Source organism: Mytilus edulis, chromosome 1 (genome assembly GCF_963676685.1).
Source record: "Mytilus edulis chromosome 1, xbMytEdul2.2, whole genome shotgun sequence".
In the NCBI taxonomy this organism is placed as follows: domain Eukaryota; kingdom Metazoa; phylum Mollusca; class Bivalvia; order Mytilida; family Mytilidae; genus Mytilus; species Mytilus edulis.
This window is the reverse complement of record NC_092344.1, coordinates 124439468-124583646: the sequence shown is the minus strand read 5'-3', so window position 1 is coordinate 124583646 and position 144179 is coordinate 124439468. Positions and strand designations below refer to the sequence as shown.

The 144179-nt window shown below is 32.8% G+C and overlaps 7 protein-coding genes across 15 annotated transcripts in view; 3 read left to right on the top strand and 4 right to left on the bottom strand.

Annotated features, from left to right (window-relative positions):
* LOC139518866 (probable proline--tRNA ligase, mitochondrial) overlaps nt 1–16425 on the top strand; it is a 126295-nt gene extending 109870 nt beyond the window's left edge. For 3 of the 5 annotated variants that reach the window (XM_071310517.1, XM_071310523.1, XM_071310532.1), the window contains exons 12-14: nt 13402–13537; nt 15080–15259; nt 16294–16425. In XM_071310517.1, the coding sequence (XP_071166618.1) occupies nt 13402–13537; nt 15080–15259; nt 16294–16404 (427 nt within the window). In that variant the 3' untranslated portion in view covers nt 16405–16425. Of the gene's footprint in view, nt 1–1068; nt 1142–2910; nt 3019–3841; nt 3936–4952; nt 4985–5515; nt 5584–6659; nt 6740–13401; nt 13538–15079; nt 15260–16293 lie in introns of all 5 variants that reach the window. The other 2 variants (XM_071310543.1, XM_071310551.1) reach the window with 1 other exon arrangement.
* Nucleotides 16426–35295: 18870 nt separating this feature from the next.
* Nucleotides 35296–38931, bottom strand: LOC139505500 (uncharacterized). The gene is made up of 2 exons (XM_071295053.1): nt 38570–38931; nt 35296–37419 (listed from the first exon to the last, which is right to left on the bottom strand). Exon 2 carries the CDS (start codon nt 37414–37416, stop codon nt 35692–35694), a length of 1725 nt encoding a protein of 574 aa, XP_071151154.1. The 5' UTR covers nt 37417–37419; nt 38570–38931; the 3' UTR covers nt 35296–35691.
* Nucleotides 38932–50938: 12007 nt separating this feature from the next.
* Nucleotides 50939–53799, bottom strand: LOC139505486 (uncharacterized). 2 transcript variants are annotated; one of them, XR_011659759.1, is made up of 3 exons: nt 52188–52328; nt 51706–51773; nt 50939–51324 (listed from the first exon to the last, which is right to left on the bottom strand). XR_011659759.1 is itself a non-coding variant. In XM_071295042.1 (3 exons), exon 1 carries the CDS (start codon nt 53615–53617, stop codon nt 52631–52633), a length of 987 nt encoding a protein of 328 aa, XP_071151143.1. In that variant the 5' UTR covers nt 53618–53799; the 3' UTR covers nt 50939–51324; nt 51706–51773; nt 52556–52630. The 2 variants fall into 2 exon arrangements, 1 of the variants encoding a protein (XP_071151143.1); XM_071295042.1 differs by lacking the exon at nt 52188–52328 and adding an exon at nt 52556–53799.
* A 15365-nt stretch (nt 53800–69164) lies between these two features.
* Nucleotides 69165–76841, top strand: LOC139505466 (uncharacterized). 2 transcript variants are annotated; one of them, XM_071295036.1, is made up of 5 exons: nt 69173–69329; nt 69578–69742; nt 74464–74559; nt 76089–76178; nt 76464–76841. In XM_071295036.1, the coding sequence occupies exons 2-4, from the start codon at nt 69667–69669 to the stop codon at nt 76166–76168; spliced, it is 252 nt and encodes an 83-aa protein (XP_071151137.1). In that variant the 5' UTR covers nt 69173–69329; nt 69578–69666; the 3' UTR covers nt 76169–76178; nt 76464–76841. The 2 variants fall into 2 exon arrangements, 1 of the variants encoding a protein (XP_071151137.1); XR_011659755.1 differs by lacking the exon at nt 74464–74559 and having other exon boundaries at nt 69165–69329.
* Nucleotides 76842–81365: 4524 nt separating this feature from the next.
* On the bottom strand, nt 81366–97476 carry LOC139518785 (2-iminobutanoate/2-iminopropanoate deaminase-like). 3 transcript variants are annotated; one of them, XM_071310344.1, is made up of 6 exons: nt 97316–97476; nt 93126–93231; nt 89222–89276; nt 88978–89046; nt 83496–83551; nt 81366–81464 (listed from the first exon to the last, which is right to left on the bottom strand). In XM_071310344.1, exons 1-6 carry the CDS (start codon nt 97378–97380, stop codon nt 81393–81395), a joined length of 423 nt encoding a protein of 140 aa, XP_071166445.1. In that variant the 5' UTR covers nt 97381–97476; the 3' UTR covers nt 81366–81392. The 3 variants fall into 3 exon arrangements, with proteins under 3 accessions (XP_071166445.1, XP_071166454.1, XP_071166460.1); XM_071310353.1 differs by lacking the exons at nt 93126–93231; nt 97316–97476 and adding an exon at nt 92911–93051; XM_071310359.1 differs by lacking the exons at nt 93126–93231; nt 97316–97476 and adding an exon at nt 92835–92894.
* Nucleotides 97477–97631: 155 nt separating this feature from the next.
* On the top strand, nt 97632–141558 carry LOC139518738 (ribonucleases P/MRP protein subunit POP1-like). The gene is made up of 8 exons (XM_071310281.1): nt 97632–97777; nt 105672–105735; nt 106224–106408; nt 107526–107762; nt 113795–113882; nt 136659–137252; nt 139495–139647; nt 140572–141558. Exons 1-8 carry the CDS (start codon nt 97775–97777, stop codon nt 141555–141557), a joined length of 2310 nt encoding a protein of 769 aa, XP_071166382.1. The 5' UTR covers nt 97632–97774; the 3' UTR covers nt 141558.
* On the bottom strand, nt 122518–134304 carry LOC139518759 (protein wech-like). Its single transcript, XM_071310316.1, has 2 exons — nt 134150–134304; nt 122518–124246 (listed from the first exon to the last, which is right to left on the bottom strand). The coding sequence occupies exon 2, from the start codon at nt 124241–124243 to the stop codon at nt 122570–122572; it is 1674 nt and encodes a 557-aa protein (XP_071166417.1). The 5' UTR covers nt 124244–124246; nt 134150–134304; the 3' UTR covers nt 122518–122569.
* Nucleotides 141559–144179: the final 2621 nt, after the last annotated feature.

Genomic DNA, 144179 nt, shown 5'->3' with positions numbered 1-144179 from the left:
GTTGGGTTGCTGCCCCTGAATTGGCAATTTCAAGGAAATTTGCTGTTTTTGGTTATTATTTTGAATATTATTATAGATAGAGATAAACTGTAAACAGCAATAATGTTCAGCAAAGTAAGATCTACAAATAAGTTAACATGACCGAAATGGTCAGTTGATCCCTTTAGGAGTTATTGCCCTTTATAGTCAATTTTTAACAATTTTTTGTAAATCTTGGTTATCTTTTACAAAAATCTTCTCCTCTGATACTACATGGCCAAATTAAACCAAACTTGGCCACCATCATCATTTGGGTATCTAGTTTTAAAAATGTGTGGCGTGACCTGGTCAACTAACCATGATGGTTAGTTTACATAGGGGTAAAATTCAGTTTTTGGCTTATAACTCAAAAACCAACAATTTAAAGCAAATCTGACATGAAATAAAATTGTTTTTAAGTAAAAATATATCTGCCCTGAAATTTTCAGATGAATCATACAACCTGTTATTGGGTTGCTGCCCCTGAACTGGTAATTTTAAGGAAATTTTGCTGTTTTCCGTTATTATCTTGAATATTATTATAGATAGAGATAAACTTTAAAATACAATAAATGTTTGCAAAGTAAGATCTATAAATAAGTCAACATGACCGAAATTGTCAGTTGACCCCTTTAAGAGTTATTGCCCTTTATAGTCAAGTTTTAACCATTTTTTCGTAAATCTTAGAAATCTTTTACAAAATCTTCTCTGAAACTACTGGGCCAAGTTTATAAATTATAGATAGAGATAATTGTAAGCAGCTAGAATGTTCAGTAAAGTAAGATGAACAAACACATCACCATCACCAAAACACAATTTTGTCATGAATCCATCTACGTCCTTTGTTTAATATTCACAAAAACCAAGGTGAGCGACACAGGCTCTTTAGAGCCTCTAGTTCTTTAATCATTTAAAACCATCCAAACCCTCATGGTTCTTATAACTTAAAAGCTGAAGATTTAAGGAAGATTTTAAACCAAATATCATGTGATATCAGTTTTGTGTAGACTAGTATTATAAAAGTTATGATGTATAAACTACTCTTTACAGATATCGAGAAAGTTTAGAGATGAGATGCATCCTAGGCATGGACTTTTAAGGAGTAGAGAATTTGAAATGAAAGGTAATATTTCACCATAAAACATGCTTACAATACTAAATTGTTTTATTTTTTGTTTGTTTTTACAGCTGATATTTGACGTGAATACTATTCAACATAAGCTTGTATTGGGTTAAATCTAAGAAATAATCATCTAAAATAGATAAAATATTTAGAGGTTGATATACATAAATGTCTAACTTCAGCATGTTCATAAACTACTTGAATGTAGCAGATGTACTCTTTCATAATTATTCTAAGGGGAGATCACTCACTTTGAAGTTTTGTAATGGATACATTTAAATGTAGAGAAAAAGTTGATTAAATCTGTTCATGAATATCTGTATCAGGTTAATTTGTTTACTTATGGGAATTTACCATGAAGGTATGACCACATTTATTTGAAATTTGAGTGCCTTCATTATCATGTGAACTTTTTTTCTAAATCTATGATTTTGAACCAGATTTATGGTACTCTAAACACTAACGATTTGTTTGTTGTCCTATTAATTGATATATAAACTTGTTTTCTCTGTCTTGAATGAGTACACCTAGGGATTTACCACTTTTGTACATGACACTTTAATGACAGTGCCAAATGATTAAACAGATATATGTTCTATGTCACACAGCATAAGTAGGGATGACAACAGTACTTGAGTACTCAAGTACTACTCGGTAGTACTGAGTATTGAATACCAAAATGATACTCAACTAAACAAATTCTGTTAGAATGTGGCCTTCACAAAGGAAAAAAAGATATTAACATTGCCTCCTTGGATATCAAATCAAGTCAAACTCGAAATATCAAAATAGGCCGTTAGTTTACTCTTTTGAATTGTTACATTGATTGTCATATCAGGGCCTTTTATACCTGACTATGTGGTATGGGCTTTGTTCAATGTTGAAGGCCATACAGTGACCTATTGTTGTTAATGTTGGTGTCATTTCGGTCTCTTGTGGATAGTTGTCTAATTGGCAATCACACCACATCTTTTTTTATATTCAAATGTTTGCATTTAATTATCATTTAAAACTTTTTTGAAAAGAGGTAAGCTACAAACAAGAACACCTTTCGAAGGGTTACACTTTCAGCGAATCCTGTCTCAGTAATTTAATCACCTGTGTACTGCCACAGCAAACATTTTTATAAGCAGGACAGCTGGACAGTAAGTTACTAAGTAAATAAGAACAATTTCGTTGCACCCTTTTTTTACCCTTAAAAATTGGTTGAAGACATCAGTAAGTTCTTATCATCATCCTTTGTTGATCATTACATGTGTTTACACCGATACTGTTGTTTGAGTAATATGGATGTTTAGTAATTAATTGATTTGATTATTGCCAGTGTACAATGTTAGTGCATGCCGTGAATTAACTATTGATTATGGCATAAATTCCCAGGACTCTTTTCTAGTCCAAGATAATGATGTTGATGGTCTTACTTCCATAGCACAACCACCAACAATGCATGAAATATGTTCTATGTGGCATTTCTATTTTGTAGATGTTTTTCTGAGCAAGTTCTAAAGTATTGCTCATAAATCTTCCGAATACTTGATTAATATGACTTCAGGAAGTTGACATACCTTGCATTAAGTACTTATGAAAATGATATCACTATAAACTGAATGTGCTGACTTGTCATGTTGAAGTTTGACAAGCCATTGTCAGACTTAGTACCAGTAAGTACCCGTAATTTGGAGATAAAATATATTTTAAATAAACATGTAGGAATAATGTATCTTGAGTGTAGGTTTTTGTGTTCTACACCATTTATTGTCTATTTATAGATTTGTACACCTTTGACACAACAGAGGAGAATGCTAAAAAAACATATGAAGAAGTTTGTCAAGTTTATGAAAATATTTTCAACAGACTTGGACTACAATTCAAAAAAGGTAAATATCATTAGAGAGACATCAACTGTAAAACTGTGCATCTGGTGAAGTAAAATTGGTGCTTTTGGATTAATTAAGGCTGAAGTTTGGTGAAATTAAGGTAATGAGACAGCAACTAAAAATATTAAAGTAAAAGTGCACATCTTAAGTTCACAAGTTCACAATTTGGTTTTCATATTGATATTAGGAGACACCAAATAATAGTCTTGTTATTCTTAGTGTTTATTAAAACTTTTGTACCTGATAAGATAAAACTAGAGGCTATCAAGAGCCTGTGACGCTCACTATGTGCATATTCAATATAGGACACATTCCAACATTGTAGAGGAGAATAGATAGTTATCAAAGGTACCAGGATTATAATTTAGTACGCCAGACGCGCGTTTTGTCTACATAAGACTCATCAGTGACGCTCATATCAAAATATTTAAAAGCGAAACTATTACAAAGTTGAAGAGCATTGAAGATCCAAAATTCCAAAAAGTTGTGCCAAATACGGCTAAGGTAATTATAAAAAAACTCTTGTTTTGTAGATATTGTAATGCTGATCATTTGGTTTGTTTAGTTTCTCTCTTTCTTATGTAGTTTTTGCTCAAAACACAATAGAGGATAAAAAAAAACTTTATAAGGCCAATCACTCCAATAAAGAGTAAGAGTCTGGCTCTGCTAACAGTATTTGCAGAATTTGACTTGTTAGTTGAAATTGCCTTGCTGATCATATAAACTATTTAAACAGTTTATTCATTTATCATAACTTTTATTATATCAGGCAAAAGGAAAAGTAATGATAAAAATTGTGAGTATATATATTTTATTTTTGTAGTAATTGGTGCAACAGGTAATATTGGCGGGAAACTTTCACATGAATTTCTCCTGCAATCAGACATTGGAGAAGACACTATTAAAGTCTGTACTAGGTCAGTATAAGTTGGTTCCTTGGTCATTTATAATAGAGAATTAAGGGGAGGATACTCTGTAATATTAATGTTTACATTTACAAACTGGGAAGGGAAACCCTGTAGTTTCAATTAGAATTAATGTCCCCAAAAGGAGGGTGCTACTGTGGATTTACACAAACAAATGGAAGTAACAGTCTAATCCATCACCAAGAAGTGTTGTATGATATTATGTGTGACCAGACTAATCTCCATGTGTATGTGTGTGTTTCTAGACTTCTGAATGTGTATTTGTGTGTTCAGACTTTTGCATGTGTATTTGTGGTACTAGACTTCTACTTGTGTATATGTGTTCAGACTTCTACATGTGTGTATGTGTCTAGACTTCTATTTGTGTATTTATGTGTCATGACTTCTTCTTGTGTATTTGTGTGTCCAGACTTCTACATGTGTATTTGTGTTCAGACCTCTACATGTGTATTTGTATGTCAAGACTTCTATATATGTGTAATTGTGTATGTCTAAACACTGCATGTGTGTATGTGTCTAGACTTCTACATGTGTTTATGTGTGATTAGACTTCTACTTTTGTATTTGTGTGTCCAGACATCTACATGTGTATTTGTGTGTTCAGACATCTACATGAGGATGTATGTATGTGTTCATTAACTTCTACATGTGTATTAGTGTGTTCAGACTTCTCCATGTGCATAAGACTTCTACACATGTATTGTTTACCAAATGTTCACTATCTTTTTGGAAAATACTTATTATTAAATTAACATGTCCTTTACCAGAGACATATGTCTCTGCCTTTACTGAATAAAATGCTGAGTCATGGAAATTATTTTTGATTTGATTGCATTAAAAACATCAATGTTGGAATCTGATTTACAAATTTTTAAATAGCTTCTATTCAAAAGATGTAGAAATAAATCTTTTCAAACTTTAAATTCATGTTTTGTAAAAGTGTGTCTATTTAGTTTTTCTCCAATATTTATACTTTTAAGATATAGATATATTAACTTTTTTTTACAGCTGTCAGTATGGAAGAAATATTGAAGTTGAAGGTCTGTTCTTTTTCTTGTTTTTTTCTTACATATTACGACAAAATTAAATAACACTCCAAAGACACAAAATGTCTTGAGACAGTAAAAATTTGAACTTTCAGCTCAGTAGTAAACTAGATAGGTATTTAGTTTCATTATTATACACACTTCTGAATAATTGTCGGCATTTGATTGCATTGATTTTATATTTCATTTTCACTATGTCAAGCAAAATATTTTTAATAAATTACACGAAAATATTTTATCCTTTTGTTTATATATGCTGTGTAATAAAAAAAGAAGATATATTATGATTGCCAATGAGACAACTCTTCACAGTAGACCAAATGGCACAAAAATTAACAACTATAGGTCACAGTACAGCCTTTAACAATGAGCAAAGCATAAACTGCATTGTCAGCCATAAATGGCCAACGAAATGACAAGTGTTAAACAATTGAAAGGAATTTGTGTTTATTTTTATCAGTATTGTATTGCAGACCCTTTAGCTTATATATTATGTGCGTTTATTCTATCAGTATTGTATTGCAGACCCTTCAGTAAGAGAGAACAAGTGTCCCAGTTGTGGAAGTGGGTTGGATAAAATGTCTGCAATAGAGGTATTATATACACATTTTAATGAAAGTAAGGATACTAAAAAGTCTATTGCCACTCAGAGATCTAAATAAATACTGAAAATTTAAAAACTAATGCAATATACACCAATCTAAATCAGAATATTACTTTGGACACTGATTTATAAATTTAATAAAGGATAAACACAAACTAATCATTATAGATATTTGATAAGAATAGAACATTAGGATTTTATGCAAGTAATTCTCAGGTATTTGGAAAACCATTAGAAATGGGATCCAAATATTTAAAATGTCAAGATTAAACCACCTAATTTTATTTTCAAATTAGTAGACCCTTTAATAAGTTATTGCCCTTGAATGATGATCCAACATCATCACTGCTTTATAGAGGCTCATTTGATTGGAGGAAGGACATTGGCTTGGATCATTTATTTAATTATTTGTTTCTATCTTGAGGTTTAAATAGATTAATTAAATAACTAGACGCTGGCACTAAACGAATAAAAAGTTGTTGGGTTTTTTCTCAACTGCATTTATGTATTTAGATTTTAGATATTGGATTATAATCAGTAAAAGTCCAATTTCAAAATCTTTAGCTCTTAGACCACATTATTTTTTGGTTAGAAACCTATGTTGTGTCAAATATTTAACTAAATCCAAACCCAGAGCTGTATTGAATGTAGTGTCCCTACTTGCTTCCACTGTTAAGGTATCGACCTCTGGGGTCATATGTAGCTGTGCCTGTTGAGAATTTTATTGTGTTATAAGTGACAAACATTGGTTTATAAGATCTTATAAATATGGACTATTTATTTAAAAATAGAGTGGATATATATTTTGGATAGTGAAAAATAATACAGCATTTTCATATCAGTCATACACCATGGCCATATACTGATGTCATACAATCATATAAATTAAATCCATAATTGGGATAAAATTGACAACAAAAATTATCTGGCTGTCAGTGATATGTGTCATGGATGTGTAGATAAATATAAACCTTAGTTATATATATAAGTTACTTTGTATCATCAATGTCTGTGAAAATATTGAAAGTTGTTATAAATAAAAAAAACTGACTTTTGTTTATTCAGGTTGGACATTCCTTTTTATTGGGCACAAAGTATTCAGAAATATTAGGATCTACTTACAAAGACAAAAATGCCAAAAATATGTGAGTATGTAAATTTAACCCCGCCACATTATTTATGTATGTGCCTGTCCCAAGTCAGGAGCCTGTAATTCAGTGGTTGTCGTTTGTTTATGTGTTACATATTTGTTTTTCGTTCATCACTTGGCGTCCAGCGTCCAGCGTCGTCCGTCGTCCTGCGTCCGTCGTCGTTAACTTTTACAAAAATCTTCTCCTCTGAAACTGCTGGGCCAAATTAATCCAAACTTGGCCATAATCATCATTGGGGTATCTAGTTTAAAAATTGTGTGGCGTGATCCCGCAAACCAACCAAGATGGCTGCCACGGCTAAAAATAGAACATAGGGGTAAAATGCAGTTTTTGGCTTATAACTCAAAAACCGAACCATTTAAAGCAAATCTGACATGGGGTAGAAATGTTCATCAGGTCAAGATCTAACTGCCCTGAAATTTTCAGATGAATCGGACAACCCGTTGTTGGGTTGCTGCCCCTGAATTTGTAATTTTAGGGAAATTTTGCTGTTTTTTGTTATTATCTTGAATATTATTATAGATAGAGATAAACTGTAAACAGCAATAATGTTCAGCAAAGTAAGATCTACAAATAAGTCAACATAACCAAAATGGTCAGTTGACCCCTTTAGGAGTTATTGCTCTTTATAGTCAATTTTTAACCATTTTTTGTAAATCTTGGTAATCTTTTACAAAAATCTTCTCCTCTGAAACTATCACGCCAAATTTAAACAAACTTGGCCTCAATCATCATTGGGGTATCTAGTTTAAAAACTGTGTGGCGTGACCCCACCATCCAACCTAGATGGCCGCCATGGATAAAAATAGAACATAGGGGTAAAATGCAGTTTTTGGCTTATAACTCAAAAACCAATTCATTTAGAGCAAATCTAACACGGAGTAAAATTGTTTATCAGGGTAAGATCTATCTGCCATGAAATTTTCAGATGGATTGGACAAAGTGCTGTTAGATTGCTGCCCCTGAATTAGTCATTTAAAGAAAATTTTGCCTTTTTTGTTATTATCATGATTATCTTGAATCTTATTATAGATAGAGATAAACTGTAAAGAGCAACAATGTACAGCAAAGTAAGACCTTAAAATAAGTCAACATGACCTAAATGGTCAATTGACCCCATAAAGAGTTATCGCCCTTTATAGTCAATTTTTAACAATTTTCATAAAATTTGTAAATTTTAACTAACATTTTCGACTGAAACTCTTAGGCCAAGTTCAATATAGATAGAATGATTGTAAGCAGCTAGAATGTTCAGTAAAGTAAGATGTTCAAACACATCACCATCACCAAAACATAATCTTGTCATGAATTCAAATGCGTCCTTTGTTTAATATTCACATAGACCAAGGTGAGCGACACAGGCTCTTTGGAGCCTCTAGTTTTACATAAATAAGTCCGTTAGTTTTCTCGCTTGAATTGTTTTACATTGTCTTATCGGGGCCTTTTATAGCTGACTATATGCGGTATGGGCTTTGCTCATTGTTGAAGGCTGTACGGTGACCTATAATTGTTTAATGTTTGTGTCATTTTGGTTTTTTGTGGATAGTTGTCTCATTGGCAATCATACCACATTGTCTTTTTTTATAAAATGTGAGGAATAGATCTTTGAAAATAATTTTTGTGGAAAAATAGAGAAAAAAATTCTATGGAAAAAAAAATTAATGTATACCAATTGTATTGAAATAGATAAAGATTTGCACTTTTCTTCAGGCTGTGATCTTGTTTTTAGATACTAACAGATTGACACTTTTAGACATAATTTGATGAACATGTGAATAGTAAAAGTTATTTTGAAACACTAATGCATACATTCCAATATATATTGCTTAATATAGAGGCTCCCGCAGGGTCAAAAACGACCTGCGACCTCCGTCCTTTTTAGAGGCGACTTCCGACCTGAGGGCCTTCTAAAAACGACCTGCGACCTGTAAAATTTGGAAAAAACGACCTCCGACTTCACCCACACTAAAAACGACCTTGCCATTTTTGGCGCGATGTTTTCCTTTGTGATCCTTTGTCGCCATTTCGGTTATCTGACAGATCGGCAAAACGGCGCGCAGTTACTGATTCTCAGTCTCAGCCTATTTCCCCCTTCCCCCATGACTACGTTCTTCCCACTAGTAGAACTAGATCGGGATGAACAATCGGCTGGCGTCATCGGACCGATCTGATGAAATAAAATGCCCAAATCACATGTCTGTTATTAAACATGAACTGCTGACTGTTGGTCCCACCAACCATGGTCAGCCATACTGGTTTTCCGGCCATATCAGTCACAATTTTGTCTACTGTTTTATACCCCACTACACGCAGTAGAGAAGTTTGACATGGCATGATGGTTGGATATCCGTCCGTACTTCCATCTGTCGCACCGTCCCATGGTGGTATCCAATCTTATTAAAATAAGTTTTCATCACTTGCTCCTCGATTTTTTATATGTCGCCGTCACTTTTAATAAGATTGGGTGGTATCCAGATGAAAACTTGAGAACGGATCAAAGATTTATTTCGTTTGTTCCCAATTGTTTAAGCCCTAGTCCTACTAGACCACGATCGCTCTACGTTCACCGCGATCTAAAATAAATTCAGATCATGGTGAGGTCCCGGTATGAGCGGCATGAAAATGTAAATTTTAGTTGCTTTCACGATGCTTCTACGTCCCCATTAATAAGCTTACGATTAGACCACGTTCTGCGATCTCTACGCTTATCAAGATCTTTTTACGCTCATCATGTTCTCACTACGACCATACCACGAGTTATCCGATTGCAACACGATCTTACCACGCTTTTACTGTGATTATTGTACGTTCTTATCACGCCTTTACTGCAATTATTGTACGTTCTTGACACGCTTTTACTGCGATTATTGTACGTTCATACCGCGATCTTACTACTTTATCTGAATAATGTCAACATCGTGTTCCATATCAACACCATTCCATTCCTTCTATTTCTGATTAATACATGTACATAGATTTCTTGGAAACAATACAGTCATGCCACCAAAATGTTAAAGAACACGTGGGCGTAGTGGTAGGGTGATGTAGAGGCAGAGAGAGCTCTGATAATAACGAATCTTGATCGAGCAGAGATCTCGGACCGACCAATCCAACCTAAATTTCAACTTTTGCTGGTCCATGCAGCTCAAATGACGATATTTTAGTGAACGATAGCAAAGATGACACAGATGTGTCAATAGATATAGGAATATGCGATATTAGTGCCATTGAGACAACTCTCCATCCAAGTAACAATTTATAAATGTAAACCATTATAGGCCAAGGTACGTACGGCCTTCAACACGGAGCCTTGGCTCACACCGAAAGGCTATAAAGGGCCCAAAAAATAACTAGTGTTAAACCATTCAAACGGAAAAACCAACAGTATAATATAATAAAATTGAGAATGGAAATGGGGAATGTATCAAAGAGACAACAAACCGACCATAGAAAAAACAACAGCAGAAGGTAACCAACAGGTCTTTAATGTAACGAGAAATTCCCGCACCCGGAGGCGTCCTTCAGCTGGCTCCTAAACAAATATATACTAGTTCAGTGATAATGAACGCCATACTAATTTCCAAATTGTACACAAGAAACTAAAATAAAAATAATACCAGACTTACAAAGACCAGAGGCTCCTGACTTGGGACAGGCGCAAAAATGCAGCGGGGTTAAACATGTTCATGAGATCTCAACCCTCCCCCTATACCTCTAGCCAATGAAGAAAGGTAAACGCATAACAATACGTACATTTAAAATTCAATTCAAGAGAAGTCCGAGTCTGATGTCAGAAGATGTAACCAAAGAAAATAAACAAAATGACAATTATACATAAATAACAACAGACTACTAGCAGTTAACTGACATGCCAGCTCCAGACTTCAATTAAACTGATTGAAAGATTATGATTTCATCATATGAATATCAGGCACAATCCTTCCCGTTAGGGGGTTAGTATCATACCATCATAACATATATGAGAAGAACATAACCCGTGTCATGCCAACAACTGTTTTTTTTAATAAATGAAAGACCCTATAAGTGAATCAATATTAACGCCAAAATATGCAATCTTTAATGACCTGACAACAGTATCGTAACTATATCCCTTCTTAATAAGACTATTTAAAGGTTTTGTTAGTTTCTGCGGTGAATACTGACATTTTTGTGCTTTGTAAAGAATATTTCCATAAAAAATTGGATGTGAAATACCTAAACGTATAAGAAGTCTACACGTTGAGCTATATGTACGAATGCTGTCCTTATACCGATGATAAAATTTAGTAAATGTTTTGACTAGTTTGTGATATCGAAAACCCTGGTGTAATAATTTTTCAGTAATACATAAATTTCTCTCGTTAAAATCTAAAACATTGTTAGATACACGAGCGAATCGTACAAGTTGAGATATATAAACACCGTAAGATGGTGACAAGGGAACGTCACCATCTAAAAATGGATAATCTATATATGGTTGAGCCATTAGAAAAAAAAGGAACAAGAACTACATACAGACAATCAAAACCTAGAAATATATAATATTTTTATGTGCAAATGACAATTAGAATGATGGTCGTATAGTATGAAAGTAGTCAGGTCGTAAGGAGAGCGTGATGAGGACGGCAAGGGCGTGCTAGAATCGTACTAAGGTCTTGAACAGCGTGGTGTAAACGTGGTATAGTCGTATTGGAAGCGTAGTTGGGTCGCGGTGAGAATGTGATGGTCGTAGTGAGGTCGTAATAACGTCGCTGTGACATCATAGTGCAGTCTCTCCGAATACAATCATGCCTTCGCTACGCTCGTACATCGTACGATGGTACAGCGACCTTTGCGATATTACTTCGACCTAAGTGCGGCTTCACTACACTTCTTCTACGACCTGATGTCGACACGACCACACCACGATTGATTTGAACATGTTCAAATATAAAAAAGATATGGTATGATTGCCAATGAGACAACTATCCACAAAAGACCAAAATGACACAGACATCAACAACTATAAGTCACCGTACGGCCTTCGACAATGAGCAAAGCCCATACCGCATAGACAGCTATAAAAGGCCCTGATAAGACAATGTAAAACAATTCAAACGAGAAAACTGAAGTTGGCCACCCTCATCACGATCTTGAAGACCTCACCACGACTGTGATACTACCTTACTGCGATCTACAGGATCGTACTACGATCATCAAAATTGTTTTCACAGATCGTAGTGCGATTGTGGCCTAGTGGGACTGCGGTATTAGCACTATAAAGTACAAGTTAAGTTCGATTTTCATCTTAAATCAACATGCAATTTTCAAATAATCAATTTTGAACTATTCGTGACCCTTTTTGTAACTAAAGTCGATTAGAAGTCTTCGGTTTTTTTCTTTCTTTCTAGAGCCTGTGATAAGCTATCAAATTGTCAAGTTATGATCATTTTTGGACCATTTTTGTTTCTTAAAAAAGATTTAAGTTGGTCTGGGTTATTGCTTCAAGTATACTATGGGAGATGGTCATCACTAGCGCATATGGCACTAGCTACTAGCGTCTCTGTGTGTGCTGCAAAGAAAAAAATGTATCCAAGTTAAGTTGATGATCAGTTTCATGTTTTATGTCCAGACAACATTGTTGCGGTAAATATAGTTTTTCTGTTTTCCTTAAAAGTTGTAAGTCGAATCTTCATGAAAATTTGAACCGTACTTTGTATTTATCATGATATGGACTAACAACTGTGTAAAAATTGGGGAGTCCCATCGAAAATGGACATAAGCGCCGAGCGGGACACACCTGTCTTCAAGACATTTCCTTGTTGCCATCAGTCTATAGATCGTGTTCAAAGTATCAGTAGGTAAATCCAGCTCTACATCCCCGGTGATTTTATAAGAGTTCTGGGAACTTGCTCAATATGAATATTGGTTTGGATTAGTGAAATACTGAATGTTTGGTTGAAACTACTATTCTGAAAAATCGAAAGTTCAACTCCTGTTTTTGGTCTCAATATGGAAAAGAACGGATATGGGTTAATGGCACGAAGACATCACATATTAAATCATTAAATGCCACACAAAAAATAAATCTAGAGCTGACAACGCGAACTTCAATAGAGCAGGAACTTCCAACTTACAGACAGCCATCTCTTGATGGCCTCAAATAAAACAAGAACAACCCAGCCCAAGGGCACTTAAATGGACCCTTTAAATATAAAAACGACTTCCGACCTCTATGTTGGGAAAAAGGACCTGCGACCTGTACATTTCCCTTAAAAACGACCTCGCGACCTTGCGACAAATTTAAAAGCGACCTTGCGACCTGAGGGGGATACCCTGTGGGAGCCTCAATATAAGCACTTGACACTTAATGTATACAATGTTAAAGATATGTTCACAGAAATAGGTCAATTGATTAATATGAAAATAAGGAGATGGGGTATAATTTCCAATGAAACAACTATCATCAAAGGATGTGGTTTTAAGCAACCAAGGTAACTGTATGGCCTTCAACAATGTACAAAACTTTTACCATTTAGACAACTGTAAAGGGCTCCAACATTTATTATCTATGATTCATGACCAAACAATAAACTAAATTATTTATTATAGACAGCAATCAAATTCAGACTTTTAACTTTTAATATGTGTTACAAAATGTGTTATGTTATATTTAGAGTAACACATATGGGATGTTATGGTTTAGGAGTAACCAGAATACTACAGGCTGGTATAGAAGTATTATCCGAGGATGAAGCCATACGATGGCCAAAAATAATATCACCATACCAGATATGTATCATTCCACAGATGGTAAGTCTTTATTTCTCTTTCCATGTTCAACAACACATGACAATCATTACACATGAGAATTGTAATAAAACACTTGTAAAAACATATGACAATCATAACAACACATGACAATTGAAACAACACATGACACTTGTTAATAACACATGACAATCATAACAACACATGACACTTGTTAAAAACATGACAATTGAAACAACACATGACACTTGTTAAAAACATATGACAATCATAACAACACATGACAATTGAAACAACATATGGCACTTGTTAAAAACACATGACAATCATAACAACACATGACTATTGAAACAACACATGACACTTTTTAAAAACATATAACAATCAAAACAACACATGATAGTTGAAACAACCCATGGCACTTGTTAAAAACATATGACAATCATAACAACACATGACAATTGAAACAACACATGACACTTGTTAAAAACATATTACAATCAAAACAACACATGACAATTGAAACAACCCATGGCACTTGTTAAAAACATATGACAATCATAACAACACATGACAATTGAAACAACACATGACACTTGTTAAAAACATATTACAATCAAAACAACACATGACAATTGAAACAACCCATGGCACTTGTTAAAAACATATGACAATCATAACAACACATGACAATTGAAACAACACATGGCACTTGTTAATAACACATGACAATCATAACAACACATGACACTTGTTAAAAACATATGACAATCATAACAACACATGACAATTGAAACAACACATGGCACTTGTTAAAAATATATGACAATGATAACAACAGATGACTATTGTTAAAAACATGTGACAATCATAAAAACACATATCAGTTGCATCTAAAACATATAAAACTCAAGGATTAGAAAGGGTCATCACTTATGCTGTCCATAAATATATTTGAACAGTCTTTATTAGCTTCTTCTTTACCGGGTTCCTACAAGTTTTAAATTTTGTTATTTAAAGTATTCCTGAAAGCCAGAATAAGCTTATCTAGAAATAGGTAAAAGAAAGAAATTAGCAATAACATTTCCTTTTGGCCTAAACTTTTATTTCTCAAGAGTTATCTTTATCAATGACTTTTCAACCTGTTTAAAGTAGTATTATTAGAAAATGCCTGTACCAAGTCAGGAATATGACAGTTGTTATTCATTCGTTTGATGTGTTTGGACTTTTGATTTTGCCTTTTGATTTTGGACTTTCCTTTTTGAATTTTCTTCAGAGTTCAGTATTTTTGTGTTTTTACTTTTTATAGGGTAGGCTTAAAATTTTATTCTATAAATGAAGACCCTAGACACTGTGGATTTCTTATTGTTGGTATAAAACCAGTTTTCATGGAGGTTAACAACATATTTGATTTTTTATAGACTGGTATTCAGACTTTGGCAAAACCATGAAATCCAAATTATCCATAAAAAAACTCCTCAATCCATCTAAATTTAGAACCCAAGAAAATATAGTAATACACAGAAATGGGTAATTTAGATTGTCACTATGGATGCTGTTAATTCTAAATGTTCTTTGTTGTAGAAAGGTTATATGGAAGATAAATTCATGGAGCTATCTAATAAACTGTATGATGAAATAGTGGCTGTACCAAACCTCCGCGGGGAAGTGGTCATTGATGACAGGACTAAATTTACTGTTGGTAACAGGTTGTCCCAGGCAAACAGATTAGGATACCCTTACGTTGTTGTTATTGGAAAAAGTGTAAGTAATAGTAGAAAATATGAAAGATGATTCTAAAGGGACAAATAAACACTTTTTCGAAGAAAGGCAGATACTAAATGCAATGGCCCGTAGAAATAAATAGAGGAAAAACGCTAAAATATGTAAGTTGATTCTAAAGGGCAAATACATCAAAGAAAGGCAGACACTGCATGTCATGGTCCATAAAGAACTGCTGAAAAATACTTCATCATAAGAAACTGAAGATTAAGGCACCAGATTCAAACCAAAAACTAGGGAGAGCGTTTTATAACTAACAGTCCTCTGGAACAGTACAAAATTATAAAAAGAGTTAATATCTACCAATTGTTTTGATCTTGTTGACTGCAGTTTAATAATTAGTACCAGAAGTATTGAATAAAAGGTAAACTATCTAAAATCTCTGTAGCATACACCTTTCTACAATAGAATTTAATAACACCGATATTAAATACAATTTAATAACACTGATATTATCGCTATTTTGTGCATATTTCCTTTGATCTTTTTTTTGTGATAATTTTTCATATCATGCTACTTGCTTGAGATGGAAAATTATCGCTAGAAACTAAGCAGGCACGTGATGTTGCTAACGAAATTGACATGAAATTGACAACGTCGTCATATTTAAAATAGCCATAAACAGATTATCATTGGTCATCTCAACTCGATTGCCTTTCTGGCTTTCGCCGTCCCGGTTCAAGCGAGAAAATCAATCTCGTTGAGATGATCAACAATAATCTATAATTAGAAACTCACTGATAGTAAATTATAGGTAAAAAAAACATTAGAATTGTTGTTTGTTATTAGAATATCTGGATTAAGAGGACTACAGTCACATGATATCTCATATTAACAAATGGTAAGTCCCAAAAGGTTGATACCTCTGGTAAAAACCCTTTTAGTCTAATGCTTCAGATGTAACATTACTGTGACAAACTTATATTTATCTTAAAATGTTTTTGTCGTTGTTTTTTCTCCTTATGCTACTAATGATCTGTTAATAAATTTAAGGAATTTTTTTAATTTAATTTCAGGCCATTGATGAAGAACCAAAGTATGAACTACAGGACATTTATAACAAAACTACAGATTTTTTATCATCATCTCAAATCATTTCCAAACTTTCACAAATTAAAACTACATGACAATAAATGCATATTTTTTAATTACAGCTTTGTTATAAAAGTTACTTTTCCCCATTTCTTTTCCAATACTTGCACATCATGGAAATTACAAAATGTTTAAAACAATTTTCATTTTACTATTTAAAATGTAACAGATTTCAGAATTTGTAGCAAGACTTTAATATTATTGAGCTATTACAGTGTTCAATTTGTCTTTGTGTTTCTTTGATACATATGACCTGGCTCTGTACTTAAACACCATGCTATTGTGTTATTGTTCTTTTATGATTCTTGTATTCTAGTCTTTCACATTGTTAATGCTTTGTTATACACCAACTTTCAATTAATCAATCAATCACGCTCTAATATTTCCTCACAAAAAAGTATTTGTTAATGAGTGGAATATCCTTAAGCTTGTGTAAAAGGGCAGCTAAGTTATAATGCCATACTTTTTTGTTTCTGTGTTCCCCATCCTCTAGAAGTGTGGGATATATAGCAATCACCATATCCTTTGTTGATTTGAATTTTGCACAAGCTTGTGTTAAATAGCATCTCCATTTGAATATAATACTAGACTTTTTGTTTCAAAATACACAATGCCTGACTTCAATTTAACCATACCCCACTCTCTAGCAGTGTAGTCTACAAAACTAGTTAGGGCACCTCAATTATAAAGCTAGACATTCTGTTGCATTATACCTCACTCAAGAAGTACCGACTAAAAAGCTTGTGTCAGAGATCACATCAATTATAATGTCTAGTTTTTTGTTATATCCCTGCTGTGGCGGAGAGGGCATTCAGTTTTACCATTGTCTGTACATCTCAAAGTTCATTCTTTACTGTTTGCTAATATTTCAAGACTAGTATAATTGGATTGGATGGAGATTTGTTTCATTTGCACTCATACCCCATCTTCCTATATCTAGTATGTTGAATGAAAAACAAATATAAAATGTTTGTAACATTGTACAGAATGACTTTATATTTGGTCAGGTCTTTAAAATCTAAAGTTGTTGGGAACTTCTTAACAGAATGATGTCAAGTATGGTAATCAGCTTGACCTCATTGATAATAATATCACATATTCACTCTTCTTTTTTACATAGAGAGAAACTTTCAATGGCAAATATCGTTTTGTCTTGCTGATGTTGACATTATACAGTCATTGCAATACTGTGTAATTGAACGATTTAGATAATCCCCTTGCTTCCTTCTTTCTTTTTTTTTGACTTGTTTTGTTGCCATGTGTGTAATTAAGTTGTTGACTCTGAAGTAATTTAGTATTGATGATTGATCTAGAGATATTTTGAGCTAATGGGTTTTTGAATTGCTGACAATTGCCTGCATTTCCTATTAAGTATGCTTTACGAATTTTTTACGGTGTTTTATGTGTTATTGATGTTGACTACTCAGTCATTTTAGTTCTCTTCTAGATATGTTTATGTGTTGTTGGATTGCTGACAATTTCCCCATATTATTATTAGCTCACCTGGCCCAAAGGGCCAAGTGAGCTTTTCTCATCACTTTGCGTCCGGCGTCCGGCGTCCGGCGTCCGTCGTCCGTCGTCTTCCGGCGTTAGCTTTTACAAAAATCTTCTCCTCTGAAACTACTGGGCCAAATCAAACCAAACTTGGCCACAATCATCAGTGGGGTATCTAGTTTAAAAAATGTGTGGCGTGACCCGGTCAACCAACCAAGATGGCCGCCACGGCTAAAAATAGAACATAGGGGTAAAATGCAGTTTTTGGCTTATAACTCAAAAACCAAAGCATTTAGAGCAAATCTGACAGGGGTTAAAATGTTTATCAGGTCAAGATATATCTGCCCTGAAATTTTCAGATGAATCTGTCAATCGGTTGTTGGGTTGCTGCCCCTGAATTGGTAATTTTAAGAAAATTTTGCTGTTTTTGGTTATTATCTTGAATATTATTATAGATAGAGATAAACTGTAAACAGCAATAATGTTCAGCAAAGTAAGATCTACAAATAAGTCAACATGACCAAAATGGTCAGTTGACCCATTTAGGAGTTATTGCCCTTTATAGTCAATTTTTAACCATTTTTCGTAAATTAAAGTAATCTTTTACAAAAATCTTCTTCTCTGAAACTACTGGGCCAAATTAATCCAAACTTGGCCACAATCATCTTTGGGGTATCTAGTTTAAAAAATGTGTGGCGTGACCTGGTCAACCAACCAAGATGGCCGCCACAGCTAAAAATAGAACATAGGGGTAAAATGCAGTTTTTGGCTTATAACTCAAAAACCAAAGCATTTTGAGGAAATTTGACATGGGATAAAAATGTTTATCAGGTCAAGATCTATCTGCCCTGAAATTTTCAGATGAATCGGTCAATAGGTTGTTGGGTTGCTGCCCCTGAATTGGTAATTTTGAGGAAATTTTGCTGTTTTTGGTTATTATCTTGAATATTATTATAGATAGAGATAAACTGTAAACATCAATAATGTTCAGCAAAGTTAGATTTACAAATAAATCAACATGACCGAAATGGTCAGTTGACCCCGTTAGCAGTTATTGCCCTTTATAGTCAATTTTTAACCATTTTCCGTAAATCTAAGTAATCTTTTACAAAAATCTCCACTGAAACTACTAGGCCACAATCATCTTTGGGGTATCTAGGTTGAAAAATGTGTCCGATGACCTGGCCATTCAACCAAGATGGCCGCCACGGCTAAAAATAGAACATAGGGGTAAAATGCAGTTTTGGGTTTATAACTATGAAACCAAAGCATTTAGAGCAAATCTGACAAGAAGTTAAATTGTTAATCAAGTCAATATCTATCTGTCCTTTTTCAGATGAATTGGACAACTGGTTGTTGGGTTGCTGCCCTCCAATTGGTAATTTTTAAAGAAATTTTGCCGTTTTTGGTTATCTTGAATACTATTATAGATAGCGATAAACTGTAAACAGCAATAATGTTCAGCAAAGTAAGATCTACAAATAAGTCAACATGACCTAAATGGTCAATTGACCCCTTAAGGAGTTATTGCCCTTTATAGTCAATTTTTTACAATTTTCATCAATTTGGTAAATTTATGTAAATTTTTACCAAATATAGTTCTCTGTTACTAATTGGCAAAGTCTATTATAGATATAATTGTAAGAAGCAAAATCGTTCAGTAAAGTAAGAACTTCAAACACATCACCATCACCAAAATACTATTTTGTCATGAATCCATTTGTGTCCTTTGTTTAATATGCACATAGACCAAGGTGAGCGACACAGGCTCTTTAGAGCCTCTAGTTTTAGTATACTTTATGATGTTTTATTGTGTTTGATATGTTGCTGACAGTTTATCATATACTTTCATTCAGTACTGTTAGTTGTATGTTTCATTTTGTTAGTTTTGTGATTATACTTTAACCAACCATGTCTTATTGTTTAGACAAACAAACTCAAGGAATAAAATTAAACTATTTATTGAATAGCATAAGAAAAAATTGATTATATGGACAAAAAAGCCTGGAATACTGACATGTTGACAATATAAATTTTTGGAATGAGGTTAATTTGAGTTAATAAAAATATATACACATCATCTGTTAAAAAAATAATTTTACAACTTGTAAGTTAATCAGAAATAGATGCATGTACATGTATTATTTTATATTTGGACTTCTAGAAACAGATCAACACTCGATCAATCATACAAAGGTTTTCAGATTGATATAAATAAGAATTACAGTGCAAAATATACATATTATATATGTTTAAAAATGTAATAAATTGCTTCGCTGATCGCAGCTGGATACCACCGCTGATGTCGAACCTTGAAAAGTTTGGGCAGTTTGACTCGCTATCCAAGCTTGATACTGTCTGAATTTCGATTGTGATCAAGTTTTTGACATAATATATGTTTCTGACACACAATAAATGTGGTCAAAGATCCTACAAATCTATTGTGCATAACTTCTATTGTTTCTTCTTGAAACTTTTTCAAAAAAATGAAATTCGAAAAAGTTAGAAAAGCATGAACTCCTTAAAAGAAAATGTTACCCCCCTCCTACTTATTGAATCCCCCTGGGTGCAATTATCCCCAAACTCAATCCCAGCCTTTCCTTTGTTGTATTGAACCTTGTAGTATAATTTTAGAGAGATTCATACACTTAAACACAAATATTGTCTGGAAACTAGAAAAATGCTTGTTTTTGGCCCTTGTTTTACCCTGAACTCCTCCATATTTGGGGCAATTTCCCCAAAACTCGATCTCAATCTTCCCTTTGTGATATTAAATGTTGTGGTACAATGTCAAAAAGATCCATACATTAACACACATCTATAGCCCGGAAACTACAAAAATGCTTGTTTTTGATCCCTTATTGGTCCTTAGTTCCTAAGCTGTTGGCACCATAACCCTTAAAATTAATGTTAAACTTCTAAGTGTGGTATTCAACAGTGTGGTACCCGTCGTGTTGCTTATGTGATATCAAATCCGGTAAATAGTCTAATTCGGTAGGTCACATTCATGAAAGGGAAGGGGATTGTAGTTACGACGTAAGGAACATATCCGATATCATTTGTGAAACATAAATTAGTCATTTCTATCATAATTGTTTTTCATAAATTGTTTTGTTGTAGATTATGCCATTAGTTTTCTCATTTGAATTGTTTCATATTTTACATGTCAATTTTTTTTATAATTTACTAAATGGTATGAGTTTTTCTTATTGTTGAAGGCTGTATGATTGCCTACAATTGCTTTAATCCATTTCATTTGAACTTTAGTGGATAGTTGTCTCATTGGAAATTATACCACATCTTATTATTTTTTTCAAGGAGGATATAAATTAGACATATATCATAAAAGAGGAGCGAATGATACCAGAGGGACAGTCAATTAATTTCAAGATCTCAAAATGTGGCTTAATTTTGGTATTTTATTTCCGGCCACTGATTAAGATTAAATACAAAAAAGATTAAAGCAAAACTGTATATTAATTCAGTAAAAGTAAAAACGTGATTTGATGTGGCAGATTTATATACATCTGAAGGATTTTTTTTCTTGAAAGTTTTATAGCTTACTTTATGTTAAAATTAAAGGGGCCAGGACATTTCATACCTTCTCCTTTAATATTAAAAAGTATTCAACAACCCGATAAACAAATCATTTAAATTTTCAAAATCAAAGTGAATTTCTGACTTAATATTATTGTACCAAAACACACACAACTAAATACACTCTTACTAACATTTATCTATGCAAGTGGTATTCATATATAATTGGTTGCAGATTCATAGAAAAGAAATATCATTGTGTATTTCATCCTGATGATAGATGGAATTTTGACAAATATTCACCATGCATATCACAAATTAAACAGAAAGACTCGTTATGTTTCAAATAAATACACCTCGGATGCTTCTGTCCATCCTCTTTACAAATTAAAACTTTACTATCATGTCCATCTTTTGATATTACTGTTATTTTACTTGTTACATAGTCTGCTACCATAGTGTTACCATACGTATCCATACAAAGTCCTCTGGGTCCATCTAAATCCTCTGTATATCGCCAGATTTGTTTACCTGATTCATCATAACAGTATACAGCTTTACCACTATTATCACTATATACTACTTTGTTATTACAGTAAACAAGGTTCCACAGGTATATTTTAGTCTCAACTGGTATTGACTTCAGTGTATTTCCTTCCAAGTCTATAATACAGATGTCTTTATCATCATTATCACTATCCACACCAACAGCCAGAGAATTATTGGAGAATGACAAACCTCTGCATTCTTTGTCTAATTTGATAACTTTGGTCACTGTTTCATTCTCCATATTGAAGATCTTAATGACTTTCTGCCATGGATAAGTTATGGCTATAGTGTTCTGATTGATCTGTGTTACACTCCAGGCACCATCAGATATAGGTAATTGTTTCTGTAGTTTGCCATCAGAAGTAAGTAGGGTTACTTAACCAAATCGTTCCACTACTATAAGTCTTCTATCAGACCAATCATGTCACTAATAAACCTCTTGATGTGGCAATTGATAAATATCTTTGTCTCAATAGTCGCGGTCATGTTGTTTATGTTGGATCGTTCTCGGGATTCTGCTTGTGCTTTCCTCTTAACACTGGTTTATCTATTCAAGGATAAACTTTTTATTTCAGTGCATTCAGAATGACTAGTGGAAATGCATTCATCACAGCAAGGCATTAAATGACTGGGACATTCTGTATTGATAGCTTCGATTGAGGGTTTAAAACTTTTTAAATCAGTGGTCTTATGATCACGTGATGACTTAGATCTTTTGTGATGACCAGAACAGACTGTACATAATCCTTCCTCACAGTTGTAACACCAGTACTCAGCTTCAGTGTTTACTTTTCCTTCTTGACAAGGTCCACATGGTATAGGTTTGCTGGATGCCATGACCTGAACATATACAATAACTAAGTTACTTAACCATACTGACAAAGTCTCAATTGGTAGTGATAAATAAAGGAAGAAATCGGCCAGACAAAAACAAATAACATTAAAAAATAATAATGAAATCTACAGATAAAACTAAACTGTCTTCAACAATGGAAAAGCCCTTATACATGTTTATTATAATACTGTAAAGTGGGAAATATTTTACTTCGTAATTTACAAACATATTTTTAATTTGCACGTTCTGAATTTGAATTTGAGTGATGGGGGTTCCTTACACATTTTAAAAGTAAAATAAAACACAAAAATAATTAGGGTCAAGTAATAGTAAATGGGCTATGTCACAGATTTTCTTAAAGTTTTTCGTACACCTTTCGATCGTTGAACTGTATATGAAAATTGAAAATGTAATGCCTTAATTTCTTTTATTCTCTTAAATATATCTGTTTGAATTCTTTCAAAATAGGTGTATATTTGTATAGAAATTGGCGAAATCCTTCATGAAATGGTCAATTTTACTGCATAGATATCTGTTAAAAACTATATCATGGTTGTTGATACAAAAATTCCTGTTTTAATTATGTGAAATAGTAATAGGGTCACCGACCTACTTTTTACGGTATACATTAAGCAAAGCGCTGTACTTGGTGAAAAAAAACACCGAAATAATCGTAACTGCATCGCGCAGTAAAAATTTGATTTTATTATGTTTTTTTAGACAAGGAAACGGATTTGTTCATGTACAAAAAATTAAGTCGGTGACCATATGGTTATTTTAAATCATTAAAACGAAAATGTATGTACCAACAACATATAGTTTTTTAAATTCATATGAAACGAGTGAGTGGTAAAAAATAATGTAATTCTTGAATCAATATATGTATATATCATATATTTAGTTCTAATGTGCACGATTTTCTAATTTTTTACGCAAATATATCGTATAATCGTCAATTTTTTTTTTCTCTATGTCTGTTATTATTTAACAAATATGGCCGCTCATTATATACCGTGTTTTGAAGTTTTACCAAGACACTGTGATAATGGTAGTATTATATTGTTTGATACAAAATGATTTGTCATGAAAAACCTTTTTACCAGGATACTTAATGATTTTTTTTCAGATGAAGAGTTATCTCATTTAATGCTGCTGGGACCATTTTAACTTCTTCGAAATGTGCACAGATTAAAGAATTTTCATCAGAAAAAAGTATATGTACATAAGTTGTATAATGAAGACTATTCATTTAGTTATAAAAAACATATCCATATTTTTTTAGTTTGAGGTTTCTTATGACTTTAAGAAAATCTATGGAGTAAAACTATAAAATTTGTTGATTTTCAGGTAAATTTTAAAACTTTTTACGTCGATTGTATGTGCTTCCTACACAAATGTTCACCTTATATGAAAGAATTCAATCAGTGATATCCAGCGGCGGTGACTGCGGCGTTAGCTTACATCTCAAAAGCTATATATTTTAGAAATTGGAAGAACTGAATGTTTAATACCTTGTATACATTATGTCTTATGTTACGAAGTTTCTGTCTGTCACCTGTCCAATGTCCTTGACTTCATTTGCATAATTCAGTGACTACTTGAAAAGAAAAGTTTAGATTTTTGTAATGTTAATTTCTCTCTTAATATAAGTAATAGGCTAACTATATTTGGTATGTGTGTACCTTGCAGAGTCGTTATGCCCATAAGAAAGTTTTCACTTGACCTCGACCTCGTTTCAAAGATTAGTGAACAAGGTTCAGTTCTGGTAGTCGAGTCCATATCTCGGATACTATGTATATAAGCAATGGGTTTAGCATATTGAGTGTGTGGAAGGATTTTAAGGTGTACATGTCCAACTGGCAGGTGTCATCTGACATTGAACTCATTTTCATTGTTCAGTGGTTATATGTAAGTTTTTGTGTCTTGGTCTGTTTTTTATTTATTGTATGCAATAGGTTTAATTTATCTGGTGAATGGAATGATTGTAAGGTGTACATGTTCAATTGTCATGTGTTATCTGACCTTGACCTCATTTTCACAGTTCATTGCTAGTGTTAAAATTTGTGTTTTGATCATTTTTTCTGAGGGACGGCTTCAAGCCTTCAGTTTCTTGTGTGTTTGGCCAGACTGACAATGCAACATAATCATTGTTATGGTAAAAAAAAATTATAAGAAGTTAAAAATGTTTTATTTTGTAGTTTAAACCAATTTTATTCATGAAATTTACATATATATCAAAATGTAGGATCTGGAAACAAGCTTCACACAGCTTATACTAATCAAGTTGGTTTTTTCTAAGTACATATCCCCGTGATGAGAGTTGTAACTTTGAACTTTAGCAATGGAAATTTAAAACTGAATAGATTTTTCAGTCCTTACTTTCTGGAGAAAAAATTATAAATCTTAGAGTACTGTCAAAAAAAAAAATGGAGAATGCCCCTAGCTTGCATTTCAGTGGTACACAATTAAAATTTTAAAAACTATCGTAGTAGTTGTTAAATGATAGAATTCAGTTGAATTTTAGATAATTAACTTCAACTCTAATCAAATGTTTTGATTAAGAAGGTGCAGATCTCTTCCATTGATCCCAATTGACTCCATGATGAATTCTTAACTAAGGAAATGAAATTACATTAAACAACAATTGATTGCAATATTGTCAACCTTTTTTGTTCATTCTAAGTATGCAGACTATCAAAAGATACCCCCCCCCCCACCCCCCAAAAACAAACAAGTATCAAAACAATGGCCGTCTTTCGCCTCAGAGCTCATCAACTCTTTGATTCTTAAGCTATAAGCACATGAAGCAACAGGTCAACTATATTTGTTGTGTGGAAGGATTGTAAACTGTACATGTTTATCTGCCATGGTTCCTCTGACCTTGACCACCATATGCATGTGACATTGACCCCATTTTCATGTTTCAATGACAATGGTCAATGTGTAGTTTTCTTGGTAAGGTCTGTTTCTTAGAAACTATAAGCAATAGGTCATCTATATTTAGTGGATTGTTAGATGTACATGTATTTCTCGATTTGTTTTTATGACGTTGACCTCATTTTCTTGGATCATGTTAAGTTTATGTGTTAGTTGTAGCTAAGTTTTATATTGAGGACTGTCAACATAATATTAATGGTTAGTGAATAGTGAAGAAGATGAGACATTTCAGCGTGTGCACTCTTGTTTTAAAAGGGATTTAAATGAGTCATTAACATTGCTGTTAAGACTTTTACTTAATCGCGATATAAAAAAATAATTTTAAGGAAATCTTATCCAGGCATGATTTTCTGATCACAAAATTGCGTCTTTGTTGTGAATATTCATACTGTAAAGAATTACATATATTGAACATAGTGCATGATTTATCTGCATAATCTAGTCACAGGCGCTTGCATGGGTCTATGATACAGATTTTTTTTTTTTTTTTTTTTTTTTTTATTAAAATATTCAATTTTCTATATTTATAATACATATCTATCACTTCTGTGCATGTCTCACCAAGTTTCAAGTGATTTAAACGACCCAGAGAAAATACCCAATTTTACTATCCATACTTTGTTTCTTAGTATGGATAGTAAAATTGGGTATTTTCTCTGGGTCGTTTAAATCACTCGAAACTTGGTGAGACATGCACAGAAGTGATAGATATATATTATAAATATAGAAAATTGAATATTTTAATAAAAAAAAAAATCTGTATCATAGACCCAAGCGCCTGTGAATCTAGTATTAAGGACAAAGGGAGTTAACATACTCAAATCAAATATTAACCAAATGAGTATCGATGTCGTATAAATCAATGAAAATTAAAGTATTCTTGTATCATGACCATTTTAAGGGCATACGATACAGTTACAGGGGAGGTAACGACGTTGCTAACGTAAAATGTTTTTGTGACGTCAAACTACGACATATCGGGAAAAGATGCATTTTTCGACTGATTTTTATCATTCAAACTGATTTAATTTGAAAACGAGTTCATGGACCTCTAGTTTTTAAAAGGGCAATTTGTTTCATTTTGCAAGGAGATTACGTGATCCAAATTTTATAAAACTGTTAATAGAGCAATTCTTATGATTTTGATAAACATGCAGCAAAAAAATACGTTTTTTCCTGTATTCATGAACATTTGATAAATATGAGATATTTCTGAATAAAAACTGCATAATTTTTAATGGTACTTATAAAATACAGAAATTACCGATTATTTAACAAAAAACAATTTGTGTTAATCTTATAAAACAAAAAAGTTATGTCTTTCTTTCTTACTCTTGAGTGTTCTTATCGGTTAACAAGAACTAACAACAATTGTGTACTTTTTTACTTGAGTCTAGTCAAAGGAAAGTTAGAGTTACTTCCCTTTAATCACTATTATTATATTTTGTTAGAATCTTTATTTCATTTTATTTTGCTAAGACCTAAAAGGTTTATATTAGATATTTTATATGTAGTTTATTACTCATTTATAATTTTTTCTTTTGTGTGATTAAGGATCCCATAGATAATTTCAAAAGAAAATCAAATATTATGACAATTAAAATATCCAAAAGTGTGTCTGTAAGTTCATGGAATGTACATGGACTTTATAGAAATATTAATGGTTATATAATAAAAATTAGCAAGTTAAATGATCAAAATTTCAGAGAAAAATAAGGTCAGATATTGTATTTCTATCAGAAACTCATTCTTTTTTTCTAATGATGTATTATACCTTGAAGGATATAAATGTTTTGTTAACTGTAGATCTACTGAAAGCAGTAGAAAAAGAGGGGGTTTAGCTGTATTTGTAAAGAGAACAATCATAGGTGATGTGAATTTAGTTGATAAATCTCTGAGTGACATGGTATGGTTTAAATTAGACCACACCTACTTTGGTCTTAAACGTGATCTTTATATTTGTTTTGTGTACATATCACCATCTAATTCGTCATATACATTAAGAACTGGTATGGATAAAGATATTTGAAAAAACTTGAGACTGATATTTCTAATTTTAACTCAGTAGGTGAAGTCATGATAATGGGAGATCTGAATGCTCATATTGAATCAAAAGAAATAGATTTTATTTGCGATGAATTAAATGACCCTTTGGAAGATTTTCTTCCACCTAACTATATTGCAGATAATGTACAAATTAAACGTAATACTCAAATGCCACAACGTACAAATAGCTATGGAAAAAGTATCCTAGAAATGTGTACTAGTTCCCAGTTACGTATTTTAAATGGACGTACCTTAGGAGACTCTATAGGGAAAGTAACTTACCATAGTTACAATGGAACCTCAATATATGATTATTGTATCTGTAGTTCAACATTCCTATCAAATATACTGAACTTCAGAATTGAATACTTTCATCCAAATGGTTCAGATCATTGTCAAATAACCGTAAACATTTTTTGTAATAAATAAAGGCAACAGTAGTATACCGCTGTTCAAAACTCATAAATCCATGGACAAAAAACATAATCGGGGTAACAAACTAAAACCGAGGGAAACGCATTAAATATAAGATGAGAACAACGACAAAACACCGAAACGCAACACACACAGCAACGGACCAAGCAACAGACAAAACACCACGAGAATAACAAATATAACATCAAAACCAAATATGTGAATTTGGGATAGACAAGTACCGTGCCACGTCTTATCTCAATATCTCAAAAATAAGAGAAAACACAAACGACTCAACGTTAAAATGCAACACACACAGAAACGAACAATATTATAACAATGGGGCCCTAAACAGGACACATGTAATAACCTTCAGAAATTGCCACAAGTCATAAGATGGTCTCCAATAAGAGAGCAAAAATTTAAATTATGATAGTTTTAATAATATTTGTACAAAAACCGAAAAGCTGATAGCAAATGAGAATGCTGATAACAGCACAACAGACGTGAATGACGTGGCATCTGATTTTAATAAATTATTAAAGGGAGCAGCAACCTAAATAACAAATTTGAATCAAAATTGAATAATTAACAAAAAAGAAGGAAAATAAAAAAAAAAACATGGGTTGACAAAGACTGTGATGCTAAATATATGCATATAAAAGCTCTCTGTAGAACTTTAGGTAAGAATCCTTGGGATTCCAGTTTGAGATTAAAAATTTTTACAGAGAGAAAAAACTTCAACAAGCTTGTACGTAAAAAACATAGGGTCTACAAAAATAAAATATTAAAAAATATACTTGACCTATGTGAGAAAAACCCTTCTAAATTTTGGAAATCTGTAAATTTATTAAAGGAGAAAACAAAGGAAGACCCTAGTTCCAATATTTCACATGATGAATGGTTTAAGTATTTTAAAGATTTAATGAATTTTCAACATTGTAACAATTTTGATGAAAACCTTAGTAGTATTGATTGTAATAATGATTGTTTGAATAATAATATTACTGCGAAGGAGGTGTTAAAGGTTGTAAAAGACTTAAAGTTAAAAAAAAGTCTGCTGGTTGTGATGGTATAACAAATGAAATGATTAGAGTGTCATGTGGTAAATTAGTTAAAAAATATGTGTTGATTTTTAATTTGATATTTAAAAGTGGAATCTTTCCTTCTGTATGGAGAGAAAACATAATTAAGCCTATTTTTAAAGGAGGGTGTTTTAATGATCCTTCAAACTACAGGGGTATAGCTCTTTCGAGCTGTTTAGGTAAATTTTTCTTAAAAATATTATCTACCAGACAACTTTCTAGAAACTAACAGTATATTACATAAGGAGCAAATCGGCTTCAGGAAAAATAGCAGAACAAGTGATCAAATTCTAACATTAAAAACTCTGATTGACAAGACCTTTAAAAAATCTACACATCTCTACACTTGCTTTGTAGATCTAAGAAAAGCGTTTGACACAATCAATAGAGATGGGCTTTTTCATAAGTTACTAAAATATAATATAAAAGGTTTTTTTTCAATATTTTAAAAGATATGTACAAAGATGTATCTTTCTCTGTAAAATTAAAAGAGGGACTAACACAAACGTTTCCCTCATGTGTAGGATTAAAACAGGGTTGTATATTAAGCCCTACATTATTTTCATTGTATGTAAATGAACTGGTTGAAATGTTTGACCACAAATGTGATCCTGTATGCCTTGATGATAACACTTGTCTTCTTTATGCAGACGATTTAGTAGTAATATCAGAATCTGCATCTGGCCGACAAAATGCTTTAGATGAATTAAATATATTTGTGAAAAATGGAATCTATCTGTTAATCTTAATAAAACCAAAATAATAATATTCATTAAAGCAGGGAAAATTATTAAAAAGCTCAAATTCTATTATAATGGAAAATTACTAGAGCTAACCGATGAATACAAGTATCTAGGTATAATTTTTAAACCATCTGGATCTTTTACTACAGCAATTGATCAGTTATGTAAAAAGGCTAGCAAAGCTATATTTTGTATTAGAAAACTATTATTTTCTGAAAAGATGAATTTACTACCACATTTAAAGCTTTTTGATTCATGCGTTAAACCTATTCTGTTATATAGCAGTGAAGTTTGGGCTGCTATTAGTTTAGTGAAACAAAATACTACCATCGAGTCAAACTACGCAAACTTCAGTCCAAATAAAATTCAAATAAAATGTGCTACATTTTTATTGGGTATAAATAAAGGTGCTGTTAATAATGCTGTACTTTCTGAATTAGGTTTATTCCCGCTTTCATTGTCAGCCCTCAAAAATACAATTAACTTCTGGCTTCATATCATTAATATTGACAGTGAGAGTATGGTAAAGAAAGCATACAATGAAAACTTAAACTTTCCTAATGGTTTTTGTAGTAAATTAAAAGTGTTATTAAGTAAACTTGGTTTTTAGCATGTCTGGGAAAATCAAAATACTATGTCAAAGAAAAAAACACTTTTTTATTTCAAAAGAAATTAGAAGAGAAATTCATAAAATACTGGAAACAAGCTCTTTGTTTGTGTTTCTAATAATGGTAATAGTCATGTTAATAAACTAAGAACATATCGCAAAGTTAAAAATAATTTTGAATTAGAAAAATATCTTCAACTGGACCTTAACAAAAGTGTTATTTTTAAAATGGTAAAAATCAGAATTAGTAATAGTAAATTACTAATAGAAGTTGGTAGATATACTAGAACACCTTTAGAACAGAGAATTTGTCCAATTCGTAAGGATGGAATTGAAGATGAGTTCCATTTCCTCATTCAATGTAAAGCGTTAGAACTTAATAGAAATGTACTCTTTTGTAATTTAAGTGATATAGTTCCATCTTTTGGTAATATGTGTGAACAAGATAAGTTTAGTTTCATTTTGAAAAGTAATGATACGGACATTAGTACTGTAAGTGTAGCTGGAATAAGCGATATGTATGATTTGAACATTCATTTAAAGCAAACATATTGTTGTTAAGAGCTTTTATAGTATTACAGCTAATTGTAATGACTTGAATTTATAATATCGTATGACTAACACCTCCACGCAATGTATATATAAAATATGTATCTCTTATCATTGAAAAAATATGTTTGTTTTTTTCTTTTTTTTTTTTCTTTTTTTTTTACAGATCTAACATTGTTGGGTTGATGTTTAGACGAGTTGTATATATATATATATATATATATATATATATATATATACGAGTCTAAATTGAAAACTACGTTCAAACCTATGATTGCGTTGGATGAAAACCGCAATTTTTATACGTGTGCATGTAAAACAAATTTCGTTGTAGAAGGGTCTAAAAATAGCACAAACAACATTTTCCAAAAGACCAAAAAAGTGAAAAAGTATATTTAAACAAAACGCATTTGACTAATAGGTCGAACAACTGATGTTCTTTAACCCTGCTGACTGCCATTGGCGATTGCCAAATAAAATTGATCACAAGATGTAAAAAAATGGATCTTAATATAAATTTAATACTAAACAGATTTTTTTTTTACTTGTGGTCACGATGTTATGCCACAAAAATAAGGTGTCAATAATTTTTAGTACACCAGATCCGGATTTCGACAATAAATGTCTCTTCAGTGATGTTAGGGATCGAAACGGTATTTGGAAGGCCATATAAAAAGTACCCTCATTTTTAGATAGACTCTTGAATTTTAAGAGTCAATAGGATGAACCGATCATATAAACCGGAGGGAAAATATGATACAAGCCCAAACGGAAAAATATAAACGAGTCTAAATTGAAAACTACGTTCAAACCTACGATTGCGTTGGATAAAAACCGCAATTTTTATACGTGTGCATGTAAGACAAATTTCGTTGTAGAAGGGTCTAAAAACAGCACAAACAACATTTTCCAAAAGACCAAAAAAGTGAAAAAGTATATTTAAACAAAACGCATTTGACTAACAGGTCGAACAACTGATGGTATTTAACCCTGCTGACTTCCATTGGCGATTGCCAAATAAAATTGATCACAAGATGTAACAAAATTGATATTAATATAAATTTAATACTAAACAGATTTTTTATTTTACTTGTGGTCACGATGTTATGCCACAAAAATAAGGTGTCAATATTTTTTAGTACACCAGATCCGGATTTCGACAATAAATGTCTCTTCAGTGATGTTAGGGGATCGAAACGGTATTTGGAAGGCCATATAAAAAGTACCCTCATTTTTAGATAGACTCTTGAATTTTAAGAGTCAATAGGATGAACCGATCATACAAACCGGAGGGAAAATATGATACAAGCCCAAACGGAAAAATATAAACGAGTCTAAATTGAAAACTACGTTCAAACCTATGATTGCGTTGGATAAAAACCGCAATTTTTATACGTGTGCATGTAAGACAAATTTCGTTGTAGAAGGGTCTAAAAACAGCACAAACAACATTTTCCAAAAGACCAAAAAAGTGAAAAAGTATATTTAAACAAAACGCATTTGACTAACAGGTCGAACAACTGATGGTATTTAACCCTGCTGACTGCCATTGGCGATTGCCAAATAAAATTGATCACAAGATGTAACAAAATTGATATTAATATAAATTTAATACTAAACAGATTTTTTATTTTACTTGTGGTCACGATGTTATGCCACAAAAATAAGGTGTCAATATTTTTTAGTACACCAGATCCGGATTTCGACAATAAATGTCTCTTCAGTGATGTTAGGGGATCGAAACGGTATTTGGAAGGCCATATAAAAAGTACCCTCATTTTTAGATAGACTCTTGAATTTTAAGAGTCAATAGGATGAACCGATCATACAAACCGGAGGGAAAATATGATACAAGCCCAAACGGAAAAATATAAACGAGTCTAAATTGAAAACTACGTTCAAACCTATGATTGCGTTGGATAAAAACCGCAATTTTTATACGTGTGCATGTAAAACAAATTTCGTTGTAGAAGGGTCTAAAAACAGCACAAACAACATTTTCCAAAAGACCAAAAAAGTGAAAAAGTATATTTAAACAAAACGCATTTGACTAACAGGTCGAACAACTGATGGTCTTTAACCCTGCTGACTGCCATTGGCGATTGCCAAATAAATTTGATCACAAGATGTAACAAAATGGATCTTAATATAAATTTAATACTAAACAGATTTTTTTTACTTGTGGTCACGATGTTATGCCACAAAAATAAGGTGTCAATATTTTTTAGTACGCCAGATCCGGATTTCGACAATAAATGTCTCTTCAGTGATGTTAGGGATCGAAACGGTATTTGGAAGGCCATATAAAAAGTACCCTCATTTTTAGAAAAAGTATATTTATAAGATATATTTCTTTTGCAAAATGTTAATTGTCCTTTATTTTACTCAAGTTTTGAAATATTTGATGTTGTATAATGTGATGTTGACTTAGACATTATCATTATCAATATGTAGGGAAAATATTTCTATGCAAATTGAAAAAACATTTTTTTCTATTTACTATTTCAAAATAACAGTTCAATGTTCTTGCTAATAAGAGAACTAAATTATCAACATGTTTTTGACGAATTGGAAAACCAGCTCAGTCTGAATATCTATTTGTACAGGAAATAGTTCCGTTTAAAATTTACATCACAGAACTGTGCATAGTTCTGCAAGTTATGGAAAATTACATTGTAGGCTATCTCACAACCAATTGCGCTGTTCATATAATATATCGATTGACAAGAAAGGGACTGGCTCAAAGGATGAAATTGGCAGCTTACACTGAATTAAATATTGTAGATTTTTGTATCTAAATCCCTAGTAACAATTTACAATAATTGCCTGCTGAGGAGGTGTATATCCAAAATTTTCGACCCAAGGAAGAGATTTTCCACGAGGGTTTTAGCTCAAAAGGGGAAAAATAGTTATCAAAGGTACCAAGATTATAATTTAGTACGCCAGACGCGCATTTCTTCTAGATAAGACTCATCAGTGACGCTTACTCAGGTTGACAATTTTTTTGATATTCACTGACTCAATGGGACAAAATAGTTTTATTATACAGAACAAACACATTTACAATTAAAAGTTAAGTACTGTAACATATTGTCAAAACACCTACATTAGATATTTTGTGTCTTATAAGATTTTGTATATGTACAACAAAGATAGACTCTTTCTGTAAAATTTAGATGGCCCTGCAAAATGTGTTTTACAAGAGACATCATCGACACTAGATGAATTTTCAAGTCTTGTTTGGTCTTGTTTTTGTCTTCACTTGATTGACTTATTTGTTTTTGTTGATCTGACGTTCAGTGACGTCATACTTTAAAGGGAGTTAACTCTTTGTCATTGAGGAACAACAAGGGTTATACACCGGGTAGTGATTGAGGCTCTAATTTGTCGGGGTTATTTACTGGGGAATAATAGGGTTGTTCAATAAAGGTTTAAATTTGTTGGGGTTATTCATCCTGCAATTTTTTTGGGAAAACATCGAAAATTAACTATGACACGTCATTCTGTATTAGCCAATCAAATAATTACTATATAATGTAAAAAATATGTGACATTCAAGAAAATATATAAGTAGAAAGAATTTTTTTTCTTCAGTAGTTTATACAAGATGTGAAGATATTTTTGTCATCAAGAGTGCTTATGCCTATGCAACCTTTCAAAATTTAAACCATATTTCTTAGTTTGAGCCAAAATGATATTTTTTGTATTATAAGAATAATGAAGATTTGGATGAAATATATGTAAAGTGCGATGGGGACGCTTAAGTACGATGATCACGCTAAAGTGCGTTGATCTACGCTGAAGTGCGATGCTTACATACGCTAAAGTCCGATGGTCCGCGAAAGGATAAATGTAAAAACGAAGTTTGATTATGACGTTAACAATCGTTTATACAAACCAAAAAAATATGTACATGCCGAAGATACATCACGAATATTTGATTAACAACTTTTAAATCGGAATGTGCTTGACTTAATTTCAAACCTAACCGGGCTAAGTCGGATAAAAAAATGTGTTTATTTTTCGGGTGCTGGAAGAATGACTTTGAGCGACAAATTCAACCCATTTCACTTTCTCTGTCTTTAGATTAAAAACGAATGTCAATAAAAGATATTTAAAAAATCCTTTATAATAAAGTTCATTTTTTTTTATTAGAGAAATCCTGTATTTAAAAAATAGATTTATACCCCTGAACAACACAAAAAAAAACACAATTCACTACTTAACATCAAACACAGCAGAAGTAAAGACATAACATCACTCAAACCACAATTCACTAAATATCATCATAGTTAAATACATAACATCACTCAAACCACAATTTTACTAAATATCATCATAGTTAGAGTAAAGTTCCATTTAGGAAACTGTTGCTTATTCTACAAAATATTTTCAAATTTTCATTTGAATGTCAAAAACAGGGAATAACATTTCTTATATTCAAATGTTATATTAGTTTAGCTAATGATATATATAATTGGTTGCAGGTTCAAAGAGAATTATATCATTTGAATATTCAGTGCATGTTATCCAGAAGATAAATTGAATTTTGTCAACTTTGTGCATTTGTAATCACAAATAAAACCTGAAGACTCATTATGTTTAAAACAAATACACTGAGGAGAATCCAGTCTATCATCTTCATTTATCAGTACTTTACTTTCCTTTCCATCTTTTGATATTACTACTATTCTCCCAGAGTCAAAGTCTGCTACAATAATGTTACCATAAGTATCTGTACAAAGTCCTCCTGGTCCTTTTAAATCCTGTGTATTTTGCCAGATTTGTTTTCCTGATTCACCCACACAGCAAACCGCGTTACCATCAAAAATACTATAGATTACTCTGTCATTACAGTAAACAAGGTGCTCCAGGTCTGATTCACTCTCAACTTGTATTGACTTCAGTGTATTTCCTTCCAAGTCTATAATACGGATTTCACCAGCATCGTCATCGTCATCATCATCTTCATCATCATCAATATCTTGCATCAAACCAACAGCCAGTGCATTATTGGAGAATGATAATCTCCAGCATGTTTTGTCTAATATGATAACTTTGGTAACTTTTTCATTCTTCATGTTGAAGATCTTAATGGCTTTCTCAAAAGGATAAGTAATGGCAATAGTGTTTTGATTGATCTGTGTAACACCATAGGCTTTCCCTGATATAGGTAATTGTTTCTGTAGTTTTCCATCAGAAGTAAGAACGTTAACATTCCTTTCCTGTTCCACTACTAAAACTCGTCCATCCATTAGACAAATCATGTCACTAACAACCTTCATCATGTTGATCTCTATCTTTGTCTCAATATTCATCGTCATGGTGCGTATACTGGTTTGTTCTCGTAATTCTACTTGTGCTTCCCTCCTTACACTTGTATCTTTATTCAAGTTTTCATCTGTTTTAACACTTGTTACTTTTCCCAGGGATTCTAATGACTCTAACTTGCTCAGTATCTTTTCTATTTCATCGTTTTGCCTTATTTTGATCTCAAATTGTTTTCCCCTGTCATCCTTTTTCAGATTTTCCAAATATAGTTGACATTGATGTACTTGTTGCTCAATCTGATGTACACCTAGAAATGATTGGAGTTTTGAAGTGTGTGATATGACTGTATGTAAGTGTTCTATGATTTTATTTAAGTTTTTCTGTTTTCCTTCAATTTCACTGATAACTTCGGTTGCTTGTGATTTCTCTTGATTCCAGATGGTTTCGGCCTCATTACATAACTTTTTTTCTAGGTTTGTTAAATGACTATTTATTTTCTTTCGAATTTTAACAATAAAATCTTGTATACTTTCATACTCTTGTTCACTTTTACGTATGTTTTTAGACTTGTCAGTAACCAATTTTTCCAGAAACTTTTGGATGGATTTTATTTGCTTTTCCAGACATTTAGTGGATTTGTCAATAACGGTTTTTTCTACAACACTCGCTAAACTTTTTATTCCGGTACATTTTGAATGACTTATAGAAATACATTCATCACAGCAAGGCATTAAATGACTAGGACAGTACAAGTTAAACTGTTGACCATGTTTGTCACATTCTGTATTGATAGCTTCAATGGAGGGTTTATAACTATTGATATTAATAGTCTTATGATCACGTGATGATTTAGATCTTTTATGATGACCAGAACATTTTGAGCATAATCCTTCTTCACAGCTGTAACACCAGAACTCAGCTTTAGTGTTTACTTTTCCTTCCTGACAAGGTCCACATGGTACAGGTTTACTGGATGCCATTACCTAAACATATACAATAAGTAAGTTATTCAACATGATTGACATGGATGGTGATTGATTAAGAGGAAATTTGCCATTATTAAGCTAGACAGAAAACAAACAACACGAAAAAACCAAAATGTCAACATCGATCACCAACACAAAATTGCTGATAAGACAATAATTATACAGACATCACTGGAAACAACTACTCACAAGGCTTCTAACAGCAGAAACACAAAAGGGCAAATAGGGTTAAATTACTCTTCAGTAAATAAACTCATCATAGATACCATGATTAAAATTTTATATTTTCGCCAGCCGCGCGTTTAGTCTACTAAAGACTCATCAGTAAATGTCAGCATGGCAAAAAAACTTCTCTCATTCATAGCAAATATTACAAAAATACGAAAAGAGGTAAAACAAAATTGATAAACAGCTTAACTAAGAGCGATTGTTTCTCCCTTATTATTGTGTATACTAGTATTGAAATAGTTGCAAAAATGAAATGCAACATTTTGTTCTGAAATCATTACAACTATACTTTTAGAAAAAGATGAAAAATGTCAGTTGAAAATGCTTTCTTGTCAGTCCGATTTGACTCAACAATAAAGCTATTTTTTCCATAGTGTAGATGACTTCCAGAGCCATTTTATTTATAAATCACATGACATCCAATTGGACCCAAATGTACCTTTTCTTTTTATAATTATATATAAAACCCTGTTCATAAAATTGTGACTATGTGAATGATCATACTTATGAATATGTTCATACAAGTTGCAGAATGTAGCACATATGTTTTGTCTGCTCAATCTATAGTTATGGACAAAGGGAGTTAACTCAATTCAAAATATTGAACAAATGAGTGTTTGGTTTTATTTGTTTGCTGAAATATAATGCAATATTGTCCTTTGGTATCTTTTGTCCCGCTTTTAGTACACAATTCAAGTTGTCTGAATATGCACGAAATATTTGCCAGTTGACACAAAATATATTAACAACAATCAATAAATTGCAAATAAAGTATTCTCTTATTGTGCTTATGGGCACCTTAATTGCTCTATAGTGTTTACAGGTAAACCTCAGCATACAATTTAATTAAAACATAAATAGAATATCTAATTTTCTTTTGTCAAATTGCAGAAGTTACTTATAATTTTTAACTATTTACCTGCTGTTGTTAACGTGACAAAAGTTAAACTAGTTGTGTATTTCAACTAAAATGTCATTCGCTGTGTATTCAAATGTACACTTACAAAGAAGTTATTGAAGACTTATTTATATCTGATTCAGGTAATCGATAAATATTTAAATGACAGAAATATACCTGACCTATATAATCTGTATAATACCTATATATCTGATCTTTGTTAGCGAGGTTTAATTTTAATGTGTGAGAATAACTGTATTCATATACTGGTATAAAACAAATCATATAATATTTCTTTTGCGTGTTTATAATTAACTTTTCAGTCCCCCCTTTTTTCGGATTCATTCATTACATAATGATAATCATTCTTTTAGTAGCAAGACTCATTGAATTAGTTTGTTTAAGTATCATACAGAAACAAATGTCTATCTTTACATTACACCATTATACAACATCAAATATGTTTGGTATTTTGCAGTTTGTCTACATCAGGTATATTTCTGTCATTTTATATTTTTAGCGATTACCTGAATCAGGTATTAAAATTTCCTAATTAACTTCCTTGATGGTCTACGTTTGGAGAAGTAGTGGAGGGCATTTTAGTGGCCAAACACACCTGATGTAACTTTGGTCACAATAGCTTTAACAGGTAAATGTTTAAAACAAATTTAACTATTACTGCAGATTGATTATAAACAACTGAACTAATTCTATACATGTATTGAGTCTTGTTCATGCTACAAACCAGATGCTCCGCAGGGCGCAGCTTTATACGACCGCAGAGGTTGAACCCTGAACGGTTGGGGCAAGTATGGACACAACATTCAAGCTGGATTCAGCTCTAAATTTGGATTGTGATTAAATAGTTGACACAGCATAGGTTTCTGACACAGAATGAATGTGGTCTAATGAACTTAAAAAAATGTTTGCCTTTGAGCAATTCACTATGCTGTTGAATATTAATCCTCTCAAAAAAATGTTTGAAGAAATTTTCTTTTTATTTATGAAATCTGAAATGAAAAAAATTGGGGATTTTTTTTCACATCCCCTTTCCCTTATTTCAAAACTGATCTCAATTCAAATTTCTAATGAAGTTTGCAACAATAACTACTCATTTAAATACATCATAAAATATTAAAATGTAAAAAAAGTGCTTGTTATCACTGAATGGTAAAGATTGATTTAATCTATCAGTTGGTAGTAAAAGTGAATATACATTGTATATTGTATAAAACAATGATTTAAGTTGATTCAACTACTATTCTGGACAAAGAAAGATAACTCCAATTGAAATCCAATTGGAATTTCTTGCTATTGCACACTATTGTGCAATTAGATATTTCTTGCTATTGTGGAATACTGTGCAATTGAAAATATTTGCTATTGCACAATACTGTGCAATTGAAGATTTCTTGCTATTGCACAATACTGTGCAATTGAAGATTTCTTGCTATTGCTGAATACTGTGCAATTGAAAATTTCTTGCTATTGCACAATACTTAATATAATAATTTTGGATCCTGATTTGGACCAACTTGAAAACTGGGCCCATAATCAAAAATCTAAGCACATGTTTAGATTCAGCATATCACAGAGGCCCAATAATTCAATTTTTGTTAAAATCAAACTTAGTTTAATTTTGGACCCTTTGGACGTTAATGTAAACCAATTTTAAAACGGGACCAAAAATTAAGAATCTACATACACAGTTAGATTTGGCATATCAAAGAACCCCAATTATTCAATTTTTGATGAAATCAAACAAAGTTTAATTTTGGACCCCGATTTGGACCAACTTGAAAACTGGGCCAATAATAAAAAATCTAAGTACATTTTTAGATTCAGCATATCAAAGAACCCCAAGGATTCAATTTTTGTTAAAATCAAACTAAGTTTAATTTTGGACCCTTTGGACCTTAATGTAGACCAATTTGAAAACGGGACCAAAAATTAAGAATCTACATACACAGTTAGATTCGGCATATCAAAGAACCCCAATTATTCAATTTTTGATAAAATCAAACAAAGTTTAAATCTGGACCCTTTGGGCCCTTTATTCCTAAACTGTTGGGACCAAAACTCCCAAAATCAATACCAACCTTCCTTTTATGGTCATAAACCTTCTGTTTAAATTTCATGAATTTCTATTTACTTATACTAAAGTTATGGTGCGAAAACCAAAAAAAAATGCTTATTTGGGTCCCTTTTTGGCCCCTAATTCCTAAACTGTTGGGACCTAAACTCCCAAAATCAATACCAACCTTCCTTTTGTGGTCATAAACATTGTGTTTAAATTTCATTGATTTCTATTTACTTAAACTAAAGTTATTGTGCGAAAACCAAGAATAATGCTTATTTGGGCCCTTTTTTTGGCCCCTAATTCCTAAACTGTTGGAACCAAAACTCCCAAAATCAATCCCAACCTTTCTTTTGTGGTCATAAACCTTATGTCAAAATTTCATAGATTTCTATTAACTTAAACTAAAGTTATAGTGCGAAAACCAAGAAAATGCTTATTTGGGCCCTTTTTGGCCCCTAATTCCTAAACTGTTGGGACTAAAACTCCCAAAATCAATCCCAACCTTTCTTCAGATTAGAAATTAAATTGTATTCACCAAAAATACAAAACCTAATATCTGAAATACCCAAAGAAAAACTCGCCCAATCTACATTTTCAAATATCATTTACAAATCTTATACCTTTTACTTCAAACCAATCCTCGTTCAAAATATGTTTGTTTTTTTACCTTAACATGATTGATAAGCCAAATTGGACCTGCAAGAAAGCATACTTCATTGGCATTTTCTACATTAACATGATTGCTAAGCCAAATTGGACCTGCAGGAAAGCATGCCTAACTGGCATTTTCTACATTAACATGATTGATAAGCCAAATTGGACCTGCAAGAAAGCATGCCTAACTGCCATTTTCTAACTTAACATGATTGATAAGCCAAATCGGAGTTCCAAGAAAGCATACCTAACTGGCATTATTATCTCTTTCCAGGAGTATATTTGCCATGATTCCAGAACATCTGTCCTAAATGATCCAAATTTGAGAGAATCTGTTGAATTTTTGGTTTCGGGCAAACTTATGACCTTTAAGAGTTGACATGTTAACACCTTATGTTCACACATTAGGCTGTGATACTTTGATTGTAAGTAAAGACTGAAAAACGTTTGAAGCAAAGTAATGAAATAGAGAACATTCTAAGCAAATCTTGATAATTAGAATCATTTGGAGACGTATTTGTTGTTAAAACAGACTTAGCTATGAATAGAGAAACAAGTTTGAAGAGGGAGACACCAGTAGAATCACAAGAACAATCCAACATAAACAACATGAAAATGAATATTGAAGCAAAGATAGATATCAACTTGCAGAAAATTATCATTGACATGATGTGTCTGATGGATGGAAAAGTTATAGTAGTGGAACGATTTGGTACAGTTAATATATTTTCTTCTGATGGCAAACTTCAGAAACAATTACCAATAACTGGTGAAGCGAGGAGTATCACACAGATCAATGAGAACACTATAGCTATAACTTATCATAATGAGAAAGCCATTAAGATCATTAATATGGAGAATGAAACAGTGACCAAAGTTTTCAAGTTAGACAAAGTATGCAGCGGTTTATCATTCTCCAATAATGATCTGGCTGTTGGTTTGGATTATAATGAAATTCGTATGATAGACTTAGAAGGAAACACAGTGAATTCAATACAAGTTGAAAGTAAATCAACACTGTTTATCCTTGTTTACTGTAATAACAAAATTATCTATCTTGACTATCTTGATGGAGCAGTATACTGTTATGATGAATCAGGTAAACAGATCTGACGATATACACAGGATTTATCCTCACCATATGGACTTTGTACAGACACTTATGGTAACATTATTGTAGCAAACTATTACTCTAATAGTATAGTAGTTATATCAAAAGATGGACAGAATAGGAAAGTACTGATTAGTGAGGAGGATGGGCTGGTTCGACCTCAGTGTATTTGTTTTAAACATAATGAGTCTTCAGGTTTTATTTGCGATGAAAGAGGTACATACTTGGCAAAATTCAAATTAACTCCCTAATAATATGTTCATAAAGAAATCATATGGTATTATATCTCTATGAAGCTACAACAAATTAAATGTAAATAAATTTAGCTTAAATCTAGTAACAGCAAATTAAATATGAATACAACTAATTTAGCTTATATCTAGTAACAGCAAATTAAATATGAATACAACTAATTTAGCTTATATATAGTAACAGCAAATTAAATATGAATACAACTAATTTAGCTTATATATAGTAACAGCAAATTAAATATGAATACAACTAATTTAGCTTATATATAGTAACAGCAAATTAAATATGAATACAACTAATTTAGCTTATATATAGTAACAGCAAATTAAATATGAATACAACTAATTTAGCTTATATATAGTAACAGCAAATTAAATATGAATACAACTAATTTAGCTTATATCTAGTAACAGCAAATTAAATATGAATACAACTAATTTAGCTTATATATAGTAACTTAGTAACAGCAAATTAAATATGAATACAACTAATTTAGCTTATATATAGTAACAGCAAATTAAATATGAATACAACTAATTTAGCTTATATCTAGTAACAGCGTCTGTTTAGGTTATACTTGACCATAATTCGTGAGACCTGAACGAAATGTGACCTCTGCAAATGCACGACAACAAGACGTAGAAATCATACTTTATTGCTGACGTCATGGCAGTGTTAAATTTAAGAAATGCATGTCCAGGTGTAAACCAGATGGAAACCAGGCGTAACTAGGGCATAATATTTAGATCAGTATGCCTGGTTGACAGAAAACCATGCGTAATATGCAAATGAGTATGCTTAGTCAATACTCAATGCACTTCAACTTTGTAATTATTATGGCTTGCGAATCTTTTTAATCTGAGCATCACCGATGAGTCTTATTTAGACGAAACGCGCGTCTGGCGTAATAAAACATAAGCCTGGTATCTTTTGATAGCAATTTTTGTATGTTTCTCTGTCCTGTTTGTCCTCCCAATTATTTGTATTATAGTCCTGTCATATAATGCAGACGGACACCCGGTTGAAATAGAACAAAAGAATCGAAGCTCTTTATTAGAGAAGGCGATAAATGCTCGCTGTAATGTTTACTATAGTAACAAAAAAATTAAAAGTTAATAGAAACAAATAAAATGACAATTTTTTTCTCAATCCCGAAGTGTTCTATTATAAAAACACAATTTGCATTAGGTTTCAATTTATCTATTACATAGTTAAGCAGAACAATTAGATATCAAGACGACATGGGTATCTATCAAGTTGGATGTAAAAAAATGGAAAACCTCTGATTAAAAAAAAACACGGACAGAGAACATATCATTCTATTAGTTCAGTAATTTTCGTGTTTGCCCTTCTATTATGTGACTCAAGAGTTGAATATTTTGTCTTGAAAACGTACAAAGCAAGAATATTTGATACATCCTTTCGATTCAGATTCTATGATTTTTATATATCAAACCTACAGGTTGATTTTAACAATAAAAAAAATCACAGTACTGAAAGATTAGATATATGGGTCTAGTGAAATACCTATCTAATGAATCATAAAAACAGAGTAGGTGTGTTCGAATAGCTATTTTTTACTGAAAGTACTTGACGACAGACTTTCAAGTTGGATAATGAAAATGCATATCTTCGGAATTTTTTTTTTTGTGTGTGATAACTAAAGGTTTATAGTCTTCAACCACTAAAAAAATCTAGTCTGCCCATCCACGAAATATCAAATTAGATTTTTTTTTAAATGTTTATGAATTTTCAAAAATTCCACCTGACAACCGATTAGACAATTTTTTTAGTTTTAAGTTGAATCAATGCAGACAAGATCATTAACTGATGCTCGTTAGCTAGTAGATGCATTTGTCTTTTTAAATACAACTGAAATATAAGTATCGTAATGGTGCTATTCGGATAAATTTATCGGTTTTCAAAAGAAAAATTTGCAGCGCGTCATCCCTATAACATGTATAATGGCTTCCATTTTTACGGTTGTGAAAAGTAACTGGCGTAATGGGGAGATAATTTTGACGAAGTAGAAACCTGACTGATAGTGTAATAAATGGAAAACGGAAATATTTTTTATATACACCTCCATCATTATGCCAGATGTTTTGTGGAATAATACTCCACTCAAGGATTACATGTTATAAAGCTTGTGTTAGAGAGCACCTTAATAATAATATAACATTTCTTGTTTCATTATACCGCACTCTAGGAGTGCAGATTATAACGCTCGTGTTAGAGGACACCTCAATTATAATAGATAAAAGAAGATATTGTAACTAGTGCTAATGAGGCAACTTTCCATTCAAGTCACAACTTGAAAACGAAAAACCATTTTAGGTTAAAGTACGGTCTTCAACATGGACAGCAAGCTATAAAGGGCCTAAAACATGACTAGTGTAAAACGTTAAATCAAAAAAATATTCCGTAGAAAATTCAAACGGAAAGTCACTAATCAAATGGCAAAATCAAAAGCTCAAATACATCAAACGAATGGAAAAGAGCTATCATATTCCTGACATAGTAAAGGCATTTTCTGATGTAGAAAATGGTGGATTGAACCTGGTTTGTAAACGTTCAAACGGAGTAATCAACAGATTAATCTATATTAGAAACGAGAAACACTAATGAAACACATCCACCATCGACACTTTCTGAACATTAGGTTCCTGACTAAGGACAGGAGCAAACAAATTCAACGGTTGTTAACGTTTTAATAGGTACCAACCTTCACCTTTACCCGAAACAATAGTGTAACATCACAACCTAGAAATATACACTATAAAATATCAATTGAAACGGATAAATTCAATCAAAAGACATATTAAACAAGTGAACACATACTGAACGAATAAATTTGATCTAAGACCCAAAGTAAATACAAAACCAATAAATTAAGGGTTGAATAAATAAAGGCAACAGTAGTGTACCGCTTTGAGATCTTTAATAATTTCAGAAAGTCTACCATAACCTTGCACATATAACCTTGCCGCGAAATAGAATAATGTACACAGGTAAAAGAAAATAATTTTGTTGTGAGGTATGTATTATCTTATTACATTGTATTATGTTTTTGAATGATTAACTTCCGGTAATAAGATCCGTCACGGCCTGGTTTGGGGAATTTGGTAGGCGAATGCTCACGATAATCTGTACCGATACAGGCTCCAAATGTCCTCCTTTATACGCCATACATCATGGTGGTGATCCTTATAAAGGATGCCTATACGGAGACAAGAAATGAAGAAGTAAGGTATACAGTATAAATGGAAAACGGATTTTTTTTTATATACACCTAAATCATAATGCCAAATTTTCTTGTTAATTATACCCCACTTAAGGAGTACAGTTTATAAAGCTTGTGTTAGAGAACATCTATTAAATTTCTTTGTTTCATTATACTTCACTTTAGAAGTTCAGTTTAAACATATTGATTGGAACACAGCTGAAGCATGTGTAAGAGAGCCCCTCTATCATAATGCCTGAAAAGGGGCGCAAGATTCCAGATAACTGATCTGAGCGTCACTGATGAGTCTTATGTGGACGAAACACGTGACTGGCGTATAAAATTATAATCCTGGTACCTTTGATAATTATTCCATAACGGTCAACCAACTCGTGATGGCGTCCGTTAAATTTACGAATAGATAATTTTAACTTTATCATTTGGAACTCTTGGTTTAAAAGCTTCCGTGTGAGCAACAACCATATATCAAGGAAATTATGATAGGAAATACAAGTCCGGGAATATCGTATCAATTAGTAGATATCTACTCCGTAAAAATGGGCTGCCAGAATGTTGCTACATAGAAATGGAATGTTCACAATTGGGAAAATGAAATAATCACTTTTCTTGTAAATATATGTTTTCAACCGACCCTCATTGTCAATTTCTAGATGGAAGTCAAGATATGAAGAAGACTTAACTGTATCTGTATTATCCTTTATCTGTTGACCGATGGGGTATTGTTTTATTAAGTGAGAGAACATCATCTATATAGCGGAACGTAAAGTTAAATGGTATTGCTAACTCTTGATCTTTCTTCCTAAGAAGTTCCTGTATGAAAGAGAGACGAAAGATACCAGAGGGACAATAAACTGACAACGTAATGACTAAAAATGAAAAGGGCAAACAGACAATAGTACACATGACACAACATAGAAAACTAAAGAATAAACAACACGAACCCCACCAAAAACTAGGGGTGATCTCGGGTACTCCGGAAGGGTAAGCAGATCCTGCTACACGTGTGGCTCCCGTCGTGTTGTTTATGAGAAAAACAAATCCGATAAATAGTCTTAATTCGATAGGTCACATTCATGACAGGGAAGGTAATTGTAGTTACGACGTAAGAAACATATCCGATATAATTTGGGAAACGGTTATTCCATAACGGTCAACCAACTCGTGATGGCGTCTGTAAAATTTACGAAGAGATGATTTCAACTTCACCATTTGGAACTCTTGATTTAATAGCTTCCTTGTAAGCAACAACCCTCTATCAAAAAAGTCATGATAGGAAATGCAAGCGCGGGAATATAGTATCAATTGGGAGATATATACACCGTATGCAGGTGCTACTGGAATGTTGCTATTTAGAAATGGAAAGTTCACAATTGGAAAGCTGAAATCATCTCTTTTGTAGTAAAGTTTCGTTTTCATTCGACCCTCATTGTCAATTTCTAGATGTAAGTCAAGATATGAGGCCGACTTAACTGTATTTGGTGTATCCTTTATCTCTAGTTCAATGGGATAAACGCATTCGACATAATCACCACATTTTGAATTATTTAGTGAAAGAACATCATCTATATAGCGGAAAGTAGAGTTAAAGGATATTGCTAACTACATATCTTTCTTCCTAAGAAGTTTCTGTATGATGTCAGCCTCATAATAATAAAGAAACAGGTCGGCAAGAAGAAGCAAGAAGAGGGGCACAATTCGTTTCAATTGGAATGCCGATTGTCTGTTAAAAAACACGTCCTCCGAACGTAACAATTATGTTGTCAATCAAGAAATTAAGCATCTTGATAATGTCAGTTTCAGGGAATTTTTTGTTTGAATCAGAGTGATCCTTTACAAAGTAGGATTTATCAATTCCTAAGACAAGATACTTGTATCTTCGTTGGCCATTCTTTTTTATGAAACAAAGCAATACCAACTCTTTCAATTTGTCTTTTAGATTGGAATGTGGAATACTTGTATAAAATGTAGAAAAGTCTAATGTTTTAATACAATTATAAGATGAAAGGGAGTTAGATTGTATGTACTCTAAAAGATCTTTGGAATATTTAAGTATCCACATCTGATTCATGCCACCTCTAGAATAGACAGTTTCACAATAACTTTGAAGTCAGTCTCTTCAAATGTAATCTTGGGTCAGTCCTAGTTCTATCTTATTCATTCAAATGACGTCATTTTTCATTTTTTGATGATGTTTTACAAATTCAAATGACGTCATCATTTTTATGTCAATTTTTACAATTTCAAATATGACGTCACTTGGCGTTGTGGTTTAAACATATTCGGATGTGTCTACATATTGTGTTGCAAATGTCTGGTTATGTAATGTATTTCAGTTGTTTCCTGTAATTAGTTAATATTTCAGTTCTATCATGTACAGCTTTTGTTTATTAATTTTATAAATTTACTGTTTGCAAAAGTAAAAATTATTCTAAATGATAAGGATGTTCTGGTAACTAACAGAAAACCCTGGCCGTTTTTGGCACAGCTTTTTAATCTTTTAGTCCTCGATGCTGTTAGACTTTGTGCTTGTTTCAGCTTTCAAACTTTTGTATCTGGGCATCACTAGTAAATCTTGTGTTTATAAAATGCACTTCGGGCGTATTGAAATTTTCAACTTGTTGCCTTTTGTTGGCTGTTGTTCGTGTGTTTCTTTGTCAATTGTATTCTACAATTTATTTATATTGTAGTCCTGTAGTGTCGAGTTGTCATCTCAATGTTATATTTCACATGGCTATAAAAGGGGAGGTTTGGCATGCCACAAAACCAGGTTCAACCCGCCATTTTTTTTCTTTAAAAATGTCCTGTACCAAGTCAGGAATATGGCCATTGTTATATTATAGTTCGTTTCTGTATGTGTTACATTTTAACGTTGCGTCGTTTGTTTTCTGTTATTTTTGAGTGTAAATTCACATTGCGATAAGACGTGTCACGGTACTTGTCTATCCCAAATTCATGTATTTGGTTTTGATGTTATATTTGTTATTCTCGTGGGATTTTGTCTGTTGCTTGGTCCGTTTCTCTGTGTGTTACATTGTAGTGTTGTGTCGTTGTTCTCTTATATTTAATGCGTTTCCCTCAGTTTTAGTTTGTTACCCCGATTTTGTTTTTTGTCCATGGATTTATGAGTTTGAACATCGGAATACTACTGTTGCCTTTATTTATTCATTATAATACAGAGGCATAAAGGTGGTGTTAAAGGGCTCCTCAAGTATAACACCAGTCTTTTTGTTTTATTATACCACACTTTAGTGTACAGGCTATAACGTTAACGCTGATGTTAGAGGTCACCTCAATTATAATGCAAGATGTTTTGGTGCATTATACTACCTTGTAGTAGTGTAGGCTATAAAGCTGTTGTGAAATGGCACAGCTAGTAGACTTGACTGGAATACTACCCAAGCAAGCTGGTTATAGAGGACACCTCAATTACAATCATAGACTATTTGTTTTTGCTTCATCATACCCAACTCTAGGAGTGCAGGCTATAAAGCTGGTGTTGGAGTACACCGTAATTATAATGCCAGACTTTTTTGTTTCATTATACCCAACTTTAGGAGTGTAGGCTATAGGCTAGTTCTCCATTGATTAGTTCAACAGAAATTTTCATCACAACTTTCCTGGGAAAACTGGACATAAATATTCTCATCTTTTCAATGATAAGTTGTTATGTTTACGCTCTTTTCCTGTTTGTCAATATTAAAAGACTTGCAATTTGAAAGAATAAACAAATATGTTATCCCATTTTCTCCAGGGTTATTATACGGAAGGATTTCATATTTGGTCAGCTCTTTGGACTCACTAGTTATCGAGAACTACTGCACAGAATGATGTCAAGTATGGTGATCAGCTAGGCAGAGATGAGGTTTAACATGTTAACCCATTTTGAACTTTTCAACAATCTAAATTCTGTTTTCTGATACATTGAATTACAAGTTTAGTATAATTAGCTTCACTTTCCTAAAATTCTCAAAATGAATAATAGCAAATAAGTGAAATGTTTTTTTAAACATGGTTTTATTTTTATATTAAATCAAACCCCTTGTTTTTCGTTTCCATAATCAATAGTCTTATAAGAAAAAGTTTGTGCAAATGTTTAAGATTTGGATTTTTGATTTCTTTGAAATGACATATCTTTTTTAAGGTTTTGTGTTTGAATTAAAATAATTTCAAGTCACTTAAAACTGAAGAGTACATATCACCTGCTGTATACTTTATAGTTGTACACAAACAATGTTGAAAATTTCAATAAAAGAGGGACGAAAGATACCAAAGGGACAGTCAAACTCATAAATCTAAAACAAACTGACAACGCCATGGCTAAAAATGAAAAAGACAAACAGAAAAACAATAGTACACATGACACAACATAGAAAACTAAAGAATAAACAACACGAACCCCACCAATAAACTGTCTTATAGTAGGATCGATATGGTGATAACCGAGTATTGCATAAAGTTAACAGGAGGTGTTATATTGCATATAAATGTAGAAGTTGATAAATGTGAGCTAGTGTATATGTTCATTACATATAATGGTACAGGTTGATCAGTGTCCAGTGGTTTGTATGTTTATTTCATAAAATGGTACAAGTTGACCAGTGTCCAGTGGTCGGTAGGTTCATAACATATAACTTAATAGGCTGATCAGTGTCCAGTGGGTGGTATGTTCATTACATATAATGGTACAGGTTGATCAGTGTCCAGTGGTCAGAAGTTCGTTGCAGATAATGGTATAGGTTAACCAGTGTCCAGTGGTCGGAAGTTCGTTGCAGATAATGGTATAGGTTAACCAGTGTCCAGTGGTCGGAAGTTCGTTGCAGATAATGGTACAGGTTGATCATAAACGTATTTACACTTTTGGTATTTAGCTGAATCTTGCCTCCGAATGACCTTAGATCTACTCCGAATCACCTTTTGACGTCAAGCAACAATCACTTTTAAATTGTGACGTCAAATAATTTAAATTATGATGTCAAAGTTTACGGGAACCTGTGTGATTTTACGTAATGGCGGACAAATTTGCATACAAGTGTAAATACGTCTATTGTCCAGTGGTCGGTAGGTTCATTACATATTATGGTACAGGTTGATCAGTGTACAGTGGTCGGAAATCGTTGCAGATAATGGTACAGGTTGATCAGTGTCTAGTGGTCGGAAGTTCGTTGCATATAATGGTACAGATTGATCAGTGTCCAGTGGTCGGAAGTTCGTAGCAGATAATGGTACAGGTTGATCAGTGTCCAGTGGTCGGAAGTTCGTTGCATATAATGGTACAGGTTGATCAGTGTCCAGTGGTCGGAAGTTCGTTTCAGATAATGGTACAGGTTGATATGTGTCTGAAACCGGGTGGAAATGGACATCATAAAAACTCGGTTGTAAACATATATGGATTCTATATTAAAGGTCTTAGTAATCAGTTGTCTCGTATAAAGACCCTACAAAACATAATTATAAAAAACTATAAATACAGGTGCAAAGATGGATAACTCTGACATGTTTATGAACAAGTACATTGCACTGTATAACATTCTAAGTAAAATAATATTCTCTTTCACATCTATAATTCTGTCTCAAAGACTCAACATAAACTTGCGTCTTACATGTATGAGTTTATGCATTTCATAAACTTAATTGCAATAAATATTCTATTACCATGTAAATAATGTATTCTACATGAATTCCATAAATAGTAATAAACTAAGCAAAATGGTAAAACATTAAAATATCTACATTCAGCAACTCAGCAACGCAAAGTAAGCAAAATAAGCAAATAACTAACCAAATTATAAAACAACATAATACAACTCTTTGCTTACCTCAAGTGCTAGTTTGAAGGTCACAAGACTTCATATGTGTATTGGCTACACGTACATCAAATATTAACCTGAAGATAAATATAAATTTATAACTAATGTGTTTCATGTCTATAATATGAACACATACCAAAAATAAGAAAATCTGTTCCCTTAGATACTAAAACATAATAAAGGTTTAAAATGAATATTTAACTATTTAATTTACTTCTTATTTATACACAAGAAAACTCTTTCTTTCTATTTAATATCATTTTACTCCAATGCTCTATTATTTAGTAATTATTTAATATTTTATTCATTTATCAATCTTTAATGATTTAAAGCATGTTATGGTTAATTAATTGTATTTATCACTCTTAAAGGTCATATTCATACTACAGATTCATTTCTCCATTCAATCCAATCAATCTAACCAAATCTTGCATACTCTGTTAAAACTCTAGGACTATTAAAATAATGTGAGAAAACTATATACAACTGACCTGTAAAGTAGAAATATGGATTCCCAAAAGATTCAGCAATAACTATACAATAATTCACATAAGACAATTTACAAACTCCAAAACTGTGAAATCTATCTACTTAGTATGACAGTTGAAATAAGAGTGACCAGAACAATAGAATTTTCCCTCCAAAAAGAACATGTGACCAAAATCACTATCCATAAGAAATATAGCCTTAATTAAGATTCTAAATGTAGAAATCAAGGTTACATAGACAAACAGGTACACTGATCAGTTTAACCGTAATCAGACTGGACAAGTTGAATACCATTCAATTTGTAACTATAATATCAATAGTATGAAAACATTTTTTTTCCAATATATCTAATCAATATATACAAATTTACATTTACAAAAATATGCTAAATTCCACTCTACCACATACTCCCCCCAGCCGGAAAATGACGTCTTGGCATTTCCTGCTACGTAGAAGCATTGGTAGATGACTTCAAAATGTCTAGAATGGCTGGACCTGCCTCTGTGTGTAAATCTTGGAGTAAAGTTGTCTGGTCTGATATAGATTTCAGACACTGGATCTTCTTTTCACAATCAGACATTGTGTTGATTGCAGACTTTGCCATATTGAATTCGCCAGTGGTAAACCGGAGTGGTGGTCTCCGCTCTCTGGCTGAACGACGTATAGGAACCGGTTCATCTTCATCATCTGTATCTGTTTGAGAAATATCATGTTCAAGTGTATCTTCTTGAACAATCTCATCTTGCGAAGCGCTTCTTTCATCTTCAGAAATCAGGTCCTCATCAACACTAATTGTGTCTTCTGAAGATTGGGCGTCCCCTCCTGTCTCTGTATCCTGTAACTCATCAGCTTGAACTTGGGGTAAATGTTCAATGATGGTTGAATCACTGTCTCCTTGTTCCTCTCTGATGACATATCCCCAGTTTGATTCCTCATCAGATGTTGTATCCTTCGAGAATTCATTCCTGGTGGTCGGTTCCTTCTGTTTTTGTCTCCTCTTGGCAGGTGTTGGTCTTTTTCGGGTTAACCTAGGAGCAGGTGTTGGTGTGTCACTAATAAATCCTATAGGAAGAAGCAAGTTCCTGTGAAGAGTTCTAATTCTTCCTTCACCATTTTCCTTTTTCACCGAAAATTCTGGTATGTCGCTATTGGGTTGACTGATGACATGATAAGGGTCATGCTTCCATCTGTCAGCCAATTTGTGTTTTCCTTCTTTGAAGGCGACTATCTTTACCAGCACTCTATCTCCTGGTTTAATTGTACCACCTCTAACTTTCGTGTTGTAAGCCTTCCCTTGTTTGGTCCTTGCATTATTCGCTGCTGTTGCAGTGGCTAGTTCGTGTGCCTGAGTAATTCTGTGTCGCAACTCCTTGGTGTATTTTGAGCTTGGTTCCTTCTCATTGGCTAACTGGTTTCTTGTTGGAATGGCCATAGCAAATCTAGTAAAATGATCTGTTATCACTAACAAGTGTTGATGCCCTCCTCTAGATGCTAGTTTGAAGGTCACAAGACTTCATATGTGTATTGGCTACACGTACATCAAATATTAACCTGAAGATAAATATAAATTTATAACTAATGTGTTCCATGTCTATAAGTGTCCATTCAATTTGTAACTATAAAAACATTTTATTCCAATATATCTAATCAATATATACAAATTTACATTTACAAAAATATGCTAAATTCCACTCTACCACATGTCCATTGACAGATGACCATGTTGTATAGTTCATAAAATTGAACAAGTTAATTGGTATGTCGTCAGATGGTCAATATTTATTACGGGAAAATGTACAAGTTGATAGATAAGTGTCATATGGCCAATATGTTTATTACAATAAATTGTACAACTTCATGGATATTTGCCAAATGGTCAATATGAACATTCCAGAAAGCTGTACATGTTTATGTACAATTGTCAATATGTACATTTCAGAAAACCTAACATTTGTTGAGTCCTAGCCCACATGTAGGATTGTGAACTTTGTACAATTATTGTTATACACTTGACACTTTATTGGCGATCGTAAGATGACGTGCCAATTAAGTTGTTATTCCATGCTTGACTTAGGCTAGTCAATATGTAAATATTCCCATTGTCTTGTAAATAGGTAAGTAATCTCCTTTGCTAGTCAATATGTTAGAATTATCACATGATGTTAAGTATGTAAGTAATCCCCATGGACTCGTTATTTGTGTTTACATTTCTATCCATTTGAGTCTAATTGCAGACGTTAATATTTAATTATTTTAACCAAATACCATGCAGGACTATATTGTCTTCATACTGGTGGTAGTCAAAATCCTTTTATGTAGTAATTGTGAGTATTCATGTGAAAAATCCATCCTTTATCCACACATTTGTAATGGTTGTTGTACACATTACTACGATAGGTTGTCTGTTCTGTTTCGGAAGTACAATAACAACTAATTGTTTACAATTTTTTGATTTTTTTTAAGATACTAAGGCTTTTCTACCTCAGGCATAGATTACCTTAGCTGTATTTGGCAAAACTTTTAGGAATTTTGGTCCTTAATGCTCTTCAACTTCGTACTTTATTTGGCCTTTTTAACTTTTCTGGATTCGAGCGTCACTGATGAGTCTTTTGTAGACGAAACGCGCGTCTGGCGTATATATAAACGTCTACAAAAGACTCATCAGTGACGCTCGAATTCTTTTGTAGACGAAAGCGCGTTTCGTCTACAAAAGACTCATCAGTGACGCTCGAATCCAGAAAAGTTAAAAAGGCCAAATAAAGTACGAAGTTGAAGAGCATTAAGGACCAAAATTCCTAAAAGTTTTGCCAAATACAGCTAAGGTATATATATATATACTAAATTTAGACCTGGTATCTATGATGAGTTTATTTCTATAAGACCCTGGGACAGAACAGTTAAGACCGTACTTCATTCCTTCGACGGAGATGTATATATAAAATTTGTATCTTTAAACTCTGGTATATCGTAAAGCTACATCAAGCAGCAATCCTCTTTCAGGAAAATCCTTAAAGATCCTTAAACAAACACAGACTCTGGTATATCGTATGGCAACGACTAGTGTCAATCCTCTTCCATTGGCATCTTTAAACAAACACAAAATCTGGTAAATCATATGGATGCGACTAGTGCCAAACCACTTTCATGGAAATCTTTAAACAAACACAAACTCTTGTATATCATATGGCTACGACTAGCATCAAACTTCTTTCATGGAAATATTCAAACAAACACAGACTCTGGTATATCGTATGGCAAAGTCAAGCAGAACTCCTCTTTCAGAGAAATTAAAAAACAAACAAAAACTCTGGTAAATCATGTCAATCAATCAATCAATCAAGTAACCATTAAACAACACAAACTTTATTGTGTCTGTTTAGTTAACGCATCATTGTAAATATAACGGAATTTGATGAGACTTTCAGCAAAGTGAGAGGGTTAGCGCTATAAAACCAGGTTTAATCCACCATTTTCTACATTTGAAAATGCCTATACCTAGTCAGGAATATGACAGTTCTTGTCTATTCGTTTTTGATGCGTTTTGTTATTTGATTTTGCCATGTGATTATGGACTTTTAGAATTAATTTTCCTCTAAGTTCAGTATTTTTGTGATTTTACTTTTTTCTGTTAAATATCACATGGCTACCAACAAGGACCAAATCCCTTTCATAAAATTCTTAAACAAGCACAGAGTCTGGTATATCGAATGACAACAAGAACCAAATCTCTTTCATGAAAATCCTAATACAAACAAAAATGCTGGTTTATCGTATAGCTACGACAGTAAGCAACCATAGTTTAATGAAGTTCTTTCACTAATAAAAACTCTGTTATATCGTATGGCTACAAGAACCAATCCTCTTTCATTGAAATCCTTAAAAAAACACAATATTCCGGCTACTGTTGTAAGTAACCATATGTCAGTAAAATTATATAACAAACACAAACTATGGTGTGTGAAGGTAAAGATAATTATAATCACCCAGTTCATTTATAAGATTTTAGTTTGAGGCAACTAAACTTTCAGGATGTATTTGGTTTGCAGTTTGAATTTGAAGAAATACCCAAATAGCCAGATAATACGTCAATTAATTATCTAATTACTTACACAATTCTATTATAATAGTATTAAAATTTTTATTGTCATTAAATAATCAAATATCATTATAAAAACCTAATTTTGAACTATATCTTTTTTTGTGGAAATTTTTAGTAATTTACCTGTGACGACACTTTTGTGCGTCTATCTAGTCGGGCAACATACAATGCGTGGTTCGGCTGTACTGTGTTTATGTGCTGACCTAGGTTGTTTTACGTGTTCGTTTCTAGTATGTGATATGTCATCACTTCGGTGTTGTCATGGATATCTATCATATAGCCATCACTTCGGTGTTGTCATGTACATCTATCATATAGTCATCACTTCGGTGTTGTCATGTGTATCTATCATATAGTCATCACTTCGGTGTTGTCATGTGTATCTATCATATAGTCATCACTTCGGTGTTGTCATGTGTATCTATCATATAGTCATCACTTCGGTGTTGTCATGTATAGTCATCACTTCGGTGTTGTCATGTACATCTATCATATAGTCATCACTTCGGTGTTGTCATGTACATCTATCATATAGTCATCACTTCGGTGTTGTCATGTATATCTATCATATAGTCATCACTTCGGTGTTGTCATGTACATCTATCATATAGTCATCACTTCGGTGTTGTCATGTACATCTATCATATAGTCATCACTTCGGTGTTGACATGTACATCTATCATATAGTCATCACTTCGGTGTTGTCATGTACATCTATCATATAGTCATCACTTCGGTGTTGTCATGTACATCTATCATATAGTCATCACTTCGGTGTTGTCATGTACATCTATCATATAGTCATCACTTCGGTGTTGTCATGTACATCTATCATATAGTCATCACTTCGGTGTTGTCATGTACATCTATCATATAGTCATCACTTCGGTGTTGTCATGTATATCTATCATATAGTCATCACTTCGGTGATGTCATGTATATCTATCATATAGTCATCACTTCGGTGTTGTCATGTATATCTATCATATAGTCATCACTTCGGTGTTGTCATGTACATCTATCATATAGTCATCACTTCGGTGTTGACATGTATATCTATCATATAGTCATCACTTCGGTGTTGTCATGTACATCTATCATATAGTCATCACTTCGGCGTTGTCATGTATATCTATCATATAGTCATCACTTCGGTGTTGTCATGTATATCTATCATATAGTCATCACTTCGGTGTTGTCATGTATATCTATCATATAGTCATCACTTCGGTGTTGACATGTACATCTTTCATATAGTCATCACTTCGGTGTTGTCATGTATATCTATCATAAAGTCATCACTTCGGTGTTGTCATGTGTATCTATCATATAGTCATCACTCTGGTGTTGACATGTATATCTATCATATAGTCATCACTTCGGTGTTGTCATGTACATCTATCATATAGTCATCACTTCGGTGTTGTCATGTATATCTATCATATAGTCATCACTTCGGTGTTGTCATGTATATCTATCATATAGTCATCACTTCGGCGTTGACATGTATATCTATCATATAGTCATCACTTCGGCGTTGACATGTATATCTATCATATAGTCATCACTTCGGTGTTGACATGTATATCTATCTATCATATAGTCATCACTTCGGCGTTGACATGTATATCTATCATATAGTCATCACTTCGGTGTTGTCATGTACATCTATCATATAGTCATCACTTCGGTGTTGTCATGTACATCTATCATATAGTCATCACTTCGGTGTTGTCATGTACATCTATCATATAGTCATCACTTCGGTGTTGTCATGTACATCTATCATATAGTCATCACTTCGGTGTTGTCATGTATATCTATCATATAGTCATCACTTCGGTGTTGTCATGTACATCTATCATATAGTCATCACTTCGGTGTTGTCATGTACATCTATCATATAGTCATCACTTCGGTGTTGTCATGTACATCTATCATATAGTCATCACTTCGGTGTTGTCATGTATATCTATCATATAGTCATCACTTCGGTGTTGTCATGTGTATCTATCTATCATATAGTCATCACTTCGGTGTTGTCATGTACATCTATCATATAGTCATCACTTCGGTGTTGTCATGTATATCTATCATATAGTCATCACTTCGGTGTTGTCATGTATATCTATCATATAGTCATCACTTCGGTGTTGACATGTATATCTATCTATCATATAGTCATCACTTCGGTGTTGTCATGTATATCTATCATAAAGTCATCACTTCGGTGTTGTCATGTATATCTATCATATAGTCATCACTTCGGTGTTGACATGTATATCTATCTATCATATAGTCATCACTTCGGTGTTGTCATGTATATCTATCATAAAGTCATCACTTCGGTGTTGTCATGTATATCTATCATATAGTCATCACTTCGGTGTTGTCATGTATATCTATCATATAGTCATCACTTCGGTGTTGTCATGTATATCTATCATATAGTCATCACTTCGGTGTTGTCATGTATATCTATCATATAGTCATCACTTCGGTGTTGTCATGTACATCTATCATATAGTCATCACTTCGGTGTTGTCATGTACATCTATCATATAGTCATCACTTCGGTGTTGTCATGTACATCTATCATATAGTCATCACTTCGGTGTTGTCATGTGTATCTATCATATAGTCATCACTCTGGTGTTGACATGTACATCTATCATATAGTCATCACTTCGGTGTTGTCATGTATATCTATCATATAGTCATCACTTCGGCGTTGACATGTATATCTATCATATAGTCATCACTTCGGTGTTGTCATGTATATCTATCATATAGTCATCACTTCGGTGTTGTCATGTACATCTATCATATAGTCATCACTTCGGCGTTGTCATGTACATCTATCATATAGTCATCACTTCGGCGTTGACATGTATATCTATCATATAGTCATCACTTCGGTGTTGTCATGTGTATCTATCATATAGTCATCACTCTGGTGTTGACATGTACATCTATCATATAGTCATCACTTCGGTGTTGTCATGTATATCTATCATATAGTCATCACTTCGGCGTTGACATGTATATCTATCATATAGTCATCACTTCGGCGTTGACATGTATATCTATCATATAGTCATCACTTCGGTGTTGTCATGTATATCTATCATATAGTCATCACTTCGGTGTTGTCATGTATATCTATCATATAGTCATCACTTCGGTGTTGTCATGTACATCTATCATATAGTCATCACTTCGGTGTTGTCATGTATATCTATCATATAGTCATCACTTCGGTGTTGTCATGTATATCTATCATATAGTCATCACTTCGGTGTTGACATGTATATCTATCATATAGCCATCACTTCGGTGTTGTCATGTATATCTATCATATAGTCATCACTTCGGTGTTGACATGTATATCTATCTATCATATAGTCATCACTTCGGTGTTGTCATGTATATCTATCATATAGTCATCACTTCGGTGTTGTCATGTGTATCTATCATATAGTCATCACTTCGGTGTTGTCATGTGTATCTATCATATAGTCATCACTTCGGTGTTGACATGTATATCTATCTATCATATAGTCATCACTTCGGTGTTGTCATGGATATCTATCATATAGTCATCACTTCGGTGTTGACATGTATATCTATCTATCATATAGTCATCACTTCGGTGTTGTCATGGATATCTATCATATAGTCATCACTTCGGCGTTGACATGTATATCTATCATATAGTCATCACTTCGGCGTTGTCATGTATATCTATCTTATAGTCATCACTTCGGTGTTGTCATGTATATCTATCATATAGTCATCACTTCGGTGTTGTCATGTATATCTATCATATAGTCATCACTTCGGTGTTGTCATGTGTATCTATCATATAGTCATCACTTCGGTGTTGACATGTATATCTATCATATAGTCATCACTTCGGTGTTGTCATGTACATCTATCATATAGTCATCACTTCGGTGTTGTCATGTACATCTATCATATGTCATCACTTCGGTGTTGTCATGTATATCTATCATATAGCCATCACTTCGGTGTTGTCATGTACATCTATCATATAGTCATCACTTCGGTGTTGTCATGTATATCTATCATATAGTCATCACTTCGGTGTTGTCATGTACATCTATCATATAGTCATCACTTCGGTGTTGTCATGTACATCTATCATATAGTCATCACTTCGGTGTTGTCATGTACATCTATCATATAGTCATCACTTCGGTGTTGTCATGTATATCTATCATATAGTCATCACTTCGGTGTTGTCATGTGTATCTATCATATAGTCATCACTTCGGTGTTGTCATGTATATCTATCATATAGTCATCACTTCGGTGTTGACATGTATATCTATCATATAGTCATCACTTCGGTGTTGTCATGTATATCTATCATATAGTCATCACTTCGGTGTTGTCATGTGTATCTATCTATCATATAGTCATCACTTCGGTGTTGTCATGTATATCTATCATATAGTCATCACTTCGGTGTTGTCATGTATATCTATCATATAGTCATCACTTCGGTGTTGACATGTATATCTATCATATAGTCATCACTTCGGTGTTGACATGTATATCTATCATATAGTCATCACTTCGGTGTTGTCATGTACATCTATCATATAGTCATCACTTCGGTGTTGTCATGTGTATCTATCATATAGTCATCACTTCGGTGTTGTCATGTGTATCTATCATATAGTCATCACTTCGGTGTTGTCATGTATATCTATCATATAGTCATCACTTCGGTGTTGTCATGTATATCTATCATATAGTCATCACTTCGGTGTTGTCATGTACATCTATCATATAGTCATCACTTCGGTGTTGTCATGTATATCTATCATATAGTCATCACTTCGGTGTTGTCATGTGTATCTATCATATAGTCATCACTTCGGTGTTGACATGTACATCTATCATATAGTCATCACTTCGGTGTTGACATGTATATCTATCATATAGTCATCACTTCGGTGTTGACATGTACATCTATCATATAGTCATCACTTCGGTGTTGTCATGTACATCTATCATATAGTCATCACTTCGGTGTTGACATGTATATCTATCATATAGTCATCACTTCGGTGTTGTCATGTATATCTATCATATAGTCATCACTTCGGTGTTGTCATGTATATCTAACATATAGTCATCACTTCGGCGTTGACATGTATATCTATCATATAGTCATCACTTCGGTGTTGTCATGTATATCTATCATATAGTCATCACTTCGGTGTTGTCATGTATATCTATCATATAGTCATCACTTCGGTGTTGTCATGTACATCTATCATATAGTCATCACTTCGGTGTTGTCATGTATATCTATCATATAGTCATCACTTCGGTGTTGTCATGTGTATCTATCATATAGTCATCACTCTGGTGTTGTCATGTATATCTATCATATAGTCATCACTTCGGTGTTGTCATGTGTATCTATCATATAGTCATCACTTCGGTGTTGTCATGTATATCTAACATATAGTCATCACTTCGGCGTTGACATGTATATCTATCATATAGTCATCACTTCGGTGTTGTCATGTATATCTATCATATAGTCATCACTTCGGTGTTGTCATGTGTATCTATCATATAGTCATCACTCTGGTGTTGTCATGTATATCTATCATATAGTCATCACTTCGGCGTTGTCATGTATATCTATCATATAGTCATCACTTCGGTGTTGTCATGTGTATCTATCTATCATATAGTCATCACTTCGGTGTTGTCATGTATATCTATCATATAGTCATCACTTCGGTGTTGTCATGTATATCTATCATATAGTCATCACTTCGGTGTTGACATGTATATCTATCATATAGTCATCACTTCGGTGTTGTCATGTATATCTAACATATAGTCATCACTTCGGTGTTGACATGTATATCTATCATATAGTCATCACTTCGGTGTTGTCATGTATATCTATCATATAGTCATCACTTCGGTGTTGTCATGTATATCTATCATATAGTCATCACTTCGGTGTTGTCATGTACATCTATCATATAGTCATCACTTCGGTGTTGTCATGTGTATCTATCATATAGTCATCACTTCGGTGTTGACATGTATATCTATCTATCATATAGTCATCACTTCGGTGTTGTCATGTATATCTATCATATAGTCATCACTTCGGCGTTGACATGTATATCTATCATATAGTCATCACTTCGGCGTTGACATGTATATCTATCATATAGTCATCACTTCGGTGTTGACATGTATATCTATCTATCATATAGTCATCACTTCGGTGTTGTCATGTACATCTATCATATAGTCATCACTTCGGTGTTGTCATGTATAGTCATCACTTCGGTGTTGTCATGTACATCTATCATATAGTCATCACTTCGGTGTTGTCATGTACATCTATCATATAGTCATCACTTCGGTGTTGTCATGTACATCTATCATATAGTCATCACTTCGGTGTTGACATGTATATCTATCATATAGTCATCACTTCGGTGTTGTCATGTATATCTATCATATAGTCATCACTTCGGTGTTGTCATGTATATCTAACATATAGTCATCACTTCGGCGTTGACATGTATATCTATCATATAGTCATCACTTCGGTGTTGTCATGTATATCTATCATATAGTCATCACTTCGGTGTTGTCATGTATATCTATCATATAGTCATCACTTCGGTGTTGTCATGTACATCTATCATATAGTCATCACTTCGGTGTTGTCATGTATATCTATCATATAGTCATCACTTCGGTGTTGTCATGTGTATCTATCATATAGTCATCACTCTGGTGTTGACATGTACATCTATCATATAGTCATCACTTCGGTGTTGTCATGTGTATCTATCATATAGTCATCACTTCGGTGTTGTCATGTGTATCTATCATATAGTCATCACTTCGGTGTTGTCATGTATATCTATCATATAGTCATCACTTCGGTGTTGTCATGTATATCTATCATATAGTCATCACTTCGGTGTTGTCATGTATATCTATCATATAGTCATCACTTCGGTGTTGTCATGTGTATCTATCATATAGTCATCACTTCGGTGTTGTCATGTACATCTATCATATAGTCATCACTTCGGTGTTGTCATGTACATCTATCATATAGTCATCACTTCGGTGTTGTCATGTGTATCTATCATATAGTCATCACTTCGGTGTTGTCATGTATATCTATCATATAGTCATCACTTCGGTGTTGACATGTATATCTATCTATCATATAGTCATCACTTCGGTGTTGTCATGTATATCTATCATAAAGTCATCACTTCGGTGTTGTCATGTATATCTATCATATAGTCATCACTTCGGTGTTGTCATGTGTATCTATCATATAGTCATCACTTCGGTGTTGTCATGTATATCTATCATATAGTCATCACTTCGGTGTTGTCATGTATATCTATCATATAGTCATCACTTCGGTGTTGTCATGTATATCTATCATATAGTCATCACTTCGGTGTTGTCATGTGTATCTATCATATAGTCATCACTTCGGTGTTGTCATGTATATCTATCATATAGTCATCACTTCGGTGTTGTCATGTACATCTATCATATAGTCATCACTTCGGTGTTGTCATGTATATCTATCATATAGTCATCACTTCGGTGTTGTCATGTGTATCTATCATATAGTCATCACTCTGGTGTTGTCATGTATATCTATCATATAGTCATCACTTCGGTGTTGTCATGTGTATCTATCATATAGTCATCACTTCGGTGTTGTCATGTATATCTAACATATAGTCATCACTTCGGCGTTGACATGTATATCTATCATATAGTCATCACTTCGGTGTTGTCATGTATATCTATCATATAGTCATCACTTCGGTGTTGTCATGTGTATCTATCATATAGTCATCACTCTGGTGTTGTCATGTATATCTATCATATAGTCATCACTTCGGCGTTGTCATGTATATCTATCATATAGTCATCACTTCGGTGTTGTCATGTGTATCTATCTATCATATAGTCATCACTTCGGTGTTGTCATGTATATCTATCATATAGTCATCACTTCGGTGTTGTCATGTATATCTATCATATAGTCATCACTTCGGTGTTGACATGTATATCTATCATATAGTCATCACTTCGGTGTTGACATGTATATCTATCTATCATATAGTCATCACTTCGGTGTTGTCATGTATATCTATCATATAGTCATCACTTCGGCGTTGACATGTATATCTATCATATAGTCATCACTTCGGCGTTGACATGTATATCTATCATATAGTCATCACTTCGGTGTTGACATGTATATCTATCTATCATATAGTCATCACTTCGGTGTTGTCATGTACATCTATCATATAGTCATCACTTCGGTGTTGTCATGTATAGTCATCACTTCGGTGTTGTCATGTACATCTATCATATAGTCATCACTTCGGTGTTGTCATGTACATCTATCATATAGTCATCACTTCGGTGTTGTCATGTACATCTATCATATAGTCATCACTTCGGTGTTGACATGTATATCTATCATATAGTCATCACTTCGGTGTTGTCATGTATATCTATCATATAGTCATCACTTCGGTGTTGTCATGTATATCTAACATATAGTCATCACTTCGGCGTTGACATGTATATCTATCATATAGTCATCACTTCGGTGTTGTCATGTATATCTATCATATAGTCATCACTTCGGTGTTGTCATGTATATCTATCATATAGTCATCACTTCGGTGTTGTCATGTACATCTATCATATAGTCATCACTTCGGTGTTGTCATGTATATCTATCATATAGTCATCACTTCGGTGTTGTCATGTGTATCTATCATATAGTCATCACTCTGGTGTTGACATGTACATCTATCATATAGTCATCACTTCGGTGTTGTCATGTGTATCTATCATATAGTCATCACTTCGGTGTTGTCATGTGTATCTATCATATAGTCATCACTTCGGTGTTGTCATGTATATCTATCATATAGTCATCACTTCGGTGTTGTCATGTATATCTATCATATAGTCATCACTTCGGTGTTGTCATGTATATCTATCATATAGTCATCACTTCGGTGTTGTCATGTGTATCTATCATATAGTCATCACTTCGGTGTTGTCATGTACATCTATCATATAGTCATCACTTCGGTGTTGTCATGTACATCTATCATATAGTCATCACTTCGGTGTTGTCATGTGTATCTATCATATAGTCATCACTTCGGTGTTGTCATGTATATCTATCATATAGTCATCACTTCGGTGTTGACATGTATATCTATCTATCATATAGTCATCACTTCGGTGTTGTCATGTATATCTATCATAAAGTCATCACTTCGGTGTTGTCATGTATATCTATCATATAGTCATCACTTCGGTGTTGTCATGTATATCTATCATATAGTCATTATTTTATAAATTAACTGCAATGCAAAAGTATGAATTATTCTAAATACTTAGGATTTTCTTATCCCAGGCAGATAACCCTAGCCATATAAGTTAATTTATATATTTATGACCATATCAATGATAATTTATGTTAACACAGAAGTGCTGACTACTGGGCTGGTGAAACCCTCGGGGAATATAAAATCCACCAGCATTGGCATCAACCAGTGGTTGTAGATAAACTCATCATAGAAACCAAGAATGAAATTTTGTATTTGCGCCAGACGTGCGTTTCATCTACAAAAGATTTATCAGTGACGCTCGAATCATAAAAAGTTAATAAGTCTAAATAACGTAGATAGAGATGAAAATAGATAGCAAATTGATAACTATGAATTATTGCACATTAGCGAAAAGACCATCGTTCATCTTAGAAGGCATCACACTTCATCGTACCCCAATTACTAGTACTCATATATCTTGAAGTTATCTCTTCTGTTGACGAATCGCTATTTTTCAGAACATATCAACAACGTCAATCAGAACTCCTCTTTCAGAGAAAAATCAAAGCAAACACAAGCTCTAGCATTGGCGTATCCAGGGGGGGTCCGGGGGTTGGAACCCCCCTTTTTTTTGGCCGATCAATGCATTTGAATGGGGACATATAGTTGGAACCCCCATTTATCCTGTGTTGGGGACCCCCCCCCCTTTTTGAAATGGCTTGATCCGCCACTGTCTAGTATATTGTATGACTACGATTATATTTAAAGCCATCCTATTTAATGGAAATAATCTAATTAACACAAACTGTGATAAATCGTTTGGCTACGACCATAAGTATAACCATCTTTCAGTGTTCTGTTGATTACCAGTAGTTTGTTTTGATTGTAGATAAAGACCTCAATGTTGTTCTTCTCGGCATTGACTTTAAGGAAACTATATATCTGAGGTTGAGATCTCACAAAAATGTTTAACCCCGCCAAAATTTTGCGCCTGTCCCAAGCCTCTGGCCTTTGTTAGTTTTGTATGATTTTAAATTTTAGTTTCTTGTGTATAATTTGGAGTTTAGTATGCCGTCCATTATCACTGAACTAGTATACATATTTTAAGGGGCCAGCTGAAGGACGCCTCTGGATGCGGGAGTTTCTCGCTACATTAAAGACCCATTGGTGGTCTTTGGCTGTGGACTGCTCTATGGTCGGGCTGTTGTCGCTTTGACACATTCCCCATTTCCTCTCTCAATTTTATTGAAACTCACAAACTGTATAATATGTGACTGATATTTCTGACGTTTGTTATTTATGTGTATGTTAACGCTATACAACTTGTAAACTGTATATTTATGCATATTATACTGATAAACTGTATTGTTTAAAGTAAATAAAGAATTAACTTTATCCTTTAAGTCAACATTCAACATGCAACATGCAACACGCAACACCGCAACACGCAAACATGCAACACGCAACACGCAACACGCAACATGCAACATGCAACATGCAACATGCAAAATAGCAGTACCCTCGAGAGAATTCAAAAAAAAGAGTGGCAATAGAAAGGCATGTCTTGTATGTGCATGGCGAATCCATGAAATAATCTTATCTCATATAACTGTAGAACAGTTACATATAGGACGATAAGGTATCTGTGTACCCCTGTACTCAGGTCATCTCTGCTAAAACACGAGTCTTTAATTGTGTTTATTCACGTTTCATAACTCCATGACAAGGGATAAAAAGGATAAATCTGCATCCCACCATATATTGTGTCATAACGATATACTTTGATGGTCTGACTAACACAAAAATCCCATTAAAATGAAGGCTTGATTTATTTTGCATATAATTAGGTCTCTATATATTTACATATGTTATAGTTTACATTGTATCTTAGCGATGTTCTACCACCAGTTAATAATTGACTTATAAAATATTGATGTTGTATTTTGTTTCCTAATGTAAAGTAGACCAGATATTGTCGACGATTCAGATGATGGAGGAAAACTAGACAAATCATACATAATTAACTCAGCAAGACATCTCTCAATAGAAACGCGACTGAAATCGACGTGAAAGCGAAAATAAAATTTTGATTGTCAAGACTTGTATCATCTATTAACATAACCTTCTAACATTTGTATGCCCCATTTATGGGCATTATGTTTTCTGGTCTGTGCGTGGTACCGTCCGTCCGTTCGTCCGTTCGTTCGTCCATCCGTTCGTGCGTCACGCATCATGTTAAAGTTTTTGATCAAGCTAGTTTTTGATGAAGTTGAAGTCCGATCAACTTGAAACTTAGTACACATGTTCCCTATGGTATAATCTTTCTAATTTTCAAATTAAAAATTTTCCCCCAAACTCAAGGTCCATTGAACATAGAAAATCATAGTGCGGATGGAGCATCCGTGTACTGGGACCCATTTTTGTCACTCTTATGTTGTACTGTTACACACCACCGTTCGAGGTTAGAGGAAGGTTTGAACACTCACAGTTCTATCACATTCTGCAGGTATCTGTCTCAAGTCAGGGAATTTAGTGGTTGTTGTTAAATATCATATCTGTTTTCGTTGATAGTTTTGTCCATAAATCAGGTCGTTAGTTCCCTGGTTTGAATTGTTTTACAATTTTGTTATGTCGGACCCTTTGTAGTGTTTTTTAAGGATAACTAAAAAAAAATAGGCTTTGCTCATTGTTGAAGGCCGTACGATGACCTATCGTTGTTTATTTCTGTGTCATTTTGGTCTCTTATGGAGAGTTTCCTCATTGACAATCATACCACATCTTCTCTTTTATATCAAACAAGCTACAGAGGGCACGACATAACAAAAAAAATGTAAAAAAGAAAATGAACGACCTGATACAGCATAGCTAAATAAATATATAGTAGTACCATATTTCCCCAATTTTGTATTTTCCCAATGTTAGAGTGGCCGTGTACACACAAGCACCGTATTTGGGAAAATTATATTGTCATTGATATAGATTAATTTTGCTATTTAAGGCTTCTTTTTGTCATCTTAGCTCTCCAAGTGTTTAGGTTTCATACGTTACATACTTTCAAGTGTTTGAGTTTTGAAATTAAGCGAAAAAGAATGCTTCGGACACACGAAATTATTAAAAAAAATACTTATTTACAAGCACTGGTTCGATACCACTTCTGGCGGACTGTTACCATCTACCCAGTAGTCAGAGTGGACATTTTTTTCAACAAACTTCTTAAATATTCCGTTGATAAATTTGGAAATTGTTAAGAAAGTAATCATTCTAATATTCCACCACATTACGTCAAAGTTGACGGATTTATATAAGTTTTTCTTGTTTCCGAATCCCTGTATTTATATTGTATATTTATATTTCATGCACTTTTTGAATAAATATTGTTTAAACTAAACTAAAGTTGACCTTGCTATTTTGTAGATTCATTTGGGAAATAGAGGTATAAAAATAAACTCAGGATTTTACAGACAATGTTCATTATGTCGGATTCATACTGCGTAAAACAATATTGAGAGATTATTCTGCTTAACGCCATGGCGGAATTTAATTATTTGTTTTAAAGTCGTTCGGCACATGATTCTATCTTGCATTTAAACGTTAATTCTTCAGGAGACGGGAAATCCTATGTTTCTTAAGTATGATTTTGTTTTATTACAATGACTTTAAATCATTGATTTATTTGTAATTATTTTCGTGTCATATTTAATATTTTATCTATTACGTCAAAAGTTGCGACAAAGTCGTACTGCAACAAACTTCCATTGAATAATTCATCAGAATTGTAAAAAACAAAATACTTAATTTTTAAGTGTATTTCTCCGTTGTTATGAAAATCGACATGTATTGAAATATGTTTAATGACTTATTCTCCCATCAATTTAAGATACCTGTGTTGTCATAGAAACAAGACAACAACTTTTGTACCTGGAGTCCACTTGCAATTCGGGACAGTTAGGATTAACATCTAAAAAAATGGGCTGTAGTAATACAAAGACCGCCGAATCTGGGACCACAAATAAACCCCAGGAAAATGGGGGTGGACAAGCAGGTAAGCCGTTTTATTAGTGTAATATAATATACAACAGATCATTGAATAATTACTTATTTATAATGTATCTTTGTACCCAGTTTACAATGTATAGATCGGATAATATTACATTCGTTAAATACTTATAGATGCATATAAAGGTGCATTACAAATTGATTTTTTGTGGGGTGGGGTGGGTTGCGGGGTCGGTAGTATGTTTGGAGGGAACGTTTTTTTTTTGTGCTCTCAATTTTGTATTTCCCTTGTTTTAGAAAAAAAATGCATGTATAAATGTTTCTCCTTACTGCAGGAACATGATTCTTTCTATTGTTTGGACAACGTGATTTTTTTCTCGTGTTTTGGGGGATGGAAATTTTCTGATGTTTATGATAAACTTTACTGTTTAGTGGTATATGTGGCACTATAAAAATAAAACCATTAGGATTCAGGGAATAGCTATAAATATCATTTCCTCCTTTAGGCTTCCAAAGGCTGATTTGCGACTCGATAATTTGTTTTGTTTAAACCAGAATTAAAAACGATGTGAGGTTTTTACGTCTATGAGACAGATAACCAACAACCAACCAACATACCATTTAAAAAAAAACAGCTATATATTTTCCAACATTGCTTAAAGTGCAACGCAATAGAATAAAAAAACAAACAAAGACGAATTTCAATAAGAGGACATTATGCACTACTCTCTACCACTGACAATTTGTTCTCAATGATGTTAAATATAAGAAATTCAAACCTGTCAAACAAAATAAATAAGGAGTGTAATGGATGCCCTTCCATAGATAGAGTACTTTAATAATGGCTAGTATATCTATGGACGGAGGCTGCGAGTGGTATGAGTCTCTCCACGGACTAATAATTTCATTGGATTGCTACAGTAGACACAATGTATATTATATATATATATATCTAAATTAAATTTTAAGTCTATTGTCCTAACGCCACAATAAACAAATGTCCCTTTAAGTTTAAATTAAAAGTATGCGTTACAATTTCTTTATTATCCGCGAATAAAAGCAAATTTTTATAATAACCCGTGTCATGCAGAGTTGAACCCCTATGATGGATTACAACCAAACTTAAGCCTAGTATAAAATTTTATCAAATACGAGGTCATAAATGTACTAATCACAAACACCCAAACAATCAGAACAGTTTATTACAGTTTTACTGAAAAATCTTTAGTCAAAAGTAATTTATTATAACTTTACGACCTCCAATGTAAATATTTCAGGCTTTCATCGACAGCTTTTACAAGGATAAACACTATCAATGATGTCCTTACATTGTCATCTTAACTTAATATGTCCGAAAACAAAACCGTAAATACTCCACATATTATGTAGAATACAGCCACCATCGGCCAAACAAGGAAATTTGATGCAGAAATAAAAATGATTTCAATTCAGTAACTTTTAGTAAATTCTTTTACATAAAAAAATTGAATAAGAATTATGTTACGTACTTTTTCATACTAATTCAGTTGATCTTTCCCCAGTAAAGACGAGTAAAAAAAACCTCGAAAGCATTTATTTTTCATCAGATTGACTACATCACAACTTATTATAGTTTATTTTCAAACTTCTCGTATATAATTTAGTGTTCTTTCTTGTAACAAAATGGTTATTTCCCCAGTTGTGATCTAAAGTTTTATTATTTTATGCTTTAAGAGGACACAATACGAGTTACCGTTTTGTAAAAAAGGACCTTATTATTTCATCCTCCTCAACTTCTTGATCGGTTTACTGAACTTTGAACACGTGGACCGAATCTTTCTCAGCCTACAGGCAAAAGAGGACTCAATGATTTCATCCTGCTCAAATTTCTACTTAGTTTACTGACAAAAGGGGACCGCATGTTTCACCCTGGTCATGTTACAAGCACAATAGGACCCTATGACTTCACCCTACCCAACTTCCTGCTATGGTTACAGACTAAAGGGGACCCTATAAGTTTATCCTGGTCAACATCCTACTCAGTTTACTGCCAAAAGGGGAACCTATGTTTTATCCTGTCCACCAGCTGCTCAGACTACTGACATATATATGGTGACTATATGTTGTACCCTGCCCTGGTTACTGGCAAAAAGTGAGCCTACGATTCACCCTGTTAACTTTCTGCTCAGCCTACTAACAAAACTGAGGGGACAATATGTTTTAACTAGATAAAACCTATAATCTTATGGTATATGTTAATGCTTTCGTTATATGATGAATTTTGTGTCGATGACAGATTTTTATTGGTTTAAACCAATTAATCAATTTTAGATTAAGAATCTTGGTGATTTGGATTAGGAGGTTAATATATTGCACAGTCACCAGTCCATTATTTGTAGACTTAAAGTATACCTCTTTATATTCTTAAGTTACTTTGTGTTGTTGGTGCGCTTTTTCTTGGCGTATAGCTTACGTTTCTCTATATTCATACTCGTTCAACGAGCTCTGTGTTGTTGGGATGATTTTTCGTCACATATACCACACATCACCCTTTATATATACTCAAGTAACGAGTTAGTGTTGTTGGGGTGATTTTTCCAATCGTATAATTCACGTCTCCCTTCGTCATACCCAAGTATCGAGACAACTGAAGGTTGGTTCCCATCTACAGTACATATGGATTGCATATACAGTAATGAAATGTCACGGTTTAAACAGGATATTATCTACCCAGGGGGTAACAGTAATATAGGAAAATTTATATATGAACATTTATGGTTCATATTTCAACGATTTCTTGTTTAAATAACTTCATTTATAGTACATGATCGTACATGTTACTATATATATAATGTATTATTAAAGAGTTGTTTTTGTCAGTCGTACTCTAAGAGCACATAATAGAGTATTTTAGGACTGTATGAAACTTCAAACAGAGTGTCTCAAAAACTTTTATATAATCATTTTTAAGGTAGTTGTTTTATGACATAATACTCATTTTTTTTTTTATCTGAAATCAATTTCATTGTAAACTTTTCCATTACCAATTATTCTCATTTATTTACTTTTACTCGCCTGCTCTTCCTCTAATACAGTCAATTAGGGATTTAAGTATTCTTTCAAAACTGGTTTAACCTAGCCACTTATTAGCTGAGAAATGTAGGTCCCCATCATTTTAAAATGTTCAACAACTTTTTTTTTTATTTGATGCCCATTTCAATGAACATGCTAAATCAATTCTATCAAAACGTGTCCGAATGTTGCTCGTGATAATTTTCAGATTGTTTGGTTTACTGATCTTTGTTGTCAATTTTCTAGTTATTTGTAGATGATTAATTTTACTTTGTTGTTAGGTTGCTGTCACATTATAATTGACGCTTACGTGTAATACATGTCCTAAAAATTGCTGTTTAAGACTTATTCGTTATAGTCTGAGTCAGAATTTTCAGTTAAATCTAGAATAACAATGTCAAATCTGTTAAGAATCTAGTAAAACCTATTATGTCTAGGATTAATCATATTTTAATTGATATTTATGTAAAGCTAATAAGATTTTCTATAACACAGACTGCTAATCGCATTTATAGTTTGCACGTTACATATCCTTGCTACATTTTATAACAATCTTATGAACCCGCACCGCAGGTCAATCAAACAATTGACCTTAAATCTGTTATATAGACTTGAACAATTTAAATAAGCTGGATTTATAGGAATATATTAAATGTCTCGGATATAATATTGATTTATTTAATTCGATTGTTTAAAACGATCTATTATAATTATCGGACTACCAACTATCGTTTCGGGGAAACAAGATATAATATATACAGTATTCATATTACTGCAACAATTATGCAATTCAAACAATTATGCAATTCACAGAACCCTATATGACAGTTATATTGTGTAGACATGCACATCATCTGTCGATTATGTTTACGGTTCCCCTCAACTAACTTTAACAAAAACAAGGACTCTCCTTTAGTCGCCAGTTTAACAATTTTTGAGGATTCTTCTTTTGATCGCTAGTAAGTTTAAGACAATTTATAAGGATTCTTCCTGTGAAAGCTAGTTAAACTCGATTCCGAAGAACAAATTAGTAATATTGATGACCTATATGTATGCATGATAACAGTCTAAACACTGACAGACTCCTACTAGGCATAACACCAAATAAACAAATAAAATCAATGTATCTTCAAATCAGTAATGACATGACAGTCCATAAAATTCATTCATTCCAACATTTGATTGTAAAATTAATAGAATTTTACTCCTTTGGTATTTATTATCAGTCATGTATTCAAATTACCATTGTAGTGTATGTATTTCGACTAATTTATATCCAAAATCTCTATCAAATATCAGTGACAAATAACTTTTCCAACAGTTTTAGCTTGAATTGTTTTAGAGGAAATTTAAAAGTCGGTAATATATCTTAAGGTACTGTATCGATCTCTCCTTTATAATGACCCGCCACTTTTTGTGTGGTGGTTTGGAAAGCTATCGTATTATTTGCATTTGAAACTTCAACCTACCCGACATACCAGTTAATAGTGGCAGTCACAAATAATTTCAGGCGTATACAATACCTATTTTCCATACTTACAGAACATATTAATTAATCTACTTATTTTATAATTTGTCCTCGTTCGGCCGAATGTGCATAAAATACTTGCCACTGGACATTTTACAAAGATCAATTGATTGATAAATCTACATTTAGATAGTAGTTAAAATGCTACATATCAAAGTCCAGTAGAATATAACATATTGATATTGTAGACAAGCAACAGACAGAAGAGAAAACAGAACAAAACAATACGTCTGAACAAACGAAACCGTCAGAACAACAAAACATAACGGAAGAAAAACTAGCTGGTAGTATGATCCCGTTGTAAACACCTCTTTATACCTTCTCAACCCCACTTCCTTTACTTGCATGATTGAAAAGGTTTTCGTGCATGTACTCTGATAGAGAAAATACAACCATTGAACTTTCAATGCATGATTGGGTGAAAGTTTCTGTAGTCATTATATTAAGCATGTCATATAGTCAAATACCTTTATATTGTCTTTATCAATACTAATTAATATTGATTGTAATGTCAATAGTTTAGATGACATATAGTATGATATTGAATAAAGTCCTCTTAGGTACTAATATTGATTTTATTTTCAATATTTTGATACATCACTTAATAAACATTTCTATCTAGCAACTACTACTTATGATCCTGTTTCTTGGGTAAGGTCATGTATTTCTCACTGATGTGGTAATCTTTACACTTAATTAATTGGAGGTACATTGGTGGATAATCTTTACACTTAATCCATTGGAGGTGTATTGGTCGATAATTAACATGGTATATGTATAAATTAAAATTTGGTTTTAAACTAACATTCAGTAACAAGTACTCGTAGATTTGTCACTGTGTAGTTGTTTGTGTACATGTTAAGCCCTTGTCAACGTTATACTATTTTACAGTTAATTCTAAATTTATAATGTACACTCCAAGTAAGGCGGAAGGTTGAGTGTCCATTGTAATGCGAAATTAAATTCTTTGTGTGTCTGTCGAAGAATTATCCCTGTGGTTGATGTTGGTTGTTTTACATGTGTTTTTTTTTCTTCGTTTAATGTTAAAAGCTTAAATCAGGCCGTTGGTTTTCTCTTATGAACTGTTTGCAATTTTGTAACTTACCATATCGTTGTCAGTTTCTCTTAGACTTATGTATATATACCACACCTCTCAGTTGTTATATATTACACCTAGATGTTGACGCCCTCTTTTCTCATTCACATCCGATGTCACTGCATGTTGAACCTCTGATTGGCTATAGTATTCTCACCACCATGTTCACATAGAAACAAACACATGTATTGTCATTTTCGCTAGCCAAGGGTTACAATCCAATACCCTATTCCCTTGGCAGCGAAGATGAAGTATTCTGTATTTTTCCAGATCATGGACTTCATTGTTTGCATGTTATTTCTTAATGCTAAAATGTTTAATTTCCGGTTATCTTCTTCTTTCCGTCCTTGTAGTATGTTCAGTGTAGGTATTGAAATACGAATTAGAACAAACGTGACAATTTACTCGAAATACTGACACTGACGGTCACCTTTCTGTGCAATTCTGCAGAAAAAAAGAGGTTAAACAATAGAATAAACCAATGTTGAGTTCCTGAGTTAAATGCTAAGTTTCCGTATGATTGAAACATATTTAAATTACGGAATGCGAATTTCTAAGATTCAAATTTTTAATTTTGAACACTTTTGTGTTCAATAACCAATCATGATGTTTATGTTGTCTTATTTTCTCAATCGCATATAAAATAGTTACATCAATGTATCCCAGCTTTGAAATATGTCATTTACATAACTTTAATATGTGAAAAAACCTTTACAGAAACAACAACAGATCCGAAACCAGAGGAGAATTCTGGACAACAAAACACAGCCACAGAACAACAACAATCAGCGGACTAGCTAATTATTGGTACGTATTTCCTAGCTTAATATTGGTGCGTAATTCACAGACTCTCGTTAATGTATTTCCAGGTGCAAGACAGTTAAACATGGAGCCCTATTGGGAAAAAACAGTGACCTCTTTTTGTCATAACACACTGTCAAACACCCACACTGATCTGTGTCCACACTTAAGAAATTTCACAAAATAATCAATGTGGATAAACAGAACAAAATGTATGAATATTTACAGTATCAATTATAGCTAAAAATCATTAATGAAATGAATTATCAACTACTTTTTTTTTTATTCCAGGCTAACAGACAGAGATGAGCTCAACACTATTACTATTTCTCACAATCTTTTTCCGACATGGTTTTAAAATGATCTCCAGTATTAAAAGAAATGAATTATTCTCCAGACAGTTCTACACTCTAGATCCTGCAGTATTTTAAAATTATTCTGTTACGTTATTGGTTGAATATCCATTGCCATTACAATGCGTTGAGAATGCATGATATTCTGAGTTCTACTAGTATATTATCGTGTACCAGTATTAATGATTCCGTCCAAAATTTGTGATAATAGTAGTAGTATTTATATAATTGTGGTAGAGAAATTTTTCGACCAGATGTAACGCAAAATAAGTAATTATTCACTGTTATGTAAGTTATTTAATAAAAATATTTTCTTAATTTTTCTTCAATCATCATAAAATACGGAGACGAGATCATGACAGATTTAGTATATATGTCTCTGATGGAGAGAAGATAGAAGGGGGCAATCATTAACCATAACAAGGAGATGTGGTATGATTGCCAATGAGACAACTAGCAACCAGAGTTGAAATGAAGTGGATGTAAGCAATTCTAAGCAATTCGCACAGCTTCATCAAAGACAACACTTGGCTATAAAAGGCAACAACATTTCTTCACCAAAGAGAACACTTGGCTATAAAAGGCAACAACATGTCTTCATCAAAGAGAACACTTGGCTATAAAAGGCAACAACATGTCTTCATCAAAGAGAACACTTGGCTATAAAAGGCAACAACATGTCTTCATCAAAGAGAACACTTGGCTATAAAAGGCAACAACATGTCTTCATCAAAGAGAACACTTGGCTATAAAAGGCAACAACATGTCTTCATCAAAGAGAACGATTGGCTATAAAAGGCAACAACATGTCTTCATCAAAGAGAACACTTGGCTATAAAAGGCAACAACATGTCTTCATCAAAGAGAACACTTGGCTATAAAAGGCAACAACATGTCTTCATTAAAGAGAACGATTGGCTATAAAAGGCAACAACATGTCTTCATCAAAGAGAACGATTGGCTATAAAAGGCAACAACATGTCTTCATCAAAGAGAACGATTGGCTATAAAAGGCAACAACATGTCTTCATCAAAGAGAACGATTGGCTATAAAAGGCAACAACATGTCTTCATCAAAAAGAACACTTGGCTATAAAAGGCAACAACATGTCTTCATCAAAGAGAACGATTGGCTATAAAAGGCAACAACATGTCTTCATCAAAGAGAACGATTGGCTATAAAAGGCAACAACATGTCTTCATCAAAGAGAACACTTGGCTATAAAAGGCAACAACATGTCTTCATCAAAAAGAACACTTGGCTATAAAAGGCAACAACATGTCTTCATCAAAGAGAACACTTGGCTATAAAAGGCAACAACATGTCTTCATCAAAGAGAACACTTGGCTATAAAAGGCAACAACATGTCTTCATCAAAGAGAACGATTGGCTATAAAAGGCAACAACATGTCTTCATCAAAGAGAACACTTGGCTATAAAAGGCAACAACATGTCTTCATCAAAAAGAACACTTGGCTATAAAAGGCAACAACATGTCTTCATCAAAGAGAACGATTGGCTATAAAAGGCAACAACATGTCTTCATCAAAGAGAACGATTGGCTATAAAAGGCAACAACATGTCTTCATCAAAGAGAACACTTGGCTATAAAAGGCAACAACATGTCTTAATCAAAAAGAACACTTGGCTATAAAAGGCAACAACATGTCTTCATAAAAAAGAACACTTGGCTATAAAAGGCAACAACATGAAAAAGAGAAGAAACAATTCTATTGAGAAAATTAACAAACTTATTTATTAAAAACATTTAAGAAAAAAAAATATGACAAACATGAACCAACGACTTTCACTGAACTATTGGCTCCTGACTTGGGACAGGCAAGCAAGTCCTAAACCATATAGTGGAAGGAAAACAGACAACAACATGGGAGAAAACAACTAAAAGACAAACAATATTTATGTTTATTTTATGGAAATATGGAACATAGAATATAATTTCAACCAGATTAGACAACTTTTAGATTTCAAGTTATCTGGTGAATGGAATTGACGCTTTCTTTTTTCAATATAGAACAACGGAAGCAAGCTGGCATAACATATACATGTATGGCATGCGTTTAATCAAATTTAGAAAAGGGTATAAAGTAAAATAAAAAAAATACTGAACTCCAAAGAAAATTCAAAACGGAAAATTCCTAATCAAATGGCAAAATCAAATGATAAAACACATCAAACCAAAGGATAACAACTGTCCTATTCCAGACTTGGTACAGGCATTATGATAAAACACATCAAACCAAAGGATAACAACTGTCCTATTCCTGACTTGGTACAGGCATTATGATAAAACACATCAAACCAAAGGATAACAACTGTCCTATTCCTGACTTGGTACAGGCATTATGATAAAAACACATCAAACTAAAGGATAACAACTGTCCTATTCCTGACTAAGTACAGGCATTTTCTTATGTAGATTATTTATGTATTTTTTGTTGAAAAAACAATTGAACTAAACGCCACAATAGGATGCATGGAGAGCACTTAAGTCTTGTAGACCCCCAAAATAATGAAAATATCTCTCAGACAAAAATTGAACTGGATTAATCTTAATAGAGAAAGGTGAAGGCAAATGGCCTCTGCATATAGTCTGAATGTAAATGGACCAAGATTATTTGTGGAGAATTGCAAATACAATGGGCAGAATATTGCATTGGTCAATGACTCACTGACTGCAAAGAAGGGGACCGCTCCAGTGATGCTTCAGTGATTCCCTAAATAATCAACCATTTTTTATCCAGAAAAGGGAGGGGTCAAGCCCCCTGAAAAACCCTCTAAATCCGCCTCTGTTGGTTGTCTAGATCCTGTAACGACACAAAAGCAGATTTCTGTATACCGTGTCAAGATGCCAAAATCGCCAAGTGTGAAAGTCTATAAAATCAATAAACCACTTTCAAGTTCATCTGTTACCGAAGAAAACTCACTCGTGAATTATATATGCGCCTTTATGACGTCATTTACCAGATAAAGGGGGTCGCCTGAATCCCTGCACTATTTACGTTCATCAAGCGTCTTAGTGATCGTCATTGTGCAGGATAACCTAGAAATAATGGTTGTTCTGTAGGTACTTAATGACAATTCCCTAATGACAGCAATGCTGATTGTCAATTTTGAGAATTCAATTTGCTGAATAATTCGTACAATATAGAATTATAGTTTTTTTGTAACCACTCGCTCAACATTGTCATGATTGGAATGGAAGTGAGGACGCCCCTAAACGCACAAATGACGTTCACTAAAACCAGAGTTTTTGACTAAAAGCATCGAACTCGAAAGTTGTCTATAATAACACTATATAAACCAATGAAACAGATGGAAAACTGACTCGATACAGACATTGGGACATGTTTAAAATAAAACTGTATGTTAAAAAAATATTTATTTTATACAAAATCATCAAAATAGCTATTCATTAAACCTGATATTATAACATCATTCTGTAGTTTTCACATTAAACACAATAAGGATCTGATATCAAATATAACATGGTCCCATATCTTACAGTGACTTGACTGTTAGTGTTGCTATCCACCAATTGCAACTCATTCAAAATTTTGACCAAATTGCAATTTGTTTTATAAAATCAAATTGTTCAACTGGTCAGAATATTGAACAAATTGTTCAGTCAAAATGTGAAAGTGCAAGGTGATAGAATTAAATATACTTACAATCCTATAAGACTTGTACTCCACTTAAATGATGTTATTACTAAATTTGTCTATCAATCTGTATAGTTATATCATAGCCATTACCATACTAAAGGTGAACTGTTTTATTTTGAATTGCTATAAAAATGTCCAAACTGAGCTTTTATATAGTTTTTCTTTCGAAAAGGATTTTATATTTATAAGAATCATATATCATTTAAAATAATACATCATATATTCAGTAAAATACATGTGAAATAACAATATGCTATTGATAAGTTTCCTTGGGGAGATAACCTAAAATACTATTCTTTTGAATAAAGATTTTTTGAAACCAAAAAAGATTATCTCCCCTTCCTACAAACATATTGCAATTTCACAAATATTTTACTGAATATGAAATGTTTTTATTCACATAATGTGTGATTCTTATGAATATAGAATACTTTTTGAAAGAAAAACTATATAAAAGCTTAGTTTGGACATTTTTATAGCAATTAAAAATAAAACAGTTCACCTTTAGTATGGTAATGGCTATAATGTAACTATACAGATTGATAGACTGATTAAGTTATACCATCAACAAAGTGGAGTTAAAAGTCTTATAGGATTGTAAGTATGTTTTATTTTATCACCTTGCACTTTCACGACTTGACTGTGGTTTTCTACAGCAGTTGGTCCACATTTCTGACCAGTTGAACAATTTGGTTTAATAAAACAAATTGCAATTTGGTCAAAATTTTGAATGAATTGCAATTGGTGGATAGCAACACTAACAGTCAAGTCACTGTAAAACATCCTTTTATCTTAACTATGTATATCTATCATGAACATTTGGAAATTGAGATTGAAAAATCAATCTATTCACCAGCAATGCAGAACTGGCTTTCATTTCTCACTATGTCAGCCTCCCTTTCCTAATACTGAACACATTAGGTAAACCTGAAATCAGTTTTGCTGATCACTGAAGGGAGATCACTCCATAACCTTTTTATTCAATTATTTTCTAACTTATCCATTTATGAAATATTACAGATAAATTATCTATGAAGGGAGATCAAATAACCTTTTTGTTCAATTCTTGTCTTCCTGTCCATTTATGAAATATATATTTTAAATTGACAGATACATAACCTATCATTATTCATCCAATAAATTAAATATAAAAATGTTTGTATAAATGTATTTGTTTTATTCCTCAACTTTCTGTATGTTCAACATCAGTAATTTCTCCTAGAATGGCAACTGCTTCAATCTCTACTTGTGCTCCCTGGAATAAAAAAAAAATAATTAAAACTTCAGATTAATAATACCTATAACAATAAGATGGGGGGGGGGGGGGGGGGGGGGGGGGGTTGATGGGGTTTACAGAATAGAGAATAATGGACAATAAGATGAGGGTGTGGATGGGGTTTACAGAATAGAGAATAATGGACAATAAGATGAGGGTGTGGATGGGGTTTACAGAATAGAGAATAATGGACAATAAGATGAGGGTGTTGATGGGGTTTACAGAATAGAGAATAATGGACAATAAGATGAGGGTGTGGATGGGGTTTACAGAATAGAGAATAATGGACAATAAGATGAGGGTGGGGATGGGGTTTACAGAATAGAGAATAATGGACAATAAGATGAGGGTGTGGATGGGGTTTACAGAATAGAGAATAATGGACAATAAGATGAGGGTGTTGATGGGGTTTACAGAATAGAGAATAATGGACAATAAGATGAGGGTGGGGATGGGGTTTACAGAACAGAGAATAATGGACAATAAGATGAGGGTGTTGATGGGGTTTACAGAACAGAGAATAATGGACAATAAGATGAGGGTGGGGATGGGGTTTACAGAACAGAGAATAATGGACAATAAGATGAGGGTGGGGATGGGGTTTACAGAATAGAGAATAATGGACAATAAGATGAGGGTGTGGATGGGGTTTACAGAATAGAGAATAATGGACAATAAGATGAGGGTGGGGATGGGGTTTACAGAATAGAGAATAATGGACAATAAGATGAGGGTGTTGATGGGGTTTACAGAATAGAGAATAATGGACAATAAGATGAGGGTGTTGATGGGGTTTACAGAATAGAGAATAATGGACAATAAGATGAGGGTGGGGATGGGGTTTACAGAACAGAGAATAATGGACAATAAGATGAGGGTGTTGATGGGGTTTACAGAATAGAGAATAATGGACAATAAGATGAGGGTGGGGATGGGGTTTACAGAATAGAGAATAATGGACAATAAGATGAGGCTGTGGATGGGGTTTATAGAACAGAGAATAATGGACAATAAGATGAGGGTGTGGATGGGGTTTACAGAACAGAGAATAATGGACAATAAGATGAGGGTGGGGATGGGGTTTACAGAATAGAGAATAATGGACAATAAGATGAGGGTGTGGATGGGGTTTACAGAATAGAGAATAATGGACAATAAGATGAGGGTGTGGATGGGGTTTACAGAATAGAGAATAATGGACAATAAGATGAGGGTGGGGATGGGGTTTACAGAATAGAGAATAATGGACAATAAGATGAGGGTGGGGATGGGGTTTACAGAATAGAGAATAATGGACAATAAGATGAGGGTGGGGATGGGGTTTACAGAATAGAGAATAATGGACAAAAAATGAGTACAGAATAATGAGGTGCTAAAATCTAAAGAATTACTCCAAAAGTATGCCAAAACTACAGTTATCAAGTTAATACAGAATAACCATTATTTTACAAATAAAGAAAAATGAGCAAAACTATTAAAAGATACATAAATAAATTACACACATCTACATGTATAGCACCCAATAGGATGTAGTTGTATTGCCAATGAGACTAGAACTATCAACCAAAACAACTGATAGAGGTGTAATTAGGTAGAGGTGTAATTATATACATATTAAAAAAACATATTGACAATATTGATTGGTGGTTGCTTTCTGTCCAGTGGCAAATATTTCATGTATGTTCAGGTAAAAAAATAGTTCCAAGAAAAAAATGAAGAAACAAAGACATATAAAATAAATAATGATATAAATGGGGAATATGTCGAAGAGATAACAACCCGACCAAAGAGCAGAAAACAGCCAAAGGCCACCAATGGGTCTTCAACTAAGCGAGAAAATGCTGCCCCCAGATGCGTGCTTCAGCTGGCCCCTGTACATAAATGTGAACTAGTTCATTGGTAATAGATATCAAACTAAGTAGAACTTTTTAAAACTAATTTGAATGTGTACTGTATGTTTGTAGATTCAGTGTATTGTTCTACTGAGAAATACAAAAGAACTATACCAACCTTTGGTAAAGCTGCCACCTGGTACGCTGCTCTAGCTGGGTAATTCTTTGGGAAATCTGTTAAAAATATAGAAAATGATAATGCCTTGCTCTGTAATTGTCAATGTAAATGCGGATGTACTGACTTTCTTCATCTTGAAGAGTACATTAGTAGAAAACTTTGCTTTGCGTTGCATATTAGACGTAATACACTATTATTAACATTACCGACGAATAAAAAGAAAGGGTTACTTGCAACCACTCAGTCAAAGGCGTGAATATTTAAAATCTAAATTGTTCTGTTTTAGATTTTGAAAAGTGTGAGAAACATTTGTGGGTGTTATATACACCATTATTCATTCTACTCTGAAACCAGAGGTGTGCCTTTCAAAGGCAGGATATTCATACAAGACAAGACAAGACAAGACAATGGCAGAAACCATGTTAACTTCTACAGATGTCTGATGATGAAATTAATTGCAATTAAAAATTATGAAAACAAACAATAAGAAACAGGTTGTCATGACTGTTATTACACTCTGATGGACTCCATTTATCCATATTCATCTGACATATGTAATGGTGTTCTAGGCATGTTAACATTTTTGATATACATCTAAATATTCAGTTGCCATTAGAAAAAAAATTATTTTGTTGGGCAAATTTGAAGAAAATAAACCAAAGGTACGGCCTTCAACATGGAGTCTTGGTTCACACCGAACAACAAGCTATAAAGGGCACCAAAATTACTAGTGTAAAACCATTCAAAAGGGAAAACCCAAGTGTTTATATGAATTTTACATGTACAAATGTATTAACATCTTTAAGGAGAGCTTATTGATTAAAACACTTTTGAGTGGGATAAACCCTATCATTTGCAACGAAAACAAAATGACAAAATGAATCTTAAATGGACATCCTGGATCCGCCACTGTAGAGGTGAAATGAAAAGTACACTCACAGTGCATTGTAGAACTTTTGCTTACAAATACTGGCAGGAAGGATTTATAAAATATGTTATTTTAAAATGTACATATGACATGAACTGTTTTACGGAAAACAAACATTGTATTGCTATTTTATACTGATGATGTAAATAGATTTGGAAATTAATAAGATTAACTTATCCTGCTTGAAATTACCTGCCAGCTGTCATGAGCAGAGGGAAGATGACAGACTGAACGAGTATTACAAGTATTACTCATATCAAACTTATGTTTACTAGTACATGTATTTAAACTTTAAGACATTTTTTTTGGAGCTTCAGATAAAAATTCATAATATTTTTGAATTGAATAAACAATTATTTAAAAATTTTGAAATTAATAATTTACTGGATTTAAACTTTTTCTAGAGTTTCAACTTTCAATAATTGAGGAAAAATGTAACTTTAGTGAATTAAGTAGTTATTTGACTTTATGGTTTTAAATAATTCTGCAAATAGTTTGTATTGTGATAAATACTTTAATTCCAGGTACAACTCAATCAGCTACATCCTTGATAATTGGTACCCCACTAAGAAATATTTATAACAGTATTTAAACCTTTGTGGTTTTAACTATAACTGCATATACAGTAAGTTTGTGATGTATTTAAACTGTCAATAAAATATCTTTTTACATTGTCATTCATGTATGTAGCATATTTAATCTCTTACCATCTATCAAGGTAAACAGACATTCAATGGTCTAATTATCTTTTCAATAAATCTTGAAATACAATACTACATTATTTATAACGCCATATTAAACATGTGTGTATTAACTGTAAACACACTTAGAAAAAACCAAGCCACTTGAAAATATTTTATTAATGCTTGAAGTTTGAAAAAATGTTTATTGTCAATCTGTTCATTTTTAAAAATATTTTTGTTTTTATACGACCGCAAAATTTGAAAAATTTTTCGTCGTATATTGCTATCACGTTGGCGTCTGCGTCGTCGTCGTCGTCCGGCGTCCGAATACTTTTAGTTTTCGCACTCTAACTTTAGTAAAAGTGAATGGAAATCTATGAAATTTTAACACAAGGTTTATGACCACAAAAGGAAGGTTGGTATTGATTTTGGGAGTTTTGGTCCCAACATTTTAGGAATTAGGGGCCAAAAAGGGCCCAAATAAGCATTTTCTTGGTTTTCGCACTATAACTTTAGTTTAAGTAAATAGAAATCTATGAAATTTTGACACAAGGTTTATGACTACAAAAGAACGGTTGGGATTGATTTTGGGAGTTTAGGTTTCAACAGTTTAGGAATTAGGGGCCAAAAAAGGGCCCAAATAAGCATTATTCTTGGTTTTCGCACAATAACTTTAGTTTAAGTAAATAGAAATCAATGAAATTTAAACACAATGTTAATGACTACAAAAGGAAGGTTGGTATTGATTTTGGGAGTTTAGGTCCCAACAGTTTAGGAATTAGGGGCCAAAAAGGGACCCAAATAAGCTTTTTTCTTGGTTTTCGCACCATAACGTTAGTATAAGTAAATAGAAATCTATGAAATTTAAACACAAGGTTTATGACCATAAAAGGAAGGTTGGTATTGATTTTGGGAGTTTTGGTCCCAACAGAATAAGGGGCCCAAAGGGTCCAAAATTAAACTTTGTTTGATTTCATCAAAATTGAATAATTGGGGTTCTTTGATATGCCGAATCTAACTGTCATGACTGTGTATGTAGATTCTTAACTTTTGGTCCCGTTTTCAAATTGGTCTACATTAAGGTCCAAAGGGTCCAAAATTAAACTTAGTTTGATTTTGACAAAAAATGAATCAGTTAGGTTCTTTGATATGCTGAATCTAAAAATGTACTTAGATTCTTGATTATTGGCCCAGTTTTCAAGTTGGTCCAAATCGGGGTCCAAAATTAAACTTTGTTTGATTTCATCAAAAATTGAATAAATGGGGTTCTTTGATATACCAAATCTAACTGTGTATGTAGATTCTTCATTTTTGGTCCTGTTTTCAAATTGGTCTACACTAAAGTCCAAAGGGTCCAAAATTAAACTTAGTCTGATTTCATTAAAAATTGAAATCTTGGGGTTCTTTGATATACTGAATCCAAAAATGTACTTAGATTTTTTATTATGGGCCCAGTTTTCAAGTTGGTCCAAATCAGGATTTAAAATTATTATATTAAGTATTGTGCAATAGCAAGTCTTTTCAATTGCACAGTATTGCACAATGGCAAGAAATATCTAATTGCACAATATTGTGAAATAGCAAATTTTTTTTTAATTAGAGTTATCTTTCTTTGTCCAGAATAGTAAGCAAGAAATATCTAATTGCAAAATATTGTGCAATAGCAAGATTTTTTTTTAATTGGAGTTATCTTTCTTTGTCCAGAATCAACTTAAATCTTTGTTATATACAATATACAATGTATATTCACTTTTTACTACCAACTGATAAATTATAATAAATAACATTCAGTGATAACAAGCAGTTTTTTTTACATCTTAATATTTTATGATGTATTTAAATGAGTAGTTATTGTTGCAAACTCCATTAGAAATTTTAATTGAGATTAGTTTTGGAATAAGGGAAAGGGGGATGTGATTAAAAAAATTGGGTTCAATTTTTCTCATTTGAAATTTCATAAATAAAAAAGAAAATTTCTTCAAACATTTTTATGCCCCACCTACGATAGTAGAGGGGCATTATGTTTTCTGGTCTGTGCGTCCGTCCGTCCGTCCGTCTGTCCGTTCGTTCGTCCGTCCCTCCGTCTGTCTGTCCCGCTTCAGGTTAAAGTTTTTGGTCAAGGTAGTTTTTGATGAAGTTTAAGTCCAATCGACTTCAAACTTAGTACACATGTCCCCTATGATATGATCTTTCTAATTTTAATGCCAAATTAGAGTTTTTACCCCAATTTCACGGTCCACTGAACATGGAAAATGATAGTGCGAGTGGGGCATTCGTGTACTGAGGACACATTCTTGTTTTGAGAGGATTAATATTCAACAGCATAGTGAATTGCTCTAAGAGAAAACAAAAATTTTAAGTTCATTAGAACACGTTCATTCTGTGTCAGAAACCTATGCTGTGTCAACTATTTAATCACAATCCAAATTTAGAGCTGAATCCAGCTTGAATGTTGTGTCCATACTTGCCCCAACCGTTCAGGGTTCAACCTCTGCGGTCGTATAAAGCTACGCCCTGCGGAGCATCTGGTTGTTTTTGGGAAGGATGTTGGGCATTTTAAGTTTTAAAAATAATTAACTTATGCACTAAATGTTGCCTTATACCTTATTGGTTGACCAATGATTTTATTTTATTTTTACACGAGAACTTCTTCTCAAGGAAAAAGTTAAGATTAAATATAAAAAAGAAGATGTGGCATGATTGCCAATGAGACAACTATCCACAAAAAAACAAAATGACACAGACATTAGCAACTATAGGTCACCGTACGGCAGATTTTATACTCTTGATTGCCTTCAAATAAACATAACTATAAGACTAGATAACTTTTCTCTTTAATTGTAACTGAATAATCCATAAAACTAAGTTTAAGTTCACCGTTAGAGCTATAAATTAAATTGCAAAGGATAGAAATGATGAATTTAAAATTGTAATCGATTATGGTGATAGTATCATAAAACTATTAACTTTTAATGGAGTGATAAGGTCAGAAGAATACCTCAAGTTACAGTGAAAACGATACCACCTATTATTTCTGATGATATGTATTTACAGGCTTTTATTTATTGAATACATTAAAACCACAAATGTGTCTCTCCATGTAAGGCCAAATGTGTCTCTCCATGTAAGGCCAAAAATATATGTATACTTGTTTCCTGTCCAATGGAAGAAAAAAAGAGATAAGTTAGGTAAAATAATTTCATATTTGTAAATATTTTAATTCTTTAATAATAGGGTAATAAGTGGAATTAAACAGTGCTTAAATAGATTTTTTTTATAAAATGGGTTAGGGTATATAGACATGAAAATTCAGGCTATATATAGGGAGACAGGTAACACAACATTATTTGCTTGGACGAATAAATAAGTTTATTTTGTGTGTGAACAGAAATCTAATAAACAATTCCTAACTTAAATACAATGACTTTAACATGAAACTATGAAAGTATCATCTGAAAAGTCAATACCGAAAATATTCTAATTACTTTTCCGTGAGTAACATAACTGGAAAGTTATTTGTTTAATGTACTCATGCAAGATTATATCTGTAAACTGATATGATGAGGGGGATAGGATTGGGTGTTTTTAAGCTCAGGATTTTGGGATTGACCCTTTCGGGATCAGGGAATTTTTTTCTTGAATTCCGGGATGTCAGGATTTTAATCTATTTTAATTTGGAAGCCCAGGATTTCGGGATCAGGACCCCTCCTACCCCTCCCCCCACCCCTATGATATATACTAATGGAACTCACTGTAGCTCCTATCAGTAAATTTAATTATTACTCATGAACAGTACCATAGTTACTTCTGACTTCAACTTGGTAGGTTTTATTAGCACTGATGTTAAATTCTAAAGATATTTTAAACTTACATTTTACATAAACATCATTGACTGCTGCAAAATCATTCATATTCTGTAATAGGACTGTTGCCTTGACAACTAAAAAATAAAATAAAGAGATTTTATGATTTGGATCAAATAGAAATAAGAAATTGTCAACAGGAATTTCTCAATAATTTTTATGATAGCATTTATTAGCAAGATTAAAAAAAAAATTTGTACTAGTTTATAACCTTATTTTTTTTATTTGTTCAGAACACATCTGTATACTCACTGTTATTAAAATCAGCTCCAGCAGCTCCTAATACAGCTCCCATATTTCTAAGTGCCTAAAATATACAATATAAAACAGTCTTTTAGGTAGTCCCTTGAATACTGTTAATTATAAACTGTAATATCTGTTATTAAGTTTTATTAAGTGTCTTATTAAGTCTCTTTGATATCCTAGCATATTTTCCTCTGTACTTTTTTTCATTTCATATATCATTACATAAAGTATGGCCAGGGTTTAGTACTCATCACACAAGTTTAAATATAGGAAGATGTGGTATGATTGCCAATTTGAAAAGCCTCCACCGAAGTCAAAATGAAATGGATGAAAGCAACTATAGGTCACCATACAGCCTTCAACAATGATTAAAACCCATAACAATTATACAAATCAGCTTTAAAAATTTAACTTAAAATAACAAGAGTCACAGTTTAAAATGTCACCTGCTTTACTTATCATGATAGAATGTATGTTGAACAAGAGTAGTTTGAGGTTTCACTACCCATATCACATAAACTTTAATAGAACCAATGATCAATGTAAATAAGGTCAAGGTCAATGACCTTAAAGTCATACCAGTCACAAATAAAGTTAGCCTATTACTTATAATATCTGAGGAACAGACCTAATTGCAAATTGAAAATTGACCAATGAACTGTATATATTGTATTTAACATTTTAATATATTGTGCCTAACACTTAAAAAAAATAGGGTTATCATTTTGATATTTAGTGCTTAAAATATTTAACAATTTATGTTAATACAGTGCATTGCTGTTTTAATATGATTTCATAGCATAAATTGTTTGACTTTTATTCATTTTCCTTATAAATAAAACTATTTCTTCATTTCAGTTATTATAAAATTGAGAATGGAAATGGGGAATGTGTCTAAGAGACAACAACCTGACCATAGAACAGACAACAGCAGAAGGTCACCAACAGGTCTTCAATGCAGCGAGAAATTCCTGCATCTAGAGGCGTCCTTCAGCTGGCCCCTAAACAAATATATATACAAATGTACTAGTTCAGTGATAATGGACGCCATACTAAACTCCAAATTGTACACACGAACTAAAATTAAAAATAATACAAGACTAACAAAGGCCAGAGGCTCCCGACTTGGGACAGGCGCAAAAATGTGGCGGGGTTAAACATGTTTATGAGATCTCAACCCTCCCCTATACCTCTAACCAATGTAGAAAAGTGAACGCATAACAATACACACATTAAAATTCAGTTAAAAAAAAGTCTGTACACCTTACAATCATTTCATACACCAAATATAATTGACCTATGACTTAAGATATATGTCCATAACACAAAAACTGATACATTGACTTCTTGCTTATCTGCAGTATTTGACAAATAGACTAAATAAAAAAAAAATAATATTGACTAAGTATTTCTGATTACAAATAAATGGGGAATGTGTCCATTGGTCACAGATGATGCCCCTGCTTGCATATAATGTTATAAAGGGACATAACTCTAGAACAGTAAAAATGACACCACCAACTTTTGAACTTGATCTGCATTTTGGGATAATTAGCATTGTGCACAAGTTTCATAACATTTGGTTGAGGCAAACTAAAGTTAGAGAATATGGAGAAAAAAAATCAGCAATATTTCCATTTGTAGAGGGTCATAACTCTAGAACGGTAAATGTGAACCCACCACAATTTGGTCTTGATCTGTGTTTTGATGTAATAAGCAATTGTGTATATGTTTCACAACATGAGGTTGAGGCAAACTAAAGTCAGAGAACAGAAATGAAAAATTCAGCAATATTTCCATTTGTAAAGGAGCATAACTCTAGAACCTTAAAAATGACGCCACCAAAATTCATACTTTATCTGTGTCTTAAGGTAATAAGCATTGTGTATAAGTTTCATAACATTTTATTAAGGCAAACTCATTTTAAGAGAATGGAAACAAAAAATTTTGAAATTTATCCATTTGTAAAGGAGCAAAACTCTAGAAAGGCAAAAGTGACACCACCAAAATTCAAACCTGATCTGTGTTTTATGGTAATTAGTATTGTGTATAAGTTTCCTAACATTTGGTTGAGGCAAACTTAAGTTTTAGAGTGGAAACCAATTAAGGGATGTATGAAGGAACAGACCTACATACGGACGTACATACGACCATTGGTAAAACTTAATGCCCCCTCCACAACAGCAGGGCATAAATTTGTAATTTTTTTTGGAAGCTTTTACTAAACCACGAAAATGAGGTCAAGGACAATGGTCATATGATAGACCAAACTCCAAAAATTGAAACATAATGAATCAGAATACCAGGTATGAAGCATCCAGGTCTTCTACCTCCTGAAAAATAAAGCTTTAAATAGACAAGTAAGTTACAGTACACTGTTGTCACCACTGAATGTTATCCCTATGTTTTGCAAGGCGAGAAAAAACCTTCATGAAATAAAACATACTATGCTTGACAGTATGTCTACATAAAACCGTTTAAACTAATTTGAAACTGTCTTGTTCATAGGACTGTTCCCTTTAAAATTCAAACCAGACACTGAAGTTACCAGTCATATGAGGATAATATGTACCAATAGTCCAGTACCAGTCTATATTTTACGCTCCATATTTCACAGAACCTTGTGAAATAGAGTTCCATTAACTACGTAAGTTACTCGCAATCAATATATACCTGACCATAATCATAAATGTTTCAAAAAGGTATAACAAATTTGCCATTACTTATCAATGAAAGGGAGGTAATTATGAGCAATTTATATTTTAAAGATATTAAAATATTATATAATTCCTGAATCTTTTTCATAGTGAAATTATGATCTATAAACAACTCACTTTTACCCTTATTTCACTAACCTTATTTTATATATATTAAATAAATCATGATATTATTTCACAATTAAGATCTTTTAAATTACTTCTGGTTTTCTTTCATATGTTTCATGTTAATTTTTAAATCTTTTTAAAAGAATGATATTTACTTTAATATTTCAGGATATTATTTTCAATTATAATCTGTGAAATTATTTCCCATTATAATACATTTTTTTACCAACTTAAAAGCATAACTTCAAATACACTATTATTATTTCAAAGTATTTGTAAAGATTAAGTTTTTTTTAATAACTACTCAATAGTTTAACAACCCAGATAGAATTTCACGGCAAAGGAAAAAAATATAATAGCAAAAAATTTTCCTCCAGATAAAATAATGACAACAATTACTATGACATTTTTTCCACCGGATCAAATTTAACCAGGATACAGTTTTGCTTTACACATACCTGCTCTGTCTCTGGCACAAATCTGACGGACACAAGGACATGGTCCCTTCTACTGGTAACCTTGTATCTGGTGGTGTTGTACCAGAGACAGAACAGCTAGCAATGGCTAGTATGTGTAAAGCAAGAACATGGTTCCTTCTACTGGTAACCTTGTGTCTGGTGGTGTTGTACCAGAGACAGAACAGGTATGTACATGGATCCTTCTACTGGTAACCTTATGTCCGCCTGTTCTGTCTCTGGTACAACAACACTGATACAAGGTTACCAGTAGAAGCAAGGATTTGTATACTATACAAATCCTTGGTAGAAGGGACCATGTTCTTGCTTTACACATACCTGTTCTGTCTCTGGTACAACACCACCAGATACAAGGTTACCAGTAGAAGGGACCATGTTCTTGCTTTACACATACCTGTTCTGTCTCTGGCACAACACCACAAGATACAAGGTTATCAGTAGAAATGATCATGTTCATACATGTACATACCTGTTCTGTCTCTGGCACAACACCATCAGATACAAGGTTACCAGTAAAAGGGACCATGTTTATACATGTACATACCTGTTCTGTCTCAGACACAACACCACCAGATACAAGGTTACCAGTAGAAGGGATCATATACATACCTGTTCTGTCTCTGGCACAACACCACCGGATACAAGGTTACCAGTAGAAGGATCCATTCCTATTTGCCCAGAGAGGTACATAGTATTTTCAACCAGCACAGCCTGACTTTAAACAATAAAAGATATTTCAAAATAAAATAGTATGCATCAGAACAGTATTATGCACTGAGAAAGTTCTAATTAAAATATATTTTTTTTATACAAATTAATTGTAAGAATTTCACTACAAAGAACAGAAAGTAAAAAGAGTTTTTTTTCTTTGAATAAAGGAATGAATCCATTCCCTTTTCAAAATGAGAACAAGCCCAAAATTATATATTTGTGTTTCATGCCTCTGTGTATAAACTAATTTCTCATGAAAAAAGAGATCATTTCAGCTTCCCAACTTCCCAATTGTGAACATTCCATTCCTATGTATTAACATTCCAGCAGCGCCTGCATACAGAGTATATATCTCCAAATTGATATGATATTCCCTGGCCCAGGGAATATCTTATCAATTGAGAGATATATACTCTGTTTAGTGGCTTGTATTTCCTATCATGATTTCCTTGAAAGAGGATTGCTGCTCACAAGGAAGCTATTAGTTAAACCAAGTGTTCCAAATGGTGAAGTTGAAATCATCCCTTCGTAAATTTTACAGATGCCATCAAGAGTTGGTTGACCATTATGGAATAACCTTTTCACAGATGATATCGAATATGTTCCTTATGTTGTAATGACAATACCCCTCCCTTTTCATGAATGTGACTTCTTACCGATTTAGACTATTTAACAGATTTGTAATAACATAAGCAACACTATGGGTGCCACATGTGGAGCAGGATCTGCTTACCCTACTGGAGTACCTGAGATGACCCCAGTTTTTGGTGGGGTTCGTGTTGCTTAGTCTTCAGTTTGCTTTGTTGTGTCTTCTGTACTATTATTTGTCTGTTTGTCCTTTTATTTTTAGCCATGGCATTGTCATTTTATTTTTAGCCATGGCGTTGTCATTTTATTTTCAATCTATGAGGTTGACTGTCCCTCTGGTATCTTTCTATCCTCTTTTAAACTCTTATATAATTTAAGTCTTGAGAATTTTGATTAAGCACCTATAAAGGGGCTATCAGATTCCTGTTCACTGATATGACTCAAATTCTGCCATTTGATTTTTAACAAATAAAAACTTATATCCAATTTAAAAAAAGTCTATAATAATCAATTTACAATGCATGGGCTCAATAATATATGTATCAGTATTTCTTGTGCATTTTTGTCTACACTCCATCTACTGAACAATTGATATGTTCTAAGAAGACTGCATATGGTCGACAATATATTATTAACGTGATCAGAGGCGGGTTTAGGGCCCCCCCTTTTTGGGAAAAAATTTGGTTGCTTATATAGGAATCACTGAAGCGTGACTGGAGTGGGCCCCCTCTTAGGTCAGTCAGTGGGCCCCCACTTATGAAAATTTCTGGATCCACCACTGGTGATATATATAAAAAGATAGCAATCATGTCCAATCACATTGTTCTAGGTTAGTTTGATTCCATATTATGTCATGTACAAATGTATATCTTATTATCGCTATAACCTAGCCGTCTAAGAACGATTATTGTGGATCAAAGAAACCTAATAGGACTCATTGTAATTCCCTTTTATCATATATTTGCAGCTCTTGATCGAACCAATACATCAAAGTTATCATTAAGTATGGTTTTCATATAGATAAAAGGACAAGAAGGTTCACTTTCGGTCAATAATGGCCATGATTTTCAACTTGAAAGTATTTTTTTAAAGTGGCCATAATTTGGTTCTTAAATGGATCTATCTTTAAAAAAAGCCTGGCTTCCTTGACTTCCATGTTAGAACAAATCTCTTCATAAGAGTATATTCTTGGCTTCAAAATCATCACCTTTTAGATATAATGTCAAAAAGCTATGGTTTTGTGCATTTTTTCAGACTTAAAAAGCTTGAGGAAACCTATGGCCACAACCTAGAATCTATAATATTCTGTAACCAAAATTTGCTAATGATGAGATTGGTTACCTAGACATAGAAAAGTTCTGGATCATGGGTGGTGCCCAAAGTGTATAAATGCAAAAAAATATTAAGATTTATCTAAGATTTGACCAAATCTAACATTGCAACACAATAAATGTATACTGATTATGATGAAAGTATTTCATGTAAATAGTAATATCACAACTACATCTATGTGAAATTTGTAGTATTTTGGCTGGCTTAAAAAAACATCACAAACTTAAGGCTAATTCGAACACATTTAACCCTGATTCTTGAACTTAATCCTTTATATTTAGTAATTCTAATTTCTAGTTTATCTAATAACATAATGAATAAGGGAGATAATGCAAATTAAAAACTTAATACATAAATCTCTTTTAACACAAAATAAAATAGGCAAATTGTCAAACATTTTCATGTCATATATAGTCCAGTCAATCTAGATAGCATAAATTTGACCCTGACCTGAAAGTAATTGCAACAGATGATTTTTAAGTTTAATCTTTAGCATTATACCACAAAAATACACTGAAATAAGTCCCATTTAATCTTACTTGAGGAGGACTAAAAAAATCACCATTTAAAATTTGTCATTTGGAGATTTGCATTGAAAAGGGAGATACATGTAACTATTGCAAAACAGGCAGAAATAATCCAATATCAATAAAAATTGATACAAAATTATAACTTTACCGCTTCTATTCATCAGAATGCATTGATTCTTGATTTTTTAGCGGTCTTTAGAGTATAAAAAACAACTCCAAAGAGGTTTTAATATCTTTTATCAAGCTATAATCTAGATTTCGTAGTTCATATTATGGACTATTAATTAAATTTTTCAACCTGTCAAGATAAAGAATCTCAATTTTAATAAAAATAATTAAGCATGTATTCTTCTTTTTGTGGTTTAAAGTCTCTTTAGAAAAGTAAAATACTGAAAAAATATAATATATAGATATAAACAATACCAAATTTTCACATTATATTTTTAAAATGGTCACAAAGCTTCAAATTTGCGATTTCTTTAATGAAAAATGCTCAAAAAAAATTGAACTACCCATAACACTTCGCTTTTGTACATCTCATGAGCAGAGGATTATATGATTTAGTCAAATACAAACTTATAACCCCATCAATGTATCATACTTTACATAAATTTCAGGAAAAGCAACCAAAAACTGACCAAAAAAGACTCATGTTTGTTGAGTTATCTCCCCTTCCAATGTTAATTTCCATAGAAAATTAAAAATGCTTATTTTTTTCCCCCCTCAAGTTAGATTTAATGGGACTTTTTTTCTGTGTATATTAAGGGCATAATGCTATAGATTAGAACTAAAACATTTTCTGTTGCAAATTAGTTTGAGGTTAAATCTTAATTTGATCAGTTGATATTATACCACGACTCGGTCACTTTTTAAAGACTCTGAGACCACTTACTTTACAGCATCACTAGATGAAATGGACTCCTATGAATCATTGATTACCATGATTACAGACCAAATAATGTAGAAAAAAAAAAATTAAAAAAAAGATTACAGGACTAAAGGGTTTGTATTCAATCATTGGCTTTTAGGGAGCTACCATTTTATTTTTATGGTGGGGGTGGGGGGTTGGCTAGGATGAAAAATTATGTCCTGCATTTTTTTTAGCTTTAATCTCTGTCCTGCCTTTTTATTTTTCACTCTGTTCGAACCTGCCTTTTTTTTTACCTAAATTGTTGTCCTGACTTTTTTTCTTTTGCAAGTGTCTCATCCTGCCATTTTCTTTACTCAAAACTCCTGACCTGCCTATTTTTTTCAAATTTCATCCATTTTGGGGCCCTTTATAGCTTGTTGTTCGGTGTGAGCCAAGGCTCCGTGTTGAAGGCCGTACTTTAACCTATAATGGTTTACTTTTTAAATTGTTATGTGGATGGAGAGTTGTCTCATTGGCACTCACACCACATCTTCCTATATGATATATCTATTAACAAGAATGTGTTTACTTTTAAGTTAAACTTCCACCTGGAATTCAGTAACTTAATAACAAGGATACTCAGACCAACAATGTTATCAGAGTAACTTGTGAAAACAGCAAATTATAATATTTAATAAAAGTATAAAGGTTAATAAGTAAAATTGCTCAGCCTCAGGTGACCAAAGGTGCACATTGAGGTTTTTCAAATATTCAGCAAAGAGAATCACCTGTATGGTCCAATAGCAGCTGGAGCCTTTACTGTCTTTATTATCTTTCTTACAATTCCTGCCATATTTCAATGTGTTTGGTCAGCTCAGTTTAATTGTTTGTCCTTGTCATATGGGAGGTAATCCAGGAATAAAACGGTTCTTATGAAGCGCGATCCTGAGCATTGATCTGTTATTTATTTAAGTTCATGCCACATGTTTACATTTGGTTTTGTAAACTAAGATTTTTTTTATAATAATGGTTTTCATTTTCTGGTCATAGCATATGTTTTAAACGATGACATTATATCTTTGGTGGTGAAATAATATATCATTTATTCCGGAAGTGAATCGTCTGTCGTGTACAATAAAATGTCTGCGCCCATTAGAAACATGTACAAAAAGATGTAAGCGGATTAAAGTTGGTCAAATATAGTGAATTAGATTTGTCAAGCAGAAAACAATACTCTTTACAGGACCATGGTATGATTTAACATGTTTGTTTTATGTATTTTAAGGAAAAATACCTCAAATATAGTAGATAGTTACTGGTATTAGGTCCGTTCGCGCCCAATACAATACAATTCCTCACAAAAGACTTCTCTACAAACTAAAACATTATGGCATTGATGACAACACCTTAAAATGGATAGAAGATTTTCTCACATCTCGGACACAAACAGTGATCATTGATGGTGTTCAGTGAAGACAAAATAAACGTAACATCTGGTGTTCCCCAAGGAACAGTTTTGGGTCCGATCCTTTTCCTTGTATACATAAATGACTTTAACGAATACATCAAACACAGTACCCTCAGATTATTTGCAGATGATAGCATAATTTATAAAACAATACGAAAGAAAGAAGACACACAAAAACTGCAAGAAGATCTCACATCAGCTGCAAAATGGGAGAAGGACTGGCTCATGTCATTCCATCCAGACAAGTGCTCAGTCCTTCAGATAACAACTAAGAAAACCCCATTAAATTTTGACTATACTCTCCACCAACATGTACTTCAAAAAGAAACATCCACAAAATATCTTGGAATAACTATACAAACTGATCTCAAATGGAACAAACATGTAAACAATATCACAGCTGCAGCCACACAAAAGCTGAACTTTATTAAAAGAAATCTAAAAGTCAACTCAAAAACAGTCAAAGAAAAAGCATACATTGCACTAGTAAGACCAAAGCTAGAATACAGCAGCTGCGTCTGGGACTCGCACACCAAATCTCAAACACACCAACTTGAGATGGTCCAGCGCAGAGCAGCAAGGTACACCTGCAACAGATACCATAACACCAGCTCAGTCACTGAAATGCTACAAACCGCATCATTTTCCTCTACAAAATTATACATCATCTTGTTGCCATATATCCGACAGACCTACTTACACAATCTGATACAAGAACACGACAACATTCACATATTTACTCTTTCAGACCCATACAAACCACTAAAGACTCATACAAGTACTCATTCTACCCTAGAACAATCTTGCAATGGAACCTTCTCCCAGTAGCTGCAGTTCAATGTACTACTCTTGAAAGCTTCCAAGAACAGATTCCAATATCTGTTCTCAATAAACATTTAAATAAATTCCACAATGTATATAGTTTTAACCAAAATGTATAGTACAAAAACAGAAGAAAAAGAAGTTATAAATGTTGAAATTTTTATTTTTATTTTTGTATTTTTTCACTGTAAATAAAATTTATATCCACGCACGCGTGGCATAGTAAAATCAGTGCCCGGCACGTTATCATCAGTATGTTGATGGAGTGCTGAATTATAAAGAAGAAGAAGAAGAATACACTTTCGCACCCTTCATGTTCGCACCTCGCGGGGTGCACGTTCGCTCTCTACATGTTCGCGCCCAATTTTAATTCAAATTCCAGTTGAATTAGAATATAGGGGTAAAATGCAGTTTTTGGCTTATAACTCAAAAAACAAAGCATTTAGAGCAAATCTAAATTGTTTATCAGGTCAAGATCTATCTGCCCTGAAATTTTCAGATGAATCTGACAATGCGTTGTTTATAGGTTGTTGCCCCTGAATTGTTTATTTTTATGAATTTTTGCTGTTTAAGAGATAATTGTATTGTATTTGAAGCTTTAAGGACGTCCATCGGTAGTTTTATTGTCGCAAATTTAGTTTACCTGGCGACGCTGAGCGGAGACAGGTAAACTCGTATTTGCGACAGTAAAACTACCAATGGACGCCCGAAAAGCTTCAAATACAATACAGTTATCTCTATTCTAATGCAAAACAAGTTTATAATTAAATTTCAATCATTATTTCAGTGTAAAATCTTCATAAAAGAAAATTCCGTGAAAAAATGTTATCTTTTTTGGTCCCTACACTAGGGGACGTCATAGGTATGCTTCCGGCGTCAAACATAAACACCAGGCTTTTTCTGGCTTTTGTGCCGCTTCAGAATGTAATAAAATTTGTTAAAAAGAAGATGTTTAGGCGCAATAAGTGAGTTTTTATGCAGTTAAGCTGCATTATGCGAGCACCCTAGATTTGTGTTCTACCCAATAAATGCTGAAATACTTGCCATTGTTATTATCTAGCTCGCTACTATGTTATATATAACTAATTGAACACATTTTTAATACTTTTTATTCTGGATTACAAAAAATATGACAAGAAAAACCTTGAATGATCGTCGATTTATCCAAAAGTTTTAAAGTTACACATAGGAAGTAGTGCTTATTAAGAATCCTTGTGTAGTTCATTATGACTTGTGCTTTTAGCTAAGATGTCAAAGAACAATTGTATGAAATATTTAATCGCCGAAAATCTCTTAAGACAAGTAGTTTAGATTTTCCAAATGACAAAAGTCGTAGGAATATTGTTTGTCATCAATACGTAGTACAACTACGTCAGTAGTCTATTATATAATAAGTTCAACTGTTCATGCTGTTGGCGGCAATTTCAAATTAGAAAAAGAAATTTTTCGTAGCTTTTCAATTTGGAGGCAAGACTAGTGTGCAAATTATCGGTGGTCCGAGGTCCGCGACCTTCCACTTTTGCAAGCGGAATTTCGAATAGGATAGTTGGTTTCTAGCTACGCCCGACGTAGTCACCTTCCACTTGAAAGAAAACAAGAAATTACTTTGCAAACCTTTTCACCATGTTCACCAAAGTCTCCAATTAAACGAGCTAAAAACTTATTTTTATCATTATTAGTCATGACAGCGATGTTCATTTTGTTCAACCGCTAGCTTTATGCAGAAAATCTCCGACAAATATTGTATAAATTCGAGTAAAATCCTATCTGATTGACACAAACAACATTGTAAACACATACCAATGGCGGCCGTGAAGACCAAATTTTAATATCGGATCCGATTCCGGAAGCGGATAAGGGTAATTCCGGGTTTGGCGATCATTTACAAAATAAATCCAAGCAGGTGAAACAACACATCTATGCATGGTAAATTAATGAATATAAACACTAGAATTGTAAACCAAAAGATATATGTAAAAGAAAGAAAAATCAGAAAAATATTTTATTCAGAAACTCAAAATTACTTTTTGACAAATTTTTAATTTAAAAATCCAATACAAAGTGACAGCTGGGAACAGTATATCTAACAATATACATGTTCATGGTCACAGTCTAAATTTTCTTTATAAATGATAAATGATAATGCATGTGAGATGCTTTTAAAGTGTTAACATATTACTGCAATTTCGAAGGGTTATTTGTTTTTCTCAATTTTGAAGGGTCAATTAAAGTAGCTGAAAGTTTCTTTCTTTATTTTCACAAATAATGCAACTATATTATATATACCTTAATGTAAGTAAATCATATGATATATAGGTGGCATTCTTTGAGCCACTCTACCCCCTCCTGTTTGATAACTTGGAAACGGTCGAGCTCCCCACCCCTAAACCATATGAGGGGCAGATCCAGGATTTTAGGTTAGGAGAGGCGCAAACTTAAATGTTTGCCGAGCAGAGCGAGGCTAAAAAAATTTGAGGTAAGAACTATTAAGCTAAGAACAACCCATGCTTTGCAAATTTAAGGGGTGGGCAAGCCCACAACCCTCCCCCCGTCTGAATCAACCCCTGCATATATTCAAGTATAGGACAATATAATAAATAAAAAATGAAATATAGGGGAAGTCCCTGGAGTTACCTCACCCCCTCCTGTTTGAGAACTTGGAAACGGTCGAGATCCACACTCCTTAACCATATATATTCATGTTTGTGACAATATGAAAAATCAAATGAAATATAGGAAGAGTCGCTGGGGGTCACCCCACCCCTCCTGTTTTTTAGAATTTAAAAATGGTCGAGATCCCCACTCCTAAACCATATATATTCATGTATGGGACAATATAACAAATCAGATGAAATATAGGGGGAGTCCCTTGGGTCACCCCACCCCCTCCTGTTTGAGAATTTGAAACCCGTTGAGATCGCCACCCCTTAACCATATATATTCATGTACGGGACAATATAACAATTCAAATGAAAGATAGGGGGAGTACCTGAGGTCACTGTTCACCCTCCTGTTTGAGAACTTGGAAATGGTCAAGATCCTTACCCCTAAACCATATATACTCATGTATGGGACAATATAAAAAATCGAATGAACTATAGGGGAAGTCCCTGTGGTCACCCCAACCCTCCTGTTTGAGAACTTGGAAACGGTCGAGATCCCCACACCAAAACAATATATATTCATGTATGGGCCAATATAACTAATTAAATGAAATATAGGGGGAGTCCCTGGGGTCACCCTACCCCTCCTGTTTGAGAACTTGGAAACCAATGAGATCCCAACCCCTAAACCATACAGTGTATATATTCATGTATGGGACAATATAACAAATAAAATGAAATGTAGGGGAAGTCTCTAGGGTCACCCTACCCCCAGTGGCGGATCCAGAAATTTTCATAAGTGGGGCCCACTGACCGACCTAAGTGGGGCCCGTTCCAGTGGTTCCCTATATAAGCAACCAATTTTTTTCCCAAAAAAGGGGGGTGGGGCTGCCCCCCTGCCCCCCCTAAATCCTCTGCCTACTTTGAGAACTTGAAAACCGTTGAGATCCCCACCCCTAAATTATATATATTCATATGTATGGGACAAAATAACAAATCATTTACATTTACTATGGGCAGGTCAGTCAGACCTCACCTTTGATCCCTGTTGTAGTGAACATTTGTCTGATTCGTGTCTCATAACTTTTGTACTATAGAACACAAACTCAGTTTTCTTTCCAGGGAAACCAGTCCATTCATACTATTACATGTTCATACTAAGTCAAATTGAACTTCTAGCAGTCAAATAAAACCAAGGTTAACTACCAAGTAGAACAACTGCAATCATTGGGAACTTGTACCACTGCAGACTCACCATAAAAAATATACATTGATATATGCATTGCTTTTGAAACCTTGATAACATGTAAATTATTTGCCTTACTAAATAAATCATTAGATAAACATGAATGTACTATATATGAATGTTTAATGTTGAGGCAACATTGCCACAGTTTTCATAATTACGGTTGCCTTGGTTTTTGGTTAACTGCCTTCAGCGCTTACAGCGCTTTGATTTGTTTATTATAGTAGAAATAACATGCCGATACATTCCGAAATTTAAAATGTCGGCTTCCTTAGTTACAGACAGGGAGATAGAGAATTTTACGCTTGCTGTCATCCAATCAGAACAATTGTTACAAATTAATTGCATTAGAATTTTTGTTATTATCTTGAATATTATAGATAGAGATAAACTGTAACAGCAATAATGTACAGCATAATAAGACCTCAAAGTAAGTCAACATGACCAAAATGGTCAATTGACCCCCTAAGGAGTTATTGCCCTTTATAGTCAATTTTAAACAATTTTCATAAAATTTGTAAATTTTCACTAACATTTTCCACTGAAACTAACTGGGCCAAGTTCATTATAGATGGAGATAATTGTAAGCAGCAAGAATGTTAAGTAAAGAAAGATCAACATACACATCAATATCACCAAAACACAATTTTGTCATGAATCCATCTGTGTCCATTGTTAAATATGCACATAGACCAAGGTGAGCGACACAGGCTCTTTAGAGCCTCTAGTTTTAAAAACATTTTGGTAATTTTTTAAAAGAATTTTGTGATAGTTTTGTTTGTTATTCTGTGTAAACTAGCTTTCTAAATGCTGTATATTTAGTGAACTCCTTTAATTAGATAATCATCTATTTTTGTTGAAGGATATATTTGATTACATTTAATTTAATCCTGTGAGCTGTATATTTGCTTACGGAATAAAGAATTAATTATTAATTAATCAAGTTGTTAAAATTAATTAGTTGCAGATCTGTATTAGACTTTAATGGTTTGTGACAAATGAAAGAAAAAATATTTGGATATATATATAATTATATTTGATTATTATTTGAAAATAGATATACATTGTGTTACATCATATCTCATTTGAGAGAATTTGAACTTTGAATCCTATCTTATGTAGAGTACTATGTTAAACCATATTTCTGTTTAAAGGGAAATAACTCTAACTTATTCCATGAACCAGTAATAACATCAAAATTTCTTTACAACTATTTTTTGTTAAGTCATGTGTGTTATGAAGGTAGATGTCACAGTTGTTATGTGGTATTTTATTTTTGTTTTGTATGTTAATGTTTAATTTTTACATGATCCTGTTTAGAGTTCAGATTTGCAAATATCATTTTCATTATTAATTAGTTAAAGTCATAAGAAACGAGTGACCGGTGAAAAATAACGTTCTTCCAATTCTTAAACCAATGCATACAAACATCATAAACTTAGTCTTCTGTGCTCGAATTTATAATTTTTTTCGTGTAAATTTCGTATGATCTTCAATTTTTTTTTCAATTGGTCAGTGTTGTTGTGAAAATATGGCAGGTAATTTAAGTTCGTGTTTTGAAGCCGAAGGTTAACGATTGTCACCTGTTTGTCAACAATTGAAGAAAAATTAACAAAAACGCATGGAAATTGAGCACGTGTTTAACATGTAAATTCAGTTAATAGTTTATTTTAAGGACATCCATGCGTATTGTGGTCACTGTATTTTTACGAGATGGGTCACACTGAGGTCACCTTGCATACGGAAAATATATCGGGGGAATTGCTTGCTGGAAGGAAGCAATTCAAAAAAGTAAACTTATTCTAAATATGAATAAATTAAAGAATTTTCTTCAGAAAAAAGTATATGTACATAAGTTTTACAATGAAAACTATCCATTGAGTTATAAAAAACATTATTTTTTTTTATTTTGAGGTTTCTTATGACTTTAATAATCCATATAATCTATTTTAAATATCAAATCACAATCCTAATTTAGAGCTGTGTGAAGCTTAAATGTTGTGTTCATACTTGCCCTACTGTTCAATTACTTACTTAAAGATGTTTTCTGGTACAGGATCCTCACGGCTCCTCTTCACCAGACTCATAAATTAGGTCAAAATTATTACTGTTACTGCTGCTTCCAGTTATAACTGCGTGGTAATCAGAATAATATAGTTCCTCATTTTTCCAATGATTGTCAAGTCTGTTTTTAAAGGCATTAACAGACGGAAACCTTAACCACTTTTTCTGGTAGTTTGTTCCAGGTTTTTGCTATTCTCACCGTAAAACTGTTTTTCCTAAGATTAGTATTAAACCTTTGATGTATGGTTTTACTACTATTTGTTCTTGTACTGTGCCTATTCTCTGTGCTCGACATTAGTTTAAGGAAAGTACTAGTTTCCGGGTCATATTTATTGTGTATGATCTCATAAGTTTCAATCATGTCCCCTCTTATTTTTCTGAACGCTGGTGTTGGTAGTTTTAATTTCTTTAGCCTTTCTTCGTAGCTTAGGTTTTTAAGTCCAGGTATTTGTTTTGTAGCTCTCTTTTGTACACTTTCAATTTTATCGATATATTTTTTCTTAAAAAAGGGTGAGACTTTTGCAGAAAATTTAGGTTGCTGTCACAAGACAGCCTCTTGTTATTCAGATATATCGTAGTATTTCCCTATATACATGATGTAAGTCATAATCATTTGTACAATGTAGGTTACTATATATATTTCATGGGAAAATAATATATACGATTTTATGTGCTTATCCGAGGGTTATTTTCAGATTTTTGTTGTTGAAATTTTGAAATGAAGTATTTGTGTCCTATATCCTCATAGACTGGTACCCACAACAATCCACTGTAGAACATATTTGGTCTGAACATCATGTGACTCAGAAAGGTGAAACAAGTCACTGTTCCATTAGTGGCACCCATTGTGTAACAGAAAAGCCACAAACAATTGTTAATAATGAGGAAAATAATACTGTATATTTTACTGATAGTCAAAACCTTGAACATTTCTTTTTCAGAATTCCTATGGTCAAAACAGAGGAATGAAGAGGAAGGCAAATGTTTTGTTGGAAAGACCAAAAGGTAAAAGCTGTGCTCTAGACTCAATAAGAATATATTATAGAGGAAGGCAATTTTTTTGTTAGAAAGATCAAAAGACCAGAAGGTAAAAGCTGTGCTCCAGATGGGTTAGATTTTCATCTTAATTTACAAGGAGTCCTGTTTTCCTGCTGAGTGTTAAGGTTTCTCTATGCACTCTTGCTTTCCCTGCCATTAAAAGGAGACCAACCTGATATAGGAAACAGTGCTACAAGTGGCTTTTAAACACTTGAAAATCAATCAATCTCTGAGGGCCATGTAAGTATCTGGTCAGACCACACAACCATTTAAAGAATGAAAAGATGTGTTTGATCTGTATGTTTATGGTACTGAAGGTTGTCAAATAACAATTGTCTCAAGTTTCTCTCTTCTGTGAAATTGTATAGTGGCAGTCTAAATAGAAAGAGGAAGATGAAGATGTGGTATGAGTGCCAATGTAAATATCAGTAATATATTACATTTATATTTTGCAGAAGTTGGCATTATGCAATATGCACAGAGTAGAGCCAATGAGATAGAAGCTTTAGCTGAAGAAATAAAGAAGAATACAGGGGCCAGAAAGGTTTTCCAATCACTTCCCATCCACATGAGGAGACGAGCCATGAGTCATAACATCAAACGTTTACCTAGAAGACTACAAAACATAGCAAGGAAAGAGGTTATTATCAGTATTGTAATAACTTATATTGATTATTAAACTCATGCTTAACTTTTAAAATAGTAGTGACAGCTTCATGGTTGAAGTATGCCACTATGTCAATATTTGATTTCAAACCTCATCATACCAAGTTTCATTAAAATAGATAGATGTTGTTACTTTTCTCAGCATGTAGTACATAGAAGTAAGAGATAAGCCAGCTTGGTGTTATATACTCTGGTATGGGGACATTTTTCCCATGGACGAACACCTTGCAGCTAGAATGTATACAATTCACATCAGCATGTCAGTCTTGATCAAAGTATATTTAAAAAAAAAAAAAAAAATTATAATTATTGAACCTTTTTCCATGAAACATACTTGAAATGCTACTATTTAAAGTTTTATATGTAATTTTCAAATAATATTTTTATTTATTTTTTGTAAAGTCTGAGAAAAAATATAAATGTTATGAATTTTTATAGGCATTATTCCTAAGAATTCAATTGTATGCCCATGCCACATTGAAGGTGGCATTAAGTGTATCTCTTGTCAGTCTGTATGTCCAAAAAATAATTCTCTAACTTCAGTTTGCCTCAACCAAACCTTTTGAAACTTATACAGGATATAAAAATAAGAAGATGTCGTATAATTGCCAAGGCCACAACTCTCCAAAAGAGACATTATGACACAGAAATTAACAACTATAGGTCACTGTATGTCAAAAATGAGAAAACCCCATACTACATAGTCAGCTATAAAAGGTCTTGAAATGACAATGTAAAACAATTCAAAAAAGAAAACTAATAGGCTTATTACAGTACATAAATAATGAATGAAAAACAAATAAACAAACAACCACTGAATTATAAGCTCCTGACTTGGGACAGACACATAAAGAATGTGGCAGCATTAAACCAGTTTGAAGGAGACAACCCTCCCCCTACACAATGCTTATTACCATAAAACACAGATCAAGTTCTTCCTAAACACAAGGTTAATGGGACAATGCAGATGAGAAATATATGGAATTAAATCATTATGTTAAAATTCAAACTAACATTTAGCATGTTTAGATTAAATATATTCTAAAATTAGTGCATTTGTAAAACACTTATTTTGTTCATATTTTTTTCAGTATGATAAAATTACATCAAATCCAAAGCGTCCAAGTAGAAAACATAGACGTCGACCTAAAAATCTACTTGAGGAATATCAGCGACGACAGAGGAAGCATATTTGGTTAGAAACACACATTTGGCATGCAAAACGTTTCAAAATGGAGGACAGATGGGACTATAGGATTCCATTACATTCAACAGATAAAAGTATTAAGGCATGTTACAGAGCTACACAAAATTATTGTCAGATTCAGGTAAATGTTTTCATAAAAGTAATGAGGTTAGGTATGATCAATGATGATTAACAATGTGGCATTTATACATCAAAGATCAAAGGTCAAGGATGTAAACAATTATAGGTCCCCATATTGCATTCAACACTGAAAAAAGCTCATACTGTGGATTCATTTATTTACGTAGGTATCAATTTTTCGTGGATTGAGGAAAACTTGCACTTTTTAGTTTTATCTATATTTGATTTCTTGGTTTTGCCAATATCATACAAAGCATACAGAAATTTTGCAATTCGTTGAACATTTAAACTTATGGTTCACCTGTACCAATGAAAGCCTCGAAATTGGCCTCGAAAATTGGTTAACAATGAAAAATAATGAATCCACATCCCGGGTTTTATGAGTATTGCCCAGCCCAGTGGGAAATACTGGGAAAACCCGGGTTTTACTGGGTTTTAGTGGGTAATGATGGGCAATACTGGGTAATATAAAATACTTGTCTGAATTTTATAGAGGATTCAGTGATCAAACACAAATTTTACACATTAAAGAACCTTTTTGTTTGTCTGGATTGGTAAAACTAAATCATAAAGCAAAAAACTTTTTTTTTAAAATAAATATAACTTCTATTAAAAATTAAAAATTACATGTAAGAAAAAATTCATTTAAATAATGTATATGTACTGTCACTAATTAGTAAGTAATTATTCTGATTAGAATGCAGATTTGTTTATGTAACAATAATCAGTCCTTTCAATTTTATAAGTGTTAATGGCATGACCCCTTAGGATGTTAATTAGCAATATGACAAATGTATGAATGTATAACATTTAAATTATCCGGCGTTTTGCATTTGCCCCAATCTGCATTTCATTTGCGCCGATTTTTTCTTTCATTTGCGCCAATTTTTTTTTTCATTTGCGCCAATTTTTATACAGGTAAATAACAGGTAAATACAGGTGAAATGATAAAAGAAGATGTGGTATGAGTGCCAATGGGACAACTCTCCATCCCAGTAATGTTATTTTCATTTAACATTAAAGACCTCCTCTGTTAGCCAGTTGTACATGTTATGAATTGTCAATCATAACATGTATATAACTATTGTCTCCTGCTTAAAATCAAGAAAGAAGTAAAAACCTAAGATAAAAGCACTTTGTTGATACTTAAATGACGAATTAAAAATATATGTTCAGCATTCAAATCCATAAAAAAAGGAATACATTCAAATCATAAATCTGTTCTTGCCGAGTATGTATAGGCAACACATCTAATATATTCCTTTCTTATGATTTCGTCTTTTCTATATTTTGGCGTTTTTGTCAATAACGAAGGTCATCTTTTCTTTGTCTGGCATACGTTCTTGTGGGGGCTCGCATTTTCTCACAAGTAAGCTCGCATTTTCTTACAAGTAAGCTATTAAACCAAGAGTTCAAAATGGTGAAGTTGAATTCATCCCTTCTTAAATTTTATGGACGCCATCACAAATTGGTTGACTGTTATGGAATGTGTACTTGTATGTTGTTTAAGAATGTATGACATTTGTCATCATAAGGATCGGAGCGTCAGACAATGTCAAACGTGAAGCAGTCATCGATTTCATTTAGGGTAACCCAAAACATTGGGATAGCCATTTGCCAATTGCAATGTCACTTGATTTGTCTGTATACTCTGTGCTCAGCTAATGTAAAAGTATGAACTTACCTGTAAAAGAGGGACGAAAGATACCAAAGGGACAGTCAAACTCGTAAATCTAAAACAAACTGACAACGCCATGGCTAAAAATGAAAAAGACAAACAGAAAAACAATAGTACACATGACACATATGGAAAGCCAACGGGGTCAAAATTCCTACTTCGTAACTTGTCAATTTGTAACTTGTAACTGTGTGATTTGTCAATTTGTATATTGCTGTTTTGTAACTTGTTGATTTGTTAAATGTCGATTTGTATATTGTATATTGTCTATTTGTATATTGATGTTTTGTAACTTGTCGATTCGTTAATTGTCAATTTGTATATTGCTGTTTTGTAACTTGTCGATTTGTTAAATGTCGATTTGTATATTGTCTATTTGTATATTGATGTTTTGTAACTTGTCGGTTCGTTAATTGTCAATTTGTATATTGCTGTTTTGTAACTTGTCGATTTGTTTAATGTCGATTTGTATATTGTCTATTTGTATATTAATGTTTTGTAACTTGTTGATTCGTAAATTGTCAATTTGTATATTGATGTTTTGTAACTTGTCGATTCGTTAAATGCCAATGTGTGAAATGTCATCGTTGTATTATGCTAACGATCATTATGAAGACAGATGGCGCTCGGTTTCTTCTACGGTGTATAAGCCTCCTGTAAGTAGGAGCACCGGCATATGGAATATATACCAATGTAATTTAAATCAATTATGTAAAGCACATTTATATAAAAGAAAACAAATAGATAATTACATTGTTTGTTTTATATAGCATGCATGTATATCGGGGTCTTCAAACCTGGGATGGGATCCTGTATTAAGATATCAAAGATGTGTCGCTAGAATGGGCTTCCTTATCAACTTCGTAAATATATTACTGTCACTTGGCAGGAAATTTATACTTAATATTTAAGCGGGTCAAAATAAGACTTAATACATGAAATATAAGACGGTGCTTGAAAACTATACTAAAAGTGTCCTGGGCCGCGAATTTTGAACTAAATGTATCATGAATGGGAGAAATGGTTTGACACTTATTATTCCTTAATATTATAATCTCAATATAAAAATTTCAGAAAAGAATGCAATTCTCTAATGATGTTTTAATCATGAAGCAAATAGACGAACATTCTTTATTTATTTGGCTCCTGAGTAATGAAGATAAAAGATGTTACAGTTTATTAAATCATATTTGAACTTTGCAAAGACAAACTGAATGTTTTTTTTTTAAATGAGTTACTTAATTAATGTAGTTATATATTAAAACTGTATTGAATATGCACTATTTTGTAATAAAATCTAAAGGAACCAGAAAACTAAACGAGAACCTATAAATTGGACTACCAATATTTCCAAAAATGCAACGTAGTCAAGAAGTCAAAATTAACACTAGGATTCCTGATAAGAAAGTTTTTCAGTGCTATAGAGCCAGACAATTAAAAAAAAGCTCGTCCAAAAAATGACAATCAATTGCTGCCAAGGGCAAGGGCACGATTGAACAATTATCAGTCAAGAAATGTATTGAAAAAAATTGCATATCAAGAACTTCATAAAGTGTTTTGAGATCTCAACGAGCAAAATACCACAATATTCCAACTTATTTTTCGTAAAAACAGTATTCGAGTGGAACCACCTTGAAGAAACTGTAGTGCGCAAACCGCGTGCGTTGACAGTCGTTCAGGAGCTGCTCTCGTGCATCGTCAATACATCGACGGCTCTGTCTATCGTTATCCACAACGTTTTCCTACAGATACAGATACAAATCTAGATAATCATGGTACTAGATCGAAATATATTAGGAGGTTTTCCCTCTGGATAGTTTGTTAATGACCATGATCGTAAAACTATGAAACTGTTTATTTTTTACTACACGCGTCACCTACTTAAAATTGACAATGGAAATGGGGAATGTGTCAAAGGGACAACAACCCGACCTGGGATCATGGTTGACTGCTCGACAGAAAAGCCAGGCGGAATACAGCATGGTTTGTCAATTGAGTTAGGATTATATTGTTACGAATTCATTGCAAATGATTTTTTTTATTTTACATGACATGCACATTAATTTTTTTTAGCTTTATTGATTAACATCGTGAATCATTTCGGTTAATTAACGATCCGATCGACAAAATATAAGATTTGGTAAGGTTGCCGGGCTATAAGGAGGTGTGTCACCGGGTGGGGATCATATTGGGAATACTAGGCGTTAATAAGCAGCTGTTGCGATCGAGGGACTCGTGAATATTTTGATCTTTTTGGTTGTAAATTTTTATAGAACGGGAATCTGGTAGCGGCAATTTTTAAGCTTCTTGACCAGAAAAATTCAGTAGGCATGTGTATCAATATATATATGTCAGCCCTTTCCCCTCCTGTCAGAATAAAATGAACCGATAATAGCATTTTAGGATTAATAGATACGTTTATTACTAGAACCTAGGTTTTCCAGTAATGATGTAGCCTTTTATAGGCGACTATTTGGTATTATGTTTTCTCATTGTTGAAGGCCGTATGTTGCCTATACTTGCTTACATCGACTTTATTTGAACTTTGCTTTGGTTGATAGTTGTCTCATTGGCAATCATACGGTTTATTACCACATTTCCTTATTGTATTTACCTGAATAATCCAGTCGTTATATTCCACGGACCAACGACTATTTCAATTACCTCGCAATTAGGAGAGATCGATTACGTCGAGGGACTTGACTAGACGGGATGTATTCTTATAGTTTCCGTTCTCGAACGAAAGTGCACGTGAGTAAATAAAATAAAACTGGGATCCTGTAAACATGCAATTTTTGTTTTGCTTTCTTTTAGACGCATTTGCTGTAATTGATTGATTAAAATTACTTAGGTATATATATTCCATATGGAGGTGCTCCTATTTACAGAAGGCTTATACACCGAAGAAGAAACCGAGCGCCATCTGTCGTCATAATGATCGTTAGCATAATACAACGATGACATTTCACACATTGACAAATCACGCATTGACATTTAACGAATCGACAAGTTACAAAACATCAATATACAAATTGACAATTTACGAATCGACAAGTTTCAAAACATCAATACACAAGTTGACAATTTACACAAATCGACATTTAACGAATCGACAAGTTACAAAACAGCAATATACAAATTGACAAATCACACAGTTAATACAAGTTACAAATTGACAAGTTACGAAGTAAGAATTTTGACCCCGTTGGCTTTCCATAGACACAACATAGAAAACTAAAGAATAAACAACATTTCAAAATCGGCGCAAATGTCATTTGCCCAAATTATCAATTCACTTAAACGTTGCAATAATTATTTTTTTCAAAGTATAGATTATTGAAACAATGCTTGGTAATTAACAAGGTTTCCTTAAATGTGCAACCCTTGTATTAAGGCTACATGAAATTGAATTTTTCATTCTTTTAGAAATGACTGTCAATGGTTATCTGTATAAAAAGTATATATTTTGCTGTTATACTATGAAACTACACCAAAACTTTACTATTTTATATTGAAATAAGCTTAAAAAATCATATTGCCCAGTAATGCCCAGTATTCCCCATTTCTAGGAGTATTGCCCAGCCCGGGAAAACCCGGACCCGGGAATTTCCGGTTGGGTAATACTTTGCCAACCCTGTTTTATAGACTAAACACCTGTAACCGAAGAGCATGTATCGACTCTACAAATTTACATCGTCAACCCGGTCGCCAGCGTGACAGTCAGTGCGTTAACCCACTGAGCCAAAGAATTGATTCTCTAGCTCAGTTGATTATTTTGGATTTATATGTTCTACCTGTACTAAGGAGGGACACAACCCCACTACACACCATTGCATTATCTATGGAGATGACCCCAAAAGACTGCAGACAGTCATATAACTCTAATTGAATATTCAAAACAAAGCAAGCAATCATATTTTGTTTTATTTGATTTCATATTAGAGGTTAAAATTATACTTACTAAAATCATTGTTTAACCTGTATATTAAAGAATGATTTATGTGTCATTCAACAAGGTTTCTAGTGTCTCCCTTGTTTCACATTTCAATGTTGACATTCTTTTCTTTTAATGTATGAACCACGTTTGGGACGCATGTAGAGCACATTGCCACTGAAGGTTAAATTAAAGGTAACATTAATAAAGATTTGAATGAATTGAATTATTGTCATGCTAGTAATGTTAATGATAGGAGTTTTTAACAACCTGGACTATCTATTATAAAGCACGGTCAGTGCTAGTAATGTTAATGATAGGTGTTTTTAACAACCTTTACTATCTATAAAGCCCTCGCACAGTCAGTGCTAGTAATGTTACATTATTTTCTGATTAGATTTTTCTCTATTTTCCATTTAAGGATGTATCCTACATGTGTTGTATAGAAATCAGTGGAGAAGAGAAGAATATCTTGGAAGGACTCTGTCATCTTACTAATTCAGCAACAGGTAACAGCTTTAGCATGTTTAGTGAGATATCATTTCAATTTCAGATCAGAAAATACTTCAAAAAGTATAACAGTACATGTCATTCTGATGGAACCAAAAAATCAAAAGAAATCTTAGAATTCAATTTTAAGTCCTTACCAAAAGAAAGGTGTCAAGCATTGTTTGAAATGTTTTAGTATTATTCTCCTACCCTAGGAGTTTGGACTATATTGCATTCACCTTTCAAACACTTTTCAACACTTAAAAAAGTATATGTTACTCAAATTTATTGATGCCCCACCTACAGTACCCTTCAAGAGGACCAACTCTCCCACACCTTACCCCAAGGAAAATGTCGGAGTCACTCCGAAAACTCCGATATTCCTCCCAAAATGTTTGGAGGAATTTGGGAGTAATCTCTCCCAAAATCAGGTAAATGTTTATTGTGATAGCAAGCTCACTCTCTACACCAAGGAATTAATTGCCCTTATCCTACTTTGATCTCTACCGGCACTCGACTGATAGGGTAATTGGATTACCTGACAGGTAAAGGTTGAAGTAATAAAGAATTATATTTCCGGTCTACTGTATCATTGTAAGTGTCAAACAGGTGTATAATTTAAAATTTCTTCTATACTAATTAAATTTAATTTGTGGTAATAATAAGTCAAAATATTTTCGTATTTTTTGTTAGACAATCTTAAAATATCTTTACCTTTATGTACTTGCTTTAAACAAAAGGATTATAAAATATAGTGGAATATGTTAAAAACCAAATATTCTGCTTCAAAGTTAAAGTCTTTATTTCAAAATTATTTGTCTAAAAGTGTTGTATATACGCAAGTAAAAAGAAAAATTTATTCACCATTCATTAGGCATAATAATAGCCCCGTAATAATTGTGTAAGTCAATGGCATTTTCTTTTTACGATTATCTAATTGCTGGAATGAATAAAAGATTTTAAAGCAAAAGGTTGTTGTTAATTCTTTCAATTGCATTTAAGTTTTAAAAAAAAAAAGAAAACTACTTAATTTTGACCTCGATGTCTTCACCAGTAAATTAATATTTTATTAACGAAATAAACATACTTAAATTGTGTAAAAATAACCGGAAACTTTCGCTAAATTAATAAGAGCAGTTTAAAGAAAATCATAAAAATTACGTGTCTGAAAGTTTTGTATGTTCAACTGAAAAGGGAAATATTATTCACCATTCCTTATGCTTAATAATGACGGCATTTTCCTTTTACAGTATTTGTTGGCAGTACTGTAGGATAATCAGTCATTTCGGTTACATCAGGAATACTTCTACAGCTGCAATAATTCGTCGTTGTAAAATATTTATTTTCGCAAAATTAATGTAAATTTGTGTAGTTTAAACAGTGATCATATAAAAGATTTTAAAAAACAATTATTTGCCGTGCGAAGACAATTCCACGATACACATCTCAGTTGTCAACAGTTTGGGTTGAACTTGATCTTGACTTACTTTACAATGTTAAATGCTAAAAATAGTTAACATCAACTTTATCCTCAGCACAAGCTTTTTAAAGGGCGGGAAATAATATCGCGTAACAGTAAACTCAGGTGACCTTTCTAGACGACCGTGGGAAAATTCCATTCATGGTTTCTAAAGTTGCAGAACGACATTTTTGTGCAAGGTCCTTTTACAATTGATTAATAGGAATCTATAAAATAATTCTTATCCGAATAAACGAGATCAAATCTTTAACTATATGAATTTTAATATTTTATCTTTCAAAAAAGAAAGTAGACCTAAACATTAGTTATACATCCATGGTTAATGATATAAATTCACAGTTGATGATGTATTAATTGAAATTGTGATGGAAATTGTCCGGGGTGATTAATTGTTTTCAAATGACAATAATATGATAAAGAACTGCCAATTGTTGGCGGTTGGGAAATTTTGAAAAATGAAATGATGACCGATTTAACTGGAATAGAATATAATGATGGGCAATTATGAGGTGTGATAAATTTTATTAATAATTAAAGGATTAGTGACCTATCAGATAGCATGAGCGGATTACTTATCATCACAACTTTTAACATCTTTTGTAAAAGTAAAATGATTGAGCGTCATAAACTTGTCAAACACATGGAGACAGGTAGAATTATAGCACTTTAATGTGAAAATATTTTTACACTTTCCAAATTTAAATGACGAAATTGATATAAATACTTTCGTTAATTTGAAAAACGTTCCGTGAAATACGAAAATGACGAGCGCTATCAATATCACTTGAAATTATTTCCTTTGTTCAACAGAGTTGTCATTTTGCAGTTTCTGTTTGTAATTTAAATTATTCAAGTCTGTATAAATGTACCGAGGTGGTGAAACATAATATTTTACATTGATAAATAAATTAAATTTACTTGATGATCCGATGAACCGTGTTACAGCAAAAACAACATGATTTTATATAATAGCCACTTGATTTTTAAATAATGAACAATTTATAATAATGCGCCGATATTGCTTATTGAATAAGTTATAAAAGATACTAATTGTGGCAAAATCGTCCTTGTTGAAAAAACACAATGTATGACCTGACTGGACTGTAATAAAAACACAAAATAACAAGTATTTTCTTCATACTTTTTCGTATGTACGTTTTATTTTAAGATAATGGCATAAGACAAAAACGTATAAGATAATAATTATCTTATTCTAAATGATATTGTCGCATCTTTATCTGTCAAAGAAAGGAAAACATTTGCTCAATTTATAATACCGTGATTTTAAAGCACATCTGGGTAATCCAATTATGTTGTCACGCGTCGTTAATTTCAAGTACATCCCATGGGCAATAAACCAATTAACAGCCACACAGTGTTGGGAGAGAATCTTTTGAGGAATTTAGGAGTGAAATCCGCCGTACTCGGTGTGATTCCGAGAAACACGCATAACGGAGAAAAAAGATATTGAATCGATATTTTTGGATGGTACTGTAGGGGCATTATGTTTTTGTTATGTTTGTCCAATTTGTTTTTCTTCTTTTGTATGCATATATGTATGATTCTTTTAACTGATTTTTCAATAAATACTTTTTAAATTCTTTACTTTGTATATAAAAAAGATGTATTGTAAACAAAAGAGGATGTAAAAGAGGGACGAAAGATACCAAAGGGACAGTCAAACTCATAAATCTAAAACAAACTGACAACGCCAAGGCTAAAAATGAAAAAGAAAGACAGAAAAACAATGGTACACACGACACAACATAGATAACTAAAGAATAAACAACACGAACCCCACCAAACACTAGGGGTGATCTCAGGTGCTCCGGAAGGGTAAGCAGATCCTGTAAAGGTCAACATTGGCAATCAATTTGTCAATGCATTTCGGGGGGGGGGGGGGGGGGGGGGCATAGAAAAACCTGGCATCAGTCTGTTTGTGTGTCTGTTCTTGTTAGCATTCTCATGTGTACAATTGTTGCCAGATTTTTATAAAACTTGTATCATAGGTTTTACCGTTTATATCAGCAATGTCTCAGAACTAGTGCCAATTAACTATTTTCAAAAGAGTTATTAAAGCCCATGGAAATATTAATTATATAGAAAATTGCATTCATTGTTAGCACTTTCACATATAGTATTCTTGCCAGGTTTTTATCAAATTTGTAAAAATATGATATTTTAAAAGAGTGATGCACCGATAAAATATTGTTTATATGGAAAAATGTATTTTAGGTGTTCATGTGTACAAATTCTTATAAATCAGATATATATTAAATTTACATCAAAGGTTTATTATTGGGTGGTTGTCTCCTTGACACATTCCCCCATTTCCTTTTTGTAAATATCAGAAATGTTTCTGACAATTATTTATATGTTAATTGTTGTCTTGTGGCTTCGTTACCTGATCAGAAGTGTACAAAAGTATAGTACTATATATTATACAGTTCATCAATCAAAGTTAAGTCCTATACATAAATGTGATTAACAAATGTCTGGGTAATTTTTTGCTTTAATACTATAAATACTATATGAGTTTTGCTTATTTTTGAATGGTGTATAGTGGCCTATAGTTGCTTACATCTGTTTCTTTTGAATAGTTGTATAATTTGTAATCTTATGAAATCTTGTTTTTATTCAATTTTTATACAATACAATACGAAAACATGCATCACAAAAGTACAGTAAATAAAGATTAGTAGAATATAATAAAAGTCCATAAAAAGGGTCATTGTACAATGCATTAATGTGTCCTTTATTTCTTATATGCCATCATATTGAGTGTTTTTAAAAGATTGGAACAAAAGTACATGAGAGTTTATATTTTCCTTGTGAAAAAATTTCTACTTTTACTAAAATGCAGTCTAAAACATAATTTAAATGTTTAAAACTATAAGTTGATTTCACTGGATGGTCCAAAATCACGGACACCAACTCCAATTGACTAAGTCCACGATTGAATGATGAATGAATATATATAATAGGTTGTACACTAGTTCTCCGTTAAAGCGCCCAACGTCAGAGTAAAAAATGATAAAATATAAATTACAGCGAAACTTGTTTATAAAGAACATAGAACATCTTCATAGTGTATTCTATCCACCCTATAAATTTCAGCATGTAATGTGCTACCGTAAATTTGTAATGATCGACACAGTTTAGATAATAAAACAATAAAAAAAAAATTTAACGTCATTTTATTTCCTTTGACGTCGTGATTTTCAATGCCAAAATGCTAAAAACTTTTTTTATTGATTCACGTAAACTTTTATTTCTTTTTCTTGTTAGTTGAAATTTAAGCATGATATTCAGTCATGTCTGCATTATTATTATTATATATATATATAAATCATTTTGTTATCTCTTTAACACAAATTAATGTGATAAATCTTCAATTTGGCCTTTTCTGTATGAACAAGTACTATAAACAATCGACTCAGCATTTTAGTCTTGTACAAAGCAGAATAAATAACAAAATCGTATTAACATGCTTTCAACCCAAATATGCATATAATTCGCCACTGAATTCTCCTCTTTTTCGTCATCATCCTATTTACCAATCTGTGTTACAATGAATTATCATTGATGTGGTCATATTGATATCGAAAACATATATATATAAATCAACTGTTTTAATTTCAAAATGCACAAGTATGGCGTATAACGCATGAATTCCTTGCTTTGAACTGTTTTGAAAAATTCTTTCGAAGCCGAAGCGCAACCCTTGTATGATCTTGTATCTTTGATGGGTTACTTCCTTTGATACCTTTTTGTTCATTGTATCGAAAATTTGGGGAAAAAATTAGGAGAGAGACGAGAAGTGTATATTAGTATTTTATATATATATAGCAGACCAATGAAAGTATGTTTCTTAAAACTGAACACTTGAACACTTTAATATAACAATTAAGAAGATGTGGTATGATTGCAAATGAGACTCGAGTTTAAAATTCAAAATTCAACTAATAAAGATAGTCGGCACGATAAATTCGTTACACAGTGTGTTAGTGACCTGATACGATATACAGGGTCAGTAAATTCCATATGAGGTTCTATTTTCGCTCAAACCCCTTATGGAATTTACTGACACTGAATTTATCGTATTAGGTCACTAACATACTGTGTAACTGATAATATCTGACTAGAATTTAAACGAATCACTTATTTGATAATGTGTACAGTTAGTATATTACTACAACTTTAGAGGAGATATGATTTATTCGTGATTGATGTTTTCTGGACGTACAGTGGCAAATATTTCATGCAGATTTATGAGCAGGAGAAGAATATTCAAAAAATAAATAAGATGTTACATGTGTTGCCGTTGATAAAGAATTTAAAAAGGTTCAATATAAATATATTAAAAAAAAGCAATAATGAGACAGACACGACAAAAAATGATCCAGCAAAATATAAATATAAAGTCATTTTTCATAGATATTTTATTCATCCTCTTTGTTGGTTAGTTGTAGTCTATTAATCTCGCAACTTCGATTTTTAGACAACCAGTAACGACTAATTGAACAGCTTTTTTTTGTAGATACTCTTATACTAATAGTAATATGCATCGTATTCCGCTTGAATATCATAAAGTTATTTGAATTAATCCAAGATATAGGAGGTGGTTTATAGATTAAAAAACAATTATGAAAAATAAGAATACGGTGAATTAAAAATAACAGAAATAAATGATTTAAAGATGAATGAAACTTTCCGTTTTCTGCATATTAAATGCATTATTGACAATATTCTAGTAGATCATTTCGAAAGAAACGTTGAACTTTCAAATTGGTTGTAAACGCAACTGGTCAAATGAAATAAGCGATGCAAATTTTATACATTCATATAAGCATCCGTTCAGTGTTTTTCGCCAAAATCACGATCTTGCATGAGTTAACTTGTCATTTCGTTTATTGTAGGCAAATTTAACCTTACATCCTTCTCGTATTTAATATTTAATTTTATTCACCTTAAAAAAAAACAGTTCGTGACAGATGTCAGACCACGATAATCCGATAACAAAAAGATCTGCAATAGTGGTCGAAAAAAAAGTTATAAATTTCATGCGTTTGAAGCGGGCACTATCTTTGATTGATCTTCATCATTTACGCCTCAGCGACAAGTATTTGAAATCAAAACATATGAAAGAATAGAAAGAGTTGATGAGCTATATGACGAAAATGACACACAGAAAAAGTCAAATCAGTCGAATGTAACATTGATTGATGAAGTTTAAAACCTTAGGTATCTTTATAATTCCAAAATATATAAATTGACCATTGATTGGAATTGTAAGGATTTGCAGAATCAAAACATTGTCATAATTCGTACGTTTTAATTTTCATACTGATGAACGAGGACGGCAGACATTGTCTTCAATTTTTTGGGTATAACATTTTTTTAGTACCAACATATATTAAATATATTTCACTATTCACCAAAACAGTTGATTGATAAGCAATGTCTCTTTCTATATTTTGTTGAACAGATGAGTAATCAATGATAAAATCTTTTTGGTGATCAAATTTTTATTTTATCCGATTTCAGATTTCTCGGTTAGCTACCGGTACTGTCACTGTTATAAAACTGAACGTTCAGCTCCTCATTACTAGTACCCCGAATCACAAGGAAAATATGATAAAGTATACCTCATATCATCTTTCCTTTTGTTTATTATCCCAAATATCCAACTGATTTCGAACAAATTGAAATACTTTTTTTCTCCAAGTTTTATACTTATTTTAAACATGGTATCATTTATGTACTACAGTGACAGAATAAAAAAGAGGGGCTATACGGAGTAGTGTCGTTATACGTATATTTTTGATACAGTCAAGACACTATATATTGTCAAAATATTATATACAGAAGTTTTCAAATGCAGGAACTGAACCCAAGAATTTTACATAGAAGGGCATATATTTCTAACTGAATAGAGAAAAATGGCTAAAAGAATTATAGAATACAGAAATGTAGATCTCCTCCCCTAATACAGATCGTAATATATAGCATTTTGACGGATAGTTTTGTTTAATCTATTTAACTGCCTTTAATTTCGAAAAGAATGTTGTACAAGGTGTTGTTAATAAATGTAGCAGACAATATATCATGCCCTTTCAACCGACGTCCTAATTTCGATGAAAGAAATTAAAAGCTTCTCTCCTTGTGCAACACACACAAAAAAAAGAACAATTTTTATACCTTTTTGCAATTGCATAATTGTTAAATCGTATTGAATTTGGAATCAAATTTATATTAATCATATAGAAGCTTCATATCTTAAATATTGAAAACAGGTCTAAATTATTTACATGCATTACGATTGATATAAAAACATCCGGTTCGGTTTTTTTTCTTCTTCTAGATTTGAGAAAGAAGCAACTCTGTGACACTCAAACAATTGATTTATAAAAATTGTTACATGGTGTCGTCTTATGTCGTCTGAATTACAATATATTATTGATCTGTAAGTGATTTATTCGCCATCCATTATAACTATCTAATATGTTTATTTGGCATGCCATACTCGATAAAAGTGCGGACGTGATAGAAAGCACTCTTTACCAAAATGTCAACGGAGATTACATTCCACGGAGGTTACATTTCGACGATTTCGTCATTTATTAACCATAATATGTATATCTAAAGATTGAAGTTGTACTAAAATTTAATGTTGACACCGATATCGATCTGTTGGATGTGGAATTTTTTTTCAAAATTGATGTTTTTTAAGAAATTGGCTATTCCACGGAGATTACACGCTTAACAAATCTCTAAAGTTTTCAACTTTGCTTCGTTTTTCAGACTGATGTAACTTGCAATAAATGACCGTTGTTATACATAAAATTATTCATGGTAACCTTATGATCAAATTGAACTCATATTACACTCTATAGTGTACTAAATATTTTGTCCTGGTTGGTCTTTTATCCATCAACGGAAATTTCAGCTTTTCAAAGAAAATATTATGGACGGCCGGTACGATCACCACCGTGGTGCAATATGTACTAACCTTTATAAAAATTAAAAATATAGATAATAAAGAAATTTATAACTCTCAGATATAAGTATAACAAGCTACGGGTATATAACTGGAAGTCGTTAGGTTTGCTTTCTTACGGTGGGACAAAATAACGTCATAAAATGGGCGCTTTAACGGAGAACCAGTGTGTAGTGTCAAAGAGAGGCTATATCATTAGATTTAGCAATGCATATGTTATTACAGTATTAAGAAGATAAATTGAATGTTGCCAAGTATGTGCCCCTGTTATCACAAATAAAACCTGAAGACTCATTATGTTTAAAACAAATACACCCAGGATACTTCAGTCCACCCTCTTTACCAATCAGTACTTTACTATTCTGTCCATCTTTTGATATAAGTACTATCTTACCAGAGTAATAGTCTGCTACAATAATGTTACCATAAGTATCTATACAAAGTCCTCTTGGTCCCTTTAAATCCTGTGTATATTGCCAGATCTGTTTACCTGATTCATCATAACAGTATACTGCATTACCATTATAGTCCCTATAGATTACTCTGTCATTACAATAAACAAGGTTCCACAGGTTTGATGTACTCTTGACTTGTATTGACTTCAGTGTATTTCCTTTCAAGTCTATAATACGGATTTCTTCATTGCTCAAACCAACAGCCAGGGAATTATTGTAGAATGATAAACCCCAGCATTCTTTGTCTAATGTGATAACTTTGGTAACTGTTTCATTCTCCATATTGAAGATCTTAATGGCTTTTTCCCATGGATAAGTTATGGCTATAGTGTTCTGATTGATCTGTGTGACACTCCAGGCTTTACCAGGTATAGGTAACTGTTTCTGTAGTTTGCCATCAGAAGTAAGTAGGTTAACTTCACCAGCCTCTTCCACTACTATAACTCTTCCGTCCATCAGACAAGTTATGTCACTGATACACTTCTCTGTGTTGATCTCTATCTTTGTCTCTATATTCATGGTCATGTTGTTTATGTTGGATTGTTCTCTTGATTCTACTTGTGCTTTCCTCCTCACACTTGTTTCTAAAGTCATGTCTGTTTTAACAACCATTACTTTTCCTAGGGATTCTAATGATTTTAACTTGCTAAGTATGTTTTCCATTTCTTCACTTAGCTTCATTTTGATGTTAAATTCTTTCGCCCCACCATCATTTTCCAGATCATTAACATATCGCTGACATTGATGTACTTGTTGTTCAATCTGATGTACTCCTAGAAATGATTGGAGTTTTGAAGTGTGTGGTATGACTGTTTGTAACTGGTCTTGCATTTCCTTTAAGTTATTCCGTTTTCCTTCAATTTCAGTTATTAAATCTTTTGCTTTTGATTTTTCCTGAATCCAGATAGTATCTGCCCCATTGCATAATTTCTTCTCTAGGTGGGTTAAATGTTTATTTATGTCCTTGCGAATTTTAAAAATTAATTCTTTTATGTTATAATTTTCTTTTTCAGACCTTTTAATGTTTTTTGATTTGTTGTTAATCAATTTATCTAGGACATGCTTTATAGAGTCAATTTGTTTTTGTACAGATTGTGTGGACTTTTCAATTTTAGTTTTCTCCACCACACTAGCTAAACTTTTTATTCCCGTACACTTTGAATGACTGGTGGAAACACATTCATCACAGCAAGGCACTAAATGACTGGGACAATACAAGTTAAGCTGTTGGTCATGTTTATCACATTCTGTAGTGATAGCTTGGGTTGAGGGTTTATAACTTTTGATATCAATAGTTTTATGATCACATGTTCCTTTGAATTTTTTATGATGACTGGAACATGTTGAACATAATCCTTCTTCACAGTTGTAACACCAGATGTCAGCTTTAGTGTTTACTTTTCCTTCTTGACAAGGTCCACACTGTATAGGCTTACTAGATGCCATGACCTGAATATAAACAAGATGTAAAGTTAGTTTAACCTATTTGTCAAGGTCCAAATTGTTCAACATACTAGCTACAACAATAGACAAATGTATTATAAAATTGAGAATGGAAATGGGGAATGTGTTAAAGAGACAACAACCTGACCAAAGAGCAGATAACAGCCAAAGGCCACCAATGGGTCTTCAATGTAGCGAGAAAATCCCACAATCCGGAGGCGTGCTTCAGGTGGCCCCTAAACAAAAATGTATACTAGTTCAGTGACAAGCTTAATGAAAATTTTGATTTCAAATTTATTTGCTTCAACTCGTAAAGCATTCTACTGTAAGGAAAAATAAGCTAGTTACACTTACTGGAACTGTAATGAGATGATTATAGCTGTAAATTTTCTCCTGGACAATATCTATGTACGTTTTGGCATTAAAGGATATCAACAGGTTGTAAGTATTACTATGGGCACCAAATGAAACCATTTAATAATAATAGCAGACTATTTCTGTATATTTATTCATCAGAGTTTTTGGCCAGTCTTGGTCAAGATCCATTTTTAATTACATTTAATTGATAATTTTAAAATCACTTACTGTGGTCACCTTGATGATTCATGGTTTGACAATAATGATATTTTGATTAAAATAATCAGGAATTTTATACCGGTAATTTTACTGCAGAAATTTACCAAAGGTAACTTTACATAAATCTTATACATACAGCAATAATTGTCCCTTTCTAGATTTAAATATTTCAGTTTCTCACTAGAATCTGTGTACAAGAATTTACAACAAAAGAGCTTATTTTTCATCGATAGTTAACTTTCCCTTTTTAGAAGGTGATGTTCTTATGGTATGTATATTTCATAACTTGTTGCTCTGCCAATGTCTGTAGTCACATTTTAGATATCAGTGAACAAAATTTACTTGTAACTGGTAAATTAATTAATCAGGGATTTTGTTACCACAAATTAATTAAAAACCTAATACTAGGCTTTTGTAGATACAAAGATTTGATAAGGAAAGTTTGGCTGAACCGGTAGATTCTTGTTTGAAATTGGATATCTCACCCTAAATTTTTGAGTACTTTTGTGTATAAAGCAAGTTAATTTAGATATGAACCAGTTAAACTCATAGATATTTTGCATAAACATATTCTCAACTCTTTATCTACCGCTGACAGATATATACACAGTTTTTATTATTGTTCTTTTGGTTGTAACTGATAAATCTGGTGGCGTAATGACGTATATTTGCATTGGATGTGCAGTCCCTTGTGACGGATACTTCAGTAAAATATAACACTGATAAATCCTTTTAGGTTGGAAAAATTGTTGAAGAAATCCTGAATGATGAACTAATTAAAACATGTTGTACAAATGAATAATCTAACAACTCATAACTACCTAAAGTTGAGGAAGAGACACAATATAATTTAATGTTAACACATTTGAATTGTTTTACATTTGTCATTTCGGGGCCTTTTATAGCTGACTATGCAGTATGGGCTTTGCTTATTACTGAAGGCCGTACTGTGACATATAGTTGTTAATTTTTGTGTCAGTTGGTCTCTTGTGAAGAGTTGTTTCATTAACAATCATACCACATATATTAGCAATGTTGGTGTCATTAATGTTGTGTTGTATTTCACTGTTTTCCCAGGGATGGTTGAGCACTCACAAACCTGGTTTAAACCTGCCACATCCTCATTTTTACAGAGATATTGTTTACCATGCTGGAAATGGAGAAATGATCCTGGTAAACTTATCTATCCTTTAAATAAATTTTTCTAAAAGGTTACCAATTCAACACTGTCATTAGATCTTTGAATATTGTTTTTATTGGTATTAATATTGATTTTGTTATCAGTAAATTAAAAGCAAACTAAATATTATAGTTATATGATACATATGCACTTTTATGGATCTACAATCTGACGACTCCTGTATCTTGGCATTGCACAAGGTCATGTTGTTCTCTGACTGTTTATGATGTCTTTACACTAAATTCGTTGAATGTTGGATGTGTACTGATTGATAATTTAGTCTTAGATGTATGATTTTTTATATGACCGCAAAAATTTAAATTTTTCGTCGTATATTGCTATCACGTTGGCGTCGTCGTCGTCTTGCGTCGTCGTCGTCCGAATACTTTTAGTTTTCGCACTCTAACTTTAGTAAAAATGAATAGAAATTGATGAAATTTTGACACAAGGTTTATGACCACAAAAGTAAGGTTGGGATTGATTTTGGGAGTTTTGGTCCCAACATTTTAGGAATTAGGGGCCAAAAAGGGCCCAAATAAGCATTTTCTTGGTTTTCGCACTATAACTTTAGTTAAAGTGAATAGAAATCTATGAAATTTTGACATAAGGTTTATGACCACAAAAGGAAGGTTGGGATTGATTTTTGGAGTTTTGGTTCCAACAGTTTAGGAATTAGGGGCCAAAAAAGGGCCCAAATAAGCATTATTCTTGGTTTTCGCACCACAACTTAAGTATAAGTAAATAGATATCAGTGGAATTTAAACACAAGGTTTATAGATATAGGAAGATGTGGTGTGAGTGCCAATGAGACAACTCTCCATACAAATAACAATTTAAAAAGTAAACCATTATAGGTCAAAGTACGGCCTTCAACACGGAGCCCTAGCTCACACTTTATGACCACAAAAGGAAGTTTGGGATTGATTTTGGGAGTTTTGGTCCCAACAGTTTAGGAATAAGGGGCCCAAAGGGTCTAAAATTGAACTTTGTTGATTTCATCAAAAATTGAATAATTGGGGTTCTTTGATTTGCTAAATTTAACTGTGTATGTAGATTCTTAATTTTTGGTCCCGTTTTCAAATTGGTCTACATTAAGGTCCAAAGGGTTCAAAATTAAACTTAGTTTGATTTTAACAAAAATTGAATCCTTGGGGTTCTTTAATATGCTGAATCTAAACATGTACTTAGATTTTTGATTATTGGCCCAGTTTTCAAGTTGGTCCAAATCGGGGTCCAAAATTAAACTTTGTTTGATTTCATCAAAAATTGAATAATTGGGGTTCTTTGATATGCCAAATCTAACTGTGTATGTAGTTTCTTTAATTTTTAGTCCTGTTTTCAAATTGGTCTACATTAAAGTCCAAAGGGTCCAAAATCATTTTAACAAAAATTGAATTTTTGGGCTTTTTTGATATGCTGAATCTAAACATGTACTTAGATTTTTGTTTATGGGCCCAGTTTTCAAGTTGGTTCAAATCAGGATCCAAAATTATTATATTAAGTATTGTGCAATAGCAAGAAATTTTCAATTGCACAGTATTCAGCAATAGCAAGAAATCTTCAATTGCACAGTATTGTGCAATAGCAAGAAATTTTCAATTGCACAGTATTGTGCAATAGCAAGAAATCTTCAATTGCACAGTGTTGTGCAATAGCAAATATGTTCAATTGCACAGTATTGCGCAATAACAAGAAATATCTAATTGCACAATATTGTGCAATAGCAAGAAATTTTCAATTGATTGGAGTTATCTTTCTTTGTCCAGAATAGTAGTTGAATCAACTTAAATCATTGTTTAATACAATAAACAATGTATATTCACTTTAACTACCAACTGATTAATTAAAACAATCTTTACCATTCAGTGATAACAAGCACCTTTTGTTACATTTGAATATTTTATGATGTATTTAAATGAGTAGTTATTGTTTCAAACTCCATTAGAAATTTGAATTGAGATCAGTTTTGGAAAAAGGGAAAGGGGGATGTGAAAAAAAAGGGGGGGGGGTTAAATTTTTCTCATTTCAGATTTCATAAATAAAAAGAAAATTTCTTCAAACATTTTTTGAGAGGATTAATATTCAACAGCATAGTGAATTGCTCAAAGGCAAACAAAATATTTTAAGTTCATTAGACCACATTCATTCTGTGTCCGAAACCTATGCTGTGTCAACTATTTAATCACAATCCAAATTTAGAGCTGAATCCAGCTTGAATGTTGTGTCCATACTTGCCCCAACCGTTCAGGGTTCAACCTCTGCGGTCGTATAAAGCTGCGCCCTGCGGAGCACCTGGTTATATTAGTTGTTAATGGCTTTGAACTAGCTGTCAGTAACTGTGAGTACTCTCAGATCTTTACTTAGTGTCTTTTTGTTGTTGGGATGTACAAGTACCCAGTCACGTCCACATGTTTTTGTTATATGTATTTCTATCTGTATCTATCTGATGAGTCAAGCCTTTTTCAACTGATTTTATAGTTCGTTCTTATGTTGTACTGTTACAACCTCCCATGTTAGGGGAGGGTTGGGATCCTGCTAACATGTTTAACCCCGCCACATTCTGTATGTATGTGTCTGTCCCAAATCAGGAGCCTGTAATTCAGTGATTGTCATTTGTTGCGTTGTTACATATTTGTTTTTTTCTTTCAATTTTATGCCCCACCTACGATAGTAGAGGGGCATTATGTTTTCTGGTCTGTGCGTCGGTTCGACTGTTCGTTCATCCGTCTGTCCAATCTAATTAGGGCCCCACCAAAGGTGGGTCGCCCTATAGTGATCAGTCTGTCCATCCGTCCGTCCGTAACACTTTGTGTCCGCTCCATATCTAGAGAACCATTATGATTTCATTCTTAATACTTTACATGTTTATTAACCACCACCAGAGGGCGTGTCATGATGTATGTACAACTTCCTAGGTCAAAGGTCAAGGTAAAAAAACTTAGGTTTCAGTTGACAACCCTGTGTCCTGTGGTGAAGATCGTGTCCGCTCTATATCTTGAGAACCGTTATCATTTCAAAGTTTATACTTGACATGTATATAAACCAACACCAAAGGGTGTGTCATAATTTATGTGCAACTTCCTAGGTCAAAGGTCAAGGTCAAAAACTTTGGTTTCAGTTGACAACCCCATGTCCTATGGTGAAGATCGTGTCCACTCTATATCAAGAGAACCGTTATCATTTCAAAGTTTATACTTGACATGTTTATAAACCAACACCAAAGGGTGTGTCATAATTTATTTACAACTTCCTAGGTCAAAGGTCAAGGTCAAAAACTTTGATTTCAGTTGACAAACCCATGTCCTATGGTAAAGATACAATTTTTTAATGCACATTATTCACAGCGGGGCCCACAGAGATGGCTCCCATCTCAATGATATCTAGTTAAAATTAAATCCTTTAATTGCTCCTGTTCTGATGCGCGACATATCACACTGTAAATCTAAGTGTTAATAAATAGAACACTGCTTGAACGCTTTTTTGTAACACTTTTTGAAAGTGTAATGTGTTCCAAATGTTAACACTAGTGTTCATCAAATGAATGTGTTGTGTTCAGTTTGTAATGCCTTTGTGTTTCATTTTTGAACAATTGATGTTAGAGACCTTAACACTAGTGTTCAACGATTTAACATGTCCGAATGTTCAAAATCTGAATACGTCGACGCGTTCAACAGCCATGTAACACTTTTTGAACACACAGAACATGTTTAAAAACCAAAATGTTAAGATTCAGAACACCAGACGTTTACATTCAGAACAGTTGACATAGGTGTTCAAATTGTTGGTGTTCAAATGTGGAACATGTTCTATTGTTAAGCGTACATAATTTTCCATAAGAACTAAACTTAATTAAACTGTTATAAACTGTTAACTATGCTCAATCAGGCAAAATACAACAATAAAACATATTTTAACAAGTAATTCTTTATATAATCAAATGAGCATATATGTAAGAAAAGTACACAAGAACACCTTATGATATCACAAGTAACAGTCAGTGAAATCACATACATAATGTTTTTAGGCTGACTTAAATATTTCACAAATAGTGATTTTCCCCTACATGTACATGACAAGATAGTTAATTGCTACATCATGTGTATCCTAACCAAAAAAGCATGTCAATGTGATAAGATAGTTTATGATATAGATATTTGTCACAATGAAAGTTTAAAAGTTTGCAAATTCCAACAGTTCTTGTACGATCACATACAATGTACGCTCCACTTTTCAGTGCGTCTTCACTTAAAGCTATCAACTGGATGGCATTTTATGTGTTGTTATCAACTTCCAAATGTCAAAGTCATCCACAACAAGTAATGTCTATGAGCCTATATATCCTGCAAAATAAAATTTAAAATTAATAGAAGAGAGCTTTAAATTTCATAAAGCATCAGATTATGCAATGGTTGTTATGCTTTAATTTCGATATATACTAGAGTACAAATTGATATTCTATGGCAGTGAAATGCAAGTTTTGACATTATAAATTACAAAAGTCGATTTCTTGACCTAAGGTATACAGATATAGAAATGATATATATATATTGTTATACCTTTTTGACATCTTTCTTTTTTCCAACACTTTATAGCATGCAGAAATGACCTTTATGGATTATTAGCTACCGGTTCCTAATTCAAACATTTCAATCTAACGATTCCTGCAAATAAAAAAAAAACGAATGCATTTTCTAAGTCAAAGATGGTGTTCCAAATGTTTACACTAGTGTTCATTATTTGAATGTGTGGTGTTCAGTTTTTGATGCTTTTGTGTTTCACTTTTGAACACTTGATGTTAGAGTTCTTAACACTTAGTGTTCATCAATTGAATGTGTGGTGTTCAGTTTTTTTATAAAATGCCTTTGTGTTTCATTTTTGAACACTTGATGTTAGAGTTCTTAACACTTAGTGTTCATCAATTGAATGTGTGGTGTTCAGTTTTTAATGCCTTTGTGTTTCATTTTAGTGTTCAGCTAATATACGTGGATGTCAAAAATCATCATTTATTCTGTATAACAGACGATCACAGACTGGTTATTCATCAGTTTAGGAAATCATCAGAACAAGCTGACAGTTATTTACGTTTAATCTAAATCCTGTTCTTTAATTCGTCTTATGTTGAATATTGAAAATTTGGATGTAACAGAATATTTGACAAATATATATCTGACATGAGAAAATAACAAGGAAGCCATCGAACAACCTATAGAGATTATCCTTACTTGTTACTCACTTCTTTCCTGTTCATGTGGGATAGAAGTCCCTTCTCAAGCTCTCTTCCTTCTGTGTATCCATTTTTCATTTAACCGCCTAAATCACCAGCCGATATAAGTTTCCGGTATTTGGTACCCTGGTATATTTTTTTAACGCGAGGTGTTCAAACTTTCGAACGATTTGAACACTGATTGAACATGTAATGTTAATAAACTGAACGGATCATGAAATAAGATAAACATGGACATATTTTTATTACGATATCATCATAACAGGCCTCATTGATATGCATAATTATGTCACTTATAGTAAAACTAGTAATAATAATCAAATAAGTTCATAAACAATACATATATGCCAGCTTGGAAGTTTAATATTTCACAAGTACTAAATTATTAGTTATAAATTCACAAGATCATCATCCTGCGTTTATATTCATATTTTTTAATGAATTTCTTTGTAAATTTGCCAATTAGAAGGATAGAAAATCGGACAAACAACTATCTTCTTTTTTAGATCAGACTTTGAACACCGGTGTTCACTGTGTCTGAACACACATGTTAATATTGTTAACACAAACGTTAAAACTTTGAACACGTCTCTAAGCATGAACATATGACGTTAAAATATTGAACATTCAGTGTACAAATTTTGAACGCGTCCGGACGCGTCAGGCGTCAGGTATATTTACAGTGCAGAACAGGAGCAATTAAAGGATTTTAGATTGTCCGTCTGTCCCGCTTCAGGTTAAAGTTTTTTGGTCAAGGTAGTTTTTGATGAAGTTGATGTCCAATCAACTTGAAACTTAGTACACATGTTCCCTATGATATGATCTTTCTAATTTAAATGCCAAATTAGATTTTTTTACTCCAATTTCATGGTCCACTGAACATAGAAAATGATAGTGCGATTGGGGCATCCGTGTACTTAAATGGACACATTCTTGTTTGTACATTTATTAGGCCGTTAGTTTTTCTTGTTTTAATTGTTTTACATTAGTTATTTCAGGGCCTTCTATAGCTCACTATGCGGTATGGGCTTTGCTCATTGTTGAAGGCTGTACAGTGACCTATAGCTGTTAATTCCTGTGTCATTTGGTCTCTTGTGGAGAGCTGTCTCATTGGCAATCATACCACATCTTCTTTTTTATCCATTATGTGCCTGTCCCAAGTCAGGAGTCTGTGATTCAGTTGTTGTTGTTGGTTTTTGTCTGTCCTATTTGTTTTTCGTAAATTGGATTGTATGAATTATAATGTGAGTTTGACTAAAACCCAAAGTATGGTTAACAATTCATAGATAATCTGCGGTTTTTGGTGGGGTTGGATTTGCCCAGTCTTTAGTTTCCTATGTTGCATTTTGTCCTTTGGTCATCTTTTTTTTTTTGTCACTTGGTTTTCTACTTCTGATTTCTGAATGTCCCTTCAGTATCTTTTACTTCTCTTTAAATATAGTTATTTTTTAATATGAGAGGTGTTTTCCATTCATTTGATGTGTTCAAGCTTTTGATTTTGCCATTTGATATGGAACTTTCATTTGGTATTTTCCTTGGAGTTCGGTATTTTTGTTATTGTACTTTTTACTAATAAATATTGTATCAAAGTTTGCATGTAGTAACTGATTCATAGCTCAATATTCGTAAAAAAAAGAGTTAAAACAACAAAGCTAATTGGAATGAAATCAGTCTTGATATCTTTTATAGAGCCAAAATAAACACACTGCAACCAATCAAAATGCTACAGAAGAAGGGGGTAAAATTATCAATAGCAATTAATTAAAGAAACATAAATAAATCATGTAAAGGGACAGTTGCTTTTAAACTGTTGTGAAAATAGCACTTGTTATCTCCTTTATGGAATTATAGTTTGATGATCCAGCTTACTTGACCACAGAATCATGCATAAATACTAAAAAATAATAAAAATTAAAAACAATCTGAAGTAGAGCAAATTGTTACAAAGTTAAAAATGCTTAAGGATGTATTCTTCTGACTTTTCTGTCTCGTTCAGTCTCGTTGAAATCTCGTTCTTGAATTATTTCCAAAAAATGTGATACAAGTGGAAAATATCAATGAATTTTTAAAATATTATAATCAAACATAACTCTGTGAAAAAATTGTGTATTTACAATGAACGGTTTTTGAGTAATCCAGTTTTCAAATTTTACGACCAATCAAGTCAGTATTTTTAGCCAAAATTTGAGAAAATGGGTGAGGGATACAAAAAATGATTTAACAAGAATCATGTACATCCCATATCATTTTGGTCTTTTCAAATTTCTTATATATGTATGTTTTCAATCATTTATAACAAAAAAGTTGAAATAATATGCATTTTATTCTTAAAACTGAGAAAAATAACAAAAAATAGAAAATTGACAGTATGGTAAATTTTACACAAAAAAGCGTCAAAATATGATAAAACTTTCTTATATTAACACCTACCTGTAGTTTTTTTAAGTAAAATTTATTCAGATTGGTCCACTTCATCTTTGTAGAAAGTATGAAAAAAAGTTTAATTGTGGAACTTTAATTTTTTTTTACGACAATAGCCCAAAAATAGGTAAAAGTCGATGAAAAATGGGAAAATCATCAAAATTGGGCATTTTCAAAGGGCCGTAGCAAAAAAAAGAAGTGCACCACCAAATGATTTTTTCTTCACCAATTATTTTGTTACAGTCTTTAAAACCCAAAAATCAGGTTAAGAAAAAAAGTTTAATTGTAGAAATGTTTGGCTCCTCAGAGGTGTCCATCCTTAATAGGTTTTATTGAGATAAAGGGGTTATTCTTAATATTAGGCACAGATACAAGGTGAGCAGTACAGGCTCTATGGAGTCTTTAACACAGGGAACCCTTCTGCAGTTAATACCAACCAAAATATTGAATAGAATAGTTAAGATTTTCGTTTTAAATTTAAAGAAAAGAGTAATTTTACAACAAGTACCTTTTGATGTTGTTATAACTTCAGCTGTGTGTAGACTATGGAAATTTATTTTCTTCTCTGTTTCTCAAATTGCTGACCAACCAGGAAAGTAATTAGGACATGTTTATACCTGATTTGGGTTATTTAAATATTTAAATGACACAGAATATACCTGACCGGAATAATAAGTAAAATCGATACCTGTTGTTAATAATTGACTATTTTTAGAGAGATTTAAATTTTATGCTAGACTATATAACAATCGTTCTAGATACAAATCATTTCTGATGGTTAATTTAAATGCATAAACAATCTTTTTAAAAATCTTCTCCTCCGAAACTATTATACCAGTTTAATTTTATTCTGGTCCCTGAAAAACATTGCCTCCATGGCTAAAAATAGAACATTTAAAGGGTAAAATGCAAATATTGTTTCTATCGTGAAAACCATACTGTAAAGAAAATAGTACTGACAGAACAAAAATGTTCGAAATGGAAAGATCTATATATTTAGATTTTAATACTTTCTATTTTCACCAAAATTATCAGATGGCTATTTAAATGATTTTAAATGAATTTCTGTTTGTGCCTGTTATCTTTAAAATCATATTAATCAAGTTTAAACTGTTAATGTGAATGATAAGCAATACAACAAAAATTAAAATATTACAGAAACTATTGGCTGACTCCCTAAGGAGTTCTTGCCCTTTTTAAAAAGACCTTTTTTTACTGATATTCGTTTTTTGTATATTATCTCAAAAGCTTTATCAGATAGATTGAAACTGTAAACTGCACAAATCATAAGCAATAGTAGATCTTCTTAACTGGCAATACAACCAAAACATTGGATGACTCCTTGAGAAGTTATTGAGTATTTCTTTTGCCATTTTTACATTGTTTCAAAGATATTAGAACTACCCTGAAACTACTGAACCAATTTTCACCAAAACAGATGTCAATGATCCTTATATTTTATACGAAATACGAAATATTTTATTAAAGAAAGCTCAATTATGAACATAATCATTAATAGCATAGATACAACAAAGAATAACATTTAAACAATCTTAACTAAAACTGATACTACACAGGTATCAAGGTATGTGTGTTCCAAGGGGAGTAACTCTAGTGTAAAAAAAAAATATAAGTATATTTTATATTTTTTATGGATTGAGGAAAGCTGTTTTTTTTGTAGACACTAGGTCACTAGATTTATTTTGTAGACACTAGGTCACTAGATTTATTTTGTAGACACTAGGTCACTAGAATTATTTTGTAGACACTAGGTCACTAGATTTATTTTTGTAGACACTAGGTCACTAGATTTATTTTTGTAGACACTAGGTCACTAGATTTTTTTTGTAGACACTAACTAGGTCACTAGATTTTTTTTGTAGACACTAGGTCACTAGATTTATTTTTGTAGACACTAGGTCACTAGATTTATTTTTGTAGACACTTACTAGGTCACTAGATTTATTTTGTAGACACTAGGTCACTAGATTTATTTTTGTAGACACTAGGTCACTAGATTTATTTTTGTAGACACTAACTAGGTCACTAGATTTTTTTTTGTAGACACAAGGTCACTAGATTTATTTTTGTAGACACTAGGTCACTAGATTTTTTTTTTGTAGACACTAGGTCACTAGATTTTTTTTGTAGACACTATGTCACTAGATTTATTTTTGTAGACACTAGGTCACTAGATTTTTTTTGTAGACACTAGGTCACTAGATTTATTTTTGTAGACACTAGGTCACTAGATTTATTTTTGTAGACACTTACTAGGTCACTAGATTTATTTTGTAGACACTAGGTCACTAGATTTATTTTTGTAGACACTAGGTCACTAGATTTATTTTTGTAGACACTAACTAGGTCACTAGATTTTTTTTTGTAGACACAAGGTCACTAGATTTATTTTTGTAGACACTAGGTCACTAGATTTTTTTTTTGTAGACACTAGGTCACTAGATTTTTTTTGTAGACACTATGTCACTAGATTTATTTTTGTAGACACTAGGTCACTAGATTTTTTTTGTAGACACTAGGTCACTAGATTTATTTTTGTAGACACTAGGTCACTAGATTTATTTTTGTAGACACTAGGTCACTAGATTTTTTTTGTAGACACAAGGTCACTAGATTTTTTTTGTAGACACAAGGTCACTAGATTTTTTTTGTAGACACTAGGTCACTAGATTTTTTTTTGCCTGTTGAAATTAAGTTTGTGGAACAATAATATTAAAGGTTCACCTAAAGTGTACTAAAGTGTAAATAAAGGCAACAGTAGTATACAGCTGTTCAAAAGTCATGAATCAATTGAGAGAAAACAAATCTGGGTTATAAACTAAAACTGAGGGAAACAAATCAACTACAATACTAAAATACCTGAAAATAAGTAACCTACAAAATATGTATAGTTAACAGAATCTTGCAATTTTATCAATTTTTTTTCACACAATTTGCAAATTTGCATTGCATATTTAAAAAGTCTTTGTCTTTTAAATAACAATTTTCTTTTTAAGGTCTTACTTTTGGAGCTCGATCTAATATGCATGGAACAAGAGAAGGCCATACATGTGTATACAAATATGACAAATATCCTTATCATGCTATTGGCTGTGTGTCATATCTATGGAAACCAGAGACCAATCAAGATGACTCTAATCTAATTAGTAGACAGTTGTGGATTTGGTGTCATCCATCATGTTACAATGAATTGTGGGAAGAGTTAAAAATCTGTTTTAAACCTGAAAATAGAGATTCAGACATTTCTGAATTACACCAGCAGACATTTTCATCAGGGGAGATAACTGTTATCTCATTGAAGGACACTTTAAATCGTCATCGCCTGATTGGTCCATCATCAAATCAGATTTTGTACCAGGTTCTTAAACCTGCAAATATTCTAAAGAAAGAGGCAAGTGAGCAATGGTGGCAGAAATACTATCAGATTCCATCAAAAAGTCTGGCTTACACCCAACAAGGAGAATTTATTGAAAGTTTGGATAAAACACCTTCTTCAGGAGAATATACTCCTTATTCTGTGATTGGGGTGACTGTAGGGGACCCTAGAATATCTAGACCAGATAGAAAAAATAAAGTAACAAAATTCAAAGGTATGATGTGCAAATTTAAAAATAATTATCCCATGCCATGCTCTATGCTCATTATATATATATAAAAAAAAGAAGATGCGGTATGATTGATAATGAGACAACACTACACAAGAGACCAAATGACACAGAAATGATCATTATAACATGGTTAGGCTTTCTATTAGTCAGTATCTTTTAACTGAGCATCAGCAGTGTGTAAAATGTTGACAAATATAATGGGCATAGAGCATGGCATTATAGACTTATTACAATTCTAATAGGAAAATTTAGAACTTTTGTACTTCAAAGCATGCAGACCTGTAAGACACATTCACACTATCCAACAGAGTCTAAATGAAGTGGAAGTCTACATACAGCCTTCAAAAATGATTAAAACCCATACCGTATAGTCAGCTATAAAAGGCTCTGACATGACAAAATGTAAACCAATTCAAAAGAAAAAACCAATATACATAGATAGCAGAAGGTAGTGTGAAACATATACATGTATTACAACATGTTAGATCTTAATTTTTATGCACAAAATATAAATTTACCCAAATTACATATTTCTCTAAGATTATGAGAACTCATTAATTGTACATATTTATACATAGAAGGTTTTCTCCAATAATATGGTCTGATAAAATAAGATCTAAGACCTTGATAAGTAGGACATTTTAAAATGAAATGCATCTCATCTTCAATGTCATTTTTACAAAACCTACATATAGTCTATTACTTCTTGGAATTGCAGAATAGCGTCCACATTCTATAGCTTAATCATGACTACTAAGTCTTATTTTGTAATACATGTCTTATAATTAATAGGTATTGGTTTACATAAATAATATTGTAAACAAAAATTTTGAACCATATATCTATAACTTGTACATTTAACTAAATTATTCATTTGGCTGTCAAAATCTTGCTTCATACAATCAAACAGGCGTTGTTTAATTATCAAGTAAAAAGTACTAGAAAGCTTAATATCTAAAAATAGACCTTGATTATACCAAATATCACCTAAACCTATACTAAGCAACTCATTTTTATACGCCCGTTTACGGGACGTATAGTGGTATACCGTTGTCCGTCTGTCTTCAACATGTTGGACATTAACTCAAAGACCCTTTAATCAATTTGCATAAAACTTTGGTGAATTGTTTATATCTATTGAGGTGAGCTCCCTTTCGTTTTTTATAAACTTTAGATTTTACGCTTCCTAGTTATGGGGTTTTATTCATTAAAAAAAAGGGGGATTTTCCAGTTTTTGGACAATTACTCAAGAATGCTTTCACCAACTTGCAAGAAATTGTGGTGAATTGTTTATATCTATTGACATGAGCTTCCTTTCGATTTTAATAGATTTTAGATTTTACGTTTCCGAGTTAAAGGGTTTTATTCATAAATAAAGTGGGATTTTCCAGTTTTCAGACAAAATCTCGAAAATGTTTTCAGCAGTTCTTATGAAACTTTGGTGAATTGTTTATATCTATTGATGTAAGCTCCCTTTAGAATTTTATAAATTTTACATTTTAGATTTCTGAGTTATTGGGTTTTATTCATTAAAAAAGGGGGGATTTTCCAGTTTTCGGACAATAACTTAAAAATGCTTTCAGCAATTCTCATGAAAGGTTTCCGACCAGTCTATTAAACTTTGAATAAGAAAGGACGTAAATAACTTTCCAAAATTACTGACTAAACTAATCCCTCTGTAGTTGTTAGGATCAAGCACATTGCCCTTCTTGAAGATAGGTTTAAGTATGGCTTTAGCCCAATCAGTAGGGAAAATTCTGGATTGTAAAATTCCATTAAAAATATACAGTAATACGGGCATAAACACATTCTTGTATTCAATAAAATATTCGTTAAGAATTCCATCAACGCCATGACTTTTATCACGTTTAAGGTAACAAATAGCTTTCAAAATGTCATTTTCTGTAATTTCTCTATCAAGTTCCTCATAGACGTATTCACCATTAGTATGATGAAATAAGCTGTGGTCCAATACAGCATCTGTGTCTGATGAGCACAATGACTTAAAATGGAACAACTTTAATGGTACAGCATGTTTAGGAGACGCTTTACTTTTAAATTTCTTGTAAAATAATTTAGGGTTTGTAAGTCTCATTATGTTCAACATGTTTCCTTTAGTGCACATATATTCACGTTTCAAGCGACGTTCATAATTGCATTTTAGTTTTAAAACTCCACAAAAAGTTTAGTTACATGATTTATTTAATCTATGATTCTCTTTCAGATGTTGACACGGATAATACACTATGTTATGATAAACTGGTTCCTGATGTGTCTATGTCAGCTTTGTGGAACTCAAAAATCAGACAGGAAGTAAAAACAACCAAAATGTCAGACCAAAAACTCAATGAGTTAAAATCAGACATAATGATCCCAGGTTTGTTTTGAAGTGAATGAATAAGGATTCTGCAACAATAATCACTTACATAACAAATGAATATGTAACACTGTATTCATATAAGATACAAATCAGATTACATGTCCAACTAACTTACAGGGACTGAGGAGTTGTCATTTCAAATGAAGAATAAAGAATACAAAACAAACCAGTGACATTCAGATAAATAGTAACTGATTAATTGAGACAGGCATGAGTAAAATGGGTTAAAAGTAGTGTTTACCTTTCTTTCAGCATTAGCTTTTGCCATCACTTTTGAATCAAATCTGTCAAGACAACTCCTTATAAGAGTTAATTAATGACATGTTTTGCCAATTATCTTTAAACTGAAATAAGAGAGAAAAGTTAAATACCAAAAATAGTCAGCATATCAAGATCTAATTGAAGATGCTGAAATTGTTAGTCAACACCTTCTTCTTGCTCAACACAAGAGATGGGATCCTAAATTAAAAGTTAGCTAAGAGTTATTGCCCCTTAATGAATATGTTTAACAATTTGACTGTCTGTGAAAAAAAAGATTTTAAACAACAATTCAATAAACATTACAGTACATAATGTTGATATACATTATTTGTTTATGACAAAGAAGGGTTTGGCAAAGTTTTGACAGTTCCATGAAATACATAAGAGCAACTTGACATGATATCATATGGACCAATATTCTTGTTTTTGTGCTTGGTGCATAAAAGGGTGAATGTGCAGGAATAACTGTTTTCTGCATTAATTATGTAGCATTTTTATGCATGTTGTGTGTCCAATAACTATACCACACAGCCAGCGTTTGATTTTTTTTTTTTTTTAAACAGTTTAAATTATACTGTTTTACAGTTTATGGTGTGAAAATGATGTTTAATGAATGTGTATGTAACAGATACTAAGTTGCTGATATTTTGTTTGAATTAGGTTCATTGGCAGATTTAGGGATAGAAGAGTCAAGGGTACCAGTAATCCTTGTACAGAGACCAGGAACCAGTGGTAACTACGGGTCAGGATGGGATGTGATACTCCCACAGAATTGGAGCATGGCTTTCTGGTTAACATTTATATACCATGGAGCTAGAGCTGCTGGGTCCAGAGATTTGGAAAGTCTAGCATTTGAGCAGAGTACATCTTATTATCCTAATGATTTTCCAGATACATCAGCTGGATCTATACATGAACAAAAATCAGCAGAAAAGCTGAAAAATAAATTTGATAAAAGACCCCCAGCAAAGCGATGCAACTATGTTAAACTTGGTATAGCAGCTCCTTTCTTATATCCATGGAAAGAACTCACAAGAAGTTGGAATGATGGGTCTATAGAGAATATATATGTTCTTAGAGACAGAAAATGTCTTAAAGTTTTAAGCCAAATATTCAATGCAAATAATAAATCAATCAATCAGCAATACCCAAATAAACAATGCCAGAATACAATACATTGTAAACTTGAAATCACCAAAGAATCAGTGTTTGAGGAACACAAATCTTCTCTTGTACATGTGGAGTTAACAATGTTGCTAAGAGGGGTACCAGATGAACACGCTATGATCTGTATCCCAGTTGATAAAGACATTGAACTGTTACAAAAAGATAAGACCTATTCAGGTCCTAAGGAACCAGTTCACAAAGACAAAAACAAAACTCAAAAAAAGAAAAATATGACACAATCTTTAACAGAATTAAAATCTGTCGACTCAGCATCATGCATGAGGAAGTCATGTAGTAGAGAAATAATTGGGTTTGTTAACCATGGAGGATTTTCTTTAGGATCAGGAAATGGGCGTGGACAGGGATTTTGTACAATGAAAGGACTTCAGTATTTATCACAGCATACTTCTCCTTTCTATGTACTTGTCAGAAATCCCTCGTCTTACCAATATAGATTTGCTTACATAAATATAATATAAAGCTGAAGTCTTGTCTTTTCTTTTCCCATGGTTGAATAGACATACTGTGATTCATTTAAAGACTTTAACAATGTTATTTCAAAAGTTGTAATAATTGATAGGCTATAACAAGGTAAAAGTAGCACCAAGCCTGAGATATTTCATAGCGCATTTCTTTAAGACTATAAACTCAAACTAAACAAAATTGCACCTGGTTTATCTCAAAAAGATTTTTAAAGTTTATTATACTACCTTTGGGACAAACAATATCACAATTATAGAAAAGTCTACCAGCTCTACCTCAAAATATGTACAATTCTATGTTAAGTTATTATTTAGTTAGACAGCTTCAGACATACTAATTTTTATATGACCGCAAAGAAAATTTGCGGTCGTATATTGGTATCACGTCATTGTCGTCGTCCGAAGACATTTGGTTTCCGGACAATAACTTTAGTATAAGTAAATAGAAATCTTGATTATTTAAACACAAGGTTTATAAACACAAAAGGAAGGTTGGGATGGATTTTGAAGGTATGGTCCCAATAGTTTAGGAATTAGGGGCCAAAATAAGCATTTTTCTAGTTTCCAGACAATAACTTGTGGAACGTTGTATGGATCTCCCTGAAATTATACCACAAGTTTCCATACCACAAAGGGATGGTTAGGATTGGCTTTTGGGGGATATGGCTCAAACCGTTTAGGAATTAGGATTAAAAAAAAGGGGGAAAACAAGGGTTTCCTGGTTAATGGACAATTACTTATAATAAGTACAATATATAGTTTAAAAATTGTGTCCGATGACCTCACTTCCCAATGCTGACATGGCTAAAAATAGAACATAGGGGTAAAATGCAGTTTTTGGCTTATATCTCTGAAACCAAAGCATTTAAAGCTCTGAAACTAAAGCATTTAGAGCAAATCTGACAATAGGTTAAAATGTTCATCAGGTTGAGATTTTCAGACAAATCAGACAATCTGTTGTTGGGTTGCTGCCCCTGAATTAGTAATTTTAAGAATATTTTGCAGTTTTTGGTTATTATCTTGAATATTATAGATAAAGATAAAGTTTTAACAGCAATAATGTTTAGCAAAGTAAGATCTACAAATAAGTCAACAGAACCAAAATTGTCAATTGACCCCTTAAATCACTGATCAATGAAATGAGGTCGAGGTCAGGTGAACCCCTTCTGACAGACATGTAGAGTAGACATTGCAAGGAACCCTTATACCAAATGTAGTTTTTCTATTACTCAAAATAAGTAATAAGGAGTTATTGCCCTTTAAAGTCAATTTTTAACAATTTTTTGTAAATTTTTCTTATCTTTTACAAAAATCTTCTCTGAAACTACTGAGAAAAATTTGCCCAAACTTGGCCACAATCAACATTAGGGTATTTAGTTTAAAAAATGTGTCTGATGACCCCGCCTGCCAACAACATGGCCAACATTGCTAAATATAGAACTTAGGGGTAAAATGCAGTTTTTGGCTTATAACTCTGAAACTAAAGCAAAAGTATATAAATGGTTGCATTAATTTATGCATCAATTGTAAACAAAAATATCAGGTGAGCAACACAGACTCCTTGGAGCCTCTAGTTGTTGAAAGTCTTAAAATGGTTTAAGGTTTGCACCTTTGCGTAGGAACTATTTTGTTTTAAATATGTACTACTTTCCTGTGTTCTTTTACGACCGGATCTGATTAGGTGGTGTTACATCTGACAAAGTCTATCCAAAGTCTATCCAAATTATTTTTACAAAAAATTCCGCTCAAGCTGTGCTAGGAGCCGAGTTAAACTTGCAGTGAGGTAAGAGTTTTTTTGCTCCGTGTTGAAGGTCTCACTGTGACTTTGAGATGAAGAACAGCAATAAAAGCATGTGTTTTTAGCTCACCTGACCTGAAAGGTCAAGTGAGCTTTTCTCATCACTTGGCGTCCGTCGTCCGTAAACTTTTACAAAAATCTTCTCCTCTGAAACTACTGGGCCAAATTTAACGAAACTTGGCCACAATCATCCTTGGGGTATCTAGTTTAAACTAGAGGCTCTAAAGAGCCTGTGTCGCTCACCTTGGTCTGGTGCATATTAAACAATGGACACGGATAAATTCATGACATAATTGTGTTTTGGTGATAGTGATGTGTTTGTAGATCTTACTTTACTGAACATTCTTGTTGCTACAATTATCTCTATCTATAATGAACTTGGCCCAGTAATTACAGTGGAAAATATTTTCTAAAAATTTACAAAAATTTATGAAAAATGTTAAAAATTAACTATAAAGGGCAATAACTCCTTAAGGAATCAATTGACTATTTTGGTCATGTAAACTTATTTGTAGATCTTATTTTGCTGAACGTTATTGCTGTATACAGTTTATCTCTATCTATAATAATATTCAAGATAATAACAAAAAACGGCAAAATTTCCTTAAAATTACCAATTCAGGACAGTAACCTAACAACGGGTTGTCTGATCCATGTGAAAACATCAGGGCAGATAGATCTTGACCCGATAAACAATTAAACCCTGTCAGATTTTCTCTTAATGCTTTGGTTTTTGAGTTATAAGCCAAAAACTGCATTTTACCCCTATGTTCTATTATTAGCCGTGGCAGCCATTTTGGTTGATTGGCCAGGTCACGCCA

What these genes read in the sequence shown, in the direction of transcription:
- LOC139505500 (XM_071295053.1), bottom strand. Translation starts at nt 37,416, where the DNA reads ATGGCATCCAGTAAACCTGTACCATGTGGACCTTGTCAGGAAGGAAAA.
- LOC139505486 (XM_071295042.1), bottom strand. Translation starts at nt 53,617, where the DNA reads ATGGCCATTCCAACAAGAAACCAGTTAGCCAATGAGAAGGAACCAAGC.
- LOC139505466 (XM_071295036.1), top strand. Translation starts at nt 69,667, where the DNA reads ATGGGCTGTAGTAATACAAAGACCGCCGAATCTGGGACCACAAATAAA. An exon ending in AAATGGGGGTGGACAAGCAG is followed by an intron (nt 69,743 to 74,463) that starts GTAAGCCGTTTT and finishes TTGATATTGTAG; the next exon opens with ACAAGCAACAGACAGAAGAG. An exon ending in AACGGAAGAAAAACTAGCTG is followed by an intron (nt 74,560 to 76,088) that starts GTAGTATGATCC and finishes AAACCTTTACAG; the next exon opens with AAACAACAACAGATCCGAAA.
- LOC139518785 (XM_071310344.1), bottom strand. Translation starts at nt 97,380, where the DNA reads ATGGCAGGAATTGTAAGAAAGATAATAAAGACAGTAAAGGCTCCAGCT. An exon ending in CAATGATGTTTATGTAAAAT is followed by an intron (nt 83,552 to 88,977) that starts GTAAGTTTAAAA and finishes TATTTTTAACAG; the next exon opens with ATTTCCCAAAGAATTACCCA. An exon ending in AGGTGGCAGCTTTACCAAAG is followed by an intron (nt 81,465 to 83,495) that starts GTTGGTATAGTT and finishes TTTTTATTCCAG; the next exon opens with GGAGCACAAGTAGAGATTGA.
- LOC139518738 (XM_071310281.1), top strand. An exon ending in TTTGTTGGAAAGACCAAAAG is followed by an intron (nt 105,736 to 106,223) that starts GTAAAAGCTGTG and finishes TATATTTTGCAG; the next exon opens with AAGTTGGCATTATGCAATAT. An exon ending in AAAACATAGCAAGGAAAGAG is followed by an intron (nt 106,409 to 107,525) that starts GTTATTATCAGT and finishes TATTTTTTTCAG; the next exon opens with TATGATAAAATTACATCAAA.
- LOC139518759 (XM_071310316.1), bottom strand. Translation starts at nt 124,243, where the DNA reads ATGGCATCTAGTAAGCCTATACAGTGTGGACCTTGTCAAGAAGGAAAA.